Source organism: Pleurodeles waltl, chromosome 11, assembly GCF_031143425.1.
Source record: "Pleurodeles waltl isolate 20211129_DDA chromosome 11, aPleWal1.hap1.20221129, whole genome shotgun sequence".
In the NCBI taxonomy this organism is placed as follows: Eukaryota; Metazoa; Chordata; class Amphibia; order Caudata; family Salamandridae; genus Pleurodeles; species Pleurodeles waltl.
In genome coordinates this window covers 132554229-132698407 of record NC_090450.1, presented here as the reverse complement: position 1 = coordinate 132698407, position 144179 = coordinate 132554229, and the positions used below count along the sequence as shown (strand labels likewise).

The following is a 144179-nucleotide window of genomic DNA, read 5'->3' as shown; positions in this document are numbered from 1 at the left end:
CCAAAAGCTGGTTACTTGAGGACTGCCTGACCTGTCAAACAGCCTATGTGGTCATGACACATATGTGACAGATAGGTACATGGTACAGAGGGCCAGGTACTTCGGCAATACCTCATGTTGTTACAGTTTCATACATTGATGTGTCCAAACAATGGTGATTGGCACCAAACATAGATGTTTGTACCCTAGTCCATACCTTTGGACTGCCATCCCTATTCTGATTTGGGCACAAGTGACAATAAATACCTGTCTAATATGTTAGCTGAGGGCACCTAAGTCCTTTTCAAATATGGTTCATGCTCAGATCTGGCATGTAACAATTAAATGTGAAGGAGCACATTTATCACGGCAAGGCATGGCACTTCCGTGAACATTTTCCCTACACACCAACCAGACACACATGTGACATATGTGTGGGCCACATTGCTAACTTCAATTGACGTGAAGGCAGCACTCATTTTCAGCATCATGTAGGGTTTACAAATGTCAGTCTAGCTATAGCGTCAAAATATGTAGGTATGATGTTTCTACATCCATACTTCACTGGCTATTGTGACCTGTAGAGTCCTGATTGCGTCATTAATGAGTCGCTTGTCTGACACAAAGGCGGCACTACATTACATTCTGCTACAAGCAACCTGTATGTGTTGAAAACATGAGCTACCTGACTGCTAGCATTTGTCATCCTTCACATAGTGCATCAATTACCCTGTATGTTTCCCTACCATTACACACAGTCAGCTACTTATCTGGCAGATTGGGTAACAATCATCACATGTCACAACACAGCTTTAAATTGTGCACATTTACATGATCTGTGCTCACCAACATGGCTGTGGAAAAAAAGTTTCTCACCCTTCGTGCAACCACTGTTCATTTGACATCAGGACAACCATATTGAATATGGCATCCATTTTGGGAGTGTTTTAAACACCCCGTCGCAGAGGAAATAGGCAGAAAAAGATGCAGCTTGAAAGCAGCTACATCGTGTAATATGCCTAAGGCCGAATACCAGACCGGCCACATACCTGCGGTTAAGCCAATTTTGAGAAAAACTAATTTCCATGGAATAACCTGCAATTGGAACAAGGTCATACCTGCCATTTACTACACACTATAATACGCTTCAGCTATTTGCACATTTTTGTTTGTAAGCAATCTCCCACTCCTCTCCCCTGAGGCATACAAATGTTTTTATACCTAACTAGTGGAAAATGATTGAACCTCTGCCATTTGTTTGCATGTAGTAGAAAAATGTATAAAAGCTCTATGCTGCGCGAAGTAAGACAGACTACTCCCTAACGCGCTTGGTGAAGGAGCTCTCCCTTAACTCGAGTTATTGAATAAATCCCGATTATTCTCTACATTTCGGACCCCGTCTCTTTCCTTTTTTTATTATTTATTTAACTTACAAGGCAAATTCAGAGGTATTTTAAATTATTTACCACATTTTGGTGCCCGAACAGGGACTTCCCCTTCTCTACACGCGCCGGTTTTGCCGGTCGCGGGTTTTTCCCCTAATCTCTCTCGCGACGGACTTTAGGTGCACCCGGTGGGGATTTCCCGCCGAACTCCCTCGGAGACCCAGGGGCGGACCAGCGCCCGGCATACACATGAGGCGGTGAGAGACACGGAAAGTCCATACCCGAGTGCGACAACGAGGAGAAGAGGAGTCCGAGACGTCCGAGACCCCTCAAAACGCGCAGCGTCTGGATTCGATCGAAGAATAACGAGTTTGCTTTTCGGTGAGTACTGCTGAAAAGTATCAAGACGTTTTCTGTTTAAACAGAAACGGTACAGATATACATTAAGAATGTCATTATTTACTAAATTCAAGTATCGGGCAAAAGAGAAAAAATTGTTAGAGAAGGCGATTGCACTCCCACCCAAGGACACTCCAGCCAGGTTCATGTATAACAAACATGGTATGCCCGCCATTGTATTCTTGGACCTATGGGTAGAATATACTAGTCAATTAGCAGAACGATTTAAATGGCCAAGTACGGGGACTTTTGATATAGAAAATGTCCTCAAAGTAGAGGAACAGTTGTTCAGGAGAAAAGCAAGACAGGGCCAGTTAGAGGCCATAGAATGGTGGTGGAAAGAAGCCCAACAGAGGCAAGAGAAAGCTCAAGGAAAAGTTGAGAAAGCCCAGAGAATGTCAGGAAAAAATAGACAGGAGGAACTACAAGACAAAGGAAAGGAGGTAGTTCTCGAGCAGATGATAAGGGAAAGTCAAGGAAATGTTACAGGTTTATACCCCGTACTGCCAAGTTGTGAAAATTCCTGCCCCGATAAATCAAAAAAGAATCCTCTCCTTCCCAGTGCACCTATGCCCCCTGATGATTCGGTGCTTATAGACTTATTAGATGTGCCACCCCCATATTCTACCAATACACGACCACTCTGACCTGTACATAATCTACCACCATCGGTTTCTCCTGAAACTGTCGAGGATCTCTCCGAAGCCGCGAGATTCCTCTCTATAGCAGAAGAGGATAAGAAGGACGAAGCGGGAGGGGGAGAACCAGAAGGACAGTGCCCACACGATCCCTTATCCACGATATACCCCACCTTAGGGGACGAGGGAAAAAGGCTAGTTGCCATTTGGAAAAAAATAGAAAAGATCCCCGCTGTACAAAATAATATCAATGGTATGCTAGAATTCATGTTAAGAGGGGGCGACTCTACTCCCTACCAAGATGTCTTGAAAGGAAGAAACAGAAAACAACAAAGGTATATATATACCTTCATGTTATATCTATTTGCTCGATACTTCCAATTTAAGAGATTAAGAAATCCAGCGAAATTAGAAGATTTAATGGAAGAGGTGGCGGAGGAAGAGGAAGGGGGGGATAAGGGAGAAGGAGTGGATTCCAAATTAAACAAATTATTAGATCTCATGAGGGAACATAGACATAAATTTAAAGAAGGAACAGTAACTCCCGAGAGGAAAATCAGTAAACAGCACCCTGTACGATGCGTACCACCCATAGGGGATAGGTTTGCTCCCCTACCCGCGTTCCCAGAACCTCCCAGTAGCGAAGAATTATATGAGGAAACTGAGGAAGCTCTCGACTGGTTCTTTGAACAAGAACCGCCATTGACAGCCGAGGAACAAGAACTGGTCCGTACTGCTACCCTATGGACTTCACAACCGAAGATTTATAATTCTGACATTATAGCCCAGCTATACTCTAGTTTACCCCTCACCCAGCGTAGGTTAGCAAGTCTGTACATGACACAACACTTGATGACACTGAATAGAGTTTTCAGACCCCATCAATCAGCCCTTGAAAACTTGTTATCCAAATGTACCTCCTTGGCCTTCTTGCAAGATCCTGCACACTTCCTTAACATATTTTTAGATGCACGACAGGAATATCATGATGAAGTGGCTAGGACACTCCTTCGGGCCCGCCATACTGATTATGGGGAGAAAGAAATGTATCGACAATACCCTCTCAGAGAGGTCCATCCTAGAGTAAACGCCGCAAATGAATTGCAGAAAGTTTTTGTGTATACACCTCTTACTAAATTAGAAATAATGAAAATGAAAGAAATGGTCCCACCGCATTCTAAGGATCCTGTTGGGTTTTTTAAGGAACTCACAGACGTCCTTACTATGGGAATATATACCTTAACAGATCTAACAATTATACAAAAAAATTTGCTGCCCCCAGGTATTTATGAGAAATTAAGGGGACAAGACTGGTTAGTGGATAACGCAAATTTGAATTGGGCCGCCTTGGAGACAAATGACAACACCAGGGCAGCTGGAGCCGACATACCAGATGATGTGAAATTAGCACCGACCCTCATTCTTAAAGTGTTGCCCCAACTTCTTACCACAAGGAAAGAGGATTGGGACGCTATCTCCGCCTGTAAACAAAAGCCAGGTGAAGATATAGGGGATTATTATACGAGATTAGAGAAATGTTTCACTGCCAATAGTGGTCTTAAATTAGAAAGTGATTCATATGCACATCTTTTTGTATCCAAATTGGTGGAAAACAGCCTCCCGAAGTTAAGGGAAAGAGTTCAGAAGGTAGAGAGCTCCTGGCAAGCACAAAGTCCCTCCCAAGTCCTACGAATACTACAATACCACCAAAATAGGATAAGGGGGGAAGAAGAAAGCGAAAAAGTTAGGGTAAAGGAGACTAAGTTGAGAGCACTGGTAGCACAAACATTGATGCCCAAAGCAGGCCCACAGTCTCAAGTACAAAAGAAGGTCAACAACACTAAAGGTGTTTGTAACTATTGCAAAAAGCCTGGACATTATGTTAAAGATTTACAAGGGAACGTTACGAGCCCAGTTCTAAAACATAATGTGGCCACTGGGAAAACTGCACCCAGAATACATGTTCCTCGAGATCAGTACAGACCTCAAGAAGGAACGCCCCAAGAACAGAATCAGGGAATACCAAACACAACGCAAATGTACATATCTGATAAAAATACTGGATATGCCGATTTCCCCAGTTTTTTAAGAGGCTGCCCAGGGGGGTTTGAGGATAAATTGCCCCTTATCCCTATACCTGTGGACCAAACTGGTCCATATGTAGACGTTCACCTCCAGGGACAAGACAAGAAATTCCTATTGGATACAGGGGCAAGTAAGACAACAATAGATCATAATGAGCTCCCACAAGCTCCACTTTCTGGAAATAAAAATATTTCGCTGGGTTTCTCTGGTCAACCCATTACGAGTAATACATCAGAGCCACTACCCTTACAAATTGGCCCCCTTACCACTACGACAGATCTTCTCTTGACTGATGCTTGCCCCGAGAATCTATTAGGAATAAAACAATTGAAAGAATTAGGAGCCATAATAGTGTGCTCCCCCCACGATGTGCGTCTGTTCCTTCGAGACTTCAAGGGCCATTATACAGTCAGAGATTTAGATCCTCGATTGGCCCACCTCCCAGCCGAGTTGTGGGCCACAAGTCCCACATCGGTCGGGCGGATGGTCATTACCAGTGCTTTAAATGGAAAAATAGAAGTGCAGGTACTCTGTAATAGAGTACCTGCTTGTTTCTGAGAAGTGCTGGTACTCTCCAATTACAAGTATTACGTTTTTCCTGAGATATGCCGGTACTCTCCCTCTCAAAATAAAAAAGTGCCGGTACTCAGTACCGGAGAGTACCGGCCCATTTAAAGCACTGGTCATTACGCCCCACAAGATCATTTTAAAGGAGGGAGCCATACTACCACGACTCCGTCAATATAAAATGCCTCCACAAGCTGAGAAAGACCTTATTTCCATTATAGAGGACCTCATCACTAGTGGAGTGGTGATCGAAGTACCATCAAATACCGTGAATTCACACGTATTACCTGTGGCAAAGAGAGTACAACAAGGAGAAAATATCAACTATAGACTTGTGGTAGACTTACGGGAATTAAATAAATGTGTTGTGGCACAACATCCTGTCGTACTAGACATATCTACCCTTTTTACAACAATTGATTGTGAAGCCACACATTTTACCGTTATCGATCTCAAAAAAGCGTTTTTCAGTGTACCAATACATGAAGACAGTCAATATTTGTTTGGGTTCTCATTATCCGGAAGGAGTTTCCGGTTTACCCGAGCTCCTCAAGGATTTACTGACAGCCCGAGCATCTATAGCCAAGCACTAAAAAGACAGCTAGACACCATACAAATGCCTGATCAAACAGCTCTTCTGTAGTATGTCGATGATATACTCATTACGGCCAGATCTGAGCAGTCATGTGTCGAAGCTTCATTATTGGTATTAACATTCTTGGCTGAAAATGGCCACAAAGTGTCGCCAAAGAAATTGTAATTCTGTCAACAGCAAGTGACCTACTTAGGGCACTTACTGTCAAAGGAGGGAAGGCAGCTAACAAAGGAGAGAATACAATTGATACAAACTATACCACAGCCAAAAACACAGAGACAGGTACGCGAATTCATAGGACTAACATCCTACTGCAGACGATGGATACCCCAATTTGCACTAATATCAAAACCACTTGTAAAATTGACGACATTAGAAGCCAGCACGTCACCCCAGCTTCCCTGGACAGAGGAACACACGCTCGCTTTCAAAACATTGAAAGAGGCGATGTGTCAGGCCCCGGTGTTGGCCACCCCTGATTATCATAAAGATTTTACACTATTCGTCACTGAAAAGAATGGGACTGCTCTATCGGTCCTGACACAAGAGCAAGCTGGAAAACAAAGACCATGTGGATATTTTTCATCCACCTTAGATCCTGTAGCACAAGCTCTTCCCGCATGCCTGAAGGCTGTAGCAGCAACAGCTCAAGCTATTAGACAAAGCGATGCTATAGTATTGGAACACCCTTTGATAGTACGAGTTCCCCATGCAGTAGTACTATTACTTAACAAAACACAGACACAACATCTAAAAATAGCAAGACTGTCAGGGTATGAACTGACACTTTTTCAACCTCACATACAGATCTTAAGATGCAATACCCTGAACCCCGCCACACTCTTACCCATTCATGAGAACATAGATGAGGTACATGATTGTATGGAGGTGATTGAACAAGTGACGAAACCACGATCAGATTTAAAAGACACTCCTTTACCAGATGCAGAAGAAAATATTTGTGTGGATGGCTCCTGTAAAAGAACATAAAAGGGAGTTGATTGGATTACTGCCTTACCAGTAGCTCTGTTTTACATGCGTATGATTCCTCATTCCAGAATGGGGCTCGCGCCCTACGAGATAGTTTTTGGTAGGCCTCCTAACATATGGGGAATACAACGTGCGAAAGCTATAACAGATATTGAAATGCCTGTACTGACTGATTACCTGGCTTCCTTGATGTCTGCACTTCAATCTTGTCGTTCACAGGTTGCAGCCGCATTTCCTGATAATACTGAGCCCAAAGAGCACCAGATCAAACCAGGCGATTGGGTTTATATTCCTAATTTCGATCGAACAACACCTCTTGAACCTCGATGGAAGGAACCGAAGCTCATTCTACTGGTTACCAGGACAGCTGTAAAAGTCGAAGGTCGTAAGGGATGGCTCCATGCCAGTCACTGTAAGAAACATTTTCCCAAAGAAAAAAGCGGACAGACATCGCCACTTCAGACACAACAGAACGCAGAACAATTGACATTACCCACAGAAGAAAGTCTCCAGCAGACTTATAGATCTAAACTCAGGTCATCTACTCGAGCCCAGGTCAATTAAGTCCAAACAAGCTCTACTTGTTGGTGAAATGGCAGGGGCTCTGAGAAGTATACCTGACAAAAATGACGACGGAGACAGTGAAGCAGAAGATGTTGAGAGACAAATACAGAAAGAAAATGTGTGTGAAAAGAAATTTTTGTATAATGATGTTAATGTTGTTTCTGGCAGCAGCAATGTGTTTAGGTTGGGTTTTACATTTAATTTTTCCATCTAGTCAACTCCCTATATTCTCACCCAACAGTACACAAGAACATACCTATTATGATCTTACGCCTCATGAACGGGCCCACAGATTAGCTATGCAAAATAACTCCTTTGTACGGATGTTGCACTATACTCACCAAGTTGCCAATACTACAGATTGCTGGATATGCGGACAGATTCCCCCTCATCAGAATGACGGAGGGATGCCACTGGTACCTTTTCCATTTTCATATAATGGTACCTGTGAGGCTTGGTTTGCCTTAATAACAGCGTACAATACCTCCAATTCCGCATGCCCTGAAGGAGATGCTCGGATATGTAAGAATGGGTGGCCATGGGGAGATCTGAATACCGTCCTTAATCAAGTCTGTTATCCCGACGATAATGGAATACCACAGGCTAAGGGGACTATATTCGAAAGTGAAGAGTATAAACAGGAGTATTGGTCTTCCAAATTGGTAAATACCAAGCCTAAAAAGAAAGGCGGACCAACCTCCATATCTGTTTCCAAAATGAAAGGACAGCTGTGTGTCCAGAAGACTGGTATAATCCAGGTAGGACACAGTGAATGTAATATTACTGTGAGTTTCGAGGACAAAGGCCAATCAACATTTCCAGCATCTAGACATACATATTTTGTCTGTGGAGAGATAGCCTATATACGTCTTCCCCTCGGATGGGGAGGAAGATGCTATATATCTTTCCTATTGCCTCCCGTTTTCCTTGCCCCGCCAATGTATCATAAGGATCGCCTACTCCCTAATGAGAGGCATAAGAGATCTATAGATACTTCGGGGATAGATCAAACAGAGACTACCCTGGAACAGTATACAGACCTCAATAGAGGTTTCTTCTTCTTTATTGGACCGATTCAGAATAGTAAGCTTATCCGTAGGCTTACTCGAACAGTAGAAGCAGTTGTATATCAGACTATAGCCGCTCTGGGAAATTTGACACAGGAACAATCCGCTATCAGAATGGTAGCGCTTCAAAATCGTCTTGTTCTTGATGTCATACTAGCAGAGAGGGGCGGAGCGTGTAAAATTATCGGGTCGAGCTGCTGTGTTTTCATACCTGATAATGCCCCCTCTGTCTATGAGGCTATTTCTAGATTGCACAAAATTGCGCCCAGCTTACACCAGGATCCTGGCAACTGGACCTGGTCAGGATGGTTTTGGGGACTAGTCTCCACATGGGGCTGGAAATTGATTTCTGCTATTGGCATAGCATTCTTTACATTAATGGGATGCTGCCTGTGCATCCAGTGTGGCCCGCCACTCTGTGGATTGTGTGCTACTATGTGCATTCCTAAACCACACATCCAGAAAAAAGAAAATGTTAAGATTATGCTCCAAGATCATATTGATGATCTTATGGCCATCGAGACAGAGGACAATGGTTGCACTCTGGTGCAAGGAGGGAATGTGGAAAAATAGTTTCTCACCCTTCGTGCAACCACTGTTCATTTGACATCAGGACAACCATATTGAATATGGCATCCATTTTGTGAGTGTTTTAAACACCCCGTCGCAGAGGAAATAGGCAGAAAAAGATGCAGCTTGAAAGCAGCTACATCGTGTAATATGCCTAAGGCCGAATACCAGACCGGCCACGGTTAAGCCAATTTTGAGAAAAACGAATTTCCACGGAATAACCTGCAATTGGAACAAGGTCATTCCTGCCATTTACTACACACTATTATACGCTTCAGCTGTTTGCACATTTTTGTTTGTAAGCAATCTCCCACTCCTCTCCCCTGAGGCATACAAATGTTTTTATACCTAACTAGTGGAAAATGATTGAACCTCTGCCATTTGTTTGCATGTAGTAGAAAAATGTATAAAAGCTCTATGCTGCGCGAAGTAAGACAGACTACTCCCTAACCCGCTTGGTGAAGGAGCTCTCCCTTAACTCGAGTTATTGAATAAATCCCGATTATTTTCTACATCTCGGACCCCGTCTCTTTCCTTTTTTTATTATTTATTTAACTTACAAGGCAAATTCAGAGGTATTTTAAATTATTTACCACATGGCCACCAATCCTGATTCCCAGGTGGTCCAGCAGATCTTGCTCCCTGGAGATCAGATCAGCCCAGCGGTCCTTCAATTGATGGTCATTTTGTTGGCTACCATATAGACGCACTAAGTGATGGCGCACCTTCCCCCACCGGACTTTTCGGGCCTCCGTGTGATACCCCTGTATCACTCTACCCCCAGCCTCCAGCGTAAGTGGGAGGAAATGGCAAACAAGCCATATAAACCCCCCCAATTCCTCCTCACCCATCCTGGAAAGCCGTGGCCTACCAGACATTTCAGCACTGAAAAAGGGGAAAAAGTAGTAGAAAAAAGGAAAAGGGGGAAATGGGGAAAGTTAGAGTGGGGAAATACAAAGAAAACTTAATAAAAAGAAGAGCCCAACTATCCCCTATATCACAGTACCCACAACAGACTCCCACAGACAATATATACAACACTGGACTTGACAAATTTATACAGCACACACTCTGACAGTATTCTACAACAAGATAATGATGACAAAAGAACAAGTGAGATGGCACACTGGACACAAAAGCACTAATACACAGGACAACAGTTTGCACACAGCCACACAGTCTAGAATAATCAGAGACTGCAAAGTGAAAGTGAAAGTACACCCACTGTACAGATTCTGTAAACAGGATATCCTATTACATCACATCCTGCATAAAATGGGCGCCGTTTTTTTCCATTATCCGTCCTAATTTCACGCATACAGCTTGTGCGTCATATTTTTTGATGCACAAGAGTGCAAATAATGCAGAGTCAAAATAATTTTCATAATTGGGATATAATATTTGTTTGAGGCATATTTTACAGTTCTAGAGGTGAAAATTAAGCCGCAGCAAATTATGATATCTATTTATGAAATATATTTTTGACTCAGCATTATCTGCACTCCTGTGCGTCAAAAAATATGACGCACAAGCTGTATGCATGGAAATATGACGCATAATGGAAAAAAACGGCAGCCATGTTATGCAGGATATTATGATATCTATTTATGAAATATATTTTTGACTCAGCATTATCTGCACTCCTGTGCATCAAAATATATGACTCACAAGCTGTATGAGTGAAAATATGACGCATTATGACAAATATGTATTTCATTGGTCCAAATGAGAAATGAATTTTGGCATGACCAAACGGTGCTAAGTGATAAACTTTGGGGTTAGCTATAGCAAATGTCCCTTATAGGATGTATAGAAGGTATTCACAGTGCAATAGTAATGATTGGCCAGAATGGATATTACTCATAATTGTGCACATATGTAGGTAATTGCTGATTGCTAATTTCAAAATATGAAAGGGATAGCAAGATGTATTCCTTAGCAAAATTGTGTCCACATGTATCAAGCTATTCCAAATTGCATAAAGGCCAATTAGGTAGTGCAATTGTCGCCTAAACCTTTTTGGGGGGTAACCATGTCCTAATTACGGGTTAATGTATCTAAAATGTGTTTCACTATTGACATGTAGGGCACACATGCACCTTATGCATGTGTGTGCTTCACATGTGCATAAAAAATGTATATTTGGGGTGCAGCAGAGGGGGACTTAGGCCCCCAGCACCCTGGGGTTTGCTATTCCTGACTTGCAACTTTATCCAAGGTTTTCCCAAATTCAGTAATGCAAAACCATTGGCAGCAGGCCCATGGAAGCAAATTGGGTATGATTCCCTGTTTGCTAATCTGTAATCCCATTTGCCCATTTGACGTTTGCCCTATTGATTCTTTGGAGAATTCTGACATACCATTTAGCATTGATTTAATAGCAAATTCTCTACGTTCCTTATGTCATGATAGCAAATAGGTTGTTGATGTATGTGGCCCTTTATGCATTACCTGGTTTAGTGGCATGTTTCATTCTTCCTGCTAGGTTACAACTGGGACACTACTGTGATAGGCTGCTTAAAACCATTTTGTTGATTGGATGGTACATGTACATGTGTGTGGTCCATATTTGAACCAGTATCAACTGTTAAGGTGTATGTTGTCACTGTAACGTCCACATCTCCTCATGACTTAGTGGCAGCTAATCATGTATCTAATGAGTATCGTTTGTAGCTAAATGTGAGAAAAGTCATTGAGGACATGGTAACCTACACGTGGATGGTCCCACCCTGTCACTGAAGACGTGTAATGAGACTTTCAACTGGGCAACCGTGGTGTGCTGAGTAAGAGAATGTCTCAGGTGTCTGGATCCGGCATGTGACATTGCAACAATTGTACTCAAGTTGGCCTCTGTGGATGGATATGCATCAGGAAACATCATAGCCTCTGTGCAGAACTAAATGGCTGGTATTCAGCACCCACGACTCATCTCTATTATTTGAACAATGTAACTCGGCGTGTGAACTGTCAGGGTCCTCATATGTGTTGACTTTTCATGGACATTATCTGAGGTTGCTTGTTCGGCTGGAGGCCTCGTACACCATCAAAGGCTATGGGCCAGGTACACTGTCACACTTTGTAGTTTAGGCATTCATGAGGCCCAGACAACGGATGGGCCATTATTTAGCTATTCAAGGGCACTGTCACAAATATGATACAAATAAAAGTCAGATGATGCAATACTATGTATTTGAGTATACATTGATGAGGCAAATGACAAATTAGTCTCTGAGGTACAAGAGGTTTTGGACAGCACGTGTGGTCCATAGGTGGACCCCAGGTATCTTTAGGGTGACCCACGGCCAGGTGCCAGTAGGCTGACAGGATGCTGGGTCAATCAGGAGCCAGCTCTTTCACAAATTACATGATCAGTGGTCTGACTAGGACTGGTCAAAGGGAGGAGTAGACAGTTGACATGTCACACTGTGTATGTCCTGTGTTGTCTTGAAGGTGACACATGAACCCTGATAAAGTGTTACACAGCAACATTAGTAGCAATGCTTAATGATGTAATTGCCCAAATGCCAACATCTATGCTGTAGGAGGCATCAGCAGGGACAGGGCATGTACATTTGAGTGGTGTGCATGGAGGGGATCACTGGTGTGGCCTCCATCAGTGTCTCACTAGTCCTGTCGGATGAGATTTGCTGATAATTAGCCTACAGTACCTTTCACACGAGAATCCATCTACAGGTGATACCAGGCCTTAAAAACTCCAAGCCAGTGTATTATATGAGCTGAGTTCCATGCAGTGAGATGGTACTATGACAATGGTAGGCATAGGAAAGGGTGTGGCACACTGGATGACTCTTGTGAGTGTGTGTGTGTAGATGAGGGAATCTCAGTGTACACATATCAGCATTCCAGGGACCTCTTCAGACAGGTGGGGTGTGACCAGCCGCATGTGTGTGTAATGTTTTTAGAAAAGGGCTGACATGTAGATGGGTAGTGATGTGCTGGATGCTTGTCATATGTGTGGCACTTGTGCTGTGTATGTTCTGCTTATGTGTAACTCTAGTGACAGATAGTCATTGCAAAGATTGTAAGTAGTTGGAATTACTGCTGCCAAGAGTCTGGTAATACATTCCTGTTCCTGAAGCATAAGCATGTCAACTGCCTGATGTATGAGGCCTGTTTTCCCCTAGTTGAGTGATGGTGTTTTAGTTGTGTGCCATCTGCTGCGATGAACCATGTTTCCTACATGTATGTGTGTCATATGTGTGGTCCTCAGCTATTGCCCTTCAAAGGTAAACTGTACAGGATGTCAGTCATTTACATTGTGTGTGTATGTGACCATTGTATGATGGGAATTACATTTGTTGTGTGTTTTTCTGTGTCCTGATTGTTATATCATTATTGCTCCATGAGACGACATTATTCTTCTGATATTTAAAGCTAAAGGTGGGCAGAAATGAATAGGCCAAACCATGATGTGGTGTTTGTTATCAGTGTTTATTTACAATAGTGCATTAAGTGGTGATGGTGATAATTATGAAAATAAATGATTTACAATCTGTTGGCGCCTAAGCACTCCAGCAGCCGTATTTGGTTGTTCCCCCTCCTGTTGCAGGGCAGCATCCTCCTCTTCCTCGTCTTCAGGCATGTATGGGTCTGGTTCAAGGAGGGAAATGTTCCTTTTGACACAAATGTTGTGCAAAATTGCACATGTTAGTATGATCCTACATACCATCTCGGGGGAATATAGTAGGCCACCACCAGTGATGTCGAGGCAGCGGAACCTTGACGTGAGGATGCCGAAGGTCCGCTCGACAATGCTGCGTGTCCTCTTATGGGCGTCGTTGTATGCCCGCTCTGCAGCAGTACTCGGGTTCTCAAATGGTGTCATTAGCCATGGCTGGATGCCATACCCCTGATCAGCTGAAAGAAAAAAAAATGGGATCATGTTGATGTAGCTTGCATTATTGAAAAGACCGTTCATGGCAGTAGTTGTCTTGTGTTGTCTGTGACTCTTTTGTGTACTGATGTGACATCCTATACTTGTAGGCTATACCATCTGCATTGTGTTTTTACCTTGGCTGAGCACGTGTTTGTCTGCTAACAGTTTGTCATCAGTATGTTTTGTGATTTTCAGTGCAGTGTGCCCTCCCTAACATTGTGACTTGTGATACAGGTGTCCTTGTGTCTTCACTTGGGGTGAGTAGATAGTTCAATGTAGAGTTTAATTTATAAGTGTTGTTAGCACGTTCATATGAAAGTACTCTGGACATCCCATACCTTTAGACTTAGGCAGTGTATTAATGTAAAGGTCATTGTGACACTTACAATTTGCAAGGTGACTTTCGGCTACCACACTCATTAATGTTTTCACATTAGGCTGTACAGTAAATTCCAATGTGTGACAGCTTCAATGGTGACTTACGAGACATGGCTAGTGATGTCAGGACGTCAGTGTGTTCCTGTCTAGATGTTGCTGTTGTGGTGTATGTTTTGTGTGTCCTAGAGGGTTGCTGTGCAGTGTGTGAATAAGTAGGTTTTAGTACTTACCAACAAGTAGTCCATTGCCATACTGTCCATCCTGGAAGTGTTGGTTGATGGTAGAGTGACGGAAGATGAATGAGTCATGGACACTCCCAGGATATTTAGCCACGATGTTTGTGAACATTCCTTGGTGATCAACTATGGCCTGCACGTTGATTGAATGTGTGTGCTTCCTGTTGCGGTAGAGGTGTTCAGTCGCAGCAGGTGGCACAAGGCGTACATGTGTGCAGTCGATTGCACCAAGGACGTGTGGGAAGCCACTGATGAGGTAGAACCCCTCTTTAGTTTCCTGCTGCTTCTGCAGTGTGTTAGGGAAGCAGATGTGGCGGGGTGTCAGGCGAATGATGGCATCCAGTACTTTTGGCAGAAATGCGGAGAATGATGGTTGTGAGATTCCGCCAACCAGGGAACCAGTTGTTTGAAAAGAGCCACTTGCCAGCATGTGAAGTACGGCAAGCAGCTTTGTTCCTGTTGGTATGGTGCGGGGTGTCACCAAAGTGGGGGCCAACTGCTGTTCAATGTTGCGCAGCAGCTGCTGGATGGCCTGCTAGTTCAACCGGTACCTCTGTATGATGTCGTGTTCCCTGAGGCCCTGAAGGGTTGTTCTTGGGCGGAATATCCTCTCCTGCCTTCTGCGCTGCCTTTGGGGTCCCTGCTGGTGTTGTGGTAGCTGCTGTTGTTGCTGCTGGGCTCTGTGTCTGCGTGCACGCTGAATAAGAATTACCTCCATGGCTCCCTGTTGCTGCTCTGCTGCTCTGCTGTTTGTTCTGTGTGTTCTGATTAAATACAGGTATGTTTGCCCCATTTTAACGCCTGCCCTGACCCAGGCGTTAAATTTTGATGCAAATCGGGCTGTGCGTCATTTTCTGGCTCCACCTCCTGGCCGTGCGTCATTTTTGCCCGGAAACATAAATACGACGCACGGCCGTTTGCGTCGGTTTTTGGACGGGAACGCCTACCCTGCATATCATTAACGCAGGGCGGGTTGCCGCATCCAAGAAATGACGCACACAGTGGAATTTTGTCAACCGCGGGCTCGGGCGTCAGAGTTTAAATATGGGGCAACGTTTGCGCTGATTTGCGTCAAATGTTTTGACGCACAATTGGCGCAAACGGAGTATAAATATGCCCCTTTGTGCTCCTGCCATTCCTATAAGGACCTCTACGCTAAACCGCTTACATCCACCACCAGGTGATAAGCAGCACTTTACAATATTCCAAATAAAATACAAATGAAAACCTGTGTGGGAATGCAAAATGCGCTGGTGGTAATTTCGTCAGTGGTAATCCATCTGATGGCAGATTTTCTCATGCACTACGAATCACTGGATGTTATTGATTTCAAATATCTAAACTAGGTTCAAATCAATAAACGTAGACTGTTTTCTGAAAGTTACTACATTTGTTATTGAATATCTCAAACGCCTACATATTCATTTTAGTAATGGAGGAGGGAAAGATGAGCAAAACTTGTGTGTGAAAGCCTTTCTTACCATTTACACAAACAAGTTATAGGAAAGAGGTGTTCTTTGAAAGTCCAGATTAAGATAACAGATTCGCCAAAAACATGACTACTCCTTTGAATTGCATTTTTGAGTCACTGTACACACCTGTCCCATTTTATGTGAAAATTGAACATATTTAGGCCCTGATTTATACTTTTTGGTGCAAAACTGCACTAATGCAGTTTTGCACCAAAAAGTTTAGCACAGGCTTGCACCACTTCTGTGCACTAGCCGGGCACCATATTTATGGAATGGTGCAAGCTGGTGCAAAGGATAGGCTAGTGTAAAAAAAATTACATTAGTCGGGTGGGGCTTGCGGCATGGAAGAAGGGGGTTTTGCACCAAAAAATGACATTAGGCAGGTTAGAGTGAAAAGAAAAAGTCTCTAACCGTCCTAGAGTCATTTTCTGACGCAAAACCATCCAGTCATGCCTACCACCCCAATGGCCAGCACAGGGGACCAGGGTCCCCTGGGCATGGCCATTGCACCCTCAGCCATGTATGGGGACCCATTTCAGGGCCCCCTATGGCACTTTAGAAAATAAAATAAAAATACTTACCTGTACTTACTTGGGATGAGGGTTCCCCATCCACTGCTGTCCCTCTGGTGTGGGTGGGGGAATACCTGGGGAGGGCACCTGTGGGCTTATTCCATGGTGTTCCACCATGGAAATAGGCCCACAGGTCCCTAACGCCTGCCCTGACCCAGGCGTTAACAAATGGGTCAAAGCAAGCTTTGCGCCATTTTTTGACCCCTCGTCCCTTCCGTGCTCCATTTTTGCTTGGGAGTATAAATATGGCGTTAAGGCAATACAGTCATTTTTTGCACGGGAACGCCTACCTTGCCTCTCATTAAGGCAAGGTGGGTTTCCACATCCAAAAAATGACTTTAACTCCATAAATGTGGAGCTAGACGGGTCTAGCGCCAAAGTATAACTATGGAGTTAGTTTTGCACCGAATTAGATTTTAAAAAATGACGCTAATTTGGTGCAAATAGAGTATAAATATGCCCCTTAATTTCTCTTTTTAACTCTCTTTTTTATTTAGATTTTGAAGAAATACAACAAAGTAAAAAATACGAATTATCAAGTTAAAGCATGGATGCAACTTTTCAATATTGCTCTCAATAAGGTCACTTTTTATATACAGTCAACTCCTTTATCCTCAATGAACCTATTGAACTTAACCTTCCCTCCATCTTCCCATCCCAGAACCTGTGTCTTTTCATTGCTGCTATACAGTTTGTTATTTTCTGATATAAATCCCAAACGTTGCGTTTTCTGTGATTTGCTGCGAGTAAATGGTTAGTTGGGCCATCTTGGTTCAGTGATATCTCTGTCTCTTTATTAGCTCTATATTGTTAGTATGTAAATACATTGAGGACCAGGCTAATTGGTTGAGAAACCCTGTTGCTATGTCCCTAAGTAGATAGCAGATGTCAATTCAAAATCTTTCTGTTCATTATATGTATTCACTGTTTCTCTTTGGTGCTCGCTGGCCAATATTGGAGAACCCACAGCTCAGCAGCTACCTTTCCAATTAAATACAGCAATTATTTTTTAAATTTAATGGAAATATTTTCAGGTATCAACATTTCTAGAGATTGAAACAAATATTATTTCTGCAAGACATTCTTCTTAATATATGGATTTGTTTAGTCACGACATACGGAGCGTGATTCATCTCAAATTGTGTTCGAAAGAGGTTTTAAGTTAGCCTTCTTTATACTTGCCTGGTTACAGATAATGTTAACTCTTAAATATTTATTAGATTGGACTGTCCATTTAAAGGGGGATTGCTTTGCTTTTAGTGGGTCTGTTGGCCGATGAGAAAGGATCAGGTTAAAGATTTTGGATTTTGCTAGGTTAATTGTGAGCCTTGAAATGTCCTCAAATTTTTAAAGTAATCCTGGGATGGGTGTAATGGAGAGGTCAATTGTACGAGTAGGACTGTCACAAATAGTATCATTTTAGGTGTATCTTACCAAACCTAAGTTCTTCAATGCCATTGCCTGTTGTAACTTATGTCTCAAAGGGCTCTGTGCTGACTGCAAAATGTTAGAGTGAAACGGGGTATCACTGGTATGTTCTCCTCCGTAAAGTAGAGATAAGTGACAGCTCACCATTTACAGATTATCTTCAAGTGGGTGCCTGATATCCTGCTTTAGACATTGAGAGAAAATTCAGTCTAAAGGCCAGTTTTTCAGGAATTATCAGTCCATCAGAACAATAGGTTTTTCTGTGTCATGTGTGACTAACACTACGTTTTCAACCAGATGTATTCCCAGTTAAAAAATGTTGTGGGTTTGTCTGCCCTTGATGAAATCCAACTGGTCGGGGTGTCTTAGATCCAGAAGTATGTCCTCTAATATAGTGGTAAGTATTTTACGGTCTACTTTTAGTAGCAGTTTTTACATATACAGTAGGAGGAGCATAATTTGCGATATTTTCCGGGTTTACTTTTCAATTTTATATTATCTTCTACCAATGTAGGAGTAACTTCTCCTTTTGTGTACTTGTGTTACACAGTTTATTTAGTGATGCATCCAGTGAAAATTGTACATAATCCCTTTGTATCATCTGGGCCAGGCACTTTGTGCAATTTAAGGGATGATATGGCTGTGAGCACGTTTTTTGCTGTAATAGGGATCTCAAGCGAGTGTCTCTTTGCACTGGAGCTAGTCCTGTAAGTAGGTATTTGTCAAGACATTTAGGCCCATATTTATACTTTTTGACGCACAACTGCGCCAACGCAGTTGTGTGTCAAAATTTTTACCGCCGGCTAACGCCATTCCAACACACAATGCGGGCACCTTATTTATGGAATGACGTTAGCCGACGCTGCGGACTGGTGTGCGTAAAAAAAAAAGACTCACACCAGGCAGCGCCGGCCTATGGGAAAATGGGGGTTGTGCGTCAAAAAATGGGGCAAGTCAGGTCTGAGGCAAAATTCAGGCCTCAAACCGGATTTGCGCCATTTCTTTTGACGCCCAACCTCCATTGACATGACTCCTGTCTTAGCAAAGACAGGAGTCATGCCCCCTTGCCCAATGGCCATGCCCAGGGGACTTATGTCCCCTGGGCATGGTCATTGGGCATAGTGGCATGTAGGGGGGCCCAAATCAGGCCCCCCTATGCCACAAAAAAAATCGGGAAAAAATACTCACCCAAACTTACCTTTACTTCCCTGGGATGGGTCCCTCCATCCTTGGGTGTCCTCCTGGGGTGGGCAAGGGTGGCAGGGGGTGTCCCTGGGGGCAGGCACCTCTGGGCTCCTTCCGAGCCCACAGGTCCCTTAACGCCTGCCTTGACCCAGGCGTTAAAAAACGGCACCCATCAGGCTGTGCGCCGTTTTTTAAGGCCCACCCCCTCCTGTGCGTCAATATGACGTCAGAGTATAAATATGGGGCACAGGCCTTAAAGTCATTTTTTGGAAGGGAACGCCTACCTTGCATATAATTAACGCAAGGCTGGTTCCCCCTTCCAAAAAATGACGCACATGGTGGAATTTTGACGCCCGCGGGGTCGGACGTCAAAGTATAAATATGGGGCAGGGTTTGCGCCGATTGTGCGTCAAAACTTTTGACGCACATTCGGCGCAAACAGAGTATAAATATGCCCCTTATTTTGTGCCTTCTTGTTCTTCATCATTCTGTTGAGGGAAAGAAGGGCAAATTCTTTCTTGTTGGTGGCAATTGTGCTGAGCTTGCCTTTGATGGAGGTTACCGTTTGTAGTAAACATTGTGAGGGAATAGATCTATGTTCTTGTTCTGCTTTGAGAAGTTCCTCTTCGAGAGTCTCTTTATTCCCATGCCAATTTCTTCATGTTGATCATTATTTCTATGGATGTTATGGCTTTGAATGTGTCTCAGACGCCGAGAAAGCCCACTTCACCCATAGCATTGTTTTGAAGTATTCCATGATGCGCATGCATAATTCAGCTTTCAAGATTGTGCCCCATAGCGGAGACGTAAACAGGATCCACCTGCGTACCTCCTTCACTGCTACTCTTCAATCTTGTGTAAGTGTTACCAGAGCAGAGTCTGGGAGATGGGATGTCAGTTGAGGTGATCAGGTGTATTAGTGATGTACTAATCAGAACCTAGTCAGTTCTCGAAAACACTCTCTCTATGTTGGAGAAGAAGGTTTATTCTTTTTGCTCAGTATGTTGTTCTCACAAGCCAACATGTAGGCTCAATCCACATACTGTGCATCTAAGGCTCATGGGGAAAGCAGTTCACTGATTTATCCACTTTCCATATACATCTTATTGGGAATCCCACACTAAGGAACACAGTCACAAGCAGCTTGGGCTGCTGGTGCATCACTTTTTGTGAGGCACCAGCGGCGCAGGCTGCAGACCCATATCTACAAGGCCCCATAAAGCAACTTTGCATACCTTTTTAAGGACTTGTCGATATGGAGGAAGGTAATTCAGGGCAAGTCGCTGCGTTGCCTTACTCTGCATCAGGAGGGCGTAACATGGGCATTTCGGTGGATTTTCCCTTTCAACACCCATGGGTTTTGACGCATTCCCAGATTTACAAGGTCCTGTAAACCTGGTAATGAGCCAGAATCTTACACCTCTTCAGGAGAGGCACAAAGAGGAGAAATATCTTTATTTCTCCTGGTTTCTTTACTCTTTCTTATGTGTGCTGCATTCTGCAGCACACATAGAAAGAAGAAAAAGCCTCCATGGATTGTTTTTGTGCAGGAAGGTGTGCCATGCTGCACAAAAACAATCCTGTCTGTGATGCAGGCATCCTTGCACCATGGTGCAAGGGTGCCTTCGTCAGCGCTAGGCAGCCCATTGTGCACAAGTGCAGGGGGAGAGGACAAGAATGCGCCGTAGCTTGTAGATACGGCAATTTTCTGCCCTGCACCACTTACCTTGTAAATCGGACCCTAAGTTGAAACACACTGGGCGTGCAGTTTATACTAACTTCTAATGCTTCTTATTGTAGATTGGACTGGTATGCACCTTTCTTATTAGTCCCTTGCAGTCATAAGCAAATAAGTCCTTTGACAGCAAGAGCTAAAGACAAAGCATCAAAAGGGGCTCACAATACAATAACCAAGAAATTCAGAGGGGTTTGTCATAGCTGCCACTGGGGGCGCCTCCATACTCAATAAACACCAACCTAAATTGATGTCTCTTGTCTCTTTCTCTGGAATATTACATTGGCCCAACTAAATCCATATTCTCTTGCTATACCGTAATAGAGGAGTTCTTGAGTCAATTAGCTTTTTGTCTTACATTTTCTTATTGCTCTTTTTGCATAATGCTCAGATTGTTAAGGGTTACTATAGTGATTCTATTATTTTTTTTTACTGCATGAAATCATGGTAGCCCACACATGTTTCATACTTAGAAACTCTATGTGGCCCTTGTGCTTTATCAAGGGTGACTATAAATATTGTTTCCTCTGGTAATCATGATTGTATGTTCAAACAGTCTGCTGCTTGTAATTATGGGCCTCTCGTAGGAAGATCCCAATTACTATATTGGATGCAAATTACAAACTGGCTTTTTGCGAATGAAATTTAATTTTTGCAAACTGATCCTATATATTAGTTCATAAAGTAACTAACCATAGGTGGTCGCAGAACAGCCTGTCAAATTAATGTTCAGTCGGGCGCAGTTTGTGACCCCATGAATTGGCTCCAATCACTGGGGTGATGGCCTATAACTTGGTACAGCACATCACCATTCCTCTGGTTGCATTCCAAAATGATAAACCTTTTTTTTTAAAGCAGTCTGTGGTCCTTAAAAGAACGGATGCTGTTTTATTAATTTTTTTAATAAAAAAAAGTTTTTCAGTTTTGAAAATGTCAAGAGCAGCAGGCACTGGTTCTCTGGATCATTGTTAGCTCCCCTGAACCTGCCACACCAATTCCCAAAAGAAAGGGACCCCAAGGGGCCTCCGCCCCTTTGCGAATCAGTTAGCACATTCTTTGAAGAGTCAGTAACTGGATAATAGTTTGCAATCGCAATTCCAATTACAATTTATTGATGTCTAAGTAATGAAGCACTCTTTGGAAAGGAACACCTAATCCAAATTATGATCCATTTTGGGCTGTAGAACACATTTTGCAAGTCAGAAAAAGATTTCCAACTTGCAAAATGGGTTTTGTACATCACAGAATTGGATTTTGCAGGTTCAGACCTAGCAATTTTGTGAATTGCAAGGTGTGCAACTACAAAATCATATATATATGTGTGTGAGTGTGTGAGAGAGAGAGAGAGAGAGAGAGAGTCACTAGGCAGCTTGTTTTGCACCTGCACAGGGCAAGAAAGCAGCTGCCGGCACTATTTAGTAAAAATGGTCCTACACTGCTCTCTAACCCCCCTCCCCCCCAGTATGTCTTGGTTTCAGCTGGTGGACATATTGTGCAATTTTTTGGGATTAGAGGGTTCCAGTGGATTTAAAACCCTTGTTCTCTTTCTGGTCTGATCATATTTTAAGTGAAACCTCACACTATCTTCAACAGTTATACAGGTCATCTTTTCATCTTTTAAACATTAAAGTGAATGCAGTCCAGTAGATGCTGAATGATGTACTACATATACCCCAAGAGAAAACTTGTTAATACTAGTTGTGGGGACCTGGATTTGATCGTCTTCTTGTCCAAAATATCTCAAGTTTATTCAATAGAGTCCTCTAGGTCACGCATTTGTGTTTACCACAGCTAGTAATGCTGGATTTGATACCATCACCCATACTTTACTGGTGTTTCATGAAATGATTGGGGGTTCTAAAACCAAACCTTGTCCCGCAAACGACACACATTAAAAATGAGTGCCTGTCCTTTTGAACTCCAGGGACACTCAAGACAGTTCTTTAGTTTGAAGATTATCTTGCCACAGGAGCAAAGGACTCATATCAAATCACTAACCTCATCCTCTCGTTATTGCCTCACTTAGGCCCATATTTATACTTATTTAGTGTCGCATTTGCGCCGCTTTTTGACGCAAAAGCCGCGCAAACTTAGAAATTCCAATTTTATTTTTTAAGTTTGCGCCGCTTTTGCGTCAAAAAATGACGCAACTGAGGCACCAAAAAAGTATAAATATGGGCCTTAATGTTCCAAATGAACTACATCGTGACCAAGGGTCAATCAGTCTTTACAGTGCTACAAAAAGCTGAAACAACGTTCTGGCTATGCTTGAAGACTAGCTGGAGTCTGAAAGTAGTATTCTGCTATACATTTAGTTAGGTCTGCTCTTAACGTTCCTGTAATATATGAATTCTAAATAAAAAGCAACATCAGTGGCACATAACAACAACTATGTAACTGTGACAGTTCCACAAATGAACAAGGGACCGAACTCCAAATCCTCTTAACTTTGTGTAGATGAGGAGCAGCATCCACTGAGCAAGATCACTGCACAAATTGTAGCGGCTGACAACCCATATGTACCCTGGACATTAGCATCCCCATTGACTCCAGCTCCTTGTCTTGGACTCTTACTGGGACATATATCACTTTTCTTTTAAAGAGTGCAGCGTTGCCTGTACATTGTACTGATCATGATGTCTTAATTACAGTTGAGAAAGGAAATTTGAATTGATATGCCTGATATTGCTCAACACTTACAACTCAATGCCGCCTTAGGATGACGAAGAAGTGATCCACATCAAAGACACTGCAACGAATGTTAAGCTTATTCAGTAGTGTTTATGTGCAGTACACTAAAGTTGTAACTGTTATAGCCATGCCTAACATTTACTGGACAGACACTTCAACAGAAATCCTACTCACCATCCTTGTGCAAAATGCAACACAGAGCTTATTTTCAGGTAATGCACCAATAATATGACGTTGTGGAAAACCATGGAGTTGATTGAATTATAATTTATTGGTTTTACAAAGTGCTGACTGGTTCTCAATGTGGTATATTGGACATATAATACACAGTAAAAGTTGTATGGCGCGAAGAAATAAAGTTGCCAGTTAACAATGGCAGCAAATAACCACAATGTATTTCAATGTTTGTGGACAAGGTCCCATGAAAAATGCAATTCCTGTCTAACAAATTTGTGGTTAGGCCGTCTAAGTTGGGGAAACTGTGGGTGAACGTAGTACAAATATAACAGTCTGGATTGAAGACATAGCAAACCCATATTTTCATAGACTGACACTGATAGAGGTGGAGCGTGACATCAGAAAAACTTTATCGGAATGACATAATTATCCTCTACAAAGATGGCGCCCCTACTGGAGTTAGTAATAGCAAATCCTCACCACTTGGGAAAATATATTTGTAAACAATATTTAGGACATTTTATCAATGTGGAGCTATAATATTTCTGTATACAACACTCATTCATCCGGAGATGGAGTTTTCGTAGGAGAGGGATGTAGGACAAGAAGCAAAGAAAGATGCAGGGAGGAATAGAAGGAGTCAATGAAGAATTTGGAGCAAATCCAGCATAAGGTGGCCTCCAACCAACAAGGGTGGAAACTTGCAAATGTACCTGTTTTGGAGCCAAAAAACAACGGTATAGATGTTTCAGTGATGCCAAGTAGAAAAAACAACTGCCCGACTTCATTTCTTTCTCTGCACCATCCACTGGGTTGTTCTCATGTTGTGAACTGTGTTGGGCCACGTGTGGGTGTTGTGAGACCTCAAATTGAGAATTGTCCATGGAAGCATAGCATGGAGGGCTGAGTCTCTAAACACAGCGAAAACGGAGTAATAAAAGGTGCTGTGTTTACATTTGATCCGCGATGGTGTATTTTCATAGCTCAAGCCACCATATGTTACCTACTTCCAAGAAATAAAGTAGGAGTTTGGAAAAATTATGTTTTGGCATTTTGCACTTTTTGAAACATTTTATCCTACCACTGCAGTGAGGGTAACCAATATGGATTACATTGTTTACATTTTGTCACAGAAATGTGTTGTACCACACTATTTGTTTAAAGTGTGGACAATGTATCTCTTGTTAACCATTATTGATGATGGTCTATATACTTTCCATTTATGTTACAATAAGACTTTCTTACCTCAGAAGTGCAATGAGTTAGCGAAATGCTAGAATTTTATTTCTGCATACCTTCGGCATGCACTTTTACTGCTTCGTAATTCAGCTTTAAATTGAAAGGTCTTCATACTTTCAGTCTTTACCTTACGTATTCGAATTCCATATATTTACCAAATATTACATAAGTATAAATTTTGGGCAAAGTTAAACATCTAGATTCATACTTGTATTATGGTATTTCTTCAGGAACCGTAGCAATGCACATTTGCTATTCTGTTGATATATAATCCTCTGTTATTTATGCATATATATTAGTCTCCCATTTACCCCGAACCCAAAAATGGTAACTAAAAATTTCCATAAGAAGCTGATCCTTCTTCTGAGTGTGACCCCGAGCTTCCTTCTTCGGATTCTTCACTGCGTGACAAAGGGAAACACTCGTACTTCACCTTCAGAGGCTCCCCGGGGTACCAGATTACACGCATGTGGCATGGAACTATTTCCTATGGAAACAAAATAAAAAAATTACTCTCCAATCTGTAATAGCAAGAGTCTGCAAATGAAACTTTAGGATTCATGCTAATACTTCACCTGTGTTGGAATTTCATGGAGAAGGATATTGTAATCAAAGTCAATAAAGTCATCTCGTCTCGCCTAGGGGGGAACAGCAATTTGTTCAGAAATCATTACAATATTTTTTGACATTGCAACTTTGTAAGGCATTCCAGAGACACTAGTAGTGGGTGTAAAGGAAATGTGGAATCTTTCGCATTTGTGCGTTGACACTACTGTCCTGATAACACTGTTCAGATCCATCTCTGGCACAATTGATGTTGTCTTTCCTTCTTTTCTCAAGACAAAATTCAATTGTAATCCTCAACCACAGTATGATACGGAAGGAATAGAAGTCAAGTGTAAAGGTGTTTTTGAGCAGTACAAATGAGACTTAAGTACCATGGACAGTTACACTGGTGCACTCGGTGTCCATCACGAGTATGTCATAACCCTGAAAATGTCTAGACTAGCAATAAAACTGTAGACGGGAAAAAAAACGGAAACCACAGAAACACACCTGAAAGTCAAATGGAAACAATTAAGGTCCTGAGGTGGCTGGCAGTCTTATCAAGTTCAAATGATGGCTGCTTTAATTCACTCTGATCTGCCCCTCACTGAAAGCACGGTATAACATAATGGTTGCCTTCCACGAAAGATGCCAGCATAAAGGTACAACAAACCTCGTCCTTTACCTCATTCTGGTGTTACACCAAAATGGAGAATACTAGTCTGGCAACCTCACCTTCTCAGACTTGTGAATTCCAATAATTGGGAATCGCCATACTTGTGAAAGCTACATTTAGGGCCTTATTTATACTTTTTGGTGCAAAACTGCACTAACGCAGTTTTGCACCAAAAAGTTTTGCTCTGGCTTGCATAATTTTTTAGCACCAGCTGGGCACCATATTTATGGAATGGTGCTAGCCGGTGCAAAAGGTAGGCTAGCGTAAAAAAAATGACGTTAGGCAGGTTAGAGTTAAAATAAATGGCTCTAACCAGATTAGCTTAATTTTTTGACGCTAAGGGGCATATTTATACTCTGTTTGCACCGAATTAGTGTCATTTTGTTTTTCTCTAATTCGGTGCAAAACTAACTCCATATTTATACTTTGGTGCTAGACCCGTCTAGCGCCAAATTTATGGAGTTAAAGTCATTTTTTGGAAGTGGAAACCTACCTTGCCTTAATGAGATGCAATGTAGGCGTTCCTGTGCAAAAAATGACTATGGCCTTAACGCCACATTTAGGGGCATATTTATACTCTGAGGCATATTTATACTCTGTTGGGTCTAGCACCAAAGTATAAATATGGAGTTAGGTGCAAATAGAGTATAAATATGCCCCTTAATGAGAATCAAAGCATTTTTGTCACAATGAGTAATCGTGATATTAAATCCCAGGTCTGGGATAATGAAAAACGTCTGAAACGTTTTCACAATTCCTAATAAAACAACAATTATGAAGGCATAGGTTTTAAGTTAAAAGCAGAAAAAAAAACTAGAAGGATTAGGCCCTTTCTCATACTTAATACAAAACATATAGGGCCCAGACATCAAGAGCAGTATAAGACCAGAGGGAGGAAATAAATAAAGAAGAATGTGAGTATGGATGGTTGAGCATAAGGACAAATAATTAAAAAAACAAACAAATATATGTGCCAACAGAGGGACAAGTAAACACATTTATGGAGGAGAAAACATGGAGGTGGAGTGAAGAAGGATGCTTGGAGGAAGGAGGCGTTGGTTTCATCCCCATTCAGATAAACAAAAGATGAGGAGGAAGGATGTACAGTGATAACGAGAAAATAGCTATAGTTCTGGACCCAGGGTGGAATGATCAGTAGGTAGTTCTACATTCTGTTTGGGGAATCTAAAAAGAAAAAGAAGGATGAGGGGGAACAAGTAGTTTTAAAAAATGCCAAGAAAGAAAAAGGGGGAAAATAACAAACATCTTGAGCAAAAGTTTTTGACATCTGATATGAGAAGCATTAACCGTGTTGGGATTGTTTACATGGTGACTTCCATTCATATTGAAAAATATCAGGTTTGTGCTACCACAATCATTCATAGTCAAACAATTTAGAATTGTGGTGCCACACAAAATTTCACCTAAATGGATTTCCTCAAGCTTGGGTTTCATCCCAATCACAAACGTCCACAACAGTCGAGCATCCCAAGAAAATGTTGGATGAAGAAGTAAAGCATGTAGAACATATAAAGGCGTCATCTCATGCAATACACCTGCAAGACCACAACCACTGCTAGAATTAAATAGAGGCTGATGACCTAATGACAATACCAGGCTGAGATGATCCCATCCTAAACTTAAGCCTTCACAGAGTAACCTAACCAAAAATAAATAAATACAATTCTCCACCTCTACACTGAAACCCAAAAATCATCAGGGCGAAAAAAAAACACACCCTGTCCCACCCCAACACAAGATATATCAAACTTAGCTGTGCAGGTTGCCACAGCTTGACCAATAAACAAAAGCCAATCGTACAGAAAAAGTGCAGGTCAAATGCATTCTAAGGTAAACGGACACCAATGCATTTTCTTAAGTGGTTTAATATATAACTATCAGTGTGTGGGGCATTACCTAATGTTTGTATGGTATACATTAATTATGTTTGGATCATGTACAAGTAAAAAATCAATGATATACACGTAACTATAAACTCTAGATTCTGCTGCTTTTATAAGGACTGTTAGGCCTGACATCCTTGGAGTGGTTTTCCCTAGTGTTTTGCCTTCAGAACTCCTGTTCTTGCTGACTTCGTTTTTGGTGGCCTTAGGATTGTGAGCACTTTACCACTGCTAACCAGTGCTTAAGTGCTCGTGCTCTTTCCCAAATCGTGGTAACACTGGCTTTCCCACAATTGGCATATTAAATGTACGGGACCTATCAATTAAATGCTACTTGTGGGTCTGCAGCACAGATTGTGCCACCCACTTTAGTAGCTCTTTAAATATGTCTCAAGCCTGCCATTGCAGAGACTGTGTGTGCAGTTTTAACCTGCCATGTTGACCTGGCAATGTCAACCTTTTGCCAGGTCCCAACCTTCCTTTTTAATACATATGTCACCCCCTAGGTAGGCCCTAAACAGTCCGAAAGGAAGGGAGCAGTGTATATATATATATATATATATATATATATATATATATATATATATATAGTTGGATATGTACATTTACGTTTTCATGTCCTAGTACTTAAAAACCCCCAAAGGAGTTTTTCACTACTGCGAGACCTATCTCTCTCATAGGCTAACCAATTATTAGAATTGATTACCTTATTACATTTTATATGTGTAATTCCCAATCCGGAAAAGATGGGTTTTTCAAGTTTGGTGTCTGGAATCGCAATTTAAATGTAAACTTATGGTGAAAAGTCAGATTTTAAATTGCAATGCCAAAAATGCCACTTTTAGAAAGTTGGCATTTTCTGACATTAGCCAATTGCTGTTGTCTGCACTCTGTTTCGGACCATGTCTTGTTTGGGGTGACAGCTGGGCTTTGTGTATTCCCCCTAGAAAGCCATACACAATGGGAGCTTAGATGTGACCTGATTGGTCTTGATGGGCCATCCTGGGCAGTATGGAGATGCTGGGCTCAACCTCACTTACACCTGAATAGTCTGTGTCCTGTCCACACACAAAGGGCTGCCTAACCCCTTGCATTGAGTCTGGAGCCAGGGCAGGAAGGGCAGGAACTCTGTGCTCTTCAAAGGAATGTCTTTGTAGTCTCCCTCACTTCAAAGGCCCAACTGGGTATAAGTACTAGACCTCTGACACCACCACTTCAGTAAACTTCTGGACCTGTGGATACTCTGCCAGGAAGAAGGACTGGTGTGCTGCTGAAGGCCTTCAGCTCTGCTGGACTGCTGTTTGCTGAACTCCTTCTTTGCTGTGCAGACCTGTGCCTGCTGCCCTCTTTCCTGAGAGTGAGACACATCTCTCCAACCAAGAACCCAGAGTGACTCCAAGGGACAGTCAGCTAGCCTCCTGATCTGAAGTCTCTAACCAACCCACCTCTGCATCTGGACTGTGACATCTGTGAGTCTGCTCTGCCAAGTGGTGCCACCCCAGTCCTGGACCCTTGGAAGTGAGGCCTAAGGTGCTTGTTCAAGCAGAAGCAATGCATACAACTGTCAATCTGATGCATTGCTGCGTGGATCGGAACCGGCACATCGCTCCTTTGTGTGGGGATTGGAACTGGGGCATCAGTCCTACTGAGTGGATAGGAACAGGTGCATTGCTCCTTTTGCGTGGATTGGAACCGGCGCATCACCACTGTTGCAGGGACCGAACCGTCGCATCACCTCCAGACCCGCTGCATTTCGAAACCAATGCATCACCACTGCTGCTTGGAGATAATTCTTGCATCTCCTCTACCGCATGGAGAGAATTGACGCATCTCCTCTGCTGTTGTGATCAACACCAGCGCACTACTTCTGCTACACCCCCCATCTTCAACATTGATGCAGCCAGGATTCAGGAATTGTTGTTCAGCGGGCCTTACTGGGTCTCTGTATCTGTCCTGTGCTCCATTACAGTAGGCATGACCTTTGGATTTTGTCCCGGTCCAGCACAACCAGATACCTCTGATGGGAGCTTATTGTTTCTGAGCACTGTTTTACAGTTTAATCTTTAAAAAATCATAATTCAAGTTCTACTTATTGGATTTTTATCACTTGGACTTGTTTTATTTAATAAATAAAGTTCTGTTTTTCTAACCAGGTGTGGTATCTTTGTGTATGTTTTTTTTCACTGTTTTACTTGTTGAAGTGTTGCACAAATACTTTACACATTGCCTCTTAAGTCAAGCATGACTGCTGTGTGCCAAGCTTCCAGATAGTGAGCACAGGTTAATAATGGGTGTGCTTGTGGCTCAACCTGACTAAGACTGTGGTTCCTGCTTGATCAGAGTGCATACCTTTGTCAACCAGAAACCCAGTTTGTAACACGGACCTATATACTTTGAGAGATAAACGTCTGTCAACCAGAAGAATTCCTGAATTGATATGCCTTCCCTCTCTAAATAATGTGGTGTGTGCCACAACCACTCTATTATCCTGACTGTTGTCAAAACCTTTATACTAGGATCTGGTGACCAAAAGACTAACAATTGACTTTTACATGTCCTTCTGCAAACAATTGCAGCAATCCTTTCTTACATGGGTTGCAAGATCATTATCCAGGGGCAGCTAACATCTTCCTTGTGAAAACTTTTTGATGGGGGGCATATGCAGCTCTTAAAAGCCAGCACGTTGAATTCTGGTAAAAAGATACTTGCTGGGATATTGGATACTAAGGCCCTGATTTATACTTTTTTTGCACCGCATTCCCGTCATTTATTGACGCACAAGCGTGCAAGCTTACAAAATCCAATTGTAAGTTTGTGCCGCTTTTGCGTCAATAAATGACGGTAATGCAGTGCAAAAAAAGTATAAACCAGGGCCTAAGTCCTTCTTTTATATTACAATACTGTGTCATTGAGATCAGTCTGGTTTTGTGCCTTGCAGGTTCACACATCCCTACCTTCACCATCTTTTTGTATGACATCTTGTGTGGTTCATGATCTCATTATGGTTGCAGTGCACCTAGATATTGAGAATGTTGACTTTTTTTGGTTATGGTTTTCTGTGGTTGATTCTAATAAAAGTGAGCACTGGGGATATCCTACTTGCTATCTAGAAGGTCATGTATGTTCCGATAAGACAAATGAGAACTGTTTCCCAAGTCTTGGGGTGGGGTGTGGGAGGGCCTTTGGGATAAAGACAAATAATTTTAGACCACGGCCAACACATTGGTAAAAACAGTAGTTTTATTATATGCAGATAATATGCTTCTTTATATGACGAACACTAATGCTCAAACTCCAAGGATTATCCATGAGATAACATTGTTTAAGAAGTTATCTGAACTGCATGTCATCAACAGTAAGCCAAAACTCTTACCCCTCCTAACTCAGCTGGGATGACCAGGATTCATATGTTTGCTTGTGTCCGAAAGGGTTAAAATATCTAGGTATTGTTGTTAGACTTATGTCAGAATGATGTTTAATCAGAACTATGTCAGTACCCTAAGGCAAGGGTAGAGAGATGGATTAAACTCCCACTGTTGTTAAACAGGAAAGTGTCCACTATTAAAGCAACATCAATGTCTATGCTATGGTTCATGCTCATGGAGCTGACAAATTACTTTCTTCTCTTATTTAATACTCTATACTAGTGCATTGTTTGCCTGCTGCAAGAGCTCTTATATGAGTCCAGGCATGCTGATTAGTTTGTATATGCAGGGTGGCCTCTGTGTCCCTGACATGTGCTTGTACTGGTTCGTAGCTGCTGAAACCAGCTACATGTTAAAATTGATTAAGCTCCTGCTGTCAATTTCTCTTTTGCCACATCAGTGGTCGGGTATATCTGGTCTCTTCCTGGCATCAAGACAGTATTGGGTTTGTGTCTGACATATTCAATGTTTCTGGAAGGGCTCAGAGATACACCCGTCTGCAAAATGTTTTAGTCAATTGAAGTTTTCCTAACCAAAGCCAGACTGACTGAATGAGTGGGCTCCTCCATTTATGCAGTCTATGAATATCATAGGATCAGGGCCACATTCAATGAGCTTCAGTCATTGCTACACGCTACCTGTGGCCGCTTCCACTGTGGTTCAATGAATTCTCCAAGCTGATTTCCCCAAAACTCTATCATGGTGAGGGAGTTAGTTGAGAATTTACTTTCCTGTGAGAAATGAGCATGGGATGCTGACCTAGAGAGCTGGAAGAAGTTTCTGAGTTTTACCAAGGACATATCGCTAGGTTCTAGGCTTTTGATTATTTTTTACAAGTGTGTTCTCTGGATACATTTTACACATGTCAGGATCCACAATGCAGACCTATTCTGCCCACAACATGTTCCAGCAATGCTCTTCTTTTCAGGAAAGCATGATTATGACCCTGTCTGAGGTGATAAGTGTGCAGATCATGGCTCAGCCTCTTGGCTTCCAGCCGTTGTTATCTCATACATTGATTTTGCTGTTTTAGACCTGTTCCCCTCAGCTGGATGGTGCCCATTCCCACTAGGGTTGAGGACTGAGTGGAATATATGTATATTACAGTGTAAGTGAATTTGTCTGAAGCTATTATTTCAAGGCTTATGGTAGGCCAAAATGCATTTGGGTTGGGGTCTACACCTGCTAAGTATGCTCAAGATTGTTTTACTTAAGGAGAAATATTCAAGTCCATTCTGCCCCTCATAAATAAAATAAGTGGTGCAGTCACCTTGTAAGCTCGCTAATTTATCCTACAGTACCTCTGTTAATTGTATTAATGCAGGAAGGATTGTTACAAGAAACAAAATATTGTTTCTTTCCCCGTGTCCTATCATCCTCTTCCTCCATATTCTTCCATTTTAAGATTTCTCTCTTCTGCTCTGGGTCAAAGTCTGATGATGAAAAATAAGTCCTACTCCCCAAAAATGAGTGAAGGTGCCAACAACCTGCATCAATTTGCACAATATCAGCATAAGGATTCTTGATGTGCAATATGATAGGGCATTAGCGTGGTCTCCTGGGCAAAACCGTTCAGATTATGGTTAACATTCCCACCAGTCGCGGCTCATGGGGATTCCTGGGGGCGGGGCACGTTGGTGTGGGCATTAATACATTTAAATGTATTATAATAAGATAAAAAATTTAACATCTCCCCCGCGCGCTGCGCATCTCTCCCGTGTTGTCATTGCCGGCACAGGCTCCCAGCCTGCCCTGCGCCAATCCTGACACTGCTCAAAGCAGTGTCAAGATTGGCTGGGAGCACCCAGCCAGGGCGCTCCCAGGCAAACTGGGAGCCTGTGCAGGCTCTCTCAGGGTTTGAGAGAGCCTACTGCGCATGTGTGTATGGCTGGCCCGAGACTGCCGGCCAAGCATACAGGAGCAGTGAGGGGGAGTGCTGTGCACTCCCCCTCAGTGCATGTCACCCCTGTGGCCCCACCCCTTTAAAAAAAAGGATAATAAACCTAGTTTATTATCCTTTTCTTTGAAAGGTTTTACAGCTGCCACTGCTGGAAGGGGACTACGATCCTCCGCCCTTATGGAGGAGCCGCCCCTAATTCCCACAGGTCTAATTCACCCACGTATATGTCTGTTATAGGTATAACACGTACAATTGATTCAGGAATGAATGTGCGGATGCTGCAAGTCAGTTGATTGTGTCGGCAAAATGAAAAATGAATTATTCATCACAACCAAACTAAACAGGGATTCAACAAGCTTGTTTTTAGTACCACCCTTTTCCTCAAATCTGGACTAAATGTTGATAGCGCTCGCTAGTGAGGTTTATTTTAAAACATGGTGTAGGAAAGTGCCCCTTTTTTGGCATGGTCACCCCCCACTTTTTGCCTGGCATTGATACTGACTTGACTGAGAGTGTGCTGGGATCCTGCTAACCAGACCCCAGCACTAGTGTTCTTTCCAAAACTGTACCATCGTTCCAAAAATTGCACACCCCTAGCGGTCAGCTAAGACCCTTGAAAAAGGTACCCATGGTGCCAAGGGCCCTGTGTCCAGGGAAGGTCCCCTAGGGCAGCAGCAGGTATTATGTCACCCTGGGGGACCCCTCACCAAGCACATGCACACTGCCATTGCAGCTTGTGTGTGTTGGTGGGGAGAAAAAGACAAAGTCAACATGACACTCTCAGGGTGCCATGCCCACAAACCACTGCCTGTGTCATAGGTAAGTCACCCCTCTAGCAGGCCTTACAGTTCTAAGGCAGGGTGCACTATACCACAGGTGAGGTCATAGCTGCATGAGCAGTATGCCCCTACAGTGTCTAAGTCCATTCTTAGACATTGTAAGTACAGTGTGGCTATATTGAGTACATGGGCGGGGAGTTTGTCATTGCGAACTCCACAGCTCCATGATAGCTTCACTGAAGCCTGGAAGTTTGGTATCAAACTTCTCAGCACAATAAACCCACACTGACGCCAGTTTGGGATTTATTTATTGAACAATGCAGCCAGAGGGCATTTTAGAGATGCCCCCTGTATTTTAGCCAAACTTCTAGTGCAGGACTGACCAGTCTGTGCCAGCCTGCCACTTCCAGACAAGTTTCTGACCTCATGGGTGAGAGCCTTTGTGCTCTCTGTGGCCAGAAACAAAGCCTTCTCTGGGTGGGTGTGAGAAAGTAGCCTCTTTCTAGCCTTGTTACCCCCACTTTTGGCCTGTTTGTGAGTGTATGTCAGGGTGTTTTCACTGTCTCACTGGGATCCTGCCAGCCAGGGCCCAGTGCTCATAGTGAAAACCCTATGTTTTCAGTATGTTTGTTATGTGTCACTGGGACCCTGCTAGTCAGGATCCCAGTGCTCATAAGGTTGTGGCCTATATGTATGTGTTCCCTGTGTGGTGCCTAACTGTCTCACTGAGGCTCTGCTAACCAGAACCTCAGTGGTTATGCTCTCTCATTTATTTCAAATTGTCACTGACAGGCTAGTGACCAATTTTACCAATTTACATTGGCTTACTGGAGCACCCTTATAATTCCCTAGTATATGGTACTGAGGTACCCAGGGTATTGGGGTTCCAGGAGATCCCTATGGGCTGCAGCATTTCTTTTGCCACCCATAGGGAGCTCTGACAATTTTTACACAGGCCTGCCACTGCAGCCTGAGTGAAATAACGTCCACGTTATTTCACAGCCATTTTACACTGCACTTAAGTAACTTATAAGTCACCTATATGTCTAACCTTTACCTGGTAAAGGTTAGGTGCAAAGTTACTTAGTGTGAGGGCACCCTGGCACTAGCCAAGGTGCCCCCACATTGTTCAGAGCCAATTCCCTGAACTTTGTGAGTGCGGGGACACCATTACACGCGTGCACTACATATAGGTCACTACCTATATGTAGCTTCACAATGGTAACTCCGAATATGGCCATGTAACATGTCTATGATCATGGAATTGCCCCCTCTATGCCATCCTGGCATAGTTGGCACAATCCCATGATCCCAGTGGTCTGTAGCACAGACCCTGGTACTGCCAAACTGCCCTTCCTGGGGTTTCACTGCAGCTGCTGCTGCTGCCAACCCCTCAGACAGGCATCTGCCCTCCTGGGGTCCAGCCAGGCCTGGCCCAGGATGGCAGAACAAAGAACTTCCTCTGAGAGAAAATGGTGTGAAGGCAGGGGAGGAGTAGCCTCCCCCAGCCTCTGGAAATGCTTTGTTGGGCACAGAGGTGCCCAATTCTGCATAAGCCAGTCTACACCGGTTCAGGGGACCCCTTAGCCCTGCTCTGGCGCGAAACTGGACAAAGGAAAGGGGAGTGACCACTCCCCTGACCTGCACCTCCCCTGGGAGGTGTCCAGAGCTCCTCCAGTGTGCTCCAGACCTCTGCCATCTTGGAAACAGAGGTGCTGCTGGCACACTGGACTGCTCTGAGTGGCCAGTGCCACCAGGTGACGTCAGAGACTCCTGCTGATAGGCTCCTTCAGGTGTTAGTAGCCTATCCTCTCTCCTAGGTAGCCAAACCCTCTTTTCTGGCTATTTAGGGTCTCTGTCTCTGGGGAAACTTTAGATAACGAATGCAAGAGCTCATCCGAGTTCCTCTGCATCTCTCTCTTCACCTTCTGCCAAGGAATCGACTGCTGACCACGCTGGAAGCCTGCAAACCTGCAACATAGTAGCAAAGACGACTACTGCAATTCTGTAACGCTGATCCTGCCGCCTTCTCGACTGTTTTCCTGCTTGTGCATGCTGTGGGGGTAGTCTGCCTCCTCTCTGCACCAGAAGCTCCGAAGAAATCTCCTGTGGGTCGACGGAATCTTCCCCCTGCAACCGCAGGCACCAAAAAGCTGCATTACCGGTCCCTTGGGTCTCCTCTCAGCACGACGAGCGAGGTGCCTCGAATCCAGCGACTCTGTCCAAGTGACCCCCACAGTCCAGTGACTCTTCAGTCCAAGTTTGGTGGAGGTAAGTCCTTGCCTCACCTCGCTGGGCTGCATTGCTGGGAACCGCGACTTTTGCAGCTACTCCGGCCCCTGTGCACTTCCGGCGGAAATCCTTTGTGCACAGCCAAGCCTGGGTCCACGGCACTCTAACCTGCATTGCACGACTTTCTAAGTTGGTCTCCGGCGACGTGGGACTCCTTTGTGCAACTTCGGCAAGCACTGTTTCACGCATCCTTGTAGTGCCTGTTTCTGGCACTTCTCTGGGTGCTACCAGCTTCAGAGAGGGCTCCTTGTCTTGCTCGACGTCCCCTCTCTCTGCTGGTCCAATTTGCGACCTCCTGGTCCCTCCTGGGCCTCAGCAGCGTCCAAAAATGCTAACCGCACGATTTGCAGCTAGCAAGGCTTGTCTCGTTCTTTCGGCAGGAAAACACTTCTGCACAACTCTCCACGGCGAGAGGGATCCGTCCACCAAAGGGGAAGTCTCTAGCCCTTTTCGTTCCTGCAGAAACCTCAGCTTCTTCTGTCCAGTAGAAGCTTCTTTGCACCCGCAGCTGGCATTTCCTGGGCATTTGCCCATCTCCGACTTGCTTGTGACTTTTGGACTTGGTCCCCTTGTTCCACAGGTACCCTAGATTGGAAATCCACAGTTGTTGCACTGCTGGTTTGTGTCTTTCCTGCATTATTCCTCTAACACGACTTCTTTGTCCTTAGGGGAACTTTAGTGCACTTTGCACTCACTTTTCAGGGTCTTGGGGAGGGTTATTTTTCTAACTCTCACTATTTTCTAATAGTCCCAGCGACCCTCTACAAGGTCACATAGGTTTGGGGTCCATTCGTGGTCCGCATTCCACTTTTGGAGTATATGGTTTGTGTTGCCCCTATCCCTATGTTTCCCCATTGCATCCTATTGTAACTATACATTGTTTGCACTGTTTTATAAGACTATACTGCATATTTTTGCTATTGTGTATATATATCTTGTGTATATTTCCTATCCTCTCACTAAGGGTACACTCTAAGATCCTTTGGCATATTGTCATAAAAATAAAGTACCTTTATTTTTAGTATAACTGTGTATTGTGTTTTCTTATGATATTGCATATGACACTAAGTGGTACTGTAGTAGCTTCACACGTCTCCTAGTTCAGCCTAAGCTGCTCTGCTAAGCTGCCATTATCTATCAGCCTAAGCTGCTAGACACCCTATACCCTAATAAGGGATAACTGGGCCTGGTGCAAGGTGCAAGTACCCCTTGGTACTCACTACAAGCCAGTCCAGCCTCCTACAGTGGGGTCCTTCACACCTCCCACTGCAGGAACAGTAGCATTTGGTGGTGAGCCTCAAAAGCTCATCCCTTTTGTTACAGTTCCCCAGACCACTCCAGCTAGTGGAGATGCCCGCACACTGGACAATGCCCCATTTTTGGCTGCACATCCAGCGGGAAAATTAGGAAAAACAAGGAGGAGTGACCATTTCAGCTAGGACCACCCTCAGGTGTCCAGAGCTGAAGTGACCCTCTCCTTGCAGAATCCTCCATCTAGGTTTGGAGGACATGGAACAATAGGGTTAGGTCTGCGTCCTCCTCCCCAAAAGAAGTGGACACCGGAAGGGTGTAGTTACTCTCAGGGACATGGGCCTTTGGCTACTGCCCCCAGACCCTGTAAATCCAGGATTTAAGGGCCCATATTCCTGGCAACCTCAAGAAGACAACAAGAAGAAAGAAGAAGAATGACTCCTAAGCTCACCCCTAGTGGCCTGTCTACAGCTTCAGAAGCCCCTGCTACAAAAAGGCAATACATCCTGCAGGACCAGCAACCTCTTCAAAACCCCAAGAGTACTACCTGCCCACCAGAGGATGAAGAGTTCCAGAGGACAGCAGCCCTGTCCACAAAAGAAACTCCAGCAAGGGACTACAGAACCACCCCGATCAGCAAGCCCTGCCCACTCTGCACCCGATGGGCATGGCCCAATTTCAGGTGGCCCAATGGTCTAGAGCAGGTCCCCAGGTGATTCTGACCTAGTTTCCACCCTGGGTTGACCCTTCCTGACCAATGCAATGACGCTGCAGAATAAATCCAGACGACCTCCCTGCCCGTGAAGGATCGGGACGAAGATTCCCGATGCCAAAATGCACCCACAGCCCCCTGGCCTTGGGGAACTCAACCTCCGGTGCAGCAACCTGCAGCAGACGGCCCTCCTTCTCTGTCCAGCCTGTGGTTTCCCTGAACCGACCTCCTGGACCCAGCCTGCATCCTACTTGTGACCCCCCCCCTCGGTGTCCCCCTATTCAAAAGCATTGGGAGCCCGATGCTTAGTTTGCACCCTTCACCAGCCCGCCCCTGGCCAGCTGAGGGTGTGTGTTTGGTGCTGACCTGTGGCCCCCCTGGGCCCATCCTAAACCCCCCATGTCTGCCCTCCGAAGACACAGGTACTTACCTGCTGGCAGATCCAATTCCGAGTGCCCCCAATCTCCATAGGAGCCATTTTAAATCTTGCAGCAAATATGACCTCTGTAGCCGGCCGGCCCTATGCTGCTGGTGGTAGGTGTTTGCGGTTAACTTGAAACCCAACATGTGGACATACTAACCCCCAGAGACTGGAATTGTAAGTCTTGTACTTACCTTGAAACCGTACTAACTTTTCTTCCCCCCAAAACTGTGTTTGAAAATTGCACTGTCAACTTTTAAAACAGATGATTGCTATTTGCTAGAAAACTGTTTAGCTTGCCAAATTGAAACAAAGTGGTGTTGATACATATGCTTGCTACTTAGTTGCACATGTACTTACCTGCAGTCAGAATCTTGTGGTTCTAGAAATAAAGTAACAAAATATATTTTTGCTATATAAAAACAATTGGCCTGGGGTTAGTCATTGAGTGCGTGGTTCGTGTACTACGTTTTGCACTACCATCTGATAAGCCTAACTGCTGGACCACACTACCACAAAAGAGAGTATTAGTATTATCCACTTTAGCCTCTGTTAAGCTTCTGAGGAACCCCTGGACTCTGTGCACAATATATCTAATGTTGATATGGTTTATAAAGAGCCAGCTTCCTACTGATAGTGATATAATGGCAAATATTAACCCATAGAAAATATACGTGCAGCAAATATAATACCAACTTTCCATCTCTTACCCATTGCTTAACACTCTTTACTTGAGCCATATAGTAATGCATTTTCTCAGTTGACTTTTCCCACATCACCAAACTGCTTCCAGCAAGAGCCAAGTCACGCAGGGGCTCGTGGGAAGGATCAATGTGCCCAAAACTGTCTGCAGGGGAGGAATTAAAAGAAGCATTGATAAACCTCATCTCTTTGTTTATAGCGTGTTTTCAATTTGGAGCATTTGCAAATTGTATTTTATTAATGTCACGTGCAAAAACCTTCGATACAACCTGTTTTGTTAGAAAGATATTGAGATAATTAACATGCCATACAGCGGAATCCGAATTCAGGCTCCTTGAGAATGCTATATTTTAACACATAACCAGTTTAGATGTAAAGTGAATGTAAGCAAGACATACATCGTTAGAGAGAGGATGAAATAACAGGTCAGTATTTAGGTGGGTTATGGAACTCATTCTGAGAATCTATTGACTCAGGCATTAGGACGAAATTATCTTTGTTTTGATTCTGCACCAGTTGCAATAACTTAAATACACACCTCTGTATTATTGGAAGTAACACCACATTCTTTCATTATGCAATGTTACGTGGTTTTATGTAGCACAATATTCATATGTTTTAGCATCTCGATGTTTCAGATTGCTGAGACCGATTGAGGTCTGCGATTTGAGGAGTTTTCCGGCCCAGTGTGTCTGAAGTGGGGAAGGGGGTTAACAGACCTCCCTTTGACTAGATTACTGATCGGCGATGCTGTATGACTTCTCTGGGACCTTTAATAGGGTAGGCCAATTATTGGTTTTGCAATATCTAAGATGGTCATTGTGGCAGTTAAACGACCATTACATTTGTTTAAAAGGACCATCCTGTGAATAATGTTACAGGATGTTCAAAACTGGCAAGAATGAGTTGACCAAAATACACCGACTGTGAAGTCCAATATATCTCTCAAGGCAGATTTCACCATGATAGTTTCCTGGTGGAGGCCTTTATCTCAATGTAAACAATTTGTTTTGACCATGAGACTTGTAGCATCTGTTGTGAGCACAGCCAGTTATTCAGTTTGTCATGGACTTTAATTTCATGAGGCACATTTGCGGAACACTTCTTTTTATTGCTAATGCTTGAGTCATTGAACAGGGCCTTGCCTCTGTTATGCCAACTCTGTCTGTGATGTTTGACAGAGGCTATACCATCTAAATCCTTTGCAAACAGATTTCAATTGCCACCTACATATAGGCAGCTGGTCGACGGTCTGTAATAGAGACACTCACATGAAGAAACATAGTCGAAGTTCCTTTACCAGGAGCTGTCCTTTGTAAACATTTGAAAACGAAGACATGTTGCATTTGACAGGCATTGTGAAGTACATCTGGCTCTAAGTTGACGATTACAGCATTTCTTAGCCACAATAGTTATAATCAATTATTGAAAATGACAATAGGTCCAGGAAATGATCAACTTCAAATGTGAGTGATGTGCAAGATCTGTAGCCAATCTAATCCACAACTTTGATCCATCTCTTTATTTGGTGTTGGAAGGATAAACTTCCCCTTTCTGGAGGTCACTCAAAAAGTAAGATGGACTAGAAGTCTGCCCCAAATCATTGTGCACAGCAATAGCTTTTGCATGATATTATTTGAACAAATATATCTACTACTTAAGCACCACCTTTTTCTCTCCTCTTTTACCTGGCTCATTCCTACAGACTAAGAGAACTCCTTTACATTCCTTCCTGATGCTTCACTCCTCCTCTGTCCATATATTCATTGTTAGAAATGGGGTCTTTGGTTGACAGTCAGGTTACCCCCTGTTCAAGCAAGGACCCTCACTCTAGTCAGGGTAAAAGAGAATCACCCTCAGCTAATCCCTGCTTACCCCTTTGGTAGCTTGGCAGATCGGTAGGCTTAACTTCAGGTTGCTAGGTGTAAAGTATTTGTACCAAACACACAGTAACTTACTGAAAACACTACAAAATGACACAACACAGGTTTAGAAAAATAGGAAATATTTAGCTAAACAAAACAAGACCAAAACGACAAAAATCCACAATACACAAGTCAAGTTATGATTTTTTTAAGATTAAACTAAAAAATAGCGCTTAGAAACACAAAATGCTTCGATGAGGTGTTAACACAGCGCCGTAACGGAGTCGATCCCAACAATCCGACACCAATGGCACTGGACACGGAGTCACGTAGACCCCCAGGTACAGTACCTTGGTGAAGAAATTAAAAAGAGCCGTTGCGCGAAGTCGGGGATCGCGGCGTCTGTGCGAAACTTTGAATTACGCACTTCAATGCGGCGGCGGTTACGACGTGGTGCAGCGACTTCCACGGAGTCGTAGACTTCGGCGGGGCTGCAGCGATGTTGGGCCTGCGAAGATCGTCACGTTCCAGCAAAGATCACAGAGTCGGGTGCAGGCGGCGTCACCAGATTCACCAGCAGCGTCGGTCTGAAGTCGTCCGAAGTCGATTTCCTTGGATTTTCACAGGCTTTCCTTTCAAGGGCCCAGAAACTGGATAGGGCACCACTTGGCAGAGCAGGAGTCTCTCCAGAGACTCCAGGTGCTGGCAGAGAGAAGTCTTTGCTGTCCCTGAGAATTCAAACAACAGGAGGCAAGCTCTAAATAAAGCCCTTGGAGATTTCTTCACAAGATGGAAGGCACACAAAGTCCAGTCTTTGCCCTCTTACTCTGGCAGAAGCAGCAACTGCAGGATAGCTCCACAAAGCACAGTCACAGACAGGGCAGCTCTTCTTCCTCAGCCCTTAAGCTCTTCTCCAGGCAGATGTTCCTCTTGTTTCCAGAAGTGTTCTAAAGTCTGTGGTTTTGGGTGCCTTTCTTAAAACCAATTTCTCCTTTGAAGTAGGCCTACTTCAAAGTAAAGTTAAATCTTGCATTGCTCAGGCCAGGCCCCAGACACTCACCAGAGGGTCGGAGACTACATTGTGTGAGGACAGGCACAGACCTTTTAGGTGTAAGTGACCACTCCTCCCCCCTCTCCTAGCACAGATGGCTCATCAGGAAATGCAGACTACACCCCAGCTCCCTTTGTGTCACTGTCTAGCATGAGGTGCAACCAGCCCAACTGTCAAATTGACCCAGACAGGGAATCCACAAACAGGCAGAGTCACAGAAATGGTATAAGCAAGAAAATGCCCACTTTCAAAAAGTGGCATTTTCAATCACACAATCTGAAAATCAACTTTACTAAAAGATTTATTTTTAAATTGTGAGCTCAGAGACCCCAAACTCCACATGTCCATCCGCTCCCAAAGGGAATCTACACTTTAATCCGATTTAAAGGCAGCCCCCATGTTAACCTATGAGAAGGACAGGCCTTGCAACCGGTGAAAAACAAATTTAGCAATGTTTCACTGTCAGGACATATAAAACACATTACTATATGTCCTACCTTAAACATACACTGCACCCTGCCCTTGGGCTTCCTAGGGCCTACCTTAGGGGTGTCTTACATGTAAAAAAAGGGAAGGTTTAGGCCTGGCAAGTGGGTACACTTGCCAAGTCGAATTTGCAGTTTAAAACTGCACACAAAGTGGCAGATCTGAGCCATGTTTACAGTGCTACTAATGTGGGTGACACAACCAGTGCTGCAGGCCCACTAGTAGTATTTGATTTACATGCCCTGTTCACCTCTAGTGCACTGTACTAGGGAAATACCAGTAAATCAAATATGCCATAATGGAAATCCAATTACACATACATTTTACATGGGAGCACTTGTTGCGCCGCGCAGCGCGTTCTCAGGACGCGGCGCGCCCCGAGTCTTCTTTGTACAGCGCGAGGCCCCAGATATTATTTTGGGCCTCGCTCTGCCTTCTGTGGTGTCCCTGTTCTCCCCTGACCCCTCCTTACCTGTTTCTTTTTCTTTCTTCTTCTTCTTTTTCTTCTTTACTTTTTCGAGGCATTTTCTGTCCTTTCTTTATGTCTTTCCCCCTTCCCATGTTACCTTTTTCTTCCCAGCATTCCTTGGTCCCTATTTTCTATGGTTCCTGTTCTATTCTATCCTATGTACTTTTTCCCTATCTAAAATGGTGTATTTTTACTTCCTGTTGGTCACTTCCTGTTTCTTGGTATATAAGGGCTCTGTTTTCTCCCTTTCCTTGCACTGCATCACTTTCTGCTCAGATTGTGTCTTCGCTCCTGATTCTTAGCCTTCGGTTCTGAATCTTTTCAATTTTGCATTTACCTGCATTTTGTTCCTGTTTGATTCCTGGTTTTGTTTTCGTTTCAGGAATCCATTTTTTGGAGGTTTTTTCCCCTTTATTGGGGTTTTTTCCCTCTGGCACTAATTCTAAAGGGCACGGTCTGTTCTTGGCGTTTCCACTGCCTGCAGCACCGTGGCTACTAGAAAGAGTCGCCCCTTTCTGGGCCAAAGCCGAACCCTCAAGACCTACGCCACTAGATCTGCGGTTTCCAGGCGGCAGCAGCACGTGAGTCGTGACAGAATGCAGCGCCAAACCATTCCGACATCTTCTAATACTATGGATGACACAGTGGCGGCGGCTGCAGATCCTGATTCATCTTTTTTGACTACTATTCAACAACAAGCTCAGGAATTGCAACAATTGCTCAACGAGAATGCGGTCTTACGACAGGCTTTGGCCCTCCGCAGTGGCGATGTTCCGACTATCTCCGCCTCAACGCCTCGCTTCTCTGGTGAACCAACTAAACTGCGTGAATTCCTGGATGCATTAACGGTTTACTTCGCCTTCAGACCTAGCCAATTCTCTCATGACAGGACAAAGGTGGGATATCTTATTAGTGCATTATCCGGTCCTGCCTTGGCCTGGGCAACCCCGATGGTGTCATCCAACGATCCAGTATTGTCGGACTATTCTGCCTTCGTGACCCGCTTCAAACAGATGTTTAGTCGCCCAGGATTGGAAGCCTCGGCAGAGGAAGCATTATGTGATATCCAGCAAGGTTCCCAGGATGTCCTCCGATATATTACACGTTTCCGTCAATTAGCGACAGAGACCACTTGGGTGGAGCGTACCCTGGTAACTTTGTTTCGCAGAGGACTTAAGGAAGAAATTAAGGATGAATTAGTACATTCCACCAGAGTTGAAGATCTTCGTGGCCTCATGGATCAAGCACTTTCCATCGAGTATCGTCTCCAAGAACGACGAATGGAGAAGAGAAGGAGTAGAGGAGCGTCTCAGCCAAGCTCTTCACGGATGTATCCACCTCATCCTGAGGAATCTCGTCCTCCTGCTAAAGATATAGAAGGGGAACCCATGCAAGTGGATACTGCTCGAGGGCCACTCTCTGCTAGTGAGAAGGAAGACAGACGGAAGAAGGGATTGTGCCTCTACTGTGGTTCTGCTGGTCACCTGCTTCGTACATGTCCTGTACGTCCACCTAGACCCTTGGGAAACGCCACCTCCCGTCCTCTGTAAGAAGGGAGGGGACGGGATCATCGGCTATACCTTCTATCAGCTCATTCAACGACAATACAACTTACTTGTTCGTGTTACCAGTCATATTACAACTACCTGATGGCCGCCAAGAAAGAACTATGGCATTATTGGATTGTGGTGCTAGTGGTATATACATGGATAAGACATGGGCCACTAATCTGCAAATTCCCACTCAACCCAAAGACATTCCTGAACAAGTACACACCGTGGATGGATCTTTAATATCCTCAGGTCCAGTCGATACTACGACCTTGATGTTAAATTTACAGTTTGGTAATCATCAAGAACACCTCTCTTTTGATCTCATTTCATCTCCCAACCATACCATTATTCTCGGAATTCCATGGTTTACTAGACATAACCCATATGTGAACTGGGTAACCCGGACAATTTCTTTATCCTCACAGTTTTGTCAAGAAAATTGCTTTGCTTCCGATAAATATTGGTCACCAAACAGATTAACACCTATGAAGAGTACTACGGAGTATTCCATCAACACTGTCCAAGGGGTTCCTGAACATTATTTAGAGTTCCAAGACGTGTTTCAAAAACCATCCAGACCTGTATTACCTCCACATCGAGAGTACGATTGTGCTATTCCTTTGGAACCTGGAACAGTCGTTCCCTTTGGGAGGATGTATTCTCTCACGGAACCTGAAAGGGAAGTTCTTAAGGAGTATCTGGAGGAAAATGTACAGGGTGGTCTCATTGTTCCATCATCTTCTCCAGCAGGGGCTCCTCTCTTTTTTGTACCTAAGAAGACCAAAGATCTTCGTCCTTGCATAGACTTTCGAGGCCTAAACAAGATAACTATAAAGGATCGTTATCCTTTGCCCCTCATTAAGGATATTTTAGAGGCAGTCAGAGGGGCTCAACGTTTTACCAAGTTGGATCTTCGGGGAGCTTACCACCTTTTACGTATAAAAGAAGGAGACGAGTGGAAAACAGCATTCAGGACACCGTTCGGTCATTTTGAATATAAAGTCATGCCCTTTGGTCTTACGAACGCTCCTGCTATATTTCAAAGGTTTATGGACTCAATATTTTCCGATCTCTTGAACCAGACACTCGTAATCTACTTGGACGACATCCTTATTTTTTCCAGACACCCCGAACTCCATTCTTCTCATGTGAAACAAGTCCTTCACAGACTCCGAGCACATCAACTATTCTGCAAACCCGAAAAGTGTGAGTTCGATAAGACGGAAGTCAAATATCTGGGTTATCATTTAAGTTCCACCGGCATAGCTATGGACCTAGAAAAGGTACAAGCAATTCTAGAGTGGCCTTCTCCCTCTTCTATCAAAGAAACACAATGTTTCCTAGGATTAGCACATTTTTACCGACAGTTCATTCAAGACTTTGCTAAACAGACCAGCCATATAACCCATACCTTAAAGAAGGAAAATCTAAAACAGGGGTTTGTCTGGACCAAGGCGGCTGAAACAGCTTTTCAAGAATTAAAGAAGGCATTCACTCAAGCTCCCATCTTGAGACATCCAGATACCAATAAACAGTTTATCGTAGTTACCGATGCTTCCGAAAAAGCTATTGGAGCAGTCTTGCTTCAACTTCAAGAAGATGATGGTCTTGAACATCCTGTTTTCTATTTGTCCCATATTCTCTCTTCAGCTGAACAACATTACTCTGTACTAGAAAGAGAGTTGTTAGCTCTGAAGACAGCCTGCATCGAATGGAGACAGTTTCTGATGGGATCCAAGGAGCCTTTCGAGGCGAGAACAGATCACCGTAATCTGCAATGTCTACGTAATTTTCTATGCCAAAATAGTCGCCAGGCGCGTTGGGCCTTTTTCTTTAGTCAGTATGACTTTTACATCACCTATATTCCTGGATCTCAAAACATTCTGGCTGATGCTCTGTCTCGACGCTATCCAGATTGTACTCCTTCCCCATCTCAGTTTCTACTGGAGCCTAGTAAGATCATTGGAGTTGCTCAATCTTTTCTGGATGAGGTACAACTGGAGTATTCCAGCCTGTCTAATAGCGAAATAGAGAAATTAAGAACCTTTTTATGCAAGAAAGAAGGATTATTTTTTCATCAGAAGCTGTTATTCCTCCTTACTAACAGAGTGCGAGACAAAGCATTACAGATGTGCCATGATTCACCGGTTGCTGGACATAGAGGTATTAAGGCCACACAAGAACTTCTTTCGCGATCTTTCTGGTGGCCTACCTGGAAATCAGATGTCGAAAGATATGTTCAGGCTTGTCCCATATGTGCCCAAGTCAAGATTCCCCGTAGCAGACCTGCAGGATTACTACAGCCTTTGCCAGTTCCACCAACGCCATGGCATACTATTTCCACTGACTTTATGTGTTCACTTCCGCCATCAGCTGGAAACCAGGTTATCATGGTCACTGTTGATTCTTTCACTAAGATGGCCCACTTTACTGCTCTAAAGAAATTACCAACATCCCAAGAATTGAGCCAGATATTTATCGACCATATTTTCCGTCTCCATGGACTTCCACATACCATTGTGTCTGACAGGGGTCCCCAGTATATTTCCCGGTTTTGGAAACATTTTTGCAAGACACTGAATATCAATATAGCACTATCATCCGGTTTCCATCCTCAGACCAATGGACAAACTGAGCGTTTGAATCAAGGACTAGAACAATACCTTCGTTGTTTTTGTAATTCCACCCAAAGCAACTGGAACACTTATCTTCCTATTGCTGAATATTCCTACAACAATTCTGTCCATAGTGCCTCCAAGGTCACTCCCTTTTTCTGTTCCTATGGCTATCATCCGACCTCTTTTCCTACTGCTCCTCAATCTACCTCTCCTCTGCCTGCCATTACATCTTTTTCCAAACGTCTCCTGCAACTCCATAAGCTCATTAGATCTAATTTATTGCACACTAAGAGGTATATGAAGAAGATCGCTGATAAGAAACGTGGACCCACTCCTGATTATCACCCTCAGGATAAAGTCTGGCTTTCTTCCAAATTCTTGCCCTCTCGTCTTTCTCTGAATAAGTTCACGCCTCGCTATTATGGGCCTTTTCGTATTCTTCAGTTGCTCAATCCTGTCACTGTTCGTCTTCGCTTGCCTCATACTTGGAAAATTCATCCGGTCTTTCATGTATCCCAACTCAAACCTTATGTCCCTGATCCTTTCTCTCGTCAGTTTCCTTGTCCTCCTCCTGTGTTGGTGAATGATGTCCCTGAATATGAGGTTCAAGAAATTTGTGACTCTCGCCTTTTTCACCGGCGTCTTCAGTATTTGATTCACTGGAAGGGTTATCCTCTTAGTGAATGCTCTTGGGAAGATGCTTCTTCTGTTCACGCCCCTCTTTTGATTTCTCGTTTTCATCGTTTGTTTCCCTTCAAACCTGGACCTTCGGGGGGGGGACCTACTGTTGCGCCGCGTGGTGCGGCGCGAGCCGAGCATTCGGCTCGCGCCGCGCAGCGCGTTCTCAGGACGCGGCGCGCCCCGAGTCTTCTTTGTACAGCGCGAGGCCCCAGATATTATTTTGGGCCCCGCTCTGCCTTCTGTGGTGTCCCTGTTCTCCCCTGACCCCTCCTTACCTGTTTCTTTTTCTTTCTTCTTCTTCTTTTTCTTCTTTACTTTTTCGAGGCATTTTCTGTCCTTTCTTTATGTCTTTCCCCCTTCCCATGTTACCTTTTTCTTCCCAGCATTCCTTGGTCCCTATTTTCTATGGTTCCTGTTCTATTCTATCCTATGTACTTTTTCCCTATCTAAAATGGTGTCTTTTTACTTCTTGTTGGTCACTTCCTGTTTCTTGGTATATAAGGGCTCTGTTTTCTCCCTTTCCTTGCGCTGCATCACTTTCTGCTCAGATTGTGTCTTCGCTCCTGATTCTTAGCCTTCGGTTCTGAATCTTTTCAATTTTGCATTTACCTGCATTTTGTTCCTGTTTGATTCCTGGTTTTGTTTTCGTTTCAGGAATCCATTTTTTGGAGGTTTTTTCCCCTTTATTGGGGTTTTTTCCCTCTGGCACTAATTCTAAAGGGCACGGTCTGTTCTTGGCGTTTCCACTGCCTGCAGCACCGTGGCTACTGGAAAGAGTCGCCCCTTTCTGGGCCAAAGCCGAACCCTCAAGACCTACGCCACTAGATCTGCGGTTTCCAGGCGGCAGCAGCACGTGAGTCGTGACAGCACTTGCACTTTAGCACTGGATAGCAGTGGGTGATAAAAGTGCCCAGAGTAACAAAAACAGTAAAAACAGAGTCCAGCACACATCAACAACCTGGGAACAGAGGCAAAATGTTTTGCGGAGACCACGCCAAGGATGCCAAGTCTAACACTAAACCATTGACATTCCATGTCAACAGCGTTAATGTTTGGGTATTTGTCATGCTAGGTGTTTATGTTCCTTTCCATGAGTTGGCCAATCTTCTGCAAGTGGGTGTGTCACTTGTCTCCCAATGTAGTGTGTCAATGTGTTGTAATCTACCCCAAAACTGCCCCTTCCCTACTTTACCGTGTGGCAATTCACAAACTGACCACCATACCAACTCATGGTATATGTGGATCAGTCACCGGGGTACGATCAAAGGCTTTCTAGATATAGTTGTCTCTGAAATTGAAATTTTTGCAGGCAGTATCAATCTGTGTAGTGAGGCCCGCCGACCCTCCACTTCTTGATGTCCCCAATCTTGGCACTGTCTTACCACTTATTCATAGCTGTTCTAGACACCTCTATCCCAAATGTTCAGATGTCATAGGTGTGACATGCAGCAACTGTTCTTCTTCCATGTATTGCTATGTCTCTGTCTGTTCAGAGCCACTGCCCTCTACATCATATCCAAGGGAGTGCTACTTGTTGTTGTCTAGGATCTTATTGTGTTGCTTTACCTCTTGCACGGTCTTCTCTTGGGCTGCTTTCACTTGTGTTTTCGTCAAGGAGTGAGCAACTTTCTTACTGTGGCAATGCTTCACAGGTACACAGTGCCAATCATCTTCTCTCCATTTATCCTGTGAAGGACCCAACCACAGGCCTTACTTCTCCAACCATGACCATGCTTCCTGCACCTACAACTTAAAGTGGGTTTTGTCTTCATGAACTATTCTGAGCTTTGCAGGAAATAGGAGTGTGTATTTAAGATTTAACTGGCATAGCACCTTCTTCCCTGGAATGTGTGCTCTTTGTAGTCGCTGGACTGAGTTAGTGTAGTCTAGATACAGGTTTACTTCCTAGCCATCTATCTTCCAAGGCCCGTGCTTCTTTGCCACTTGGAGGATAGCAACTTGACATCTAAAGTTCATCAATCTAGCTATTTTTGGGTGTGGGGGGAGCCCCGGCAGTAGCTGACACCCCAGGACCCGGTGGGCCCATTCCACAGAGAAAAATTGAGAGGGTTTTCCCAACATAACTGTTTTTCTCCAGCCACTCTTCCATAAATAATTCTGTGTTTGGATCCTCCACCCTTTCCGGTACTCCAACAAGCCTGACATTGTGACGGCGAGATCTTCCCTCCATGTCTTCCAGTCTCTGTGCCAGTAATTTAACTTCTTTCTCCTTAGAGCAGCATTTTAATAAAAGTTCATTCACGCGTGGTAGGGTAGTGCCCAGTTGATGCTCTGTTTCCTTAACACAATCGGACAGTTTTTTTTGGTTGTCCCTCAGTAATCCCACCTCACTCACCACTGCTGCAAACTGTGCCTACAGAGATATCTTTGTGTCTCTAATGGCCTCTAAGATGGCTGCCATGTGTGAGGGATGTGATGTCCTTCTGATGAGCCCGGCCTTCTTCAATAGGCTCCACACCCGATGTGGATGGGCCTCCCTTCAACAGGTGTGACTTTCCCATCTTCGTTCACAATGAGCGCTTTCCTGGCTGAAGAGCACCAGCCCCAAAGTGAAGCTGCTGGTGGATTCCTTGTGCAATCTGGAGATTCCTCCCAGTCTCAGCTTGAGTAGGTGTGGTACGGAATTCAATATACTTTAAAGGCAAGAGATACTACTCGGTCCAGCAGCTCGGATACACAGTGTCTCCCGGGGTAGTGTCAGTGATAATAGCATCAATCAATTCCCATTTTAATAACAAACTTTGCCTATCACAGCCTGCATTGCACTCTCTTATTCTGGTTTAGAGCTCAGCACTCTCTTTGGGGGTCTGTGAGTACTCACGTTATCCCCCTTTACCATGTTACTCCTCCATGCCCTTATACTTGCTGGCTGTCTAGAGTAGCTGGGCTACTGTACAGCCGAGTTTCTTAAAATCCTCCGGGGAGGAGAGGGTTTGTTGGGCTCAGCACTCTTATCAGCTCCTCGTGGCTTAGCACAGTGCACTTAAGGAGCTCCAGTTACCACCTGTCTTGCAGTTGCTCCGGCCCCACTGTAGTACCGGTCTGTCACCGCATGAATGGCTGGCCGGCCTCACCATACCCAGCAATGGTCTCCACTCGTCCTCACTAGATTCAGGGTGCAGTTGGGCCTCAGTCAGAAAGTGGGCTCTGCAACGCTGTCTGATTTTGCCGCCGCTTTGTGGTTCGCAGCTCCTTTTGCTCTGCACGCATCTTTTCTCAGTTCGGCGTACAGGCTCAATCGTGAGCGGTGCCATCTTGTTCGCTCATTCGGCCTTGCAGACTCGGTCATGTCTTGAGATCGTTGCTCACTAATTTGGATCCACCAGCATTTCAAGTTATTCCCTCTACTTTGTTTCTGCTAAGCCGTTGGGTGCAAATATTGGGATATTTAGCCCTAAAGCCTGCGTCGCGCGGAGGAGCAGAGCTTTCCGCTCCTACACCATAGCCTGTCAGGCCACACCCCACTGTCCAATTTTTCTTCATGACACCTTGTATGGACAGAACATGCTCCTCTGCTTTCAAAATTATTTTGTTCAGTTTTCAGTGACAACAAATAGGTTTGCTGAATTCAAACGCAGAAACCCCATACCTATCCTTCTCAGGTGCGGTCCTGTTACTATAAGCATTGGCAAGGTCAATGAGTCTAGCCTTGTGAAGCTCGACTTTTTTTTAAATAACTTTCTTAATTTTGCAAACATATGCATAGACAATAAAAATTTAAAAAGTAACAAAAAACAAAGCTACTGCCGTCTAAAAGTGGAATGACTGTTTCAATTACGTGACTGTTTACAAAACAATAAGCATAAAAAGATCCATTACAAGGCTTAATAATAAAGATAAAACATGAAATGAAATATGAACTTTGCCTACCAGCACACTGTACCATGTGGTGGGAGGAAGCAAAATGTGAATGACAATTGAACAGACCAATGAAAGAAGAAAAGTACTTCAAAGCACCTCTATGTATGTGCATGTTTTTTTTAAATTATATTTGTTTGGAAAACATAAACCAGGCAAAACAGCTAAAACTGTTTCTATGGCACATCTACAATTGCTTCCGTTTCTTATTTGTTTAATTTGAGAAAAGTTAGCTGGCATGTATATTTTAGAGGGGAGTATCATTACTCTTTCAATATTTGTACAGTCTTGCAGCACTTTTTGTGTATGTTGTTCTTCAGTGGTAGGCTATGAATGGTTTCTTCCTGCGGCATAGGTTCTTATTCTATGTTGCTTCTGGATATCTAGTGGGGGTATAACTCTCTTTTCAACAGCTGGGGCGTCCACTTTTCAGCCAAGCCTCTTAGATCCTCTTTTTCAAACTCTTTTATTGTTAAAAACACACTTAGTCAGATCTGTTTCCGTTTTTCAAGTTAGTTTTTGTTTTCCGAATTTGTACGGCTCTAGTCTGATCTTGTAATGGCTCTAAATATTAAATAAACAAAAAGGCGAGCAATGAATCCAAAACCGTCCTCAATTTATGGTCACTATACGTATCCATGTTACAATTACACCTTGTTTCCAGTCGTATACTTTTATCTACTAAATATGTGCATTGTGTTCATTGTAGTTTTGATGAAATCCAATCAAGTTTAATGACCATCACATCTGAAAACTATGATTTGCTTCAAGTAAATTCTATTTCAATCAAGGTTATGTCTTCAAAAGACAGAATACAGATTGCACTGTTTTACGAATGTGATTTCCTGGTGCTGAGCTTCAGAAGTTTTTTAACTGGCTGATGTTGAGCTTTGTTTCTTTCTGCTGTCTCCCTGGGCTCACCCATTAACTTCCTCTGCTTAGATGTGGATTCTTTCTCGCTTTCTAATCTACCTTCACTTTGCTCTCATAAATAAAAAACGTGAGGTACTGCCATTCTCAATGGCACTTCTGCTTATATTAACTTTCATCGTTTTTGTCAAAGAAGTAGTTTACATCCAAAATCTAACGTGTAATGATATTCAGCCTTCCAAGCAATGAAAAAACAGCTTCCATTCAAACATTGTATTCGGAATTTCTATGGCTTTAAAAAAAAAAAAAGTGACCTTAAGCACGCATGTGTGGCCCTTGAGCTACTTCAGGCACCACTCGAGTGCTCTACTGGAGCTGTTCCTAGTACCAATGCAGTATCCTCTCTTGTGAAGTTCTGCCTTGTCTTCATCCGACACATGTTGTGGTACTCTCTAAGTGCTCATCTGCCCCTTCACTTCTAAGTCCTCATCACTGTGACTTCATCCCTTCTATGGATGTTCTGGAAGGCTTCTTCAGTTCCTACAAACTGTTCTGATGATGCAGTGGGGTAATGACTACATTATCCTAACCATGCTTCTTATCTCTGTCAGTATGTAGTCTATACTGCTTGGTGGGTTGTTAGAGTCTAGTGTTCCAGTTTTCTGATTTTTGTTTATGTCTTGTAGATCAAGAAGATTACCTTTGGTGCTTCCCAGAAATTCATCACCAGATCGCAGAATCTGATCTGTTTAAGGTCCAAACGTCATGCCTCTCTGAAACAAAGTTCTGCCTACATGGCCAATACCCACAAAAAAATCTGTTTTGAAAACTAGTCCCTACAAATACTTTATATTTCATTGCATGGTTGTACTCGGCGTGTTTCCATAAGTCATTTTCCCAGAGGGCCGGAGCCCGGTTTTAAAGGCCTGAGGCCACTGCTGACACCTCTGTTACTTTCTTCAGCTCCCCAAGGATGATTACAGCCAACGAGATGAAGTACCTCAGAAAGAGCAAGAGAAAAGAGGAGATAGAGGAGAGAAACAAGGAATGGAATAGATTTAAGTAAAGAGTGAGAGGGGAGAAAGGCAGATCATTTCGAAAAAACTTTCAGGTACGCTTCTAGTTCCCAAACGGGCCATGTCTCAATGAACACAAAACAAGCCTGATAGATTGTAGACCGCTCATATTAGATTTTGTGACACACAAAGTTTCGGAAGGACCATTGTTTTGCCAACTTGTAGGTCAAATGTCAAAATGTATCAACAGTTGCAGCCGTATGGCACCTCGTGAATACCTAAACACTTACACCAAAACAACAAAATAGATATAAACATTTTTATATTGTCTATGTTGAAGTTAGGATTTTATTTAGTGCATATGTAATTCTCGCAACAGAGTAAGGAACAAAATAAAGGCTACTAATATGTACTACTAGAGCCGTACCTGGAATTTCATTTGCAGTGATTGGTTTGCTCTGCTGTTTAATTTTTTCATACAAATTGTAATCATCATCGTTAATTTGATTTTGGCTGTTGTTGTTCGTACAATTTACATTTACAGCGGGACGCGGTTTGTGAGACTGGAAGAACACGGTGCCAAAGCACGTTCCAACTTTTTGCTGAAAAAAAAAAACATAGCAACAAGTGCTGTTTAGTCATTTTATGGGCGAATGTAAGCTTTGTGATTAAATGTGTCAAAGCAAATAATGGCTTAGGTTTCAGGGTTTCAGCACTGATGTTTGCACAAACAGGCTCTACTTGTGTAGTAAAATTGGTAATGAAGGAGAAAGCCGCAAGTTGAGAAGAGGGAGTAAGGACCAGATGTACAAAGCATTTTTCTGGTCGCTCGAGGCCTGGTTTACAGAAAATAATTTTTCTAATGTATAATTTGCATAATGTGATTCGTTAACAAGTCGCGTTTTGCATTTGCGATACGGTATTTGGAAGGGGCGTGTTTAGGGCATCCCTTCCAAATACTGAATTGGTATGGTATGTATTAATGTTTTGCGACAAAATTTTGGTTGCCACACGTTTAAAACTGATGGTAACCCATTCTCAAAGGGAAGGGGTCCCCATTTAAAAAAAATATTTTTAGGAGCGGACCGTGGACCACTGCCTACTCCTAAAAAATGAAACTTGAACATTTCATTTTGTTCTTTTTAAACACATCCTATTTTCCTTTAAGGAAATCGGGCTGCATCAACACAATACATTTTTTTACTTTATTTAAATGCAATCACAGACATGGTAGTCTGCGGCCTCAGCAGGCCACTAACCCTGTGATTCCTAACGGGTCGCAAACTTCGACCTACTTCATTAATATTCAGGAGATAGGTCGATTTGCGACCCAGAAGGAATCCCTAAATGAAACTCAATGAGTTCAGAGTGAATCGCAATTAGGAAATCGGTATTTCAAATGTTTGCATATCTTGCCCCAAGTGCCCGCCATTCAGCAGCACTAATGCTGTTAGCAGTCTCGCTTTCTTCCACCCATACAAGAAATAAAGCTATTTTTACGAGATGGAGAAGCATAAAACCCTGGCTGATTTGCTATCGAGGACATAACCCAAAGTAAAGGAATATTTCATCATGATCCACAATATTTGCTAATGCAAGAAAACATGTTTTGTCCAGACAATTGCTTCTCTTCACATTCTGGATGATTTTAGAGAGAGCTTTGTTTTCCCCAAGGTCATACTAATGGCAATACTCTGCTGTACAAATCTATGTGGGTTACTGTCAATAACGAGGATGTTTTCCAGCGAGGGCTCAAAATGTATTCAGAGTCACTTGGAACCCTGAGGTGGAAAATATCTCCATTATTCAAAACTACCCAACTATACTTTTATGTTATGTATAGTCCCGAAAAACTCTACCGCTGTGAAGCTAATCATTATAGTCAGTTATGCACAGAAACAGCATGACTTTGGAGATCATGTACAAATCCTTCCCTTGTTCACCTCCATCCTCCTAAGATTACTTTAAAAATAGCAAATACCTCTTCTCCTATTACCCACACCCACAGCTTTTTTTAAATGCCCTATCCCTCCCCAGGCTCAGACTATACCCTGCTTCCACATCCCTCCTGCTCTTCCTCTCTTTGTCCATCTCGCTATATGTTGGATCCTGTGTCTGACAGGGAAGAGTTTGGTTCTGCCATCCTTTTCATGGGTGTCTGGAGGATCGAGTATGGCAGAATAGGGTGTGAGACTATGAGCTTTGTTTGGATTACTGGAGACATAGGGGAGATGGGGAAAACCCAGGAAGTGAGCAATTCCACAAATGATGCAAAGTCATAACAGCCATAAAATGGAGTTAAAACCAGTATTCAAGCTAATGGCTACGTGTGATATCCATATATTACAATTTCATAGACTATGATGTCACTCTAAAATCCCCTAGTTGCGTCCCAGAAAAACAGGTTTATTCTTACAATTCAAACACAAGGCGAGACACCGGGTGGTATGAGGTATCTACAATTTAACTTCACCCATATAGTTTCTATCAATCGACTGCATTGAAGACAAACATACATTTTACAAAGTCTTTTCAGAAAACCTGTGTACATGCATCTAAATATTCATATGTTTAAAGTCTCATAAGAACAGAATCAGATGACCCACAGTGAACTAATATGTTTCAGTTGGTCAGTCATTCCCTTTTCAATCTACTTGTCATCACTTTAGTAGCCAAATGTCATATAGAGCAGATACTCACTGTCTATAAATTCTACACATTCAACTTTTGACATTGCCTCTCCTATTAGCCATGTTACAACATTCAATGGATAATTCTACCTTTGAAATAATTACAATCAGAAAAGCCTGATTTGAATATACCTCTACCAACCAATGCTCTTTCAGTAATTACCACAGCTTACTGCTACTGGCAACAGCCACATTTAGATTCCAGTAACTAGATATAGCTAAGTAACAACCAGTAGTTCTAATTATCAGCTCATTCATGCCCTTAAATTATGAAATGCCTACATCCTGGAGTCCGGTACCCCACAGCGTATAAAAAATGTAAACTTCTACCCCACTAACTTTGTCCATAAAGAACCAACCCAATCCACTACCCCGGAATTCCAGTCTCTGGTTGGTAGTTTCAGCGCTGTGCCAATGTTCCGTGAGCCCCGCCTAAGAAAAAAACAGTTAAGGGAAAAAACAAAGAACAAATGGAAAAAAAATGTGGGCTAGAATGAGGCGTTTCTTTGAGACCACTGTGATCTAGAACAAAATATCATCACTGTTCCCTTTCAATAACATATACAAGTAGCAAGCAGAATGATATTTGGGGAAAAAATACACTTAATGAGGTATGAAAGGACATGGGAAAGAGAATTTCCTATTCTGGATATATTTAGCTCTGCTGCTCATTTCAACAAAATACTTGTGGGTCCAACCAAATTAAATGGTAAATGAATTACCCTTCGATCGCAATTTTGTGCACATACTTACGTTGGTTTTGAAATCATCTGTTGTAAACTCAATGTAGTATTTGTGGCCAATTCCTGGAACACCCTGAAACAGAGGGGAATAGAGTAAAAATAATATTCAAGAATTGCCAGCAAAGATTATATTTTAAAGTTCTAAAAATAAAACAAACTTAATATCATCAGCATATCTTTCAAGTTAAAGGCAGCAAATCCATTCTTCTCATCTTACATTGTATAAGGTCTAAAGAAAAGGCCACAATATTTAATTAAAAGTACAAGTCTGAGGCACATTATGATCTAAATGTAAGGCAAAAATGGCTTGTCGTGCCAGATGAAAGAAGAGACATTCAGTTCTCGAGGCACTTATGGTGAACACAGCTATTCTGGGACATGAAAAAATATGAATGCATTTCACCTCTATCTGTTTATCAGAGTATTTCATGACAAAGTACGACCCAGTGGATTCGTTTACACTATTTTTTGACTGGCTGTGTTTAACCACACTACATTGGTTGACTCGATCTTTAAAACTAGTCACAAATATTTAAATAGTTTCATTCTCTGGTGCCTTGAAAAAAATGTGTTTATGTGTATTTTTCACAACTTGGCAAGATGTTTAAACATTGAGAAGTATGGATAGCTTCAAATTAACCAGAGGTAGTTACTGGGGCATGCTGACTTGAGGAAGTTGCACAAGGCTTTGGCACAGATGTTCTGTGAGAAATATTCTTTATTTTGATAATGTTCATTTGTTTCAGGCTTGGAATAATAGAAGCCATGACATGAAGTTTCTGCATGGTCTGGAAATCGAGGTTTACTGACAATGGCGCACTGTTTTTGTTGATAACTCGGGGGCAAGTTCCATGGAATCCTGGAAATAAGCCACAGTTATTTGTGTTGGAAGATCTCAGACATCCTTTTAAAATAATTTAATTTTCCCCTTTTGAACTTTAGCTTACTCAGAAACCAGTCGTTTTTTTACTGTGCCTACATGACAGTTTCAGATCTGCAAAACACTTCCCAGGCAGCAAATAGCAGAAGTTGAATTTTCCTCTCAGTTTCCACTGAAATCTGAAGATCAACCAATAGGGTTTAACTGGAACCTCAAAGGGTCATTCACTTAGTAAGCCAGTTTCTTAATGTGAATGCATACATACATTTGCTGATGAATGTATGTCATTGTTGCTTCATATTTAAATCATGTCCAAAGAGATCGGCGACCACCAGTCCGCATGACGATTTGCAGAATATTTCACAATTTCCTAGAGTCGGATTGAGTTAATCTGAGATACAAGCCTTTTGATAATCATAACACACACTAAAAGATGTTCTAGTGAACACAAAAACTATACGTCCATTTCATCTTGGTAAACTCACAAACCAAGGCTAAAAAAAAGCTTGAACTCCATAGTCATCTGTTACTAAATACAATGGGCCACAACTTTGCACCTCTGCATAGTGGTTTTGCACCAACATTTGGCACTATTGAGTAGCGTAAAAGCCTCTTTTGATCAACCAACCCGAGGAAGAATTACATTTTTGCATTAGTAGGTCATTGCAAAATTGCAATCCTCCCGTCAAATGATATGTAATTAGTGCAGCGTAGCAAAGACAAAAAAGTCTACACAAAGTACACCTGAGTGCATCGACGGGATTGTGCATAATAACAGACCACCTCCTTACAAACTGTGATGGGGGCACAGCAACGGTGATCTAACTGCCCATTTGTGAACATGCAGAACTGAGCATGCAAAGGCCTCGACCCGAGCGTCTGGTGCCCTCCATTAAAGAAGAAAACCTGCTACAGGCATCCACATTACGTCACCTTCCGACTAGCTCCCTAGTCCATAGTTAGTGTAATAATCTAATGACTGTCCTAACTAGCTATAGATGAGCACTTCATTCATTGGAAATCTTAAATAGTTGGTAAGTTAAAACTGATATTGTGAATAAGGAATAGAAATGTGGGAAAAGGAACATAGCTTAGTTAGAAGCCCAATGTTCAAGGGGTCAAATTCTCAAAAATATTGCTATGTGTAGCTCAGATTTACACTTGTAGTACTCATTGCTTGATCCTAAATTCATTAGTAGGACAGCAGTATGCCTGGAACTCAAGAGTAAGCCACAAGTACTACAAGAGTGTTATAGTGATATAGACAAATAATATACAACATTGATATAGGGTTGTCAGTGAAAAAGAACTCTAAGGGTTTATGAAAGGAACAAAGAACAACAATGAGAAATTGGCAACGCTTACCTATTAGCTTGATTAGCTGCTGCAATATAAATATTACTTCAGTCCTCCCCAAGTCCCTTTATTTGTTTTGTTCTAGTACTTTGGTAATCCCAAGGTGATATTTCCGAAGGCTGGATAGGACCATAGTAAATTTAATCTGGAATTACAAAAACCTCAAGCAGGGCACCAAGTTTATGAAATTGCCAAGAGGTTGGAAGATACCAGATTTTGTTTTTGTATTTGGGCTGCTATGGGGGAGAGGATGGCACTCGAAATTAATTGTGATAATTTTGATATTGGAATGTCGACTATTTAGCATACCATTTTAAGCAAAATATAACCTGGTTGCCTTATTAGATTTATAGATCCTAACTTTTTCAAAGGGATTAGGTCTAAGAAACTGTAGGCGAGGCTAAAGATTTGACAAGCCTGGAGCAAAGTAGCAAAGTATTTACGATATCACCAGTGACATGGTATACCCCACTGTCAGATTTCTTACCTGGCAGATATGTTTCAAAAAACGATGTGCAGTTTATGAACCTTTAAGTGTGCTGGTGCAATCGGCAAATTGCGTAATCATTATATGCTTTGTACATTCAGTGATTTACGAGCAAAATGTGAACAGGCAATCTCATAATTTTTTTAGTAACTTCAAATCAGAGACTGTTTTTGTTTACGTAAAACAAACTCAGGGGATCTTGATCTGAGTAGGCATGTATTAATGGAAATGGTGGATAGACTAGGATTTCACCATGGTGCCTTATATCAAATATTTTTATACAGCATTGGATGGTGGCCTTGATCATTTATCAACTAGATTGTCAAAAACTTTGAATGCAGGAGTACCACATGATATTCTATTTTGCTCTAATAAACTATGGCATAAGGTATTTAAAGCAGCACATTTGAAGTTATAGAAGTTCTCATCATATTGTTGTTACTTGCTCTTTTTGTCGGTACTTCAGCTATCATGAGAGGAAATTTGCACACCTAGATAGCTAAACCTCTGAGTGCTGATGACCCATCCCCCATTGATATAAAAAGGGTGCTTCCTAAATCTCCCCTTGCCACAACTCACTGTCAACATTTTAAAGTTTATTTTCAAATCTTGCTCCTCTATACATTCTGCAGCCCTAGGCGAAATTGAGATAGTAGAACTGTCTCATCAATGTATAAAAGTATCTGTACAGGCTTTTGGCCAACCCTCAGAGCATTCAGAGCATCAATACCAAGGGATTAGTGTTTTTCATCAATATCATTAATATACAGGAAGAAAAGTAATGGAGCAAGCACACATCCTTGCCTCACACCTCTTCTTTAATGGGTAGATACATTTTCCAGATGATCCAAATTGCATCCTAGCCACTAAATCATTTTACATATAACCTAGAAGAGACATTATATCCTTTGGTGCACTCAGTTTATCCAAACAATTTCACAGTTGATTGTGGTTCACCAGATCGAAAGCATTACTCTGATCCAAGAAGCACACATGTAAAGTGCGTGTCTTTATGGCAGTGTACTTCCCCACCATGAGATTCAGGTTGAGGCACTGATCTGTTGTTCCTAAAATATAAGTAAATTATTGTAATGTAATGTGTAGTGAAATGACTTTATATGTAAAGATATTATAACAGATACATTCCAGCCCATTAATAACTATGATTTTAAAAAGACAGCAAATTGATTATGCTTCTTATGGATTCCAAACGGATCAGATCTTTGCCTAAATCTTAGACTCCTCTTCCACATCTGAAAAGGGAAGAACATGCATTTTCTCGATTTATTATTATAATGTAAGAATATAAAATTATTGTTACATCACTTTTCTCCATTTTTTACTGACACGAAAAGTACATTTAGTGCATATAACACTAGCTCCATTGCGTATTACATAAGTGGCAAAATTGTGGCAAATAGATATGGTCTGTTTATGGAGTAGAGCAATATTCCAGTTGTATGATCTGAGGGTTGGCCTTTGATGGACTCATTCACCTGCAATAGTTAGGACTATATATTGATGAAATATTGTACAATCTTAGATCAGATTTTTACATTGTTTTCAATTAATCTGCTCTTATCCCCCAAAACCGTTTAAACATTTTTGTATGATTTTAATTACTGCATTGTGTGACAATGCGGTGTGACACCTTCCCCTTTTGTTTTACTCTCTGATACAGGTCCATCTGAGGTATCAACAGCCTGTAAAAATATATGGAGTTTAGTTGTATTTAGTCACTGGGCTAGTTTTGTGTAAGACTCCTTGTTAGACCTGGCACCCATGGCATAGTATTCCACCGATGTTTTACCTTCATTCCCTGTGTTGGCTGAATTGTTTTTGTTGGCATTAGAACTCTGCGCACTGTATCCCTGCTAACCAATGGTAATGTGCTTGAGTTCTCTCCCTAAAACATGTTAACATGGCCTACACCTTATTGGTACATTTAATTTACTTATTTGTCCCTAGTACATGATACCAATGCCCATATTTATACTATTTTAGTGCCCGATGTGCGTCATTTTTGACGCAAAAGCGGTGCAAACTTGCAAAATACAATTGTATTTTGTACCGTTTTTGCATCAAAAAGCAGCACAAATGTGGCGCTAAAAAAAGTATAAATATGGGCCCAAATATACCCAGAGCTTGAAAATTAAATACTCCTAGTGGGCTGAGGCACTCATTCTGCTACCCCACCAAAGGAGCACTGTAAAACGAGTCTCGTGCCTGCCACTGCAGTTTGTAGTGCAGTTTTAATTTAAACTGCCATTTCAACCTGGCAAAGTAAACCTTTTTGCAGGGCTACACCTTGCTTTTTATTACGTATATATCATGCCTGAGGTAGGCCATGAAGGCTCATAGGGCAGGGGGCACAGTATGTAAAAAGTAGGACATGTTGGTTTAAGTTGTACATGTCCTGGCATGGAAAATTCACGTTTCCCTGCTGTAAATCTATACCTCCCATAGACTAATACAAGGTTACCTTATTACACTTAATAGGTGATAATTTTAGTTTTGGACCAGATAGAGAACCACTGTTTTCACTCAAATGAATCATAATTTAAAATCATCTTTAGTGGCAAAGTCTTATTTTAAGTTACTATTCTAAAAGGCCGCTTTTAGAAAGCTGGTATTTTTCTGCCTAAGCCAAATGGGCCTTACTACTAGTGTCTAGGGTCACATTACTGTAAATTACTCCACAGTTGTGGGTTGTGAATTATTTCCCGACATGGGATAATGGAGGCCTAGATTTGAGGGGTGTGGGTCTTCCTGACAGGATGGCGGGAATGTGCTGTACCTGAATGCACTTGGAAGGGCCCTGCATGCAGCACACACAAATGAACATGACACCAAGTCTACCCTTACCTTTGTCACCCTAGACAGTCTGGAGTCTGGATCAGGGGAAGAACTGACTAGAACCAGTTTTAAGGGTAGGCCAGGGAATTTCCCCCCACACAAAGGCTGGCACCAGGTATAAAAGTGGCACCTTCAGAACCACTTATCAATCACTCCTGGACCCATGGAAGAAATTCCAATGAAACCTGCTCTTCATACTGACAGCTTCAACCTGCGTAGACCACCAACATTCAGCTTCAGCAAGGCTTGCTCTTCATGCTACAACAGCAACTGTCCTCAATGTCCAACCCCCTCTCGGTTCGAAAACAATCTCTTTGCGGCCACCATATATGTAAACAGCAGCTCGTCGCATGGGCCTGAGAAGATAACTGTTCAAGGGATGAACTTAGTCTCTTGCAGTCCATACTCCATTGTGGTTGACCTTAACTTCTGACTTTACATCTGTCTAGAGTGACCAGATAATGGTGTTTGGGTTTTAAGCTTTTTGGCACTATTTTCACCTAAACATGTTTAAAATTCATAAATCTGCTGATTGGAGTTTTGTTGTTTTGGTGTCAGTTTATTTATTAAACTTTACTCTCTTTTTCTAACAAGTGGTGGGATTTGTCTGGTGTTATGTTTTAACTTCATTACTGTTTGAGTGCAGACTAAAGACTTTACACATTGCCTCTTAAGTTAAGGCTGACTTCTTTTGTGCAAAGCTTCTAGAGGGTTTAGCATAGGTCTATCTATTGACTTTTGTAGTCACCCTGACAAGGACTGTGTTTAACATTTGATTGAGGCTTTCATCACCTCTCAACTAACAACCCAATATTATTAATCCCTTCCCTACCTTTTCCATTTTTCTGGACTGTACTTTTTCAGAGTGTGTGTTTACCTTTAGGGAACGGTGGGAACGGCATGGTGGGTGAGGCTCAGTACTGGAATTCTGAAGTGAATTTCCCTATTTTCCTGGAGAATCGATTGCACTTTCTGAAAACACCATTAATGTGAAGACTATTTTGTCTACTTGTGACTAGATGGGATCCTCTTTGAAAGGTTGGCAATCTTGAAATTAACCCCTTTGGGAGGTTAAAAAAAACCTACAGTATCCCAAAATCAAACAGTCTTGAGGCTCTACCAGGGCAGATAGGGTTCCATACAGAGAAAATAAATGGACAGAGCAACTTCCATACAGAGAGACACTATCCTGAGAAAGGAAAATGCAGACGTGATAGAGGAAGTGATCTGACTAATCAAGGCACAGCTGAATCGAGATCCAGACAAAGAGAAATCTCCAAAATCCAAGAAGAAATTTACAGTTCACAGTTGAAAAGAGTCATTGCCTAAAATAAGTATTTTCTCAGTAGCTGTTCCTTGTAGAACTGCCTGTCAAGGGCACAAATCCTTATTAAGCACCAGGCATGGGGTAACATTGGGGGTAATGCAGACTCAGAAGGGAAGATTCTTGCCCATAATTCTAGGCTAACTACACTGAATAAATTTGCATATACTGAAAAAAAAATCAATCTCAGTTTTTATATGCACTCAGATGAGTTGTTGCAAGTAATGCAGGCAAAAGATAAAAACATGACAATCATTCAACCTCAAAATGGCTTGCCATGTCATAATAACAATGCCTAACATGTATTATGATTATGGTATACAATAGGGGTGGGGTAGACAGGGTGGCATCCAGTAGTAAGAAGCTATGTAGGGATGCAGGAAAGTGCTAAAATGGGAAAACTTTCAAATGTGCGTTTCAAAAGGAGAGAGGTCTAAAAAAAAAAAAACTGCACGTGAAGATGTAATGATAGTTAGCTATTTTATACAGAAATCCAACAAAACAGATGTCATAAATAAAACAATGCCTAAACATGCTTTCTTTGGAGCACAAAGGTCCATCTCAGAATCTGAAAGCATCCCTTAAAAATCACAACATAAAACTATCCAGGTCCTTTAGACTTAAAAAACAGAAAGGGACAAAGCGTGTAGCCAAAAATGGATGCTCTTCATTGTAGATACACCTGGAAGCAACAAAAAGAGACAAGATATGTGCTGTAACAAAGGTTTCTTGGGCTTCATACAGGCAAAGGAAATGGGCCTCATAGCCACAGTTTTGTTGAAAAATATAGCAACAATGGGTGTCCAGACTGTACCTCGCACCCTTGGGTCCCAGTGCCACTTCTCCTGATGCACAATTGATGGCCCTAGACTAGAAGCAGCAGAGAAGGAAAAAAAGCTTAACTGGCAACAGTCGGCAATCCTGCAGCTCCCATGATATGATTCAGCATAACTCACTTATATGAATGTTTTTATTACCAATAAAAACAGAATTTCAGCAAAAAGAGTCACACTAAGCTACTTGCACCTTGTAATCTGAGAAAACCTCAAAACAAGCCAAAAAAAAAAAACTTAGAGTCTTGAGAACGCTAGTCTGCAGCATATTCCATGGGAAATTGCTATGGTTGTGCCTCCAGAAGAAAATTCAATTAGAGGGAATCCTGTAGAAGAAGATAGCAACTTTAAGGGGTTAGTGGGATGCCGCTGTGTATGGGCCAGTACCCTTTCAAGACGAAGAAACTGCACAAACATAGTATGTCAACACAGTATCACGATCCAGGCTTAAAGGATCTGTCTGGACTGTAGACTGAAGCAGCAAAATAGGGATACTCAATAAAGAAAACTAATTCTGCCCCACCACTAACAGTGAAAAAATGTATTCACAAAAATTACTGGCAATCTCAAACTCTTCTATTTCCACAAATACAAACCAAAACCTGTGAGTGTATCCACAACAGAAACAAACACTACAATGACCAAACAACATTTTGAAGCTATATACCTTTTGGACGACCTCATTAATATTAACAAATTGGCCCACACATTGAACATAGACAATTACCACTTAAAGTAATCTGAGCTTAGGTCTTAGTTCACATTCAGTCCAATGTCATCTTCTGGAAACCAAATAGACCTTTTTCCAGAAATGGTAACTGAAACTCTTGATAGGCTTACTCTATATACATTAAAAGAAACAATATGTTATACAAATTGTGACTAACCAGGAACAGAAGACCCTACAGAAATTGAGAAATTATCTCCGATCCGATCATCTAAGAAGCTGACAAAGCTTGGGAATATAGTCATCCTCAACAAGGATAATTCCTTTACGGAAACATAATACCAAATAAATGGTGGGGCTTCCTACCAGAAACTGAATTATGTCCTTAGATTAGTTATCCAGGAATTCCTGAAACAACGGCCAGAAACATGGTAATCAACTGAACTCCAGTGCTTAGAGGAAAACAAATTGTTTTTGTGGAACAATCTAGAATGGCAACTTTCTTTATACTCCCAAGCATACACACTGGGGACTCAATATGTCCCAGATCAGGTGAATACATTTATCAACATCTACAACCATTTATGAAGGATTTATAAGGATTTATCATCATTCATCCAAGGCCCAAGGATATCCTCTCCAAACTTCAGAACACTGACTGACAGTCTGATTTCAACTTGGTCGCCATTGATGTGTTGAATCTTTACACATCGATTAAAAGTGAAGATGTGATTAGGGCTATCAAACAAACTCGGTCAAGTAATAGTGTCCACTATAGGGTCAGCCACAGGATAGCTTTGGAAATGCTAGAATTAAGAGTTCAAAACTATTTTTCACCATTAATGGTGAAATCTATATATCCAATTACAGGGCACAGCATTTGGAGACAAATATGTAACTCCTTGTTATGGTTATCATACAGCAACAGTGGTTTTGGAGTGAGGAACTTTCAGACTACATATCACATGCAATGATAACAACTAAAACGTCAAGCTCACATATACCTCGAGGAATCAAGCTGAATACCTATACTTCAAAATCTACCTTAAGAACAACGCTTTACAAATGATACCACAAAGGACACTGCTACAAATTTCATATTACACTGATAAAGCAGTCACTCAAGACATAAAATCAAAAACCTTCTCAGAGAACCACTATGGTGAAAAATGAATTTGAACTTTTGAAGACAAAACTAAAAGAGCAGTGGAAAGATGTATGGAATGAGGCACATCCAAAAAAACATATTCTCACCAGTGCATCATTTGTGATCAATTATAATGTTATGTACAGACCAAGTGTCAACATTCTAGATGTGATGGCTTGACTACAACTCTGTCATTTGAATTTGCCATACGGGCTATAACTGAATATCAAGATATATAAACATCTTTTAATGTACTATAGGTTTTTACTTGTAACAATATATATATTACATCGTACACCTTTTCTTCCCAGATCTCATAGGAATCTTCACAAAATGGAACAGATTTGTGACTTTAGCATTACCTTGTTGTTTAATAATACTGCATAGCAAATCAAATTATTTAACACAAAACCCAGAACAACTATGTGAACACCATTATTTCAAACCTTTATTTCAAACTTTATCCTACTCGCTAATGCATAATTTGTAATATTACTCCTATTGTCAATAGAAGAAGATCACCCATCTGTGCCACACATCTGACCTCCCAACTCCAATGTCATTACTTCACTCCCTTGTCACCTCCTCAATGTGGCTCTGAATAGACGCACTCAGTTCTATAATTCAACATCATCTGTCTTATGGCTACACAATTTAGTAAGGTTGCAAGAATGTGAGATCACGTCTCATTTATTGTTAATTGGATGCACCAGCTTCCTCTGGGTTTTTCAGGTGTAATTTTAGCCAGGATACGTTATTTGCTAGGTTTTTGTTTTGAAGTATCCCCCATGTTTTGCAGAGAAGTTCGTTTTTAGCTGGTGGCTCCCAGTTCAATAGGAATTTTACAGACATCTGCCCTGGTAGCTGCATATTTTTGAAAGAGGCTTAATTTCTCCTCCTGTTAAGATACCCCTATTTTCTCCATTACGAAAAAACTAAAAATCCACTTTTTGCATTTAATTTTGGGTTAAAGCTTTATTATTCTCAGTGGTGCTGAAGCGTGTGACGTGTTATTTTTGAGGATTGAATATGTATGAAAACGAGCTATGAATATAGTTTACATAAGTTAACTATGATGTTTGTTTGGTCTGTTTTAAATATGTCAGACGCTGCACATGCCATTACAAAAGTGCATAGTACTCTGTAGGCTATCCATTGCAATGTATGCATTTCTCAAAAATCCAAAAGAAAATAAATGAGGCCTATCCTAAAACACATTTTGCAGTGAATACTTCTGTAGTACTTGCTTACATACTCTTGCATGCCCTTGATAATAGGCCCCAAAACATATAAAATGGGAATGAAATGAGAATATTCGGGGAATATACAAATACAATTAGTCAAAACAGAAAAGATTGTAACGCTGTTTGCATTTTTACTAATAGGAAGTTAGATGTTACAGACTGATTCACAAAAGCACGCAAGAGTATGTAAAACAGTACTCCCGAAGCACTATTTCCCATTCTCATAAATGTATTTCCTGAATGATTATAACAGAAGTAAAAGTAAATGTGCCTAAGTATCTGGAATAAACCCTTGTCACAGAATGTTATCCCTTTCAAGAAATGTGAATGGAACATTTCCATTTGGGTGGAATACTAGGCTAGGGGATGGGGACTGCAAAAACTAGCACTCATCTTAAAGGGTGTAATAATATGAACTAATGTGATTATTCCTTTTTTTAATTTGATAAGCAACGTTCTATGATTTATTCATTAACCAAAGTAAATGAGTGGAACATTGGAATTACAGATTTTAAAAAGTAAGGGCTACAGATCTATTCCTTACATTTAGAGCAATGTGAAACCCATAAAGGTGCTCCAAATATATGTAGTAAATTTAGTAACTCTGACCCTTTTGATAGTCTGTAATATTTCTATAGCTTGTGCCAGACGTCATTATATCTGATATCCTTCTCCAACAAACGTAATAATAGAGATTTCCTTAAACAGAGTTATGTGCATCATTATGGAAATCAAACAGTTACCTAAAAAATCTCAGCCATCTTATTAAGTACTTCGAAGATTAGAAATAGCACGCAAGGCACTGCCATATACTAGCAATGTTTCCCACCAAAATAACCATATGGACATTAAAGCCACATTTCAACTTGTTTGGGCTGACTGATGTTAATGTGTCTGTATTGTAGGGCCATGGAGGAAACATTTAATACTGCCTCTAAATAATAAAACGACTTTATTTTTCCCCTCCTTATCTCAAGTGCTTAATTTGTAAAACAATAACTGCCTGGGTCCAAAGTTTTGCTCAGAAGCCCGCAGCCAGCGCTAACAAGCTCGGGATACTGAATACCGAAGCTGTGTATTCCTGAATTCACCTCATGCCTCATTTTTCACCTCTGACCCTTCCTCAGTGTCATGCGTTCCCTGAGCACGATGCAAGTAACTCCTTCTGACAAGTATTCTAGGGAAAATGTTGTTTGTGTGTGTCTCATGTAAACTTCTATAATCTTGTGGAAAGGTTTTTTATTTTTTTTAGAATGGCATTTTTTGTCAATCTAGAATAGCCTATTCTTTTCAAACTGAAATTACTAAACAATAATAGTAATATTCTGAAGTAGCAGTTTTAGTGCCACGCGCTGCCACACTGTTATTTATCCAGAGGACTGTAGCAGTCAATATGATTCTCGAGCAGCCTGATGGCGTCTGCTAAACTGCCTTTTATATGGTATTTTATTGTATTTATTTATTGATATGTTGTGTAACCCTACCGAAAGGAGGGGTGGTGTCAATGCTTAATTTGAGCAGGTGGTTTCCGGTGCAGGGGAACCAGCACTTAATTTTAAGGGCTGGCACTTATTTTCATGCCTCAAGGATTTACTGCGAGCAAAAGCCACATATGGGAAAGACGGGGACAGAAACATGAAAAAGCGTCACAAAGGGAGAAAGAAGAAAGCTGGGCATGACCATTGCACCCAGTGCCATGTATGAGGACCCATTTCACGGCACCCAATGGCACTTTAAAATAAAAATGTAAATACTTACCTCTACTTACCTGGGATAGGGTCCCCCATCCAGTGGTGTCCCTCTGGTGTGAGCGAGGGTGTTCCTGGGGCTTGAGGAGGGCACCTGTGGGTTCTTTACAAGGTGTTTGACCATGGCATTAAATAATGGTGCTAAGCAGGCATTATTTAGGCCGGCCTCCCTCCCGTGTACCCTTTTTGCATGGGAGGATAAATAATGCGCTAGGGTCGTAGAGGCATTTTTTGGACGGGAACGCCTACCTTGAATCTCATTGACACAAGCTAGGTTCAGGCATCCAAAACATGACTTTAACTCTAATATTTTGGTGCTAGACTTGTCTAGCGCCAAAATATAAATATGGAGTTAAGTTTGCGTTGAATTAGCGTAAAAAATAATTACACTAATTCAGTGCAAATAGAGTATAAATCTGGGCCTTAATTGCAGCAGCCGCATGTTTCAGAGGAGAGCTTTGGGCACTGGCACGTTTTTATTTACAAATTAAGCACTGGGTGTCGTGGCTTTTTAGGAGGAATAGAGGGCAAAATAAAGCATGTAGAAAAAATATGCAGATAGGGAGAAAAGAGGTAATAAATCGGATCGATAATGAAAGTAATGGTAAATTTAAAGGTACCCATCTGCTCAAAGGTACATCCATTTATTACTATTTGTTTTAAAACAGTTTGAAGTAGGCAAGCAGCATACTATGAATATGTTGCACTACATTTTGTAAAAAGCACAACATTTCTGTAAATACGCAGCAGAACCGTTTAAAAGTCTGAAAGATTTCGAATTCCACAAACACTGGAATAATTAGGGAATCTGATCTTTGGGTACATTTTGTCTTGAAAACTCAGAAGCCAATCTCCCTGGTTTAGAAAAATTCTTGCCCTCTTGACCAGTGAAAAGCTTTCAGTAGGAAACAAAAGCTAGCACAGGAAGTTCCATTCTCAGCATTGTAACATCAGTGGAATGAAAGGCTCACTGAGTTCACGAATGATAGATTAAAATATGGGAACTGGATCTGCACCAAAGATTGGAGAGCTTCAAGTAGTAACTGACTGTGTAATTTCCAAAACACAGAGTGACTGCTTCTTCACAAACGAGGAGTACCACAAACCACTAAAAAGCAGAAATAGGTCTGTAGTTTGGCACATGTTACTATGTTTTTGAGATTGTGAAAACTGAAAGCATATGGTTACAGAAGCCATCACTTTGGGAGTTTCCAGGGGTACGCCTGTCAGCCTCAACACTACAAATGTGACTTGTGGATAGAGTGGAAAATGTTGGAAACTACATAGAACATGATTCTGAGTCAGTCTGATGTTTAGGTGCTATTTATTGAGCCCACTAAAATCCTACTACCTGGGGTTCCGAATTCATCAGTTTCGATAAATAACACCTATTCTGCGTTTTTGGGGACTAACATGGAATTCACGGCATGTCACGGTAAATACTATATTGTGTTCCCCAGTCAAATTCCAGCAGATTTACTTTATATTTAATACACCTGGTAATTACTGAGTGCAGTGACTACCACCCAACCTAAAATTCTGACCCCTGTGCAAACCGAAGTTTCTTCTTTTCCTCTAATCCTATTACTGATAAGTGTATCATTAGGCCTCCTAATGAGTTCTTGTATGACAATACATACGAGACAATTTTATACCTAAAATGTGCACCCAGTCATCACACATCCAGTGCTGTTTACAAAAAAACCCACCTTTTTCACAGCAGAAATCTTTTTCAAATGCTTTTGTCGGGACTCAAATATAAGTCTGTTCTTAATTTGCATTCCTTCTTTGCCGAAACGGAAACATGTCGTCAAGATGGCTGCTCTGAGATCTTGAGACTTCCAAGACTTTGGAACGCCAACTTTCCGTCCCTCTTCCTCATTTCCCCTTGCCAGTCTTTAGTGCCCTACTCTCTCCTCCTGTTTACTTGCCAATTTTAGCTGCCTGTACTCCGTCCTCCCTACATGAAGAGCTCCTCTGCACCCCTCACTTCCCTCTCCCATTGCCATTCCTTTCACTTTTTTGCTCCTTCTTTCTCCTGCTCAATTATCTTTCACTTCCTCCTCCCGCCCAGCTCCCTCCTCTTCACTTCTTCTCTTGACATGGGAGTTCTACAAGTTTAGGAAGCCCATACTTAAAGATACAGCATCCTCATGCCTGAAGCCATCATTACAAGGGAGTCTGCGTTTATGTATGCATACTATAGTGATCACAAGCCATAAAGGGCTTGGGGGGGCAACAAATATTAACATTATAACACCTACTATTACCCCATTCTAAAGGTAGTTCCAACTGCCCTTACTTGTAGAATAAACTTCCATCCAAATTCAAGCTCCTGAAAAACATACTTTTTATGCTCTAGCTTGACAGCACAGCTGGTGTGAGCCTCACTAGAGAGGGGCTTTGGCTCCCTCACACGTTGGGAGCCAGGAGTACATGTTTTGATTAGTTTAAAGTTGTGTGCTTCCACAAAAATGAGCTTTCCCCTCCATGGAGCTGTGTTCACTTTATTTAGCCAACTGCCTAAGCTTGAACTTTCAGGGGCATACACGTGGTATTGAAATGATATTAAAGTGTCTTTTTTTATAACTCTGTTTTTATTGATTTTAATAAACAGAACCATCAAAAGCAGTACAGTGCAGGGTGCATCAATGCAAGGATGACATACCCTTTTTCTTTTGTATCTATTGGTTAGGTTTCAGTAGGATAAGGCAGGCACGCATTCACGTATAAGAATCTATAATAACCACTACAATAAGAATTACATTCCGCCCTCACCCCCAGGAGGGATCCACCTGAGACCATATCGTACATATCTTACGAATTACGTAAACACGATCTAACCACAGTTGATTGTCATTCCTTTAAGCACGACATATATCATTCCATCAGTCATCCTCATCCGTGCTCCATTCTAGACTTGACTCTTCCACACCGGAGAAGCGTTCCAGTAATGTCCCCCACGCAATCACATCCGTGAGTGCCCCCTTCCCCTCTCCACGTCATGCGCAAATGTTGTTCTTCGGCAGCACCACATTCCATCAAGTGTTGAATCCAGCAGGAGACGGCCGGGCACCTGGAACTCATCCAACCAATGGCTATCCTACGTTTGGTCAACACTAAGGCCAGTTGTGTGAGTTTGTATGGGATTTTCCTACCCCGGGGCCTCTTCACCACTCCTAGAAGGCATGTCACAGGTGACACCTCGAGCCCTAGTCCCGTTACCTCCTCCACTTTACCCACCAACTCCTGCCAGAATAGATACACCATCTGACAGGACCAGGACAAATGGAGAAAAGAAGCATCCGACAGGCCACATTTAGGACACCTCTCCCCCTTGTTGGGTCGATCTTATTGAGCCGGTCAGGTGTGATGTACGTTCTGTGTACAAAGTTAAAGTGTAATAGTTTGAACCTGTGGTTGCATGACACAGCACGCACTAGTGATAATGCCACTGCCCAATCTGCATCCTCCAAGAGCTCTCCAAAATCACGCTCCCATGCCCTGCGCACTACGCTCGTAGGACCTGATTGGTCATCCCGAAGGGCCTTATAAAACTGAGTGATCAGATGGACGTCATCATCCCAATTCAATAGTCCATTCAACACCGACGATGGTTTAGGGGCCAACGGAAATTCACACCAGATCTCTTTGGCCACACTCGCCATTTTGGGATATTGCAAGGTTGCAAAACATTCTTTATCCAACTTTCCACAAAGCCTTCCACCTTGGCTCCCTCTGCAAGTTCCAGGAACCCCAGCAGATGGACATTATTCCGACGTGACCTGCCCTCTGAATCCTCCAATCTGGCTTTTAACCTTCCAACCGTGAAATTGACCTGCACCATCTGTTTGTGCAGAGAGCCCACCTCGGTCTGCAGTTCCACTATGGAACCCTGTGCTTCCTTGACCTTCTCAGAGACCTTCTTGACATCTGCACGCAGGAGATTGACCTCCTTCACCACCGTTTCTATCTTCCCTTCAAGGGCCACCCTGGAGCCCTGTATAGCTGCAACAAGTTCCGCTTGTGAAGGCTCACTGGTGGTCCCGGGTGCACCCAGAACATCCTCGGGCCCCCAGACCATGTCTGGCACTGCGGCAGTGGCGTAGTATATTGTTCAATGGTATTCCCCTGCAATGTCGTCGACTGTCGGTGCCGTCCCATACCGCGGCTAGCAAGGAACCACGCAGCGTCTGAAACACAAGTAAGCCTGATGAGGAGCAGAGGCGCCCGACAGATACAGCCCCACTCGAAGCAGCAGGAGCAGTCGCTAGGCTGTGCATCACGCCAGCCACATGTCGCTGTTAAAAAGCAGCTCCAGGGTCAGTATGTTCATTCTTCTCTAGAAGTCCCAAGTATCAAATTCCATACAACTGTACCAGGAAGGCCCACAACGGAGGTACGAGCGCTTCACTGACCAGCCAAGTCACCACTCTAGAGTCCGCAGCTCAACCATGCAGGCAGCACCATTGTATGTCCAGGAGCTACAAGCTGCTCCTTCACTGCCCCCACTCAATCGATCCAGAGTTTGTCGCCAGGTCCCTGCTTCTCACTGTGCACCAGGATGAACAAGTAGGCCCAGGCAGGGCCCTTCACAGTCGCTCGAGCGCAGAGGCCTGCTCTAAAGCTGGGCCGCAGCACCCCGGCTCCACCCACGCCGCAGCACTGCACTCCCACCAGGCCAGCCGACCCGGGAGTTCTCCACTGGGGGGGAATCACCCGTGCCTATGCCGTTCCAAGCGCGGCACACCCGATGGGGCCTTCGCGCACACACCTCCTTGTTGCACGGCCCAGAGATTTTCAGCCGATCCACTCGGTCCGAGAGCCGTGGATCCAAGCCCTCAATCCAGGAACTGAGGGTGCCCGCAAGGTCTGGGCACCTTTCCCTGCTGTGGGGGAAAACTTACAATCACAAGTACCCCAGGATATTATGCAGGATTAGGCTGGTGGGTGGGAGCTCACTGGGAGCGCGTCCCACCGGCCATCTTGCTTGGCCAACCCCCCCATTAAAGTGTCTTAAATAACTAGATAATGTATGTTGTTTTTCTCTGGCAGCAGAGCATATGGGGGGAAGGCAATCATTAACCTTCATGAATTTTTAGGTCTGGCTTGAAAGTGCAACTGTCTCCAGACCTTCTAACCTATACCAATATTATTCTCCAGTTGTTTGCATTCACACAGATAAATATTGATTCCCATGCTATTTACTTGTAATAATTCACATTACGTACAACATCTTTTTAAAGCCTGACCTATTAGCATTGCCAAAGCATGTTTAAGGATATGGTATAGCCATACTTCCTCAAACTGGTTTTCTGACTAAAGGTAATACCAATACCTGATATTCCATCTGAGGCCTGCCCTGTACTAACCATCCTTAATGTCAACCTCAAGCCAAAACATCCAGCTTTGTAATTTGTGAAATGTAGACACAATTACTTACCAAATATGTATATTTAGATGTGACACAGTGGGGTTTTTGTAAGATTTGATAAAGTTTCTACAGCTTAGTGCTGCCTCGCTAAAAACCTCATCCATTATGTGGAAATACTTGGGCCCACAGGTTTGCGTCAAAAGTTTAACGCCGGCTACCGCCATTCTAATGCATCAGCCAGGCGTCATATTTAAGGAATGATTGTAGCCGGCGCTGTGGCCTGGTTAGCGTCAAAATAAATGACTCTAACAGGGCAGCGGAGGCGTAGGGAAGACTGGCCGTTGTGCGTCAAAGAATGGTGCAAGTCAGGTTAGAGTAAAAAAAAATGACTCTAAACTGACTAGCGTCATTTTTTGACACACAAACCGCAATGGAAATTTCTCCTGTCTAAGCAAAGACAGGAGTCATGCCCCTCTGCCCAATGGCCATGTCCAGGGGCATGGCCATTGGGCACAGTGGCATGTAGGGGGGCCCAAGTTAGGCCCCCCATACCACAAAAAAAATATATTACTTACCTCTACTTACCGTAGATGGGTCCCCCCCATCCATGGGTGTCCTCCAGGGGTGGGCGAGGGTGGCAGGAGGTGTCCCTGGGGGCAGGGAAGGGCACCTGTGGACTGCTTCCATGGTCAGAGACCATGGACCTCAGCCCACAGGTCCCTTAACACCTGCCCTGACCCAGGCGTTAAAAAATGGATGTCTGGGTGCCATTTTTTAAGACCCGCCTCCTCCTCCTGTGAATCAAAATGGCGCAGGAGGATAAATAAGGCACACATGCCTTAGAGTCATTTTTTTCACGTACAAAAAATGACTCAAACTCCATAACTTTGGCACTGGACGGGTCTAGCGCCAAAGAATAAATATGGAGTTAAGGTTGCGCCGAATTTGCATTAAAAAAAAAATGACGCAAATCCGGCGCAAACAGAGTATAAATATGGGCCCTGGAGTGCTAACGTTCCAACTTTAAGAGCTAATTTTCTGGGTTTTGTTTTAGGTCTGCGTTTCCTGTACATAGAGAGCAGGTGCATTTTCGTGTGCACCAAGAATGCCAGGGTGAGTTTATAAAGTACTATGGGCATGCAGATATCATGTCAGAAGCATAAGTCCCTCTGCACATGATAACTTCATTTCCCAGCTCACCCAAACATTCTTGACATGTTAACCAAAGCATCCGCACTGTGTATAGACATCAAGGTAAATCACCCATCTGCAAAAGATGTTGGGAAATGGCAAAGCCTGGGGGTTTGCCTTTAATGCGCTATTGAATGCAAGCGTTATGTTTGTAAGCAAGTCTTTGTAAGAGTTCCCACATCAAAGAAAGTCCTATTGGTTTTGCAAATGCTTGTTCCTAGCTAACTTCACATTCAGCACTTACACCTCCTCAAAAGAATCCCACTTCATTTTTTATAAAATATATTTATTTTCCGTTCAAATAACCGAGTAGACTAATCATAGCAGTATCCTGTTCTGCAAATCGAGACATACATTGAAAGATCAAATGCAGCAAGTCTATCCTTCTGCCCATAACTCACTTCCGTGTAAGCATGGCCATGTCACCTTGCTCTAAATATTGATTTATAAGAATCTTATTCATACATTTACTTTATATTAATTTTCAAAAATGTCTAATGCAGGAATGCACGTAAGATGTGTTAGTGAGTTTCTGTGGTGACATAGTGCCATAGAAAGACGAGCAGGCGTTGAATCTTTAAAGTAGAAACTTTATTGTGTAATGTAAAAGAACTCCAGGAACTACCGGAGAAAAATAAAAATCAAATTAGCAATGTACACTAATTTTAAACATCTTATTTAAAATAAATGTGCAAAAACGCTCAGATATTAAAAATGTATATTAGTCAGAGCACATTTAATAACACAACTTGAAGCATTTAGATGCAGTTACAAAAAATCAGTCATAAAATCCATAAGAGAAATTATGAACATGAAATTAAATATTGTAAGAGAAATAAAAAATTGGAGCATCCCAAATCCTTCTGCGGTACAGGCGTCTTTCCTCAGTCCAAGTGTGCATGACAAAAAACTAGCCAGATTACAACAAATTACAGGTGATTGCAGCATTTGTAGATGGAGCAAGGAAGGTTTTACCTGCCAACAGCCATTTCCCTCTGAACAATGGTTCCCGTCTCTCTCAATTTTGGATCGTGCCATAAATTGATTTTTAATCCAAGGTACATCTTTTTTTCTTAATTTGCTCAGGTGCCCCAAATAGGGATGCACAGCCCAGTTTATCTAGGGAGTCTTTAATATAGTGCAAAGGAATGGTAAGGCCTTTATCCAAGGCAAGACAATCTCTTGTGATAGCCTGGTTCAGCTTCAATTCGGGGCTTGACTATACTTTAGGCCATAGAGGAGAGAGCAAGTTTTTCTAAAATATTGGTGTTGTCAGGGCCCTTCATGATTAAATCTGACTGTTGTCGTTAGATACTGGTGAAGATGATGTTGGAAATTAACAATGCTATGGTCGAGGCCCATATAAATTAACATTGACCATAATTTAGTTCTAATGACTTGGTCAAAGGCTAATGACACATTCATAAAGGCTAGGTTTATCTGCTCTCTTTTGGCCACTATGTATTTTCCTACTATCGAGTGCAGGGTAAGGCTTTGGTCAAGTGTTTCTTTCCCTTGCCTAGACCCCTTTTAGAAACAAGAGATCACATTCCTGTGTTCCCACAATTGGCTAACCAGGCCAAAATCACTCTGCCCAAAAACTTAACAGATGAATCAATTAGTGAAATCGGTCTATAACATCTGGGGTCTGACCTGTCTCCCTTCTTAAACACAAGAACAACAATCGAACATTGACATGTGGTGAGTGGACCTGTCCTCCAAGCTGCATTAAGTACACATGGTAAAATCTTTATCCAACCCGGGAAGTCATAACTGAATAGGTCAGAAGGAACCCCATGAGGCCAAAGGGACATATTCTTAAACATAGTTATAACGCAGCCCCAACTTCCTCCTCTGTAAAACAAGCGGCAACATCCTCCCTGGGCGTACTCAGAGGTTCAGTAGACACGGTCACCTTGGGTTTACCATAAATCCCTAAAAATGCTTTACCCACTCATCCACTGGAATTATACAGTGTACTACTCTGTTTGCTTCACTTGAGAAAAAAGGACGGTTAATAATCTATCAAAATGTGACACAGTTGCTTATGCTAAGAGGGTTCATCAAGTCCTCCCAAGATTTTTCTCTAATCGCTCTCTTGTGGACTATTATAGCAAGCTTATAATCCTTCTGTTTCCTTGCTATCTGTGTCCTATTCTCTGGGCGTTTCCTTTAGAGTCACTTTCAGGCTATGGAGAGAAATTGGAATCAAACCATCCCTCACCTATAGGTTAACCATGACCGCCTGTAGCCCTGAGGTTATTATTAAGGTGCTTACAAATTCTTCCAAATGCATGCAGAGAAATGTCATCATTCTGAGAGTCACTCAAGCACAGATGGAAATCAGTGTCACTCATATTGTAGTGGGAATTATGGAAGCTGTCAAGAGGAACCTTACTCCATTTTAACCTACTCCCCGGGTCATGTGGGGTATTCTCTATATTAATAGGGCGTATATCTGTTGTCACAACATTTTGGTTACAGCAATCCATAAAGAGGTTTAGGGGGTTATGGTCACTAAATACAGACCACTGTACTTCACAACTACACACAAACTGAGCCTGGTAGGCCAAAATAACATGTAATCAAAAACTTTCTTTGCCCCTCTTCCCTTAAAAGTTAGGACGATAGGACCTTCCATGCCATCTATGGTGTGTAACAGGTTGAAATCTGCCAAAACGTCATCCAGAAAACTACCCTCAACAGAATGTTCAAAATGATTTCCTTGTTCGATACCTACATCCCAGGTGCATTCAGTGCCATAACACTCAGGGGACACAGATGTAAGTTGAAATTACCCAATAAGACATTTGAATCAAATCAAATCAAATCAAAAACATTTATAAAGCGCGCTACTCACCCGTGAGGGTCTCAAGGCACTAGGGGGGAGGGGTTACTGCTGCTCGAAGAGCCAGGACTTGAGTTGCCTCCGGAATGCAAGGTGGTCCTGAGGATGGTGGGGAGGGAATTCCATGTCTTGGCCGCCAGGTAGGAGAAGGATTTTCCACCTGCCGTGGTGCGGCGGATGCGAGGGACGGCGGCGAGTGCGAGGTTGGCGGAGCGAAGTTGACGGGTGGGCGTGTAGAAACTGAGGCGACGGTTGAGGTATTCGGGTCCCTTGTTGTGGAGGGCTTTGTGTGCGTGGGTGAGGAGCCGGAAGGTGATCCTTTTGTTGACGGGAAGCCAGTGCAGGTGTCTCAGGTGGGCGGAGATGTGGCTGTTGCGGGGTATGTCGAGGACGAGGCGGGCGAAGGCGTTTTGAATTCGCTGCAGACGTTTCTGGAGTTTAGCGGTGGTTCCTGCGTATAGGGTGTTGCCGTAGTCCAGGCGGCTCGTGACGAGGGCGTGGGTCACGGTCTTTCTGGTGTCGACGGGGATCCAACGGAAGATCTTTCGGAGCATGCGGAGGGTGAGGAAGCAGGAGGATGATACAGCGTTGACTTGTTTGGTCATGGTGAGAAGTGGGTCCAGGATGAATCCACCAGGAGTCGTCCCAGGCGGACGGGGTGTTTCCGAGGATGAGGACTTCCGTTTTGTCTGAGTTCAGTTTCAGACGGCTGAGTTTCATCCATTCTGCGACGTCTTTCATTCCATCTTGCAGGTTGGTCTTGGCGCTGGTGGGGTCCTTGGTGAGGGAAAGTATCAGCTGAGTGTCGTCGGTGTAGGAGGTGATGTTGATGTTGTGTTTGCGTACGATGTCGGCGAGGGGGCTCATGTAGACATTGAAGAGAGTCGGGCTGAGCGAGGAGCCTTGTGGGACGCCGCAGATGATCTCTGTGGGGTCTGAGCGGAAAGGTGGGAGGTAGACTCTTTGGGAGCGGTTGGAGAGGAAGGAGGTGATCCTGTCCAGGGCCTGTCCTGGATCCCGGTGGAGCAGAGGCGGGATATTAGGGTTCGGTGGCAGACGGTGTCGAAGGCAGCCGAGAGGGCGACTGTTTCTCCGTTGTCCATCAGAGTTCTGATGTCGTCTGTGACTGAGATGAGGGCGGTTTCTGTGCTGTGATTGGCTCGGAATCCGGACTGAGAGGGGTCGAGTAGGTTGTTGTCTTCCAGGAAGTTGGTAAGTTGCTTGTTGACGGTCTTCTCTATGACTTTGGCAGGGAAGGGGAGGAGCGAGATGGGGCGGAAGTTCTTCAGGTCGCTGGGGTCCGCCGTAGGGAGGATCATACTTCCCCTCAAAGGTCTGTAAAACAGAGCGTATAGCACCTACATGGTCAGTGATGAATTTCCGATCATGAGAGTTATAAAAATGTAACAATAAAGTCCTCCTCCTCTGTCTTGCTTCCAGCACCAGAACTAGTTAATCCGGAGCAGTCTGCCCCATCCCGCAAGCTATCGACACACCCCAGCAATAATCTCCATTTGGCTGAATCAGTTTCATTCATCACTACCCCAATGTCTCGCTCTAACATAGTATCAATACTGGTGGGCTTACATAGCACTGAAGGACCTCCAAGCACTTTGTGTTTGTCCATGATGTCAGTTAAAACAGTGAGAGAAAAAGAAGAGTGCCTAATCAGGCGAGGTTGGGGTCAGTTGTTCATGTCAGAGGGGGAGCCCAGCCTCATCTAGCCGCAGATGAACCTGCCCATGGCCTGGTCTTCACCCGCCCAGGCAGGATCTGCACACATCCTGTGCAGCTGGAAACAAGTGGCCTTGAAGTAGGGCCTGGCTGGCGCAGTTTGGAAGCTCCCGTCTCCTCAGCCCCTCTGGGACAAGTAGAACTCTCCTCACAGGCCCCGTACAGCAGGAAGCAAGTGACCTCAAAAAAGTGCCTGACGTGTGGTTTGGAAGATCCCCCCTCCTCAGCTCTGCTGGCTCTCTGGAGCATGTAATCTTCTCCTCACGTGTCTCCCATCCTGAATTACATTTTCTAGCTCACATACCACCTCTAGATCTGAGTTACATGACTCATCCCTTCTCCTATCAACATTTTGATTAGAAACATTTTTCACATCTTGTTCCTCAGAAGTACAGTTTGAATCATTTGGAATGAAATCGAGGAACAAATCCAACTCTTCCTCATGCACCTATTCGTAATTTCACCCTGGTCATGCTGAACAGGGATTACATTATTCTGGTTCCAACATTCCTTTCCTTTCAACAAAACAGAATTCTTCTCAACTTTACGAATTAACCGTAAAATTTAGACAAACCTTTATTCACAAACCTAGGTCTTTTAATTAAAACCCAAACATCAAATTGCAGTTTTTTTCTTTGACTCTGTATTTTTATCATGGTATAATTTAGAATTAGCTTGTTTCAGCAAAACTCTCGCTTTAAACTCTGTCAGGTTAGAAGCGCCAATTTTACTTATTTCAGCAATCCAATGTGGAAAGTTTTTGCATCCACTCTTTTTCACATTTCAAATGATGGCCCATATTTAACTGAAAATGACAGAGTGCGACACTGCGCAAAATTGGCAGCGCCATTCTCCGTCATTTTCACAACGCAGGGATGCACCATATTTAATTGAAAACGGCACACCCCTGTGTTGTCCCCTGTGCTGGAGTTAAATTTAGGTGCCTAGCACCAACCAAGCATCCTTGCACCATTGTGCAAGGATGTATGCGTTGAGGGGGTTGATTGTTTATGTGCTGGAAGGTGTCCCTTCCTGCACATAAACAATCGCTAATGGTGATTTGGCACTTGCAGCACACATAGAAGTGCCAAAGCGTAATTTTGAAATGATTGTTTATGTGCTGAAAGAGACACCTTACTGCACATAAACAATCATGGCCTGCATTTTGCTTTTTCTATGCATGCTGCAGAATGCAGCACACATGAAAAAAGCAAAAAATGAAGAGGAATAAAAGTATTCCTCCTCGTTCTGCTTTGCTGACGTCAACTCTGGGGTGGCATTAGATTTTGGCACTGCGTCAGGTTTACAAAAACTTGTAAATCTGAGGCAGAGTCAAAATGCAATGGGTGTTGCTGTGGCACACCCACAGCAAAACCCATTGCACGCCCCTTCCACGCAAAGGGCTGGGCGTGAAGTGGTTGTATTCACAAGGTGGCGTTAAGCCACAAAAAGTGGTTTATCGCCACCTTGTAAATACGGTGCTGGCTTAGTGCCAACGGAGCGTCACAAAAAGCTATGCTCCCGTGGCGCTAGGGGCTCATAAATATGCCCCAATGTGTCTCCGATCGTCAAATGTGGAGTGTTATGATAGCTCCAGGTTTTGCTCCTTAAATAATCCTCAACTATTAAACCAGATGACGACTGTTTGTACTCCCTCTTGAATGATTCGCCATACGGCATTAGAATTGGGTGAATATTAAGATAAAGTATGAAATACCATTTCACTTCAATTATGATTTAATTTTCTGTGAAACCAACTGTGTACCATTATATGAAACTGGAATTTTTGGCACACATCATAAATAAAAACATTTTTAGAAACTCAACTGTGCCATTAATGGCTACCTTACTGGCAGATTTATAATAAATTAATTGTAAATGATAATCACCACAATAAACTGTATCTGCTGACCTGATAAACACTTGAAAGGACCAAGGAAGTACATGGCTATCTTATCCTAAGGCCTCTCTTGCATTTCAACAGTAACCAGCGGACTTCTTTTCAAGTGCTAAGGTTTGTCAGAAAGTACACGTTCACAACAACTGTTCACGAAAATGTCAACCATTTTGTCTAATCTAGGCCACCAGTAATGATCGAAAAGGATTATCTTTTCAATGTTTTTACTAGATGACCCACATGAACAATAGTAACTAATTTCTCTTTTTAAACTTTCTGAATGTATGTTGGAAATGGCCCTCTCTGCTGGGTTACCCCCAAATGTATTGCTTTTTCCCTTCACTTTTTGCTGAATTCGTTTTGTTGGCCTTAGGACTCTGAGAACTTTACCACTGCAGACAAGTGATAAAGTGTATGTACTCTCTTCCTAAAACAAGTTTTGATTGGTATACACCTAACTGGCATATTTAATTTACTTATAAGTCCCTAATAAAGTGCACTGCATGTTCCCAGGGCATGTAAATTAAATGCTACTAGTGAGTGACCAGCACTGCTTGTGCCACCTACTCAAGAAGCCCTTTAACATGTCCCAAGCCTGCCTTTGCAGAGCCTGTGTGTGCAGTTTACACTGCCATGCTGACTTGGCTTTTAAACCCTCATGCCACACCTTACACTACCCTATTGTTACAAATAAGTCACCCATAAGGTAAACCCTAGGTGGCTCATAGGTTAGGGTGTTGTGTAAGTGAGAGGCAGGCTATGTACTTTTAAGCTTTACATGCCCTGTTGGTGAAAACTCTCCAAATTCCTTTTTCACTACCCTTCACATAGGTTAACATTGGGGATTCCTTATTACATTCAATATGCTGTAATTCCTAATTTTGAAAATGCCATGTGATAGACTATGGCGGTACAAACCAGGCTCAGACTGCGTAATGAGGTAAGTAAAGTGATAGTTTTAATCTTCTTTTACTCTGGGTGCATATATTCAACTATAATATCTATATTGCTGGGTTCTTGTTCAGTTCTTCGTTAATGGTGGCGCGTTCTTGTTTCTTTTCCTCTCTCTTAGGTCGGTGGGTTCTGGAGGCTCCAGTATAGGTTACCGGTAAAGGAAACAGACAAAAGAAACGCAAAGGTAAGTGGAGGGTTAGCTCTGGGGTTTATCTTAACGTATTGGAGGGGAAGGGTTTTGTCAAGAGGGATAGAGAGTGAGGGTACGCCCAGTGCCTATGAGGGAAAAGTGATTTCTTATTGGTGCCTATAACAGAACGTATTGCTCCCAGTGAGTGGTGACGAAATACTTTCCCTTAAGTGGGTCGTGCCGCCCTCTTTTCCTCTCCCACCTCCCCTGGTCCCTTCCCCGGTGCCCCTTTATTTGTAGCTTCCCGTGTCCCCAGGAGGGACCGTACCTTCGTGAGCCACGACCCTCCTGGGTCGTGGCAGGATCCTCGGCTTCTTTGTTCCGGAGTCTCGTTGAGATCAGTCTCCGGTTTCTCGCCTCCGGGTATGGCTCGTCTTTCATCCTTCTCGTTCCGGTTCCGTTCTTCGTTGACCTCCTCTCGCTCCGTGGCGTTCTCCTCTTCCCCTTCCTGAGAGTCCGTTCTCGCTTTTCTCCTCTGGTCCCGGAAGCCGCGGCCGCTGCGTCCTGTAGCATTCCCATGGTAACATGGGAACGCGGAAATGACGTGACGGGATTCTCGGAGGGGTTCCTGTGCTGTGTAGGCGTGGATGCGGTCTCGGAGACCCGTTCACACCCCCCATCCCATGAACAGTCCTGGTCGAGGACCGAAGAGGAGTAGGGGAACTGGGATAGGTAATCTGCGGGCCTTGTTGAGACCCCGGGACATGGCATACCTGGAAGGTAAAAGGTTGAAGTTCAAGGAACCACCTTAATACTCTAGAATTGGAGTTCTTGTGGGAAGCAAGCCAAGTAAGAGGAGCGTGATCTGTGTATAGTACAAAACGTCTGCCAAGAAGGTAATATTGTAAGTTCTCCACCGCCCACTTGATGGCCAAACACTCCTTCTCAATGGTAGGGTAGTGACATTCGCGGGGAAGAAGTTTCCTACTGATAAAGACAACTGGGTGGTCACGTCCCTCGCTATCAGGCTGCATGAGTACCGCCCCGAGACCGATGTTAGAAACGTCAGTATAGAGATGGAATGGTCTAGAGAAATCCGGACATTGTAACACGGGGTCTGTGGTAAGGGATGTTCTTAACTGTTCAAAGCTAGTCTTTTGAGAATCTGCAAATGGTGCTAAAGTGTTGGGGCGATGTTTGGCCAGTAAATCAGTAAGAGGGGCCGCTATGGTGGAGTATCTCGGTATGAATCTACGGTAATAGCCCACCAGTCCTAAAAAGGAATGCAATTCTTTCTTGGTTTTTGGGGTTTGGGCTTGCTTTATGGCTTCAATTTTATTTGCTTGTGGTTGAAGACCCCATTGCCTATCATATAGCCTAGATAGGACATTTTTGTATTCCCTAAGACGCACTTCTTTGGATTAGCCGTCAGACCGGCTTCCGCAAGGGCATTGAAGACCTGTTTGAGATGCTGGAGGTGATCTAACCAGGTATCGCTGTAAATGACAACATCATCTAAATAGGCGGCTGAGAAGGTGTGAAAGGGTTTTAATAGCCTGTCCATTAACCGTTGAAAGGTAGCAGGGGCTCCGTGAAGACCAAAGGGTAGAACTGTGAACTGATAAAGGCCGGATTGTGTGGAGAATGCTGTTTTTTCTTTGTCTTCAGGAGAAAGCGGAATTTGCCAGTAGCCTTTAGTGAGATCTAACGTGGATAAATACTTGGCTCTCCCTAATTTTTCTAAGACATCATCTACCCGAGGGATAGGATATGTGTCAAATAGTGATATGTCATTGAGTTTACGGAAGTCGATACAAAACCGGACAGATCCGTCGGGTTTTGGAACCAAAACTACTGGAGAACTCCAAGGGCTACTAGAGGGTTCAATTACTCCTAGGGTTATCATTTTCTCTATTTCCTCCTCAATGACATGTTTCCTAGCCTCGGGAATACGATATGGTCGTAGTCGGACAGTTTGTCCTGGCGGTGTTTTTATTTTGTGATAAATCAAAGAGGTTCTTCCGGGTAAGTCAGAAAAGAAATGGGAGTGTTGTTTTAACAGGGCTGACAATTGATCTTTCTTGGTTGTGGCTAGAGAGGTGTTAATACAGGGACCACTCTCTCTCTGTTGTTTTTCCAAGGGGAAAAGTACTAGGTCCAACTCCTTACATGGAGATAAAAAACACCCCGTCTCTGTTTGAGTATTTAGCCCTTCTGCGGCTTCCCATTTCTTTAGGAGGTTTACATGGTAGAGTTTTTTTTTTTTTGGATTGACACTTAGCTCTATAAGGTACGTGACAGGGGAGACTGCTCTAATAACCCTATAGGGTCCCTGCCATTGAGCTAATAATTTCTGTTCAGACGTTGGTCGCATTATAAGGACTTGATCGTTCGGAAGAAATGTACGTAATTTACTTCCTTTGTCGTAATAGTGTTTTTGTGTATCTTGGGCCTTCTCAAGTTGTCGTCGTACATCCTCCCATAAATTTTGTAAGTGTGTTTTGAGCTTATGGACATATTCTAGCAATGGTCTCCCTTCCTCTTCTTCCTCCTCCCAGGTTTCGGCTGCCATGTCCAGGAGACAACGTGGTTGTCTTCCGAAGACCAATTCAAACGGGCTATGACCAGTGGAGGACTGTTCGTGGGTTCTAATGGTGTAAAGAACTAAGGGTAACTTTTGATCCCAATCCCTCCCAGAGTCGTCTACTACTTTCCTCAACAAGGTTTTAATGGTACGGTTATACCGTTCCACTAGACCGTCCGTTTGAGGATGATAAACCAACGTTTTTATTTGGGTGATACCCAATAACCTACATATTTGTTTCATAAGGTTCGACATGAACGGTGTGCCCTGATCAGTGAGGATCTCTTGGGGAAAACCTGTCCGAGTGAAGACCGTTATCATGGCTTGTGCCACCGTTTTGGTAGTCATACTCGATAAGGGAAGGGCTTCCGGGTATCTCGTCGCATAGTCTACTATAACCAGAATATATGTGTGTCCCCTGGACGAGTTAAGTAGGGGTCCGATTAAATCCATACCCACCCTGCTAAAAGGAATGTCAATGATGGGTAAAGGCTGTAAAGGTGCTTTCCTGGGCATACCTGGTTCTGTGAGCTGACATCTAGGACATTGTAAGCAATATCTCCTAATGTGGGCAAAAACCCTCGGCCAATAAAACTTCCGTAGGAGATATTCCTCTGACTTTTCTCTACCGAAATGGCCCCCTCCCGGTTGATTAAGCGCTAGGAAGAGTACCTGATTCCTGTATACTTCTGGAACTACTAATTGTTGTTCACGCTCTCCTGTGTTAGTCGTGGTAATCCTATATAGAAGGTTTTTCTGTACTAGGAAATAGGGACCCACCTCATCTGTGCCTTCAGTTTTAGCTGTTCTCCAACCATGAGTGAGGGTAGGGTCTTCTCTCTGGCAGGTGCGGAAGATTACGGGAGCACTGCTGGTCTCGGCTACCACCCTTGTGGGTTTTGTGTCCTCTCAGGTTTCCTGAAATTTCAATTTCTCGTGTCTTTTCTCACTTCGGGTGAGTTTCCTGCGGCTTGGGGGGCATTCAATGAAGCTATTGGAAAATGGAGCTTCAGTCCACCACTCCGGGTTCTCTTTCTGGGTTTGGGTTCGGTCTAGGAGTTGTTGGAACCGGATATAATCAGTACCGATAATACAGTCTTCAATCAGCTGGTCCATAACCCCTACGGGGAGAAAATCGTGATATTCGCCCCATTCTAGTTCAACTATTGTCAGGGGATACTGCTCTTTATCGCCATGTATACAACAAATAGTGACCCATTGACTTGAGGTTGTGTTTATGGGGTCTATTAAATCTTTCCGTATGACGGATTGACTACAACCAGAGTCGATGAGGGCAGAGAGGAAGCGCCCGTTTATTTTTATGACTTGTTTAAATTTCGCATTCCTGACTCCCGTACATAATACCCTGCGTCGGGTAACCCCTATCTCCATGGGTTCAACTCCTTCCGTTTTCCTGGGACACACTCTTGCTATATGGCCCCATTCCCCACAACTAAAACATTGTGGTAGACGCATCGGGTGACCCTCCCCTTGTTTATGTGTCCCAGAGTCTTCCAGGGGGTACCGCGGGATGGGCTTTGGTGGTGGTGCAATGGGTTTTAGGGTGGGTCTGGGCTGTAGGGGCCTCACATCTGTGGACCTGTGGTAGGCACAAGCCAGATCTATAGCAAGCTCCGTATCTACCTTTGGATGTTGCCTTATCCAATTTTTAGTACTGGAGGGTAAGGAATCCAAATACTGTTCGAGGATAATTGTTTTTATGACATCTTCTCTGCTGGTTCCTATAGGACCCAACCATTTGAGTGCTAAATCTTTAACCCAGAAGTAAAAGGTACGCGGGTCCTCATTCTGCCCCCATTTCACTTTCCGGAATTTTACTCTATAATACTCCACATCATGACCAACCCTTTCCAGGATGCTCCTTTTTATGTCCTTGTATGGGGTGGTACCACCACGATTAGCTGCTTGGTATGCCGTCTGTAAATTCCCCGTGAGTAAAGGCGCGATGTATTGTCCCCATCGATCCTCAGGCCATTGAGCGGAGGAAGCTACCTGTTCAAAGTTGGTAAAGAAGGAATCCGGGTCTTCCCCCTCCTGGAATTTTTAAAAAATTGAACTAGGGACATTGGGGTGTACTTTACTGGCAGCTATTGTATCTGTTAACTTCTGCAGCGCAGTCTCATGTACAAGTTGGTTGTTTGCCAAGATAGTAGCTCGGCTTTTTAGGGCTGATTGTAAGGCCTCCCTGTCTTCCTTAGCCTCCCGTTGGTGTGCTTCCCATACTAGTTGTAAATGACGCTGGCCTTCCGCCAGCTGTTTAATCATGTCCTCCAGGGTGGGTTTGTCACTCATGGTCTATACCGCCAATCAACCTTTGGGGGGGGGATCCCACTTCTGACACCACTGTGATAGGCTATGGCAGTACAAACCAGGCTCAGACTGCGTAATGAGGTAAGTAAAGTGATACTTTTAATCTTCTTTTACTCTGGGTGCATATATTCAACTATAATATCTATATTGCTGGGTTCTTGTTCAGTTCTTCGTTAATGGTGGCGCGTTCTTGTTTCTTTTCCTCTCTCTTAAGTCGGTGGGTTCTGGAGGCTCCAGTATAGGTTACCGGTAAAGGAAACAGACAAAAGAAACGCGAAGGTAAGTGGAGGGTTAGCTCTGGGGTTTATCTTAACGTATTGGAGGGGAAGGGTTTTGTCAAGATTGATAGAGAGTGAGGGTACGCCCAGTGCCTTTGAGGGAAAAGTGATTTCTTATTGGTGCATATAACAGAACGTATTGCTCCCAGTGATTGGTGATTAAATATTTTCCCTTAAGTGGGTCGTGCCGCCCTCTTTTCCTCTCCCACCTCCCCTGGTCCCTTCCCCGGTGTCCCTTTATTTGTAGCTTCCCGTGTCCCCAGGAGGGACCGTACCTTCTCAAGCCACGACCCTCTTGGGTCGTGGCAGGATCCTCGGCTTCTTTGTTCCGGAGTCTCGTTGAGATCAGTCTCCGGTTTCTCGCCTCCGGGTATGGCTCGTCTTTCATCCTTCTCGTTCCGGTTCCGTTCTTCATTGACCTCCTCTCGCTCCGTGGCGTTCTCCTCTTCCCCTTCCTGAGAGTCCGTTCTCGCTTTTCTCCTCTGGTCCCGGAAGTCCGCGGTCGCTGCGTCCTGTAGCGTTCCCATGGTAACATGGGAACGCGGAAATGACGTGATGGGATTCTCGGAGGGGTTCCTGTGCTGTGTAGGCGTGGACGCGGTCTCGGAGACCCGTTCACATGCCACTTTTAGAAAGTTGGCATTGTCCTGCTCTTAGCCCTGTGTGCCTGCAGCCTGTCTCCAACACACATCTGGGGAGGGGTGACAGCTGGGATTTATGCATTCCCTCTAGACAGCCACACACATTGGGAGCTCAGGTGTGTCTTGACGGGCTTGATTGGGGGCAGAGATAAGCACATCCCAACTTGTACCTGAATAGGCTGCGCCCTTCTCCTCACAATAGGCCCAACAAACCTATGTTGACACTCCAGCCAGCTTGGGGTGAGGTCAGGGGACGAAGGGGATTCCCTGCACTTCAAAGCCATTGTCTAGAAGCTTCTCCCACCTTCCAGAACCAAGGAAAATTATAAATACTGGACAAAAAACGTCACCACTTCAGTACACTTCTAGATCTGTGGATTCTCTGACAGGAAGAAGGACTACTGTGTTGCTAAAAATGACTGCCATGCTGCTGGACTCCTGCTTTGCTGAGCTGACCTGCAGCCTTCTGCCCTCTTGGCAGGGAATGAGAAGGCTGGACCTGCTTCCTACCAACCAGAACCAAAGTGACTCCATGGGCTTGCTGTCTTGCCTCCTGTTCTTCTGAAGTCTCAGGGACACAAAAGACTTTCTACTTACCTGCTACAGCTCTTGGACCCAACTTCAACCAGCTCCTGGCCCCCAAGAGGCACCCTCCAGTCCTGGGCCCTTGTATGTGCTTTTTGGTTCCTGAAATTAACCTTTTGGGCTCTTTGCAACCGCGAACAGTCCCACATGTACCGGAACTGCGCTGCTCACCCAAAGAATCAGTGCAAGCTCATGTTTTTGTACAGTAAGCTTCGCAGCTTGCGACCGCGAGGCTCTATTCCACCCATCCGTGGCGTCCGGCAAGCACTTTGTGCATGTGGACCACTGTCAGCGACACTTTCCTTTCTCCTGGCAACCTTCTTCCCCATGAATGGGACACTTGGCTCAATTCCCAAGAATGTAAAACTTCAGTAGGACTTGTCTGGTCCTGTATCTGACTCAGGCTCCATCGTGGTCGGTCTGAACTTTTGGATTTAATCCAGTCTTACGCGATCAGTTAGCCCAGTTGGTACTTTATGCTTTTAAGCACTACTATTTCAGTTTACTCTTTAAAAAATCATGTCTTGAATTCTATTTATTGGATTTTTGTCATTTTGGTCTAGTTTTGCTCATAAAATTAAACTCTATTTTTCTACCCAGCTCTTGTGTCATTTTGTGTGGTGTTTCCACTGTTTTACTGTGTGAAGTGTTGCACAAATACTTTACACATTGCTTCTTAAGTTAAGCTTGACTGCTCTGCTCCAAGCTACCAGAAGGTGTATATCCTACTTACCCTGATTAGGATTGCGGTTCATGCTTCGACAGGGTGCATACCACTGTCAATCAGAAACCCAATTTCTAACAAGGTACAAATAAATACCTTCTCAAAATTATCCCAGATTCTACACTTAATTCTGACAAAACTTGACAAAAATCTTTAATAACCCCAGACACAGTCTTTGACTGTAGTGCAGTCCCCCAATTCCTATGACCTACTGATAAATAGCACCTTCATTGCATTCCTTTTCCCATTCCCCAGGTGTAATAACAGAATTCACATTTTCAATTGCATTGTTGGCAGCAATCACAAACATTGAGAAACAATTCCTCATCTCCCTCACAAGAACTGTATTTCAATGAAGGTCTTGACAAACAATCCACAGTAAAATTGACATTTCCTGGAACATAGCTAATTTCAAAATTGTAGTCTTGAAGAGAATTGTAGTCTTGAAGCTTTGCCAAGTGCTTTGTCCCCTATGAGGTAAACCAAAGGCTTGTTATCTGTCGAGAGCTTGAATCTTTGACCCCAAAAATATGTTTCCAAACAATTGGCTGCCCGCATGCAAGCCAACGCTTCCCATTCAATTGTGCTACATTTCACTTAGCCCCTTTCAGTGTCCTTGAAATTAATTAAACTCTCCTTTCTTCCCCATTTATTATTTGACTAAGAACTGCACCCAATCCCATTGTACTTGCATCAACAATACCTTCACAAGTTCATTTTTGAATAAACGGTTTCAAAGCATTACTCTTTACAATCAACTGTTTGACTTCTGGAATAGCTTTTACTTGTTCAAGTTCACAAACAACTCTTTGGCTTTTCCTCAAATTCGTCTTAGTGGTTCATAGACAATAGCAAAATCACATACAAAGAGGGCATATTATTCACTTGTTCCCAAGAAAAAGCACAAGGCATCCTTGTTCTCAGGATTAGGTGCTTCTTTGATAGCCTTAATTAAATCATATTTGGTTTCAGTCCCTTACCCACTAATGCAATGTCACAAGTATTCTATTTCCTTCACTCTGAATTTACATTTGTCCTTGTTTACAGTCATATGGTTTTCTTGCAGGATGCAAAGTCCATCTCTTAAAATGTTTTCATGTTGTTTGAGAGTTGAGGCAAAAATTAAAATATTGTCCTGATACGTCAAGACTGTTGTGAAATCTCTGAAAAGAATATCCATTAGCCTTTGAAAGACACGGACGATGAAAGCTAGATCAAAGAGCAACCTGAGACATTTGTAAGCTTCAAAAAGTGTTAAGAAAGTGGATAACTGCTGGGACTGCTCCGTTAACTGTAGTGGATGATAGGATGCCTTGAGATCAATTGTACTGAACATTTTTTGCATCACCTCTCTGCACTAACATTTCTTTAATTTTAGGTAATGGATAACATTCCACAACCATATCTTTATTCAATGAACTCAAAGGTGCACATCTCACATTGTGTGCAACTGTTCCTGCCTTATCGTACAAATCAGGTTAAAACCCTAATACACAGCCAACGTCATCCTTAAAATCGTTGGGAGAATCAGGTAGTAAATACTCAATATCAGACTTCTCAATCACCTCACAATTCACCCTAAAAGTCCTACTATTAATTCCTAGAATCTTCATTCCTATTAGGATATAACAGAACAAGATTTTTATCACCAGGTTTAAGAATAATCCCAAAATGCCCTTGGTCCTTCCATCCTAAAACATCTTTGCCTTCAAGCGCCAAATAATTTTTCCTTAAAATGCTCCTGACCTCTTGTTTTAAAATCTCCTTGGAAAAACACTGAAAGCCTTATGTGAAAGCTCAATTTTTAACATGGCTTTCTCTTTCTAAAAGCTCTGAAAAGTAAGTTAATCTGAAGTGGTAACTGTTGAACCTCTAACCAGCATGTGAAACCATCATGATGGACAATACCAATCCTCCCATCTTAACCCTACAAAAATGGTCCTCTCTGCTTATGATCAGTAAGTTCTTCAGTAATGATTAATACAACATTTCTAAACTTTTCCTGACAAGCATCCATTTCATCTATCCCTTAGTCTTCCACCTGTAAACTAGAAACATTAATATACATCCCATTTCTAGAGCCAACACCTACGTTTTATTTACCTCCAAAAACCTTTGAAAAATTACCTATCTTCTCACATTTAAGACACTTGCGTTTCAATGCAGCAAATTACCAGCAATTTCTAAATTTGTTGGTGAACCATAATGATAGCAAAATGTCGTTCTGCATTTTTCAGATTCCTCTTTCTTACTTTTACAATCACCTGCCTGTACAACACTCACATTTATATTATCCTTGTGCTCACAACCAGCAAGTGCCTTTCTTAAAATCATAGCTCTTTCAATCCTTTCAGCAATACTTATAAGCTTTAATAAAGTAGGATTGCAAGAAAACAATAATCTTTCCTGTAATTTCTTGCTTAAACAGCCAAAAAGCAACAGTGTTACACCCAAAGTCACAATACGCTGCTCAAATCAATAAGAAAGGGTTGTACGACGGAACACCGACTTCCAAAACAACTAGTGCCTTAACAACGAGGTCGGAACACCGACCTCGTTGTTACTACTAATGATTTTACCACGAATGCCTTAACAACGATTTTCGTTGTAAAGGCATTCCTGATAAAAGCATTACTAATAGGCACCATTGACCCTACATCCCTCACCCCACCCCCCCAACCCCACCCCAAAACCTAAAACCCCCTGATCCCCACCCCCTCCCCAAAACCAAAAACGCCCCACCCCCCCAACCCCACCCCAAAACCTAAAACCCCCTGGCCCCCCACCCTCTCCCCAAAACCAAAAACGCCCCACCCCCCAACCCCACCCCAAAACCTAAAACCCCCTGACCCCCCACCCCCTCCCCAAAACCAAAAACGCCCCAACCCCACCCCAAAACCTAAAACCCCCTGACCCCCCACCCCCTCCCCAAAACCAAAAACGCCCCACCCCTCCAACCCCACCCCAAACCTAAAACCCCCTGATCCCCCACCCCCTCCCCAAAACCTAAAACCCCCCACTTACCTTAGTTGACCCCTTGTCACCTCCTTCGCCAACTCCCTTCTTTGTACCTTAACCACGCATGTTCGTTGTTCAGAACGTACGTAGTTAAGGCACAAAATAACGGAGTCGTGGTTAAAAAAAGCATTGTTGCGCTTTCGTTAACCACAACTTCATTAATAAAACGTCATATTAAAGGATGTTTCCTATAAGAAAGAAATTCATCAATAACTTCTTCACTGCTTTGTTTTCGCGAAAATAAATTAATTCTCCACCACAATTGGTTCAATTCAAGTCTCCTCATTGCTTCTCAACATTCGTCCCAAGTACCAAAACTGTCATGTGGAGGATTATTTTCTGGTAAATGTTCAAAAATATCTTGTGCACTTGTCCCCAAAAGAGTGAGTAATGATGCTTGCTTCCTTTCTGGTTCAAATGTTTTCGCATCAATTGCTATCAAATATTTTTGTTCAAGTTTCTAAACTAAGAGCACCATTTTACAGTTGGCTTTCCTCTAGTTTGCATATATATTTTGATGATATGAGGCCATATTGATTAATCAAAGATTAATAAAAACTGTGAGCTGAAAAACAACAGTTTACCTTTCCCGTGTTAATTAGTAATTATGCACTGAAGAAATTTACCAAATTTACCAACGATCTACACTACCTAAAGAAAAGTCTTTTCACAACAACCTAGTTTTATTGTGTGTGCAGTGGTGGTATCTCAATTATTAGGATAAAATCACTTACTGCATCTGTTTTAAGTGCAACAGTAGAATCACAGAAAACATATACAACATGGACAATTCCTGTGATGTTGCTTTAAAATAACCTTTTCCATGATGGCCACTGTGTACAAGATGTGTGTAATGAGATATTGTTAAAAAACGTACTGCCTTGGTCCAAGGTGGCCACCACATTGACACTGAAGGTACCTCCACACGTTCAAAGTTATTTTCCTCCCAGATGACCACTCCTTGTAAAATCCAACACTGCCTTCAGTTGTACGTCTGAACTGCCAACTCTAGAACACTAGGGCCCTCATTATGACATTGGCTGCAATACCGTCGCCGTGGCTACCGACCGTCCATGCCATTATGATCGTAGCTGGAATTCCGCCAGAAGGCTGGTGGAATTCCAGCGACGGTCATGGCGGCAGACGACGGTAAGGTGGAAAACACTGCCTTTGGTATCATGTTCCATGATACAGCCTGGCGGTGTTTTGCTGGTGGACGCTGCTGCTAGCAGCAGCACCGCGTCCCGTCTCCTGCCAGAGGACCCCCTGCAAGCAGGTAAGTCGGGTTCTCCGAAAGGAAAGTGGGGTGGGGGATGTTGTGTGCGTGTGTGTGTGGGGGTGTGTGTGACTGTGTGCGAATGCGTGCATGCGTGTGTAATGCATGTGTGCATGAGTGTTTGTGTGTGTGTGTGTACGTGCATGTTGTGTGCTTGTGTGTGTGCCTGGATGTACGTTTGTGAGTTTTGCAGTGGGTGTGTATGAATGTATGCATGTGTGGGTGAATGTGTGTATGCGTGTGTGTATGGGTGTGTATGTATGTGCGTGTATGTGTGTATATGTGGGGAGGGGTAGGGGGAGGACTCTGGGGAGCGGGAGGGGGCAGGGGAGACCCCTATCAGTGCCAGGGAAGGAATTCCTTGGCACTGATAGTGCCTACAGCCATGGTTTCCATGGTGGTACAGAAACCACGGAAACCATGGCAGTGGGCGGGGTCAAAACGCCATGAAGACTCCAGCCCAGCGGTCGTTACTTCCGTCGGTGTGTTAACTTGGCGGTTTGGCTTTGGCCAAACCGCCAATGTCATAATAGTCGAGGTAGATACCGCCAGCCTGTTGGCGGTAATACCTCCACTATAGCACCGACTGCCGGGGTCGTAATGATTCCCTAGTTAACCAGGATTGGACCATGACATCAGAACAGGTGAACAAGAGGCATGAGCCTGCATGAGGCCATAACACACCATGAACATAATTAATACATGCATAGTTGCCAAATTTCCTGGGTCCATGTGTGATGTGCTACTCCAGTCCAAGTTAGTCCTTCTGTATTATTGTTAGTCCTTCTGTATTATTCTATCTTCCTTTGATAGACAGTTTTTTTAGTCTCTCAGGATCAGAGAGATTTGGTTATGCCCTTTGTGACAGTGAAGTAACAAAGCATGAACATTTACCATGCGAAAACCTCCATGTCACATTTTCAGACAAGAAATTAAAATTAATAATTCAATAGCCACTATTACTCTTATTCTTTGTTCTAGCAGAAACAGCTGTAGCTGTCTCACAGAGACTAAAATCACCAAGATCTTAATAAAGCAACAATAGGTCAGGCCCCTAAACATCTGGTTGTTGTGGTTGTCATACACTTGTTGATTATCCCTTACCAGAGTCACTTTTCGTTTTAACTGTCATTCATACTGCATGGAGTATTTGCCATGCACCACGATAAAGCCAATTCATTGGTACATGAGATGGTGGATTATTAGTTGGCAGGCAGGAGAGTTCTCACCAAGTAAAAACATCATAGTTCCATACCAGGTCCAGTTAGGATTCAATCATTTACACATTGGTGGCTGTAGCACAGGCCATGCAGGCTTATCTTAAGAGAAATGTGTAATGCATTTATCAATACCAAAAGAGTAAAAAACGTGAAAACACAGCACAATAAAAGTATCACTCAAATATACAAAAGTAGAGTAAAGTGCAATGGACAAATAGACACCAAAATGACAAAAATCAGCTGCAGGGTACTAGAGATATGATTTTTAGAAGGTTTAAATCAAAATAGGCCTAAAATCCCAAAGCCCCTATTGCGGCTATATGGTCGCACAAGACCAGGTCCAAGGCAAAAGTTAAGGCAGACCATGAGCTACAGCCGGTCGGAAAAAGAGACCAGTTTTTTTCCAGTGGAATGTTTACCTTTTGTCAGAAGATTCTCTGGAGAAAAGTCATCATCAATGGGTCGTTGGCAGATTGGGCTGCAAGCTGGAACCGATGGAGGGCTTGTCAATGGCGGCCTGGTGAAGCATGGGTCCTCAAAGGGAGCCTTGGCTCAGGCAGTAAACTTGGCATGTTTATCATCAACTGCAGGAACACTCAGAACGAAAAAAATCCGGATTGTGTGCCCTGGATGGTCTTGTTGTCTGTTCAATGTTGTTCGACATCGGTCTCGGTGAAGTCCCTCTACGTTCAGAATTAAAAACATTTCTGGAAGTCAAAATCCTTTCAATGTGGGTATATCTGCAATTGGAGTCTGACTGGCGATTCAATGTTGGTCGCTACATCTTTGATACCAGCCCTAGGTTCTGCTGTTTCTCTGAAGGAAAACTTCTAATAAAGTTTCTAAGGGTACAGTTTTGCAAGTTTTAGGGTCAGTGGAGTACAGTCCAAATACCATCCAATGTTGATGGCATTGGGGACACAAGTTGGGGTTTAGGACTCATTCTCCCATAAGACACTAGCGGGGTCAAGAGAAAATCCAGTTAGAAATGGCAGCTGGGCTCTTGTAAAAAGTAGGCTTTTTGCAGTTTTGTGGCCCTGTAGATTAACAGTTCTTTGTCCTGGGCAAAAGTGGGAGCAGGTTTGGCCCTTGGGGTCCACCTCCACAAAAGTATCCACTTTGGAGCAATCCGTCTTGAAGATCTCCCTGTTCAATACACCCAGCATGCTGATGGAATACAGTTACAGACAGTACGGGTGATGCCAAATGGTTTACTCCAATTGGATGGAGAAATGTTCATCTTGCGGTACAATTATAAATAGGAGTATAAAATATTGTTAAAAGCTGCAATGGATGGCACATGCTTTAAGGTAGTCTTTGAGATTTCCTAATACTTAAGTGGATGGTACAAGAAAGAAATTAGGAATTAGCCACAAATTTGTTACACGTGTTTGGGGAAGTCCCATAGCATGAGATTAATATGAATCGCCCTGATGAAGTTCTAATGACAGAATTAATTGTTAGTTGGGCTGATTTTGCAATTAAGTCTACAATTTGCTAAATGAAGAGAAAACGTTTGCCTGGGTATTGATTTGGAATCTTAGAAGAGGGATTACTCAAAAGTGATTGATATTGTTGAAGTGGACAAAAACATAATAAAAGGAACACTTACGGGGTGTTTCCTCCGCATATTAGGTATTTTTAAAGTTATTTGGTTGAATAGGCAACATGACCCATGGATGATTAAGTACCAAAAATCGAATGAATACTGCTGCATGTGCAAGGCTAATATCACAGTTGCGTGTTTGTCTGTTCTGAATTTTTCCAACATCAAATCAGTCTTGACTCAGCGCCAATGGTAACAGTCCAGTACGAACTCTCAGGCCAGGTACTACCTGAACCTCCAGGGTGGAAAGACCATCGGAAGTTGGTGTCCACCTGCAAACTTGTGAGCTTGTAGCATTATTAGAGTATTCGCTGGAATGTTCTCACACACAGTAGGGTCAGAGACAAAAATCTATCCACAGAAAGCAACATTAGCAAGGACAAACGCATATTTTCTAAGCTTTTACACATCTATAAATGTACCACATAACATTTAATCATCAGTAGCTGTGGAAATCTGTTACTATTGCAGCTTCCCAGGAGTATTCTTGTGGCCTAATTCACCAAAAGATTTTTAAATTTACTCCTATAAATGTTCTTACTGAGCCACTTGTAAGGGTGGTGATGGCTCTTTGCTCTCAGTGTGAGAGAGGGAAGTGTGGCTTTGGGTTGGGGGAGGGTGGCATGGTGCAGAGGGTGGCAGGGGAGGGCGGCAAGTGGCCAGGTAATTATTTCCATCTTTGGCAGACAGGGTTGTGTTTGCCAAAGGTGGAGGAGGTGGACGGCAGGAGGCCAGGTATATTGTTCCTATTTGGAGGGGTACATGCAGAGGGTGGTATGTGTGGGTGGCAGAAGACCAGGTATATTTTTATATCTGGACTTGGAAAGAAGAGGGGTTTTCATAAGGTGGGAAGTGCCTGGAGGTCTGGTATGTATTTTTGAATTTGCAATAGGAGGGGGTATATCGGGGTGGTGCAGTGGGTGGAAGGAGGCCAGATTTTTTACATTTTCTTTTTGCATATTACATCCATAAATACTCCTCTGCCTTGCGTTTATGTTGGAAGCAGGGACAGATGATTTAGGAGGATCATATGCGACCAAAAATATAGAAGGGTAAATCAAATGTAAATAATTGTGATTTTTACACCTTTGGGTTCCTACTGACATCGCAGATTACTTCAACCTTGCTCTCGTTGTCTATATGGTGTCAGCCATAACCAACAACATTCCCATTATTCACACGTTATAAATCTACAATTCTATATTCATCCTACTGCATTTTGTGCAATTAAGGCACCAAAACATAGTGTGTGAACGGCCACAAAGTGACAGACCTCAGGGCACTCAAAAAACCCCAATACGTGAAATGCACGTGAGACAGATTCCAGGATACTCTATTTACACATAAAGGGGGTTATTCTAACTTTGGAGGAGTGTTAATCCGTCCCAAAAGTGACGGAAAAGTGACGGATTTACCACCAGCCGTATTACGAGTCCATTATATCCTATGGAACTCGTAATACGGCTGGTGGTATATCCGTCACTTTACCGTCACTTTTGGGACGGATTAACACTCCTCCAAAGTTAGAATAACCCCCAAAGTGGTCTATCATAAATTGAGTGGAATTTAGGCCCATTTTATACTGGTTTTGCGCTGCGTTTGCATCACTTTTTGACGCAAAAGCGGCACAAATTTACAAAATACAATTATATTCTGTAAGTTTGCGCAGTTTTTGCACCAAAAAAAATGACGCTAATGCAGCGCGAAAAAGTATAAATATGGGCCTTAGTGTCAAGTGCAGCAAACAATTTGAAAATCGCGTGTTGGGTGTACACGGAAGAATGACGCGTACAGGGAAAGAATGCTGGTAGGAGAAAACAAAATGCATAAAAGTGTATAGTGTCCAATATTGCTCGAAACCTGCGCATATGCAGGTTTAGTTTACTCGTGTGTGGGAAAGCAGAAATAGACCTACTTACGTTTTCTGTGCGTTTTCTATCATGCGCTAAAAACTCGAGGTGTCATCAAACCAATACATAGAGGGTACATATTTCCAAAACTGTATTTAACCGTTAGAAGAAATGGGCGTTGTATAAGTTTGTACCCTTTCTTCGTTTTGCTTCCTATCCCCGCCCACCGAGTTGCTCAGGGGACATTTGAACTGCATTTGCGTCACGAATCACGAGTGCGTTGCCACATACATTCAGAGTGACCTCCATCAGAGAGATTCCAATCTCCCTGCAAGTGCCTGGCTGTGTGTCTGGCAAATAACCTTGTGCACTTCCTTGTGATACAGCTACATTAGAATGTGTGGTGATTGGTAGCTCCTAACACACTAAGGCCCAGATTTACAAGAATCTGGAGCATCAGTTCTGATGCGTCAGATTTCATGACCCCCCCCCCCACCTCCACCTAATGACACCATGGGTGCGCCATATTCATAATATGCACCATGGCTCACGCTAGGCCAATAGTGTCAAAACTGCTGACGGTATGGTGGCGCTTTGCAGTACTAGCATCAAAAATGTTGATACTAGTGCAGCAAAGTGCAAGGAGGCCCATTGATTTCACGGCATGACAGCAAAAATAATGCAATGAAATCTTGTAGATTTCATTGCGCTTTTTTTCGGGCCTCCTAACACCCCCTTGCATACATTATGCCTGACGCAGGCATAATGCGGTGCAAGGGGTCACAAAATGCGCCAGTTTGTGAATATGGCGTGGCAATTTTTGCCTCGCTGAGCCACAATAATGTTAAAAAAATGACAGTAATGTGGCACAAAGAGGTGCTGGGGCCTTTCAAATCTGCCCCTAAATGTCCTGCACCTGGGCGCCAAAACGCTTTGCAGCACTAGCATCAAACATTTTGACACTAGTGCAGCAAAGTGCAAGGCGGGCCACTGATTTCACGTCATGACAGCTAAAATAATGCAACGAAATCTTGTAGGTCATGAAAGGAAGGCTAAAGACTGTATGTGAGCTTGGAAAGGATTTCCAAAGAGGACTTGTTACAACAAAATGGTCACTAAATCAAACATGCAAGTGGGAAAAGGTTCCATGATGCACGCCTGTGAGCAAGGAAAAGCTCCCTAAAGTGGACCTATGTGCCGAGAAGTCTCCATTAGGTGGCCTGGGGGTGGTAAAAGCTTTCTGAAGCAGATATTTGCAAAGGCTCCTTGAAATAGACTTGCCCCTTAAGTTGGCCTTGGGGGATAGGAAAAGGCTCACTAACAAAGAACTGTGAGCAGAGTAATGCTTCTGAAAGCAGAACTCTAATCAGCATCTCCTAAACCAAACTGGAAAGCACTTTAAAGTGAATATGTGACCGGGGAAAGAGATGGTCGTCAATTCACCAAAATGCTAGGGGTAGCGGAAGTGACATCACGCGCCATTTCATCTTTACTTTCACTCACACACCCATGCTTACACATTCACTCATATACACACTCTTGTTTACATAAGTGCACTCTCACCCTCAAGCATGCACACAACATACATTTCAAAGGGTTTTTTTACTTACCTCAGCTTCCAAGGAGGGTCACGTTCCAGCTGACTACCCCATTTTTTATTACACCAATAGTGAATAATATTGTATTATTCACTATTAGTGTAATTAAAAAAATTAGTGAAAAAAAATGAGGTTCAAGCAACGTCCATAAGGACAAGCTGACCATGTCTTCCGCTTCCTGCATTGATTTGCCACCTCTGAGACCGGGGTCGCAAAGGCAGTGTCATAGGGGTCGCAAGGGGCAAGCCGGGGGTCGCTGCTGCGACCCCTGAATGACGTCCATGGGAAAGACTAGGTAACGTGCACGGAAAGGGACCATAACGGGGACTTGTGAACTGGGGAAAAAAGTTCCTTGAAATGACCTGAGTAAGCAGGGGAAGGCTTCATTAAGCATGCATGCTATGGAACGGTTTCCTAAAAGTGATATATATTCGGGGAAAGGCTCATTAAAGTAGACTTGTGAGCAGGGAAATATTTATTAAAGGGGACTTGTCGGTAGGAACTTTGAGAAGAAAAGTGATCTCTGCTGCAGAAGAAATATGTGGTGGGAGTTGCGCCGGAAAGTACTTTCAGAGCTCTGGTAGTCAACAGAAGCGGAGATTTGAAGGGAACCCGTCTCTCTAAATGGACGAGTGCGGAGGGGACAGCCGCCGAGGAGAGCCTTAGGGGAGGGACTGTCTCCAGAAATGGACCTGTGCGGAGGGACCATGAGCAGAAGAGGATCAGTGCGGAGGGGGCAGCCGCCAGAAGTAGATGCTTGGGGGGGCTGTCTCCAAAAGAGGACCTGTGAGAAGGGCATCTCCATCCACTTGGCTCAGCTCTCCATCCGCCGTCACATTATTAGACGCGCAGAGCTTAGCTTCTCTGCAGCCTTAGTGACCCCGGCCCTCCCCCGGGTCAGCAGGTGCAGAGCTTACCTTCACTGTGGCCTTCGTGACCTCCCCCAGGATCAGCAGGTTGTTGGGCGAAGCTGCGAGATAGTTGAGATAGTGGATGGCCACCCTGGCCGTCTGCCGGGCATATCTGTCGGAGGCGGGGATGGCCCGGACTGAGTCCGACTTGAGGGGGAAGGGCAGGAACCCGTCGACAGACAGAGACTGGAGACCGCAGAGTACGGACAGGCAGAGGGACCACTGCATGGCTGCGCTGAGTGGTGGTATGGAAGAGTTCAGTGTACGAGAGGACAGACGTGAGCTGCTGCCGGCGCGCGCACTCCTCACACTGGGACTCCTCGGTGAGCTCTGCCAGAGTTCACTGCTCTAGAGCAACTGAGTATATACCCGCCCCCACCCCCTCCCCCGGACCGCCTCTCGAGGTGGCTGTCATTGCCAATGAACGGACCTCTTCGCCCTCCTCAATGGCATCACCTCGCTTACTTCAAGCACGCTGTGCTCTACACTTTTCATATAGCACGTTCCAGAAATAACGTTGTTCATCATTTCCAAATGATGCATGCACGTTTGCATTCCCCGACAGCGCCTGTTGCGTGTACACGAAGGAATGGCGTGTAAGGAAAGAATGCTGGTAGGAGGAACGAAATAAGAAAATAAATGAAAAACTATGGCATAAAATATTTTCTGTAAGCCTCAGTATGTGCAGGTTACACACGTTTAGTTCATCCGTGCGTGGGATTGCAAAAGTAGACCTACGACAACTTCTTTTGCAGATGCCTACATTTTCTGTGCGTTTTCTGTCACAACCAAGGTGGAAAGAGGCTCATTCACCACTCAGCTGGGGTCGGAAGTGTCCACTTTCTTTGTTGTCACTGGGGCCAATGACACCCTTGCCACGTCACTGAGTATCGAGAAGCTCCATGTCTTCAATTACTCTGTTAATCGTGAAATTGCACCTCATCTCGTTACGAAGGCCCGTTGCTTCTAGGGGCTTTGTTGCTTCTAGCGGCTTTGTTAACGATGCTTTATTATCATAATTGCTGCCTTTTGTTTTCTTGAAACATTGAATATTTTTCCTCAGAATTGCGAAATGTGTTTTGAAACATTCTTAAAATAAGCTTTCTTTGTGGGTGCTAGTATAGACTGTGGACCTTCAACCACAGGAAGTGAAGCTAGCACATAAGCGTTTTTGGTGGCGACCTCCATTAACAGGAAGTGGTTTCCACGATGTACGTCAGGCTCTGCATAATCTCAGAACAAAAGGAAGCCCCCCCCTCCCCAAAAGCTGTGAGAGGGACACATCTCTGACAGAGAACAACTTTTATATTGTATTGTAATGTAAATGGTTTAAAGAGCACTTACTGCCCCTCAAGAAAGTACCAAGAATGACAAGTAGCACGATACTCAAGAACTCTCGATTAGTGATTTTGGTTAAAGCAGTGGTGATTGATTATTTTTGGTTCATGGGATCAATGGCATAACTCAAAATGAAGGTTCTCCCATGCATGTGATGAGGGGCGCTGAGTCTCTCATGTCACACAATTATACCTAGGGCTGAATGGGTCATCTCCCCCTTGAAGGTTTGTGAGTCCCCCAGGAGGTTGGTGGCCCCCCTGGGCCACAAGGGCTGAAGGGTCCTGTTTAAGAGAAAAGCCAGAAAAGTAAAACATCCCCTGCTTCGAATCAAAGCTCTTATGGCACCAAGCAAATGAAGCAGGTCATCACAGCCCTTTCAGAAAGGCTCTTTTGTCTCTTTCATCCAACCATCTATCCTGCCATCCTTCCAACCATCTCTTGATATCTACCATTTCACCTTTATATTCTGCCATCCATTCATTCTTTCATCCATCATTCAGTCTTTCACCATTCCACCCGTCTGTTCATTCATATCCAACCCTATCCATCCATCTCCAAACCTATCCATTAAAACAATTCATTCATTCATTCATCCATCCATCTTTTAAACTATTGCTATCTCCATCCACCCATTCACTCATCAATCCATCCTTTGTCATTCATCCATCCTTTCATTCATCCATCCATCCACACTTTCACTCTATCCATCCACCCACACTTTCACCTAATCCACCTACCCATCCTTCCTTTCACTCACCCACCCACCCTTCCACTCAGCCATCCATTCTTTCACTAATCCACCCAATCTTCCACTCATCCATCCATTCATCCATCCACCCAACCATCCATTTACCCTTTTACTCATCCATCCATCCTTTCAGTCACTCATCCAACCACACTTTCACTCATCTGTTCATCCATTCTCCCTCCCTTTTCTTCACCCAGCCACTCTTTCACTCAATCTTCCATCCACCCTTTCATCCATTCACCTTCCCTTTCACTCATCCATCATCCTTTCACTCATCCAGCCAGCTACTCTTGTATCCTTCTACCCACCCCTTTTACTCATCCATCCATTCTTTCACTCATCCATCCTTTTTCTCATCTATCCTTTCACTCATCAATTCATCCATCCATCCATTCTCTTATTCATCCATTCACCCTTTCCATCCATCCATCCATCCTCCCTTTCACCCATCCCATCCATCCATCCTTTCTCTCATCATCCATCCTTACACCCTTTCACTCATCCATCCACCCTCCCTTTCACTTATATATCAATTTTTCTCATCCATCTATCTACCCTCTCACCCAACCATCCACCCTACTTCTCACTCATCCATTCATTATTTCACTCAATCATCCTTACCTCCATCCTTCCATTCATCTACCCATCCATCCTTTCACTCACCCATCTGCCTTTTCACATCCATCCATCCTGTAGTGTCCTGCTGGGCGTTCTAGTGTTTCCACCAACCACTCTGCTGAGGGCTGGCTTCTACACTCACCCCACACCCATCCATCACAGGCATCACCAGTCAGGTGACCCTGCTAATAAAAAGGGCCGGGCACATGCGCCCTGGGCCAATAATACAAACCCTCTATTCTGTGTCACCTTAATTAGCAACATGAGGGCCTAGGGCCCCCAACACTACGATGGCGACGAGTGGGTCTGACACACAAAGTGACTTACGCTCAGTGATCCGGCCAGGAGTTTTGTGGTCCACCCTAAGCACATTCATTGCATGCCCCCACCACCGCTGGACCTGCATCTCCAGCATAGCCGAGAACACTGACGCCCCTCCACTCCCTTCCCCATCGAGCACGTGAAGAAGAGTTGCAGCCCAGGGGAACACGGTGTTGCCGCATAATTATCTTGCCAGCTTCCCTGCGTGTCCCTGAAGTGACACGGCTAGGTGAGAGCCGTGGCCAGCCAGCAAGTGAGTAGGCAACTACGGTGGCATGGACCGGAAAGAAACTGCCTCCCCTGCCGTTTAAGAAACATTTGCAGCCCTCGGGCAGTGGGAACAAAAGAAAAGAAGAAAAGACTCGACAGAGAGCAAAGCGGGCAGAGTGGTGACAGGACTGTAGATATGACCGGTAGTCAGCCCACAAGACTGGAGACCTCCCCCACAGAGCATAGTGCAGGTCGCTTGCCTCCCCACAGCGAGGCTAAATGGAAGAAGGAAAAAAAAAAAAGAACAGAAAAACTGCACTTACCTGGAGAGGTGAGCTACAGCCCCGGCCACCAGTGACTGAAATCCCCAGCATCTCCACCAATGAGGCCCGCAATCGGAGGAAAGACTGGCGTGACCTGCAAATAGTGCTACAGTGACTGTGCTGTATTCATAGAATTGTCGGCACTCTCCTCTCGGGAAATAACTCAGTGACAGCTGTATTTTTAGTGTAAAAGGTCATTTATTAGGACAGGGTTGCATAAGCAAAATAACCTTAACTTTTATAACGTAAACCGTAACTTTATTAACTCCCTCCCTTTAACATCTGCCTCGCTCATCCTTCCCCTTCAAACCCTTATTTCGTTTCCATTCCCCTACGCACTCCCCTTTTCCTTTCATGCCCCATTTGGTTCGTGCGTACCCCCACTCAGAGCCTTCACCTGCTTGTTTATTCCCTGGAAGGGTGGCCAAGCCCGCATCTGGCTCACCACCCTCTCCCATCTACTGCTCGCTCTCTGCTGCAACCTGCCCTAACTGACAAGTAAACCTCCCCCCTATTTTGCCCTACCTCTAACTTCCATCCCTCAAAATTCTTCTTCCAATTGCCGGGTGGGTGGGAGGCCAAACTAACCGCGCGATGGGTCAGCGCGGAAAGAGGCCGGTCCCTCCACCCCCAACCCCTTTTATTCCCACCCCTAAGACCCACCCCCACTTACCTTTCTCCCAATCCCCTGTCCCGCCGTCACTACCTTCCCCGAACCGGCCCGCGGGGAAGACTAGAGCGTTGCTCTATGCTTCCCGCGGGCCCCCTCATCGGGAAATAACTCAGTGACAGCTGTATTTTTAGTGTAAAAGGTCATTTATTAGGACAGGGTTGCATAAGCAAAATAACCTTAACTTTTATAACGTAAACCGTAACTTTATTAACTCCCTCCCTTTAACATCTGCCTCGCTCATCCTTCCCCTTCAAGCCCTTATTTCGTTTCCATTCCCCTACGCACTCCCCTTTTCCTTTCATGCCCCATTTGGGTCGTGCGTACCCCCACTCAGAGCCTTCACCTGCTTGTTTATTCCCTGGAAGGGTGGCCAAGCCCGCATCTGGCTCACCACCCTCCCCCATCTACTGCCAACCAGCACCAACCCACTTGGCGTTGTGCTGCCCCACCCCCCCCTCAGACACGCTACTGCACCCTGCGCTACTCATTTCTTGTTTGTAATCCACAAGTTCTCTCCCCACAACTCCTCAACCAGCAGTCTCAGATATGTCAGATAATACGCATTCCCTAGTGTGGACACTATCATCTCTGAATAAAGCTACCTCCTGCTCCGTAATATTTTCATGCTTCAGTATCTTTATCCCCTGAGCCCCGCAGAACACTCTCATCGCTCTGTTAAGTTTCCTTCGAGCCCGTTCCATGGCTCCGTACTTTACTGCCCCTCTCCACACTCTACGTGGAACAAACTCTGTCCAAACCAAGCATGTACCATGCAGTTTTTGCTTGAGAATCTCCAAGTCCCTCTGCATGTGCTGCAGTAGCGTGAGTCCTGATAATTTTACCAGATCATTCTCTCCCAAATGTATGATCAACAAATCGGGACATCCCCAGTTCGATAAGTTAGTAGTGATGAAAGGAAGCAGGTTACCCCACCGCATTCCGCTCTTTCCCCACCATAGCACCTCGTGCCGTCTGCTGGATAGTCCCAAGGCCCGACCATATATCTGCTTCTCCGCGAACTTCGCTGCCCAATGTACAAATGAATGGCCGACCAGCCATGTCACCGTCTTGCCCTGCGATGGACCAGGTGCATCTCCTGCAACGGAAAATTAACTGTAACATGTGTTTTGAACATCAAAAACCCACCCCCCCAACCAAAAACTTCGAAACTATCTCTCCTCACATCTCAGGGTCTAACGTATCGTTCACAACACCTTGATCTCCAGCGGCCTATCGCCCTAATCTTTGCCCAGTCCCAGCCCAAATGCGCTGCGGCTGTGGCCGCCCCAATTCTAAATGAATGTGTGCCAAAATCCATGGCCTGGCGGCCCACACGTCCTAAAGCCATCCTCAATACTCTCAGAAGCTGAAAATTGGTGAGCTTGGAGCCTGACCTGTGTGTGAAAACCCCTGCTTCTTTGTTCAACCTGCCTGAAAATTGCCACTTACTCCATTCCGCAACAGGGCAGGCCAACACATTGCCCCCTTTTTCTAACCATACCCACTTACCCCTACCTAGTTGGTCGGTTTTTGATCGTCTAAGCCAGATCCCTAAGCGGCCGCCGTGCGCGCCACATCCTTGTAGCGTACCCCCACCGCCCTGCCAACCCCTAGCAACTCTGACACTCGGAAAGCTCCAAAAAACATCCACACCATGCATAGTCGAAAAAGTGCCAATTCGTAATCGTCTGTGCAACATACCGGCAGTACGTGTAACAACTCCAGTAATAGATCAAAATCAATGGGCTCCCTGGCCGCTCTACCCTCTACCGATCTAATCCTGCCCCAACCTTTCAGCATCCTTCCCAGCAGATCGTTTCTTGCCGGGTCGTGATCAAAAAACAATTTTCCATAAAACGATACCCCTGCCAATTTACCCCCGATAGTGGCTGCTGACAGACCTTTCTGAATCATATGCAGCACAAAACGCAACGCCCGATGCTCTAGCTGTCTGTTGCTCTGTCCCCAAAAACTTCCTATAAACCGTTCAAAAAACTGAAAATCCAACCAAGCCAGCCGGTAACTTCGCCGAGTAGATTCCGCTAAAGACATCTCCACCAGCCCTGTGATCATGCCCCCCATTCCCAAATGTCTGCCGGGACCGATGTCTTGTTCTGTTCTGCTCCTGGCGCCAGGTTGCGGAAACGCTGCCACTGTGAACGAGACAGGGAATCCGCAATCTCGTTGAAAACTCCTGGAATATGTACAGCTTTAAATATCACATTCAGAGATAAGCATTGCAACATAAAACGGCGCAACAAGCGCAACACCCTCAAATCCCTCGCCTTCTGTCTGTTCACCAGCTCGACGACCGCCATATTGTCGATTCTGAATAAAACTGTCCTGTTTGCCAACTCCTGTCCCCATACTGCCATGGCCACCAGGAGGGGAAAAAATTCCAGAAAAGCAATACTTCTTCCCTGTTTTAACCATAATGTTGGCCACGCCTCCGCGCACCACCGGCAGTCCCAGAAAATCCCAAAGCCATGCGCTCCCGCCGCATCCGAAAAAATCTGCACCTGCCACACTGTCTCTTCTTCACAGAACCACATAGATACCCCATTGAATTGTTTCAAAAATGCTTCCCACACCCTCACATCCTCTCTGAGTCCCGTCGACACTCTTATTCTGTGGTGTGGCAAAACTGCACCCGACATGGACAAACCCAATCGCCTACAGAAAGTCCTTCCCCCCCTAACTACCCTGCAAGCAAAATTGAGATACCCCAAAAGCTTCTGGGCTGTCCGCAAGTCGATTTTTTGTGCCTCTTTCACAAGACCCAAGAAAACCAGTATCTCTGTTACCTTCTGTGCTGGTAATCTGGCCGTCATTGTATTGGAGTCTAACTCAATACCCAGAAAAGTTAGTACCGCTGCGGGGCCTTCAGTTTTTTCGGGTGCCAAAGGCACTCCCATCTGTTGTGCCATCTCCTGAAAGATTGTCAGGGCCCTCTGGCATTCTCCTGACTTCTTTTTCCCTACAAACAGGAAATCATCCAAATAATGGGTCACCGCATAATGCCCACTACTTTTGACAAACACCCACTGCATGAAAGTGCTAAAGGCCTCGAACAAGGCGCATGAAATTGCACAACCCATGGGCAGAACCCTGTCCACGTAAATGGCCCCTTCAAACTGCATCCCCAGCAAATCAAAATCCCCAGGGTGTATTGGTAGCAACCTGAAAGCAGATTGTATGTCGCATTTAGCCAGTTCTGCGCCGTTACCACATCCCCTGACCAATTTAATAGCATCATCCACCGACGCATACCCCACTCTGGTATCTTCCGCCGCAATGAAATCGTTAACCGATGTGCCCTCCGGCCATGATAGGTGATGAATCAACCTGAATTCACCTGGGGCCTTCTTCGGCACGACTCCCAATGGGGAGATCATTAAATTCTGACTCGGCCACTCATAGAATGGGCCCGCAATTCTTCCCAATAGCAGCTCCTTGTCCAGCTTCTTCCTAACCACTTGAGGTAGTTCCTTCGCAGACCGCAAATTGTCTGCCCAGCGCCTCTCCCGCGGGCCTTGGTAGCTGACCCTGAACCCCTCTTGAAAACCTACTGCTAACTTCAACGCAGCTGCCTCATCCGGGTATCTGTGCAGCCATGGTAGGATAAAATCTACCCTAACTGGTGTAGGCCCCCTTTGGAGCAGGAGCGCCCTGGGTCCCTCTGCCTTTTGAGGCCCTCCATTGCTCGGAAGGGCTGGAAAGTGAAAAACATTGTGTGACCGGGTGACGGCCCCCGCACTTGGAGCAGTCGTGTTTAAACTTACAAGGGAGCAGAAACCCTTGTTAAAATTCCAGCACGCTCCTGTCGTGCTAGGTGTTGTTTTCTGTCCCACACCCGCCCCCCCCGGAGCGGGACGTGGCTGAAATGGCTTATAGATCACCGGTAAACCACTCGCTGTATGAGTTGATGCCGTGGATTGCGATGACGCCATCCATTGCATCCATAATTCTGGGTCGACATCCCCCCATGGCTTATCTGGGTTAATGCTCACTCGGGCTCTGAACTCTTCGTCGTAGCTCAGCCAGGCAAAACCCCCAAAATGCATCTGCGCCTTCCTAATAATGTCCATATATTTAAATAGCGCTATCGCTCTGTCTGGGTATTTCTCACAATAAATACTCGCAAAAATCAGAAATGCCGATGTCCAGTTATCCATATTGATTGGGACCCTCGGCCTGCGGGCCAACTCCCACTCCTCCTCTTTAGACCCTTCCTTGGCTTGTATGTCCCTATGTAATAACTTTAAAACGTCCACATACTCGTGCCTCCATATTCTGGCCTTTGTCTTCTCCGCCACATGTGAGCCCAAAGGCATAGCCAAGCCCATATAGGGTAGCCTCTTCTTGTGCTCTCCCCCTTCCTTCGCATCTGCGCCTGACTTCTCCCCCGTTGCCTTGTCTCCGCCCTCGGTCGTGGCTTTGACTTGTGTCTCTGTACTTTTTTCCCCGCCCTGGTTATCCCTAGCTGGTACTGAGTCAAGTATCGAACCATCACCTACTCCTACAGACTTGTAAATTGGCGCATCATCCCCTTTACCACCATCCCCCCAGACCGACCACCATTGCCCTTTACCTCTTCCTTGTGTAGCCACTGTTCGTGAAACCTTCCGGGCCCCTCGGCCCCGTGCTTGCTCTTGCCTCCTTTCTTGTGGACCATTGCTGTAGTCCCGTTCCTGAAAAATAGAAGCGGAGAGGGGGGTTGCGCCGCTCCTGCGTCCTCTTCCCCTCCCCCTTAAGCTGAGTATCGCAGTCTCCCTGATCTCACCCTCTTCCCAGTCCTCCAGCTCCTCCTCGTAATCCAGATCCAACACGTCATCCTCACACACATCCATCTGTTTACTAACATTCCCACTCATCATCAAATAGTTGGCAGGGTTATCCTCATGGCCCTCGTGGCGTCCGCCACTTCCGTGTCGTCCCCGATCCTGCGGAGTAGAGAAGGCCGCCGAAGACCCCTCTAGTGCTTCGGACCAACGTACAGGAGCCGTGTTGCGCCCCGTTGGCGTCACCTTCTTTCTGCCAACCCCTTGCCTTGGCATTGACCTTCCGCGCCCAGTCTGGCCGTATGCGCCATTGGTACCCACCGCGCTGCCTAAAATGCTATCTGTCCCCAATTCCTGACCCCTGTCGCTCGGAACCCATACCCAGCTACCTTTCCCGGCGTCTTGCGGCGTGGTTCCTGTGCTGCCTACGCTATCCGCTGCTCTCTTTAGTTGCCGGCCGTGCGGCACGGACATGTCCCGCTCCAAGCACAATTGGGCCCACCTGTCCTCCGTTTCTGCCACTATGCGGCGTTGTTCCCTGATTCTGGCCTCTAGGTCCCAAGCCTCGTCCGTATCTAGCCTGCCAGACCAGGGGCCGGGGGGCGTGTACTCCCCTGCCGGCCCTCGTGTCTCTTTGGGCTGCCCCTTACTGGCCCTGCCCTTGCCCAGCCCGCCCGTGAGTCTGGGCCCCTTGCCTTTCTTTTTGGTGGTGTTATTGGCCCCGGCCGGGTAGGCCCCGTCCTTAGGCAGAGACAGGTCCATTGGCATGGGGTCAATGGGAGGGGCGGGACACTCGAGCACTAACTCCTCCTGAACGGGGACTCCTGTCACTAAAAGCTGATCCTGTTGTAGATCTATGCCCACCACCTGGTGCGCTGGCGCCGTGCCCTCGTCTGATGGGCCTGGCTCAACCACTGGGCCTTCCCCGTCACCTGGTTGGCTGATGGAGGAGGATGCACCATGCGCCCTTTCCGCCGCCGCTTTTTTAGGTTTTTTGGGCCTCTCGGGGGATGTACATGCAGCTACTGCCGCCGCTACTCCGCTTGACGCGGCACGCGTCGGCCGTACCATCCCCTCCCATGCCTGTTCTAAAACCCCAGGCCTGAGGAGGTCAGCCCGACCCGCTTCGCCAAGTACGCGAAGCGCGGCCCGTACCGCCTCCGCGTCGTGGCTGGCTGCCATGGCGCAGGGGCGGGCCTCCCTTTTTTTTGTTTTTTTTGTGTGCCCCGAGCTTCTGTCACGTTTGGAAGAGCTCTGTGTTAAATAATTTAGCTGTATATGTATATATATATATATATTTTTTTTTTTTTGTGTGGGGGGGGGGGGGGGACGTTCCTAAGGGGCACTGGCCCAACTACTTGAGCCCTCACCTGGCCGTGCCGGCCTGTGGCCCAATCCCCCACACGGGGTGGCTGTTAGGCCTGATGTGGCCTTTATTCCCTTATTATTATTATTATTATTTTTTTTTTTTTTTTAATTTTCCCCCCCTTTTCTTTTTTTTATTTTTTTTTTATTTAATTCAGCGCGATGGGGAGAGCGCGAACCGTTCCCCAGCCGTTCTTGCCCGCTGAATGTTTTAAACGGTTGCTTCGCCAACCGTTTTACTCCCGGCCGCTAAGCCGCGGGGCGGCCTGGCCAGCTGCCAAGCCTGTGCAGCATCTGCCAGGGAGGGCGGCGGCCCGCGGAGGATCGCGTTGCCGCCCCCTGCTTCTGACACCGCGGTGAGAGCGCGCGCCCCCACCCAGCTGTCCAAGCCTAAATACTAGTGCCCGCAGGCACAGCCTAAACTTCCTGGGCCCACAGCCCACCAAAGACAAAAACCCCACACTACCTCTGTGGCTTCCGACACCCCCAGGGACCGGCCAAACTAACCGCGCGATGGGTCAGCGCGGAAAGAGGCCGGTCCCTCCACCCCCAACCCCTTTTATTCCCACCCCTAAGACCCACCCCCACTTACCTTTCTCCCAATCCCCTGTCCAGCCGTCACTTCCTTCCCCGAACCGGCCCGCGGGGAAGACTAGAGCGTTGCTCTATGCTTCCCGCGGGCCCCCTCAATGCCGACAATTCCAAGTTAAGAACGCCTAGTTGACGGTTCCTACAACAGACTGCTGCAGGAAGAAATGTGTGCAACCCTGCACAACAAACTGAGAGACTGCTGCTGCTGCCCAAAGCTGCCCCAGCCGAGCAGCAAACCCCTTTGGAGGCTGCATGCCGCACGTGGCGCACAAGGAGGAAGGGCGCTGTATGCACAGCCCCTAGTGGCTGTCTGCCGCCACCGCTGCCAACGGGAAGACAGCACCATATGCCCCCAGTGGTGAGGGACATCACCCCAAGACCCAGGAAATGGGCTCACCAGGCGCAAGCAAAGGACGCCCATGGAGAAGGAAAGAGACAATGTCAGAGGTGCGCCAAGGGCCGCACTGACGAACCTGACAGCACGGCAGGAGCCTGAGAGACAGACAGAGCCCTCCGAGAGCATGGTGCAACGCCAGGGAGAAGAGGTCGTGCCAGCCGACCACACCACAGCAAAAGATGGCCACCATTGGCCCATCGTCGAGCAGGTCAGGAAAACTGACCAACCCTGCCAAGCAGACGGAGGCAGGAGCGAGTGCTGCGACAGCGCAGTCTCGAGTGCAAGCACTGCACACTCGAGTGAAGACCAGGAGGAAGAGAACGTTGACCCTCCAGTCACAGAGCGGACCCCCGAGAATATCCCAGAATGGACCAGGCCTGCAAGAGGTCTGAAGGGTGAAAGGATCAAGTGCTACTGACAGGACCCAGCCTGCGAGAGGCTGTGACAGAAAACGATGCACTGGCTGAGGTGCAACGCATGCCAGCGAAGGGTCCATGTGGCACAACATGTGACCTGTGGGCAAAGCCACATTGTGAAGGAAAAAGGTGAGGAGAGAAGAATGTGGCATAATGCCACAGCATGAATGGGTGAAGAGAGAAAGGGTGTGACAGACCCGCCACACAGAAGATCAAGAACACCCCAGGTGCGCGAGCAAAAGGGAGAAGAGCGACAGGACGGAGGACTCGTGCTAGCATACAAGAAGTCATCCATCACCACAAGCCAGCCACCATGGTGAACATATGTCACTGGAGACAACTCGGCGGGTGAACCAACTGTAAGCCGTCAGCATGCACGAACCGTGTCCATGCCCCATGCTTCCCAGCTCAACCGTCCTGTCACCGGCTGCTTGACCACAATGGCATCCCTGTTGCCAAATGCACATGCCAGGCAAGAACCGCAAGTGGCCACGACGTCCCTCAAGTCATCCTTTCACGTTGGAAGATACTGCCACCTGTTGATCTGCCGCAAGATGTAGTAAAATCTTCATCTTTACGAGGTGTGTCACCCAAAACACCTGTGGAGCACAGCACCACCCGAGAGGAGCCATTGTCAGTGACAAGACCCAAAGTTGACAAGACATTCCAGCACAGTGGGAAGCTGAACACCTGCTATGAGCCCCTGTGAACCGGACATCTGCCGGTGAGCATACTCAACCATTTGGACCATCCACCCTAGGGGTTGCGCTAGGCTTGGACATGGCCCTGTGGTAGTTCCACAGTGACACCTTGGCGCAACCTAACTATGGTCCGCACAGCCCATGCAGTCCCGTGGCAATCCAGGGGCAAGGACCACAAGGAATTCCGGTGATAGAGGAATCCCGCGACAAGGGATGCATCTGAGGCAGCTCCACTACAGGCACTGGGAAGCACAGGAGTCACAGACAGAGACTGGTCACCCAAAGACTATTGCACTAAGGCCACAGCACCTGAGTCCTGATGGGCTGAGCATGCCAACTCTGCAACAACCACCATTGTGGCTCCATGCATGACTAGGATGTGATCCTGTAGGCAGTTCCTCAGCAGCACCTTCACTTGTCCTGCGATAGGCCCTGCAAAGTCTACATGGTCCTATGGCAGCCCGCCAAAGGGCCTCATGGAGACTCCTGTCTGATGGCGTTCTGGCACGAGAAGGAAGCCTGACGCTGCTCTACCAATGGATGTCCGGATGCACCAAGGTCTTCAGGGATGATGCTTCTTCATCCAGGTCATCTGCAGTCTTTGGATGTGTACCATCCCTGGAGCCGGAATGCCTTCCAGGGATCCTTACAGTGGACTCCCTACTACTCTTGATGCACCAACATCAAACTGTGTAAATAGACTCCAACACTGCAAGCCCAGATGGGACATAACCAACAGTCCCCAAGCAAACTGTGATGTCATGGACAGGTGACTGAAGTATCTGGAGGTCATCAACACTGCCACTCGTGCCCAGAGCAGTCTGGTTAAACAATGGAGGCGTGCTGTGATGTAGAGTGCCCAGCTGTACCTGTTCCATGCAGCATGTCCGGCGGACCGCCTGAAGAGACTCACTGTTTCTTTTGTGTTTGTGTTTCTCTCCCAAAGGTTGCAGTTAGTTGTTTGTTTCTTTGAAATAAAGTTTGGGAGGGATGTTGTGTCCTGCTGGACATGTACTAGTGTTTCCACCAGCCACTCTGCTGAGGAAGACTTCTACACTCACCCCACACCCATCCATCACTGGCCTCACCAGCTAGATGACCCTGCTAATAAAAAGAGCCAGGAGCACATGCCCTGAGCCAGCTATACGAACCCACTATTTTGTGTCCCTGTCACCTTAATTAGCAGCTTGAGGGCCTAGGGCCCCCAACACTACACATCCATCCATCCAATCACTTATTCACCTTTGTCGGCCTAGTTGCACACAGAAAATCCATCAAGATTCCTTGTGGTAACTCTGCATGAGTTGACTTCTCTTGTGCAACTGAGTATATACCCGTCCTCCTCCGGACCGCCTCTCCATGCGGCTGTCATTGTAAAAAAACGGACCTCTTCGCCCACCCCAATGACATCACCTCGCCTGCTTCAAGCATGCTGTGCTTTACACTTTTGATATAGCACGTTCTAGAAGTAACGTTGTTCATCATTTCCAAATGATGCATAAAAGTTTGCATTCCCAACATCGCGTATAACGTGTACACGAATAATGGCGTGTAAGGAAAGAATTCTGGTAGGAGAAAATAAATTTAAAAAATGCATGAAAACATATTGCATAAAATGTTATCTGTAAGCCTGAGCATGTGCAAGTTACACAAGTTTAGTTCATCCGTGCGTGGGATAGCAAAAGTAGATCTACGTCAACTTCTTTTGCAGATGCCTACATTTTCTGTGGGTTTTCTGTCACGCCCAAGGTGGAAAAAGTTTAATTCACCGCTCCCAAGTTATGACTGCCTTTCACCACTCAACCGGGGGCAGAAGTGTCCATTGTCTTTGTTGTCACTGGGACCAATGGCACCCTTGCTACGTCACTGGGTATGGGGATGCTCCATGCCTTCGATTAGTCTTTTATTCGGGAAATTCCTCCTGATTTCGTTGCCAAGGGCCGGTGGTTCTAGGGACTTTGTTAACGATGCCTTATAATCATAAGTGCTGTCTTTTGTTTTTCTGAAACATTTAATATCTTTTCTCAGAATTACGAAATGTGTGTTGAACATTCTTAAAATAAGCTTTCTTTGTGGGTGCTAGTATAGACTGTGGACCTTCAACCACAGAACGTGAAGCTTGCACATAAGCGTTTTTGGAGGCGACCTCCATTAACAGGAAGTGGTTGCACGATGTACGTCAGTGCGCTAACCAAGGAAACAAGGCTCTGCACAATCTCAGAACAAGAGGAAGCCCCCCCCCCCCAAAAGCTGTGAGAGGCGCACATCTCTGAAAGAGAACAACTTTTATATTGTATTGTAATGTAAATCGATTTATATAGCAGTTACTGCCCCTCAAGAAAGTACCAAGAATGACAAGTAGCACGCTACTCAAGAACCCTCGATTAGGGGTTTTGGTTAGAGCAGTGGTTATTGATTATTTTTGGTTCCTGGGATCAATGGCATAACTCAAAATGAAGGTTCTCCCCTGCAGAATGTGATGAGGGGCGCTGAGTCTCTAAATATTCCTTGGCCTTGGGCCGAATTGGCCACCTCCCTCTTTGAAGGTTTGGGAGTGCCCCGGGAGGTTGGTGGCCACCCAGTGCCACAGGGGCTGAAGGCTCCTGTTCAAGGGAGAAGCCAGAAAATTAAAACACCCCCTGCTTCGAATCAAAGCTCTTATGGCACTAAGCAAATGAAGCAAGTCATCATAACCCTTCTAGAAGGGTTCTCTTGTCTCTTTCATCCAACCATCTATCTTTTCATCCTTCTATCCATCTTTTGATATCTACCATTTCACCTTTATATTCTGCCATCCATTCATTCTTTCATCCATCATTCAGTATTTCACTATTCCATCCGTCCGCCCATTTATATCCAAACCTATCCATTAAACCTATCCATCCTTTCATTTATCCATCCATCCATCCATCCATCCATCCATCCTTTCACCTATCGCTACCTCCATCCACCTATCTTTACCTCCATCCACCATCCACCCATTCACTCATCAATCCATCCTTTGTCATTCATCCATCCCTTCACTCATCCATCCATCCACGCTTTCACTCTACCCATCCATCCTGTCACTAGTCCATCAACCCTTCCACACATCCATTTACCCTTTCACTCATCCATCCATCCTTTCAGTCACTTACCAAACCACACTTTCACTCATCTGTTCATCCCTTCTCCCTCCCTTTTAATCATCCAGCCACTCTTTAACTCATTCTTCCAGCCACCATATTTTCCTTTCTTTCACCCACCCGTTTTACTCATCCATCCATTCTTTCACTCATCCGTCTTTTCTCTCATCTATCCTTTAGCTCATCCATCCATCAGTCCATCCACCCATCGTTTCTCTTATTCATCCATTCACCGTATCCATCCATCAATCCATCCATCCTCCCTTTCACTCATCCTGTCATCATCCATCCATACACCCTTTCACTCATCCATCCACCCTTTCATCCATCCATCCACCCTCCCTTTCACCCATATATCAATTTTTCTCATCCATCCATCTACTCTCTCATCCAACCATCCTCCCTCTTCTCATTCAACCTCACTCATCCATCCATTATTTAACTCAGTCATCCTTACCTGCATCCTTTCATTCATCTATCTATCCATCCTTTCACTCACCCATCCACCTTTTCACATTCATCCAACCATCCAATCACTAATTCACCTTTGTCAGTCAAGTTGCAGACAGAAAACCCATCAAGAATTTCACCTCCAACGTAGCTGCCAAAGTTAGGGTTCATGATGCCTTAGCATCCACCCTTGTATTCATCCAACCTTTTGCTCATCCATCTATCCACCCTTTCACTTTGCCCATCCATCCACTCAGCCATCCACCCTTCCTTTCACTCATACATCCCTTTTTTCTCATCCATCCATCTACCCTTTCATACAACCATCCACTCTCCTTTTCACTCATCCATCGCTATTTCACTCATCCATCCTTACGTCCGTCCTTCATTCATCTACCCATCCATCCTTTTACTCACCCATCCACATTTTCACTCCCATCCATTCATCTTATCACTCATTCATCTTTGACTGACAAGTTGTAGACAGAAAACCCATCAATAATTTCACCCCCACTGTAGCTGCTAAAGTTGTGGGTCCTGACGCGCCAGCATCCATCCTTTTACCCATCCGTCCATTTGCTAACCCATCTATCTACTTTTCACTTTGTCCATCTATCCATCCTCTTACTCACCCATCCATTCTTTCGTTCACCCATCCTTTCAGTCATTCATCTACCCATCCATTCTTTCATGCATGCATCCATCCACCCTTTCCCTCACACACCCATCCATCCATCCATATTTTCACTCATTCCCGCACCCACCCACCTTTTCGCGTTAATTATGAGCCTTTTTCTGCTTAGTTGCAGACACAAAGTGTTCATTAAGAACGCCACCACTGCTGTACCTGCTAAAGCGACGGGGTGGGGGGAGGAAGGGGTTTCAAGACACACCCGGTCCTTTTATACCCCCTAATTGGGATTAGTCTTGTGCTTCCAAGCAAATCATTCCATGTTTCTGCTCCAGGATGTTTTTTTGTAGATTCAACTAAAAGGAGTTTGCTGCGATCATTAATGAGGTTCTGTGAGTTCTTGCAAATGAATGAATACAAAGGCTACGGAAGATGAGGTACTGTTAGGTTGCAGGGACATGGCTCCACAGAAAGAGGGTTGTGGTCAATTAAAAGAGGTGTAGGCAATTTTCAGAACTACAATAAAAGACATTAAGGGAGACAGACATGCAACAATGGAGGTAACAAGGGAGTATTTGAAGGAAAAACTGAAAGTTTTAAGTCAAAGTCAGACTTCCATGTAGGGTTTTAGAATATAGTGGGAAGAGGATTTTTGAGACAGAATGTAGACTGGGAATATAAAACTTTAAAAAGAAAATTGGGTAGACCTTGCATTCCCCACGATCCATCTGCACACGAAGTGAAATCACAGGATTTTTCATCACACATCTACACAGGAACTGAAGTGACATCAGTTCCTGCATCTCCCTACTTCAGTCAACTGTTCGTGGTGTCCCAAGACACAGACGGAGGCATCACCTGCTGGGCTTTTTAGGGCCAGGTAGGGTCTTGAGCCGCAACCCCTATTCCTGTGAAACTTACAAAGTAAGATAAAATCATGTGCCTCAGACACCAGCCCTGTGAGAAACTGGATTGTTATTTGAAGGGGGTGAGTCCCTCTCAAACAACAGCTACATCCTTGACAGGGTGAACCACAAAATCAATAAACGAACCTGCGCTTAGCTCTATGGTAGATTGGGACAAAAGCAGTCAGGCTTAAGTTACAGACAATGTGTAAATAATTTAAGCAGCACTAGAACAGTAATAAGGTGAAAACAGAAGAAAAATCGCGAACCAACTAAAGAAAATAGAGTAAAATTTAATAGAGCGACAAAAAAAGATCAGCAATCCAATCAGTAAAACAAGAGATATGTAATTTCAAAGATTTTAGGAAAAATAGGGGCAGATTTAGGAAAAGTGGTGCTGCACATAGTGCAGCACCACTTTTCATGTGCCAATTAGGGCCCCCCTAACATCATCATGTGTGCGCTGTATTTAATATACGGTGCACCATGGCAGTAGTCAGGGGGACTAGTGTCATCATTTTTTACACTAGTCCAGTGCTTTGCAGGATTAGCATACAAAATGATGAAATGCAGATAAAAATGGTGCAAAGGATTCCTTAGCACCATTTTTATGGTCCTGCTAGCGCTGGAACGCCCCCCCTTGCATACATTATGCCTGGCACAACCATAATGTGGTGCAAGGGTTTACAAAGTGGTGCAATGCAAGCATTGAGCCACATTGTAAACATGGTGCAGCATTTTTGCCCTTCAACACCACATTAGCTTCATAAAAATGACGTTAATATGACATTGGAATGGCGGTAGGCCACCATAAATCTGGGTCATACTTCTTAGAAGCAAATAGTGCCTATTACAGTTATCTGGTTGCGTTGAACCAGGACAAAGTCAAAAGTTCAGCCCAACTGAAGTAGAGTATACAGGCCAACTGAAGTAGAGTACAGGCCTGATGCAGTGCCAAGTTGGTCCTGCTGAAAAGTATCTTTTGTCCCTAGAATCAAGATGCAAAGTCTATGTCAGCCTGTGGCACGCTGGGCCAAGAAGATGTTGAGTAGGAGCTGCGATGCAAGATTCTATGTTCAGATGTGTTACATTTAATCAGTGCTGTTGAAGCGCCTATCTGGATCCGCAATTTTGAAGTCAAGATGCATTTTGCTGTATCAGGTTGATGAAGCCAGTGGTCCAGGGATGTGTTACAGAGACTTGCGTCAATATATTTTTGCACTTTGTCTGTGCTGGTGAAGGCAGCATTCAGGACCTGCAATGCGAGGTCTAGCCTTGAGGTTTGGCACATTTCATCGGTTCTCATGAAGCCACCTGCCTGCAGCTGATGATGTAAGGGCTCGCGTCAATGTGTCATGCTACTTTGGTTCTGATGAAGGTGCCGGTCTGTAGCCTGTTGTGTCCCTGTAACTCAGAACATGAGGCCAGGCAAATGGCCCTTAGCGACACCATGGTAGTCCTGGGTTCAAGGAGCAAGGCACGTCTCAAGCAGCTAGGCAGTCAACAGCAGCAGGACAGTCCCACAACCAGCTGGGCAGTCCTTTTTCTTGTTTAGTCCTCAGGTCCAGGAGTGCTCTGAAGAATTGGTCTCAGGGTTCAATATTTATACCTGGTGCCATCTTTGAAGTGGGAGAAACTTCCAGGCTTTCCCCCAAATCTGTATTTGGCAGTTCTGGTCGGACTGTTCCCAATGGAGCAGGGTGTAGAATGATTTACATATGGCTGGGTCCAAACTGAAGTGTCATTGTGTGCAAAATTATAATGGACTGGGATGCGGCCCCAGTGAATACCAGTGTCTGAGATTAATTCAAGTATTCATCCATCAGTTTTTGATCCTTTAGTGTGTCTTCCTAAGGCGTATGGGTATGCCCATATGTGAGTCCGGTGCATACTGTATCACTGGAATCAAGCTATGCCTGGCTGATGAGCTATAACCAGGATAAAACCTGGTCCTGGTTTGCTTATGATCCGGTGCAGGGAGGACTTGGCCAGGCAGTTCAGGCTGGACTTTTCCGACTGGAGCAGGAACAAGGCTGATTTGCGTACTGCTGGTGCAAACTGAGGTGTCACGGTCTGCAAAATAATGATGGTCTGGTGATGCTGCCAATGTGATTCCCGGTAGCTGAGAGTAATTCAAGCACCCCATTCATCACTTTTTTGTATACTTTAAACATTCTAAACGTGGAATTTTCCAAATTGTGACTTAAAATCTGACTTTGCCATTAAATAACATTTTTAATTACAATTCTTCACAGACCAGACCTGACATTCCTACTAGTTCACAAGCAAAAGTTATCATTTATTGAATGTAATAAGGTAAACAATGTTCTGCTAAGGGAGAGGTAGGCCGTGCTGTAGTGAAATACTAATTTAAGAGTTTTTAACTACCAGGAGATGTCAAAATCAAAAGTACAAGTCAAACTTTTTAAATACACTGCTCCCTGCCTTGAGGGCTATTTAGGGCTTACTATAGGGGTGACCTATATGTATTAAAAAAGGAAGATTTAGACCCAGGAAGATATTTATTTTGCCAGGTCGAAATTGTCAGTTTAAAACCGCACACTGCCTACAACAGCAGGCCTTAAACATGTTTAAAAGAGCTACTTACGTGGGTGGAACAATAAGAGCTGAATACCCAATAGTAGCATTTATTTTACAGGCCCTGGGTACATATAGTACCACTTTACTGTGGACTTATGAGTAAATTAAATGTACCATTTGGGTGTAAGCCAATTTTACCTTACTTGCCTGCTAACCAAGCACTCAAATACTGGTTATCGGTGTTAAAGTGTACATACATCTAAGGCCAACATAAACAAATTCAGACAACAGGAGAGGGTAAAGGCAAAACCCTTTTGGGATGACCCTGCAAAGAGGGCCATGTCCAACAACCCCAGACTGCCAATTCCCACAATCAAACTTGACACTCACATAGTATTCACCAAATTATGGATCTAACATCGTACACATCCCACTAACTGCCACACACCCCTCTAACTACAGAACACACATTCAAATCATGCTCATTAACACTCACTCTGTAGCACTCCATGCACTAGACATCGCAGACCTCAACAACTATCACAAGCCTGATGCCTTCCTCAAGGTTTACAACCACATCTTTGCATATTCTCAATGTCTATTCTACCAAAAGGTACAACATCCATTGTGAGGACCACAAATGTAAGAAGAAGGGAAGAGGCCTTATTATCATCCGCAACTTCTCTTGGTACTACACCCTAGGCAACAACATAACACTCACTTACATGGAGCTGCAGGCATGGCATTTTTCACTCTCTGCAACAGAGACTGCCAACTTCCATCTCATCTACAGACCTCCTGGGCATAACAAGGACTTTGATTATGAATTCTCAGATTTCCTCACTACCTTGTTCATCTGACATGCCCACACCACCCTCTTGAGTGTTTTCCACCACCTAGCCCCTGACAACACACACTCAAGGAAACAAGAGAAAGTCACTTCAACCTTATCAATATACTCAAAGTTGTACAGCATAACATACTATTGACGCACTCCAAAGGTCACATCCTTGACCTCATGTTCTCAACATCACCAACAATCCAATGTAAACCATCCATACCCCTGGACTAGATCAATTGATTTTGCCATCTCAATCTCCCTGCTCAATAGCCTACTAAAAATCCAAGTTCAACAAAAAGAGAAGACCAAACCTCCAGTTCCTTCTAAGACTTCTCTATAGCCAACTCAATGCTTGAACTCATCTCTCACCCTATCAACTCCACGTCTGATTCCAACACACTTTGAAACAAATTCAACACATATTTTGAAAGATATGTGAAGCTCCATGCCCTAATTGACTGGTCTTATCTTAGATTTTCTTTTTTATCATCATTTGTAGAAATGCAAGCTGCTCGAAGATGGAAAACATCACTTACAACGCGGCAAATGCAACAAGATGCATTTACCACAATGTCTTTACCACTCATATGCATTTACCATGCATGCCTTTACCATGAATATTTACCACACATGCCTTTACAATGAATTTCACTGTAAAGGCATGAATGGTAAAGGTGTATGCGTGGTAAAGATTTTAAAGGTAAGTACAGGTAAGTATTAAGTGGGTTGAGTGATATATATATATATATATATATATATATATATATATATATATATATATATACAGGGAGTGCAGAATTATTAGGCAAGTCGTATTTTTGAGGATTAAGTTTATTATTGAACAACAACCATGTTCTCAATGAACCCAAAAAACTCATTAATATCAAAGCTGAATATTTTTGGAAGTAGTTTTTAGTTTGTTTTTAGTTTTAGCTATGTTAGGGGGATATCTGTGTGTGCAGGTGACTATTACTGTGCATAATTATTAGGCAACTTAACAAAAAACAAATATATACCCATTTCAATTATTTATTATTACCAGTGGAACCAATGTAACATCTCGACATTCACAAATATACATTTCTGACATTCAAAAACAAAACAAAAACAAATCAGTGACCAATATAGCCACCTTTCTTTGCAAGGACACTCAAAAGCCTGCCATCCATGGATTCTGTCAGTGTTTTGATCTGTTCACCATCAACATTGCATGCAGCAGCAACCACAGCCTCCCTGACACTGTTTAGAGAGGTGTACTGTTTTCCCTCCTTGTAAATCTCACATTTGATGATGGACCACAGGTTCTCAATGGGGTTCAGATCAGGTGAACAAGGAGGCCATGTCATTAGATTTCCTTCTTTTATACCCTTTCTTGCCAGCCACGCTGTGGAGTACTTGGACGCGTGTGATGGAGCATTGTCCTGCATGAAAATCATGTTTTTCTTGAAGGATGCAGACTTCTTCCTGTACCACTGCTTGAAGAAGGTGTCTTCCAGGAACTGGCAGTAGGACTGGGAGTTGAGCTTGACTCCATCCTCAACCCGAAAAGGCCCCACAAGCTCATCTTTGATGATACCAGCCCAAACCAGTACTCCACCTCCACCTTGCTGGCGTCTGAGTCGGACTGGAGCTCTCTGCCCTTTACCAATCCAGCCACGGGCCCATCCATCTGGCCCATCAAGACTCACTCTCATTTCATCAGTCCATAAAACTTTAGAAAAATCAGTCTTGAGATATTTCTTGGCCCAGTCTTGACGTTTCAGCTTGTGTGTCTTGTTCAGTGGTGGTCGTCTTTCAGCCTTTCTTACCTTGGCCATGTCTCTGAGTATTGCACACCTTGTGCTTTTGGGCACTCCAGTGATGTTGCAGCTCTGAAATATGGCCAAACTGGTGGCAAGTGGCATCGTGGCAGCTGCACGCTTGACTTTTCTCAGTTCATGGGCAGTAATTTTGCGCCTTGGTTTTTCCACACGCTTCTTGCGACCCTGTTGACTATTTTGAAAGAAACGCTTGATTGTTCGATGATCACGCTTCAGAAGCTTTGCAATTTTAAGAGTGCTGCATCCCTCTGCAAGATATCTCACTATGTTTGACTTTTCTGAGCCTGTCAAGTCCTTCTTTTGACCCATTTTGCCAAAGGAAAGGAAGTTGCCTAATAATTATGCACACCTGATATAGGGTGTTGATGTCATTAGACCACACCCCTTCTCATTACAGAGATGCACATCACCTAATATGCTTAATTGGTAGTAGGCTCTCGAGCCTATACAGCTTGGAGTAAGACAACATGCATAAAGAGGATGATGTGGTCAAAATACTCATTTGCCTAATAATTCTGCACTCCCTGTATATAGAGAGAGAGAGAGAGAGAGAGAGATAGATAGATAGATAGATAGATAGATAGATAGATAGATAGATAAATAGATAGATAAATAGATAGATAGATATGGTGTTTAGGATGGGTAACGGTTATTGGTGGTAAAGGCATTTTTAAGTTTTTGGGTGGGTATGGGATTTAGGATGGTATGGGCATTTTTCAGTTTTAGGGTGGGCTTTTTGGGTGGTAAGGGCATTTTTAGGTTTTAGGGTGGGTATGACCTTCTGAGTGGTAAGGGCATTTTTAGGTTTTAGTGTGGGTATGGGTTTTGGGGTAGTAAGGGCATTTTTTTTAGGTTTTAGGGTGAGTGTGGGTTTTGGGGTGGTAAGGAGTGTTTAGGGTGGTTATGGTTTTTTTGGGTGGAATAGGCATTTTTAGGTTATAAGGTGGGTATGCGATTTGGTGTGATAAGGATATTTTTAGGTTTAAAGGTGGGTATCGGTTTTGAAGTGACAAAGGCATTTTTAGATTTTAGGGTGGGTATGGAATTTGGGTTGGTAACAGCATTTTTAGATTTTAGGGTGGGTATGGGGTTTTGGGTGGAACAGGCATTTTTAGGCTTAAGGTTGGGTATGGGATTTGGGGTTGTAAGGATATTTTTAGGTTTGAGGGTGAGTATGGGTTTTGATGTTGTAAGGGCATTTTTAATTTTTGGGGTGGGAATGGGTTTTGGGGTGGTAAGGGTATTTTTAGGTTTTAGGCTGGGTATGGGTTTTTGGGTGGAATAAGCATTTTTAGATTTTTGGTTGGGTATGGGATTTGGGGTGGTAAGGAGTGTCTAGGTTTTAGGATGGGTATAGGGCTTGGGGTGGTAAAGTAATTTTTAGGGTTTAGGTTAGGTAGGGTTTTTGAGTGGAAATGGGTGTTTGTGAACAGATATATATATATATATATATATATATATATATATATATATATTAGTCCGGTGGAATGCGGTCAGCTAAAACATGTGTTGAAGTTTTTTCTGGGGATGAATCACAATTTAAATAAATGAGAAGAAGTAACCATGTGCTGCTCCAATTTATAATTCACTGATTAAATGATGTGACCCTTGGATGCTACGGTGCATCTGTTGGTGGTGTAAAGGAATTCACCAATATCACGATATATATCTATATTTAAACAAAAAAATGAATATATAAATATATATATAGAGAGAGATATATATAAAAATAAATATATATATATATATATATATATAATGTATGTTATACTTGCCTCTACTTTTTACCATGCATATGCCTTTACCGACTATGCCTTTACTACGAAATATTCATAGTAAAGACAAGCATGGTAAAAGCATATGCGTGGTAAAAACATTTTGTGGTAATGACCTTGCGTTGTACTTACCACATGGTAAAGGCATGCGTGGTAAGTGTATGTGGTGTTTCATCATACATCCCCCTAAGACATACCTTTTCCTATGCTCTGGCATTCTCTAGCACTGCTGGCATGAAATATTTCTAAATGCACCAATCATGCCATAAGTGTTTGTTGGTGAGTTGTTTATTAACTTCTTTTTTTATTAGTGTAACTAAGAGTAAGCCCATGGACAGCAGCCTCCAAGACATCCCAGACAATCCTAATTGAAGCTGAGCCCTTGTTTTTTGCAAGGAATTTTCTAAGGCATATTCTCATGTAATTTTGGTAATTGATATCCTGTAAAAGTTTGTGTTCATATGTTCAATTTAGCATAACCTGGAGGGGACATCAGAGGATCAAGATAGTGGTACAAGACAGACCACCACTGGACGTGTAGGGGGGTGTCTCCGAAAGCCATATGGAATGATGAGCTGAGTCAGAGGGGAGTGAGTGCAATGCACGAAAATACTGGATGTAAGTTCTCTGACCCTGAGAGCACCCGTAGGACTCCAGTTGGCTCTAGCAAAATTACGGCCACCTGAGACTTTGTAGGCCTGTAGCTGTACTGAAGAGTTCCTTCCTCTGTGCTTTGCAGAGATTTGTTCTTGGTTATCCGGGTGGAGCTGGCTAAGGATTCAGTTTGCTTGCTTTTATGGCTTGTGGAAAAGATACCCACATTGCCAGTAGAGGAGCTGCTTCTGCTGCATCGGTTTCTTAGTGAGTCCCATGTGGACTCACCAGCCGCCATGTGGCAAAACAGAGCCTCAAACCCTGAGGTCAAATGATGTAGAGAGTCCCATAATGGGAGATTTTGCCTCCTGCTCTCTGATAACACAAAAACACTGTAGCTGATTTTTTTAAAGCACACTTCCTGGGAAAGAAAGCTGGCTGACAGTAGGAAAGGCATATCTATGAGCAGCTTGTATTCCTTGAAATGATGATAAAAAAGACGATATGGGATAAGGTAAATTAAAGGGCACATATGAAACAGAGTAGCTGCTTTGTGGATATTGGTCAGCTACTTGCCATACAGAGCAGGGAAAAGATTGGCAGAAATTCAGTTCCTTCTATTAAAAACCTTTAAGGTCAAACTGACGGGCCAGAAATATATATTACAAGTCTTAGAATCTTACTACTCCACACTATATGAAGATGAGTGTTTCAGAACCCAAGAACAAGTTAGAGCATACCTTAATGAGGTCTCTCTGCACAAGTTGATGGGACAGCCTCAGGCCCGAATGTGCTGACAACAGAGTTCTATAGGACCTTCCCAAAGAAACTATTACACTTCATCCTTAATCTTCCCAATTATAGTGAATCTGATGATGTGGTGCGTCCCTCTTGAACAGAAATATGTATTTCAATTTTTGTAAAAAAAGAATCCCACAATTTATGGCTCCTACTAGCCTATTTCCCTGATTAATTTTGATTCTGAAATATATGCAATACTTTTATCCAGTCACCCTTCCACTGTTATAACTGACTTGGTTGACTCAGTGCAACATGGGTTTCTCTCCGCCAGAAATACAACTTCACAAGTCAAGCTGGCAATATCCGCTGTTGATGCTGCTGGGCCAATCTGCCGGTATGATCCTGCTGGATGGTGAAAAGGCATTCAGTATGCTCTGCTGAAAATTTTATGGGGAGTCATGAGAGCTCATAGAAATTGGATCTCTAGTTGGCAGAGGTATGCACCCTGTCCAAGTAGGGACCACAATCCTAGTCAGGGTAAGCCAGATACACACCCTAAAAATAAAACTGTCCTCACATTATGGTAGCTTGGCACAGAGCAGTCAGGCTTAAGTTAGGAGGCAATGTGTAAAGTATTTCTGCAACACTTAAATTCCAGTAACACAGTGAAAACACCACAAAAAGACTCCACACCAGTTTATAAACAATAGATAGCAAATATTTATCTGAGTAAAACAAGACCAAAATGACAAGTATCCAATAAGTAGATCTCAAGATATGAATTTTTAAAGATTAAATATGAAATCCATGCTTAGAAGTCAGTAGCGGTCAAAAGGTTACTTGAGTTTGACAGGAACCGGTGCAAATCCAAAATCCAGGCCTACCACGATGGAGGGAAGGCCGGCTACAGAACCCATGATGGGCCTGCTGCAACAGTACCTTTGCTGGGGCAATGTATCAACATCAAGTGCATGATGCGCCAATATTTTCCATGCAGTTGGGTCACTGCGTCATCCGTTGAAGTGAATGCAATATGTTGTCGTTGAGCTGCGCAGAACTTTGTCGTCTAACCATGCTATTTGTTAAGTTTCTGTTGTTGAACAACCTTTGTGTCGAAATCAAAGGACAATGCAGCAAACGTTTACACTTACTCGGGGTGATGGGTCAGTTTCTGCATGAAACAGCTGTAGAACCCACTTCTGAGGCCCAGGACTGGTGGGGGGAACCTCAGACATGGGTAGGAATCACAAATGGCAGAGTCCAGCAGCACCAGGAGAGTTGCAGGCCATCTTTGATTTCCCTGAGATTGCAGGAGAACAAGGGGCAAGCCAACAAACCTTTAGAGACTTTTGGGTTCAAGGATGTAGAGAGCAAGTCCAGTCTTTCTAACTGCAGGCAGGAAGCAGCAGGCATCAGGCCAACACAGCAGAGCACTAAAGTGGCAGTCCCTCGTACAGTACAGCACACAGCAAGCAGTTGGCCAACAAAGCAGTGAAGCTGCAGAATGGCAGTCCCTCCTGCCAGCACAGCAGCCTTTCTTCCTAGCAAACTGTCCTTGGTTCACGTAGAGTTCTGATTTGGTGGGGGTTGTGGTCCAGTACGTATAACCAAGTGTGACTTTGAAGTGAAGGGGACTTCAAAGAGGCCTTTGAAGATCACAAGGTCCCCACCCTTCCTTCCCTGGCTCCAGACACTCTGTAGGGGGTTATGCAGTCCTTTGTGTAAGGAGAGGTACAGGCCTGTTCAAGTGTAAGTGTCAGCTCCTCCCTCCCCATCTAGCCCAGGAAGACCCATCAGCCTGATAGGCCATCATGATGCACATCTCACACCCACGTTTCCTTTGTTGCCTTTGTGTGTGACTGTCCAAAGGGAATGCACAAAGCCTAGCTGTCATCTACCCCAGATGTGCATTCAGAGACAGGCAGTGGCACAGAAGGGTTTAAATAAGAAAATGCCAACTTTCTAAAAGTGGCATTTTCAGACTTACAATTTAAAATCTGACTTCACCATAAGTTGTGGCTTTAAACTGTGAGTCCAGGAGCATCGAAATCCATATGTCTATCTCTTCCCAAACGGAAATTACACTTTAAAGATGTTTTAGGGCAATCCCAATTTTAACCTAGTGATAGGTCTTGCAGCAGTGAAAAATAAATGCAGGAGTTTTTCACTACCTGGACACGTTAAACTAAAAAGTATATGTCCAACTTTTTAAATACACTGCACCTTGCCCTTGGGACTAACCAGGGCCTACCTTAGAGATGACTTATATTTAATAAAAAGTAAAGTTTGGGCCTGGATAGTGTAGGAGGCTGGACTGGCTTGTAGTGAGTACCAAGGGGTACTTGCACCTTGCACCAGGCCCAGTTATCCCTTATTAGTGTATAGGGTGTCTAGCAGCTTAGGCTGATAGATAATGGTAGCTTAGCAAAGCAGCTCAGGCTGAACTAGGAGACGTGTGAAGCTACTACAGTACCACTTAGTGTCATATGCACAATATCATAAGAAAACACAATACACAGTTATACTAAAAATAAAGGTACTTTATTTTTATGACAATATGCCAAAGTATCTTAGAGTGTACCCTCAGTGGGAGGATAGGAAATATACACAAGATATATATACACAATAGCAAAAATATGCAGTATAGTCTTAGAAAACAGTGCAAACAATGTATAGTTACAATAGGATGCAATGGGGAAACATAGGGATAGGGGCAACACAAACCATATACTCCAGAAGTGGAATGCGAACCACGAATGGACCCCAAACCTATGTGACCTTGTAGAGGGTCGCTGGGACTATTAGAAAATAGTGAGAGTTAGCAAAATACCCCACCCCAAGACCCTGAAAAGTGAGTGCAAAGTGCACCAAAGTTCCCCTAAGGACAAAATAGTCGTGTTAGAGGGAAAATGCAAGGAAAACACAAATCAGCAATGCAACAACGATGGATTCCTGACTGAGGGTACCTGTGGAACAAGGGGACCAAGTCCAAAAGTCACAAGCAACTCGGAGATGGGCAGATGCCCAAGAAATGCCAGCGGTTGGTGCAAAGAAGCTCTTACTAGGCTGAAGAGCTGTGAATACTGCAGGAACGACAAGGGCTAGAGACTTCCCCTTTGGAGGATGAATCTCCCACGCCTTGGAGAGTCGTGCAGAAGTGTTTTCCCGCCAGATGGACGCCAACAAGCCTTGCTACACGCAAATCGTGCGTTTGGCGTTTTTGGACGCTGCTGGGGCCCAGGAGGGACCAGGAGGTCGCAAATTGGACCTGCAGAGAGAGGAGACGTCGAGCAAGACAAAGAGCCCTCACTGAAGCAGGTAGCACCCGGAGAAGTGCCAGAAACAGGCACTACGAGGATGCGTGAAACGGTGCTCGCCGAAGTTGCACAAAGGAGTCCCACGTCGCCGGAGACCAACTTAGAAAGTCGTGCAATGCAGGTTAGAGTGCCGTGGACCCAGGCTTGGCTGTGCACGAAGGATTTCCGCCGGAAGTGCACAGGGGCCGGAGTAGCTTGCAAAGTCGCGGTTCCCAGCAATGCAGCCCAGCGAGGTGAGGCAAGGACTTACCTCCACCAAACTTGGACTGAAGAGTCACTGGACTGTGGGGGTCACTTGGACAGAGTCGCTGGATTTGAGGGACCTCGCTCGTCGTGCTGAGAGGAGACCCAAGGGACCGGAAATGCAGCTTTTTGGTGCCTGCGGTTGCAGGGGGAAGATTCCGTCGACCCACGGGAGATTTCTTCGGAGCTTCTGGTGCAGAGAGGAGGCAGGCTACCCCCACAGCATGCACAAGCAGGAAAACAGTCGAGAAGGCGGCAGGATCAGCGTTACAGAGTTGCAGTAGTCGTCTTTGCTACTATGTTGCAGGTTTGCAGGCTTCCAGCGCGGTCAGCGGTCGTTTCCTTATCAGAAGGTGAAGAGGGAGATGCAGAGGAACTCGGATGAGCTCTTGCATTCGTTATCTAAAGTTTCCCCAGAGACAGAGACCCTAAATAGCCAGAAAAGAGGGTTTGGCTACCTAGGAGAGAGGAAAGGCTACTAACACCTGAAGGAGCCTATCAGCAGGAGTCTCTGACGTCACCTGGTGGCACTGGCCACTCAGAGCAGTCCAGTGTGCCAGCAGCACCTCTGTTTCCAAGATGGCAGAGGTCTGGAGCACACTGGAGGAGCTCTGGACACCTCCCAGGGGAGGTGCAGGTCAGGGGAGTGGTCACTCCCCTTTCCTTTGTCCATTTTCGTGCCAGAGCAGGGGCTAAGGGGTCCCTGAACCGGTGTAGACTGGCTTATGCAGAATTGGGCACATCTGTGCCCAACAAAGCATTTCCAGAGGCTGGGGGAGGCTACTCCTCCCCTGCCTTCACACCATTTTCCAAAGGGAGAGGGTGTCACACCCTCTCTCAGAGGAAGTTCTTTGTTCTGCCATCCTGGGCCAGGCCTGGCTGGACCCCAGGAGGGCAGCTGCCTGTCTGAGGGGTTGGCAGCAGCAGCAGCTGCAGAGAAACCCCAGGAAGGGCAGTCTGGCAGTACCAGGGTCTGTGCTACAGACCACTGGGATCATGGAATTGTACCAACAATGCCAGGATGGCATAGAGGGGGCAATTCCATGATCATAGACATGTTACATGGCCATATTCGGAGTTACCATGGTGAAGCTACATATAGGTAGTGACCCATATGTAGTGCACGCGTGTAATGGTGTCCCCGCACTCACAAAGTTCAGTGAATTGGCTCTGAACCATGTGGGGGCACCTTGGCTAGTGCCAGGGTGCCCTCACACTAAGTAACTTTGCACCTAACCTTTACCAGGTAAAGGTTAGACATATAGGTGACTTATAAGTTACTTAAGTGCAGTGTAAAATGGCTGTGAAATAATGTGGACGTTATTTCACTCAGGCTGCAGTGGCAGGCCTGTGTAAGAATTGTCAGAGCTCCCTATGGGTGGCAAAAGAAATGCTGCAGCCCATAGGGATCTCCTGGAACCCCAATACCCTGGGTACCTCAGTACCATATACTAGGGAATTATAAGGGTGTTCCAGTAAGCCAATGTAAATTGGTAAAATTGGTCACTAGCCTGTTAGTGACAATTTGAAAGTAATGAGAGAGCATAACCACTGAGGTTCTGGTTAGCAGAGCCTCAGTGAGACAGTTAGGCACCACACAGGGAACATATACATGCACACCTATGAGCACTGGGGCCCTGTGTGACAGGGTCCCAGTGACACATACATATAGGCCACAAACCTATGAGCACTGGGGTCCTGACCAGCAGGATCCCAGTGACACATAACAACCATACTGAAAACATAGTGTTTTCACTATGAGCACTGAGGCCTGGCTATCAGGATCCCAGTGAGACAGTGAAAACAGTGACAAACATCCTGACATACACTCACAAACAGGCCAAAAGTGGGGGTAACAAGGCTAGAAAGAGGCTACCTTCTCACACAACCCCCCCCCAAACGAAGGACAATAAGGCTAACCTTGGCCAGTTGAGACTTTATTGTCTAAGTGGTGATAAGTAGAGAGTAGCTCTGCAATAGACTGGTTACTCCCTTTATCATCCACTATATGGTTACTTCCCTGTGGGGATGTAAACCACCCTGTTTGAAGTTTTTTAGCTAACCAACAATGTGAAGATGTATTTTCAGAGTTTCTATCAGTAAGTTTTAGTTTAGAGCAGTGGGAATTATCCACTGAACCTATTTGTAATGATGGAAATGCCAGACAGGGATGCTGTCTCAGTAAAGCCATAGCTGGACAAAAACTTTGTCCATTTGGCTGGAAGAGAGAACAGGGATGCTGTTTCTCTTGAGTTGGAGCAGGGCAGGGATGCTGTCCTATGAGCTCCACACTAGGGCAGGGATGCTGTCCTAAGTGTTGTGAGGCAGTACAGGGTTTCTGCACTAAAGTTTCTCTGGGAGGGTTGGAGGGATGCTCCATGTTAACTAAAATGGTGCTCTTTTTGTCACCAATGTTAGTTATCCCACAGAGAGGTACTTCTACCTCAGGGAGTCCAGCTATGCCAGCTGATGATTCCCTTGGAACAGGTGCCACCCCAGGAGAGGTTTCTCCCACCACAGGAATAGTATCCTGAATGGTAGGGTGGTTAGGGGATACTGTGATACCCTTTTTACCTGTTGATGGAGAGGGATCCTGAGTTTTCAGGCCTTCTCTCCTTTGCTTTTTCATTTCACTTGAAATGAGAGGGAACAATTCCTCAGGGATGCCCAGCATGGCTGCATGGGCATAAAACTCTACATCAGCCCAACCTGAGGCCTCTAGGTCATTACCTAAGAGACAGTCTACAGGTAAGCTAGGTGATACCACCACCTGCTTAGGGCCAGTAACTCCACCCCAACTAAACTGAATTATAGCTAAGGGAAGAAACTTAGTGGAGTTATGGACATCAATAATCTTATACTGTTGTCCAATGATGTGTTGTTCAGGAGGCACTAGGTTTTCAGTCACCAAAGTGAAACTGGCACCTGTGTCCCTGTAGGCCAAGGCCTCAACACCATTTATTGAAACTGTCTGCCTGTACTTATCCATTGTAAGGGGACAAGCAGCCAGTGTGGCAAGGCCAATGCCACTAGGTGTGACAGAAACTGTCTTGGGACTGATTACATCAGTTTCCACTATGGACCCATAAGTGAACCCAACTACACCCTTTGCTTGACTGTTGCCAGCAGTCCCACCACTAGTACCACTACTGCTAGGGGCACTAGAGCTTGATGTATTAGTGGTGGTAGGCTCAGGGGGTTTACCTGGAGAGGACTTATCCCCTGGCCTATGGCCTCTGTTTTTACACACAAAGCACCAAGGCTTTTTAATGTGTGCAGGTTGGGAAGAAGAGGAAGAATTTGTTTTATCCCCACCCTCTGAAGAGTGTTTAAGATTTGAAGTGAGATCTTTGGTTTTACCCTTATCCCCATGCTTATCTTGAGATTTTTCACCATCTTTCTTCTTATTGCCATCTTTGTCACCCCCTGTATGAACTTTTCTGTTCACCCTTGTTCTGACCCATTTGTCTGCCTTCTTTCCCAATTCTTGGGGAGAGGTCAGATCAGAGTCTACCAGGTACTGGTGCAACAAATCAGACACACAATTATTAAGTATATGCTCTCTCAGGATTGTGTTATACAGGCTTTCATAATCAGTAACTTTACCGCCATGTAACCACCCCTCCAAGGCCTTCACTGCCTGGTCAATGAAATCAACCCAGTCTTGTGAAGACTCCTTTTTGGTCTCTCTGAACTTTATCCTGTACTGTTCAGTGGTTAAGCCATAACCATCCAGGAGTGCATTCTTAAGAACTGTAAAATTATTGGCATCACTTTCTTTCACAGTAAGGAGTCTATCCCTACCCTTTCCACTAAATGATAGCCATAGGATAGCAGCCCACTGCCTTTGAGGGACATCCTGTACAACACAGGCCCTCTCAAGTGCAGCAAACCACTTGTTAATGTCATCCCCCTCCTTATAAGGGGGAACTATCTTGTGCAGATTCCTGGAATCATGCTCTTTTGCAGGATGACTATGGGGAATACTGCTGCTGCCACCATGGGTATCTAAACCCAACTTCTGTCTTTCCCTCTCTATTTCTAAAGACTGTCTATCCAAATCCAGCTGTTGCTTCTTGAGCTTCAGTCTGGTTTGTTCCACTCTCAATCTATTGAGCTCCCTTTCTAACAATCTATCATCAGGGTGGGTGGGAGGGACATTTCTAGATACAGAGGTATGATGGGAATGAACAGAAGGAGACCTGTCCCTTACAAGGGGCACCCTAACAGCTTGGCTACCAGCATAATGTGAGAGCACATCATCAGTATGATGTGATTCAACCTCTGTACCAACTATGCTAGACTGTCTAGTAATGGGCAGGCTGAGAAGTTTCTTTCCTGAACCTTTTCCTGGGGGAGTCCCTGGATCAGATTGAGAACCATTAGCTACTTTTTCTACAGATTGGGCACTTATGGCCTTATCCTGTACTCTAAGCATATTAATTAACAGTTCTAAGGAAGGATTCTTCCCTACACTCAAACCTCTCTCTATGCAGAGACTCCTTGCTCCTTTCCAGCTAAGGTGATCATATGCAAGTTTGGACAGTTCAACTTTTTGGCCTGTGCCAGACATTTTTAGAGAGAGTTAAAGTGATAGACAAAGAGAAAAAAGTTTTCAGAACTTTTTGGAAAGACAGAAAAAACTTTTTAAACTTTTAAGAACTTTTTGAAAGTTTAGAAGTACTTTTCAGCACTTAGAAAAGAGTGAAAAGAGGAAATGCAAAACTTTTTGGCTATGTGTATATACACTGACCTTGTTTTGTATATTTTTCTCTTATGAAAAGTACAATGACAAGAGTGGTAAGTAGTCTCAAAGCACTTATCCCACCGCTGCACAACCAATGTAGGAGGCTGGACTGGCTTGTAGTGAGTACCAAGGGGTACTTGCACCTTGCACCAGGCCCAGTTATCCCTTATTAGTGTATAGGGTGTCTAGCAGCTTAGGCTGATAGATAATGGTAGCTTAGCAAAGCAGCTCAGGCTGAACTAGGAGACGTGTGAAGCTACTACAGTACCACTTAGTGTCATATGCACAATATCATAAGAAAACACAATACACAGTTATACTAAAAATAAAGGTACTTTATTTTTATGACAATATGCCAAAGTATCTTAGAGTGTACCCTCAGTGGGAGGATAGGAAATATACACAAGATATATATACACAATAGCAAAAATATGCAGTATAGTCTTAGAAAACAGTGCAAACAATGTATAGTTACAATAGGATGCAATGGGGAAACATAGGGATAGGGGCAACACAAACCATATACTCCAGAAGTGGAATGCGAACCACGAATGGACCCCAAACCTATGTGACCTTGTAGAGGGTCGCTGGGACTATTAGAAAATAGTGAGAGTTAGCAAAATACCCCACCCCAAGACCCTGAAAAGTGAGTGCAAAGTGCACCAAAGTTCCCCTAAGGACAAAATAGTCGTGTTAGAGGGAAAATGCAAGGAAAACACAAATCAGCAATGCAACAACGATGGATTCCTGACTGAGGGTACCTGTGGAACAAGGGGACCAAGTCCAAAAGTCACAAGCAACTCGGAGATGGGCAGATGCCCAAGAAATGCCAGCGGTTGGTGCAAAGAAGCTCTTACTAGGCTGAAGAGCTGTGAATACTGCAGGAACGACAAGGGCTAGAGACTTCCCCTTTGGAGGATGAATCTCCCACGCCTTGGAGAGTCGTGCAGAAGTGTTTTCCCGCCGGATGGACGCCAACAAGCCTTGCTACACGCAAATCGTGCGTTTGGCGTTTTTGGACGCTGCTGGGGCCCAGGAGGGACCAGGAGGTCGCAAATTGGACCTGCAGAGAGAGGAGACGTCGAGCAAGACAAAGAGCCCTCACTGAAGCAGGTAGCACCCGAAGAAGTGCCAGAAACAGGCACTACGAGGATGCGTGAAACAGTGCTCGCCGAAGTTGCACAAAGGAGTCCCACGTCGCCGGAGACCAACTTAGAAAGTCGTGCAATGCAGGTTAGAGTGCCGTGGACCCAGGCTTGGCTGTGCACGAAGGATTTCCGCCGGAAGTGCACAGGGGCCGGAGTAGCTTGCAAAGTCGCGGTTCCCAGCAATGCAGCCCAGCGAGGTGAGGCAAGGACTTACCTCCACCAAACTTGGACTGAAGAGTCACTGGACTGTGGGGGTCACTTGGACAGAGTCGCTGGATTTGAGGGACCTCGCTCGTCGTGCTGAGAGGAGACCCAAGGGACCGGAAATGCAGCTTTTTGGTGCCTGCGGTTGCAGGGGGAAGATTCCGTCGACCCACGGGAGATTTCTTCGGAGCTTCTGGTGCAGAGAGGAGGCAGGCTACCCCCACAGCATGCACAAGCAGGAAAACAGTCGAGAAGGCGGCAGGATCAGCGTTACAGAGTTGCAGTAGTCGTCTTTGCTACTATGTTGCAGGTTTGCAGGCTTCCAGCGCGGTCAGCGGTCGTTTCCTTATCAGAAGGTGAAGAGGGAGATGCAGAGGAACTCGGATGAGCTCTTGCATTCGTTATCTAAAGTTTCCCCAGAGACAGAGACCCTAAATAGCCAGAAAAGAGGGTTTGGCTACCTAGGAGAGAGGAAAGGCTACTAACACCTGAAGGAGCCTATCAGCAGGAGTCTCTGACGTCACCTGGTGGCACTGGCCACTCAGAGCAGTCCAGTGTGCCAGCAGCACCTCTGTTTCCAAGATGGCAGAGGTCTGGAGCACACTGGAGGAGCTCTGGACACCTCCCAGGGGAGGTGCAGGTCAGGGGAGTGGTCACTCCCCTTTCCTTTGTCCAGTTTCGTGCCAGAGCAGGGGCTAAGGGGTCCCTGAACCGGTGTAGACTGGCTTATGCAGAATTGGGCACATCTGTGCCCAACAAAGCATTTCCAGAGGCTGGGGGAGGCTACTCCTCCCCTGCCTTCACACCATTTTCCAAAGGGAGAGGGTGTCACACCCTCTCTCAGAGGAAGTTCTTTGTTCTGCCATCCTGGGCCAGGCCTGGCTGGACCCCAGGAGGGCAGCTGCCTGTCTGAGGGGTTGGCAGCAGCAGCAGCTGCAGAGAAACCCCAGGAAGGGCAGTCTGGCAGTACCAGGGTCTGTGCTACAGACCACTGGGATCATGGAATTGTACCAACAATGCCAGGATGGCATAGAGGGGGCAATTCCATGATCATAGACATGTTACATGGCCATATTCGGAGTTACCATGGTGAAGCTACATATAGGTAGTGACCCATATGTAGTGCACGCGTGTAATGGTGTCCCCGCACTCACAAAGTTCAGTGAATTGGCTCTGAACCATGTGGGGGCACCTTGGCTAGTGCCAGGGTGCCCTCACACTAAGTAACTTTGCACCTAACCTTTACCAGGTAAAGGTTAGACATATAGGTGACTTATAAGTTACTTAAGTGCAGTGTAAAATGGCTGTGAAATAATGTGGACGTTATTTCACTCAGGCTGCAGTGGCAGGCCTGTGTAAGAATTGTCAGAGCTCCCTATGGGTGGCAAAAGAAATGCTGCAGCCCATAGGGATCTCCTGGAACCCCAATACCCTGGGTACCTCAGTACCATATACTAGGGAATTATAAGGGTGTTCCAGTAAGCCAATGTAAATTGGTAAAATTGGTCACTAGCCTGTTAGTGACAATTTGAAAGTAATGAGAGAGCATAATCACTGAGGTTCTGGTTAGCAGAGCCTCAGTGAGACAGTTAGGCACCACACAGGGAACATATACATGCACACCTATGAGCACTGGGGCCCTGTGTGACAGGGTCCCAGTGACACATACATATAGGCCACAAACCTATGAGCACTGGGGTCCTGACCAGCAGGATCCCAGTGACACATAACAACCATACTGAAAACATAGTGTTTTCACTATGAGCACTGAGGCCTGGCTATCAGGATCCCAGTGAGACAGTGAAAACAGTGACAAACATCCTGACATACACTCACAAACAGGCCAAAAGTGGGGGTAACAAGGCTAGAAAGAGGCTACCTTCTCACAGATAGTATGTAGAATTCCCAGGTCTAAATGGCAGTTTAAAACCGCACACACAGGCTCTGCAGTCCATTCCTGAGACATGTTTACAGGGCTACTGTAGTGGGTGGTACTCAATCAGTGCTGCAGGCCCATTAGTAGCATTTAATATACAGGCCCTGAACACATATAGTGCACTTTACTAGGGACTTACAAGTACATTAAACATACCAATTGTGGATAAGCCAAAATCACCTTGTTTAGGGTACAGAGCATCTGCACTTTAGCATTGGTCAGCAGTGGTAAACTGCCCAGGATCCCAAAGCCAGCCAAATGAATTCAATAAAAAGTGGAAGGGAAAAGGCAAAATAAGTCTGGGGATGACCCTGTAGAAAGGGCCATGTCCAACACGAGCTATGAGGTTTGGCCCTAATTTTCTCTTAGGATAAAAATACTCAAACACTCAAAACATGTTGCCACAGATAGTCCATATGGAAGGCTTGTCAGATATACTACCTACTATGTGAGGGACAAGGTAAGGCTGGCGCTCAACTCCTCAGATGTTTGCTTTGCATCTTTGTAGTGTTGTGAGACGAGATGAGCTAGGACTCTTGCAGTTCTGGGCGGACTTAGAGGAGAAATTGTGCAACCTGCTGGGAGGAGTAAAGGCAGAGGTCTTCAAAACTGTGGGGTGGGCCCCCCTAGGTGGGCCTCAAGAGATCCGGGGGGGGGGCACCAGGCTGTGGCCAAAATAAACATTCTACAGATAACAGGGCTTTGTTTTAAGCAGACGCATGTTATTGCATTGTTATAAAGGTAACAGTATTTAACTGCAATGTTTAAATAGGTCTAGCCATATTTAAACATTGCAATCTTTATAAAATAATTGTGAAACATTCTGAGGGGGGCCCAAGGATTTTAATTTTTCAACTGGGGGGTGCAGCATTACAAAGTTTGGAGACCACTGGGTTAAGGTGTTGTTGTTAATGGCTTTGACATAATCAGTGATTTACTGTGTGACTGTAGGCGGAGAAATAAAGACATCTAATCAAGAGCTCCATATGTGGTGTGATCTTTCAATGTTTCCAGGCTGGGGAGGACGGTACAACTGGTGATGAGTAAAAGGATATGTGCCGAGAGGAAGCAAGGCTGCTCTCTGTGAGTGCATACAATGACCCAGCAGACTGCTTGTGTATACCACGTGCACTCACCTCAATCAGAAGTAAGTCAGAGTTGGTGCATGTGGAAGTGAAGCACCTTTCCAGCCGTCATATGGCCCTTAAAGAGTGGAAGGCTGTAGCGGGGAATTGTCCGAGGTGACGGAAGGAGTTCGCCCTGGCACGCTGGAGGGGCCGAGACAGGAGTACCCCAGGGGCAGGTTTCAGAGAAAACCTACTGGGAACTCTACAAGCTTCCTCCGGACCAAAAGGAGGAGGAAACAAGCAAATGGGAGCGTGAGAGGGAGAGCACAGAGGAACCCAAAGAGGAGATCAACTAAACGGGAGTTGAGCGGAGAAAGACATCACCGAGCACGTGCCAGGGAAAGACGCACATGCAGAAGAAAATAAAGCCTCCAGGAGCAGGAGTCCGGTGGATTGAACAGAAGACTTGGACCACCCTAATATCATCTCCAAGGACCCAGGCAACGCTGAACCTTCTTGCCACATCCCAAGAGGAATGTGGCTGTCCCAGGTATGGGCCAGGGGCTGGAAGTGGATCTTAAGGAATCCGGAGAGAGGGAAGGGGGAGGGGGAAGGATTAGGAGGCCCAGACTTAACTGTGGCTACAAACCAGGGAAAAGGGAAGTGAGGTGAAAGCACTCACTGGTCGACAGTATATCTTTTCAGTGAGATTTGGTTTTTTTTTTTTTTCCCTCTTCCTGATTATTTCCCTTCTCCACATGCGCACGGGCCCTCTCCTTCCCCACTCCCCTCAACACTAACCATAAAAAGAGAGAAAGGTTCACTTATCTAACCAAGATTCTTTGTTCTGTCTGAGGGAGCTGGCGTCGGTCAGGATCTCAGGGCATATAAAGAAGAAGAACTGAGGGGAATATGGTCATCGAACCAGAGTGGCAAGAACCTAACATCTGTATCTCTCCCATATAAAGCCAGACAATAAAGTACTTTTCAAATTTCCTTCACTGAATTTTGTAGTCTGTTATAGTATTATAACCAAAAGGGCCCCTCTACACCGCCCTACAACAAAGGCCTTGTGGAGGAGAGCGCTCAAAAGACTTACCTGTGGTGCACCATAACACACTTTTTCGTTTGTAGAGGCTCTTTTGCTTGTCCTGACTTACTTCCATGGTCGATTCACGTAAAACGCGAAAGGCAGTGACAACCAGGTACGATACAGAAATTTAAATGAGACATTGAGCAAATATGAGTGTTAGAATCATTACTTAGCGCTGAGAATGAGGGCATGTTTTATGACCTCTGTTTGGACGAGGCAAACTAAGTACAAGCAAGGAGCCTGTGCTTGTAGAAGTTCCAATTACCACCGAAGAGCAGCTGTTGCCATCTAAACAGCATATACTCTCTTAACGGCGGTAGAAAAGGGCACAAAGTATGATGCAGCTGCATTTCTGAAGCTGCCATTCAACACCACCAAGAAAGAGAATATTGACGCCAGGTGGACCACATGGATTGAGATGTTTGATGACTTCATACATGCCCTAGAAAAAACAGACAACAAGAAAATCATTAACTATTTAAAGAATATAGCTTTGAAGATAATCTTGCAGACTGAGGCCATATTATACTGTCAGGACAAAGACACTATACAATCCTATGCCGAACATCGACTATGAAAGGTACAATTTCAATCAGGCGAGAGAGCAAGCTGGTGGGATGATGGATGAGTTTGTTGAAAAACTTGATGTGCTCATCAAACACTGTAGTGTCATCAATGGCAGTCTGTCAGACTCTTTCAGAAGACTCGTGTTGAGAGAGGCACTCAGTTTAGACAAAACACTAATGGCTACAAGAGCAGATGAAAGAGCAGAAAGACTAGTGGCTGATATGGAAGCTGGAACAGCGAAAAATGAATTATTGTTAGCCATTAAAAGCAAGTACAAACACTCTTCAGATAAACATAAATCGACGTCTTCAAAGAAGGAAAAGGTGTGTTTTTGATGTAGGTGTTCACATCCCCACAAGAGCAAATGTCCAGCCATAGGACAGTTGTGCAAAGGTTGTGGAAAAGAAAATCACTTCTGAATAGAATGCAAGGCAATAGAGAAACCAAATGCGTCACAGCCAGAAGAGAAAATGGATGGCAGAAAGCTCCAGAAACATTCTTGTCACGCCCATAAGGCCATAAAGCAATATCAGTTGCGACAAGTAGAAACCCAATGGAGTTGATCATCAAGCTCGTCCTGCAATGTCTCCTCGACAAAATCATGAAGCACCAGTGGAGAGGACTGATGTACGATGATGATGTCAACCAAAGGATGGGAGGCACATGTTGGTTTGGCTGTGTGCGAAGCAGTAAAATTCATAAAGATAAGTCGTCAAACAGAACAACCTAGTTCATCTGCACACTGCCCCAAGATCACAATAAAGGTCAATTTTTGTCCCATAACCTTCATCATGGACAGTGGTGCGTCAATTAACATCATGCCGGTTGAGAAGTTCAACCACCTATCTCCTGTGACATGACTTAACCTGTCAAACATGAAGGTATACAAGTGGGCTGCTTCCAAATTTGCAAAGTCAAGGGTCATTCACAGCAACCATGACATACGAAGCAGTGTCTGGAAGTGCTGATTCATGTGCTTCCAGGAACTTTGTCAAGTGCATGCCTGCTCAGTTTTGCCTCTGCTGATGATATAGGACTGATATCTCTCAATGTCAACTTACACACTCAGGCCCATATTTTTACTTTTACATGCAAAACTGCGTTAGCACAGTTTTGAGTGTAAAAGTATAGCGCCATTCCTGGATGCCGGGCGCCATATTTATGGAATGCAGTTAGTCAGCGGTAATGCCGGTTAGTGTCATTGTAAATGACGCTAACCGGGTGGGGGAGGCGTAGGGGGAACTGGAGGTTGTGCGCCGAATTATGGCACTACACTGTTTAG

At 44.3% G+C, this 144179-nt stretch overlaps 1 protein-coding gene across 1 annotated transcript; it reads right to left on the bottom strand.

The window, feature by feature from the left end:
* Positions 1–23685: 23685 nt before the first annotated feature.
* Positions 23686–103167, bottom strand: RARRES1 (retinoic acid receptor responder 1). Its single transcript, XM_069213270.1, has 6 exons — positions 102677–103167; positions 57389–57451; positions 54373–54547; positions 39466–39602; positions 25425–25487; positions 23686–25336 (listed from the first exon to the last, which is right to left on the bottom strand). Exons 1-6 carry the CDS (start codon positions 102896–102898, stop codon positions 25181–25183), a joined length of 816 nt encoding a protein of 271 aa, XP_069069371.1. The 5' UTR covers positions 102899–103167; the 3' UTR covers positions 23686–25180.
* Between the last annotated feature and the right edge of the window lie 41012 nt (positions 103168–144179).

What these genes read in the sequence shown, in the direction of transcription:
- RARRES1 (XM_069213270.1), bottom strand. Translation starts at nt 102,898, where the DNA reads ATGCAGTGGTCCCTCTGCCTGTCCGTACTCTGCGGTCTCCAGTCTCTG. An exon ending in TCACGAAGGCCACAGTGAAG is followed by an intron (nt 57,452 to 102,676) that starts GTAAGCTCTGCA and finishes CCTCTGTTTCAG; the next exon opens with GGTGTTCCAGGAATTGGCCA. An exon ending in CAGATGATTTCAAAACCAAC is followed by an intron (nt 54,548 to 57,388) that starts GTAAGTATGTGC and finishes TTTTTTTTTCAG; the next exon opens with CAAAAAGTTGGAACGTGCTT.